The sequence below is a fragment of the Erinaceus europaeus genome, chromosome 11 (assembly GCF_950295315.1).
Source record: "Erinaceus europaeus chromosome 11, mEriEur2.1, whole genome shotgun sequence".
Taxonomy (NCBI): Eukaryota; Metazoa; Chordata; class Mammalia; order Eulipotyphla; family Erinaceidae; genus Erinaceus; species Erinaceus europaeus.
The window spans coordinates 105396975-105540103 of record NC_080172.1 but is presented as its reverse complement, the minus strand read 5'-3'; the positions used below and the strand labels follow the sequence as shown (position 1 = coordinate 105540103).

The 143129-nt window shown below is 40.4% G+C and overlaps 2 protein-coding genes and 1 long non-coding RNA gene across 4 annotated transcripts; 2 read left to right on the top strand and 1 right to left on the bottom strand.

Moving 5' to 3' along the window:
• The first annotated feature begins 27025 nt into the window (after positions 1-27025).
• Positions 27026-140128, top strand: LOC103115007 (uricase). 2 transcript variants are annotated; one of them, XM_060202251.1, is made up of 8 exons: positions 27026-27152; positions 114546-114764; positions 116502-116618; positions 116703-116781; positions 131136-131319; positions 133202-133325; positions 136309-136392; positions 139221-140128. In XM_060202251.1, exons 1-8 carry the CDS (start codon positions 27102-27104, stop codon positions 139293-139295), a joined length of 933 nt encoding a protein of 310 aa, XP_060058234.1. In that variant the 5' UTR covers positions 27026-27101; the 3' UTR covers positions 139296-140128. The 2 variants fall into 2 exon arrangements, with proteins under 2 accessions (XP_060058234.1, XP_016044362.2); XM_016188876.2 differs by lacking the exon at positions 27026-27152 and adding an exon at positions 95004-95098.
• Positions 71919-94787, bottom strand: DNASE2B (deoxyribonuclease 2 beta). Its single transcript, XM_016188881.2, has 6 exons — positions 94200-94787; positions 89166-89343; positions 82789-82870; positions 79913-80074; positions 74773-74970; positions 71919-72303 (listed from the first exon to the last, which is right to left on the bottom strand). Exons 1-6 carry the CDS (start codon positions 94310-94312, stop codon positions 71963-71965), a joined length of 1074 nt encoding a protein of 357 aa, XP_016044367.1. The 5' UTR covers positions 94313-94787; the 3' UTR covers positions 71919-71962.
• LOC132541256 (uncharacterized) lies at positions 136542-138081 on the top strand. Its single transcript, XR_009552423.1, has 2 exons — positions 136542-137125; positions 137439-138081. It is a non-coding gene; the product is annotated as an uncharacterized LOC132541256 (long non-coding RNA).
• Positions 140129-143129: the final 3001 nt, after the last annotated feature.

The following is a 143129-nucleotide window of genomic DNA, read 5'->3' as shown; positions in this document are numbered from 1 at the left end:
AGCGTGGAGGGAGAATGATGGAGAAGCACATGGTGTGGTGATTTGCCCGTTGGTGAATAAAGATTAAACTGCAGCTTCTCAGCCCAGCCGTGTGTCCCTGAGTCCGAGTCTCTCAGTCACAGCCCAGCGGTGTGTCCCCGAGTCTCTGTTCACCGCCAGGAAGCTAGCCCGGCCAACTGGAGCCCCAGAACTTAACATAAACCAGCCCGAGATCTTGCCCAACAGATTGAACTTGGGTGGTTTGTATTCATCGTCCTTGTTGGACAAAGGCAACATTTTCTCTGCCTGGGAAGGGCCGGGTCTACTCCCCTCTAGAAGTGCACGATGGGGTGTTGCTAGCCAGAGTGGTGAAGCCTCCTGCGGGGATCCCAGGCGCTGGTCCTGGGCCGTGAGCCTTCAGGAGACACTGCTTTGAATTAATTTTGACTTAACTGTTTACCAAAAAATTTTCAAAATCTGCCTGAATTTGAAAAGTTATGTCTCAGTACTGGCACTGACATCTGTAAATTTGGGCTGATTATATCACCACATAGCTTGCTGAGATAACATGTATTAAAGAGGCACACCTAATAAATGCTAACTCGTTATTTTTACTTATTAGGTACTGGTGTTAGGGTTCACTAAACATTGTAGAGACAAAATATATCATGTTTCTCTACATGTTAGCTTACAGTTTAGAAGCTGAAATATAATTTTGCTGTGTTAAATATGAAATAGTAGTCAGTGTATACCTTAAGACCCACTTCAGCCATTTTCTTTTCTTTTCTCTCAATTGTTACATTGTCTATTATTTTCAGGACCCATTCCTAAGAGTTTGTTTAACGTAAGACATTTAGTGGCCCAGGGGTCATTCATTGGATAAAGAATTAGACTCTCAAGCATGAAGTCCCTGGTTTGATCCCCTTGCACTACATGTGCTAGAGTAATGTTCTGTTTTTTTCCCTTCCTTCTTTCTTTCCTTCCTTCCTTTCATAGAGGTGGAGAGATAGAGAGGGAGAGATACATAGAGAGGAAGAAAGGAAGAAAGAAAGAGAGAAAGAAAGAAAGAAAGAAAGAAAGAAAGAAAGAAAGAAAGAAAGAAAGAAAGAAAGAGGGATGGACAGTGGAGCACTTGGTTGAGCACACATACTGCAATGCACAAGGATTTGGGTTCACACCCCTGTCTCCACTTGCGGGGCGGGGGGAAGCTTCAGGAGAGGCGAAGCAGTGCTGCAGGTGTCTCTCTTCAGTCCCTCTCTGTCTCCCCATTTCCCTGAAGGTGAGGACAAGGGTCTTGAACTTGGGCCACTTAACCCTGCTCTGGTTCGCCTCATAAAATTAAACGTTTATGATTTTTTTTTCTCATTTATGCTTTGTAAACTGAGTTGTAACTCCTAAAAGCCAAAATTCCAGCCACTTTTTGCTTGATGTCTGTTTGTGAACAATGCATTTCTTGCTCAATAAAAATATTTCAAGTTCTGAATTTCCTTTTGACAGAGCAACAGAACTAGTTTCTTACCTATGGTTGTTTTTCACTGATGCCTAGCCAGGAGTGGCTTTTGACACTTAAACTGCTTTTCTCCGGCATTTTGTGAGTTCTGTATTATTATGTATCTTAGTTATTTGGTGACTAATAATAAGATTTGTTTGCCTGACTTTACTGATGCAGGAAGTTGAGTGCAAAGTTGTTATAGGAATGCACAGTATCATTAGTAATCTGACAGTTTCAGAGCACCTTCAAAGGAAGATGAAGTCAACAAAAATAGAATTCATATGATTTTTGTGAAGCAATAATAGAGTCACATACCCCTCCTGCTTCTAACTGAATTAGAGTGACTTGAATCCAAAGAATTTTCAGAGGTTGAAAATGAAGAGAGAGGTTGTATAGTGAAGACCATCATCTCTATTTGCTCTAAATTAGAAATATATTGAGAATGCAGAAGTTCGTTGGTGTGTTTGCAGCAATGGGTTTTCCATTTCCTCCATAAATAGGCCTTCAGATGGTTATGGAAAACTTAGTAATATTTTTTGGCTAGTTTATTTCACTATTTTTTAAATTATTTCTTTACTGGGGGATTAATGGTTTAAAGTCAACAGTAAAATACAGTAGTTTTTACATGTATAACATTTCTTAGTTTTCCACATTATTCAACCCCCACCGGGTCCTCCTCTGCCATCATGTCCCATGAACCCTCCTCCCATCCCAGAGTCTTTTACTTTGGTATACTACACCAAACCCAGTCCAAGTTCTGCTTTGTGCTTTCTTATTTTTGAACTTTATTATTATTATTATTAGTGATTTAATAATGATTGACAAGACTGTGGGATGAGAGGGGCACAATTCATATAATTCCCACCACCAACATGCTATATCCCATCCCCTCCACTGGAAGCTTCCCTGTTCTTTACCTCTCTATGGGGTGCAGAAGGTTCCACTAGGGAAAGGTAGAGACAGGCTGGGGGTATGTATTGACCTGTCAATGCCCATGTCCAGCAGAGAAAATGACAGATTGAAATTATTTTACATGCTTTGCAAATCATATGTCTGACTTAGTAGAAGACAATTAGAGCTATATGTTCTGCCTTTAATCTATCATGACACTATTTGGCTGAAGTATATGAAAAAATTGGTCAGTTAAAAAAAAAAGAGAAAATGACTTTACAAGAGCACTTTCAAGTAACTAAGTACAGTCTTTGATATTACACTGAAGTCTGGAAAGTAGTAAATATGCTAAAGATTAATTGTAATGTGTAATCTGAAATCCTGTCAATACACTCTTCATCACTCTGTCTTACATTTTGTATGGACCTTTTATCCATACCTAGCCTTGTGACGCTGTGAATCACTTGGAAACGATGATTCACTGAGTTATGCACATCTTCCACAAACATATCTGAAAAGTTGTCAAGAACTGGTAAACTGTGGTAGATAGAAGTTCAACAGATTTCTGGTTATCAGTTAAATAGTGGCTTCATTGATTCCAGGTTACTGATGGCAGTGCCATAGTTCAGTTCAGGAAATGGACACGTGACTAAGGGAGCGAGGAACTTTGGTGATGAGCTTGCTCTTGTTGATGTTCACAACCCAGGGCTATTTCTGAAGCTAGACTGTCTATCTTCCTGTCACCTTCTGTCATCTCTGAACCCCTAAAAAATGCCTTTCTTTCCTACTTCCTCCATTACTTAGTTTAAGCAACATGATTATTTTTTTTTCCCTGATTTTTTTTAAGCAACATTATTTTAAAATCTGACTAAATTATGAGTCTGCTTATAGAGACAATCTATGAGGTGTTATGTGAGATTTATTTACTTATTTATTTCCCTCCAGGGTTATTGCTGGGACTCAGTGCCTACACTACGAATCCACTGCTCCTGGTGCTATATTTTCCCTTTAGTTGCCCTTGTAAATTGATGATTGTTGTTGTTATTATTGTTGTTAGACAGGACAGAGAGAAATAGAGAGAGAAGGAGTAAGACAGAGAGGGGGAGAGAAAGAGAGACACCTACAGACCTGCCTCACCACTTGTGAAGTGAACCCCCTACAGGTGGGGAGTTGGGGACTGGAACCAGGATCTTTTTTTTTTTTTAATATTTATTCCCTTTTGTTGCCCTTGTTGTTTTATTGTTTTTAGTTATTATTGTAGTTGTTGTTGGATAGGACAGAGAGAAATTGAGAGAGGAGGGGAAGATAGGGCGAGAGAAAGATAGACATCTGCAGACCTGCTTCACCGCTTGTGAAGCAGCTTCCCTGCAGGTGGGGAGCGGGAGGCTTGAACCGGGATGTTTACACTGGTCGGTCCTTGCGCTTCGTGCCATGTGCGCTTTAACCTGCTGTGCCACCGCCCAGGCCCCTATATTTATATATATATATATATATTTATTTATTTATTTATTTATTTATTTATTTATTTATTTTTACCAGTGCACTGCTCTGGTTTATGCTGATACAGGGGATTGAACCTGGGACTTCAGAGCCTCAGGCATGAGATTTTATCATCTTTTTTGTCCTCAAGAAATTAGGAATGGAAGGGAAATTCCCCAGCATAATAAAAGCATCTTTCCAGACAATATTTCTAGTCCACCCGCACACCATGTTAGCTATCAAGCTCAAAGATTATTAAGACAGAGGCTCCTAGAACTTTCCTAAAATAGACTTCCGAACTTTCGTTCACCCTAAGGTCCCTACTTTTTTTTTTTTTTTCCAGAGTACTGCTCAGCTCTGGTTTGTTATTGTGGTGGTGCAGGGGATTGAACCTGGGTCTTTGGAACCTCAGGCATGAGAGTCTCTTTGCATAATCATTATGCTGTCTACCTCCACCCACCCACCCACCCAGTTCCCTACTTTCAACTGCATTAATTCTACTATATCATTTCTGTTTATTAAACTTTTTTCTTTTTCTTCTATTGGGGGGATTAATGGTTTACAGTCAATAGTAAAATACAGTAGCTTGTACATATGTAATATTTCTCATCTTTTCACATAACAACTCAGCCTCTCCTCTGCCATCATGTTCCAGGACCCCCACCCCCACCCCAGAGTCTTTTACTTTGGTGCAGTATACCAGTTCTAGTCCAAGTTCTGCTTAGTGTTCTCCCTTCTGTTCTTATTTTTCAACTTCTATCTAAGAGATCATCCTATATCCACCCTTCTCTTTCTGGCTTAAATCATTTAACATGATTCCCTCCAGCTCCATCCAAAATGAGGTGAAGAAGCTGAATTCACCATTTTTAATAACCGAGTAGTATTCCATTGTGTATATACACCACAACTTACTCAACCACACATCTGTTTTTGGACACTTGGGTTGCTTCCAAGTTTTTTGCTATTACAAATTGTGCTGCTGGAACATAGGTATACACAGATCTTTTTGGATGGGTGTGTTTGCTTCCTTAGGATATATCTCCAGGAGAGGAATTGCAGGGTCATAGGATAGGTCAATTTCTAGCCTTCTGAGAGTTCTCCAGACTGTTCTCCACAGGAGTTGGGCCAATTTACATTCCCACCAGCTGTGCAGGAGGGTTCCTTTGTCCCCACAACCTCTTCAGCATTTGTTGCTGCTTCCTTTTCTGATATGTGACATTCCCCCAAGGTGAAGTGATATCTATTTATTGTCGTTATTAGTTTATTAAACATTTTGTCCTGCTTTGTATCTTATTGACTTTCAGCCACTAAGATCCAGACGCTACTATGATTCCATCCTGACCTCCCTGAGCATATGACCTCACAAATGCTTCCTGGAACCCCACCTCTCCAGAGCCCTACCCCACTAGGGAAAGAAATAGGCTGGGGGTATAGATTGACCTGCAACATCCATTTCCAGCAGAGAAGCAATTACAGAAGCCCCACCTTCTGAACCCCAAGAATAATTTTGGTCCATATCCTCAGAGGGGTAAAGAATAGGGAAGTTTCCAATGGAGGAGATGGGCCACAGAACTCTGGTGGTGGGAACTATACAGAACTATACCACTGTTACGACTATACTTCTTACAATCTGGTAAATTAATAGTAAATCACCAATAAAAAATAGAACATAAAAAAGAGATAGAGAGGCAGGAGAGAGAGAGAGAGAGAGAAACGCTGCTGAAGAAGTGTTTCACATTCGTCACCCATAACCACCCCTATTGAATTCCGCTAATCACTCAAAGACTTTGTTTCAGGGGGGAAATGGGATTGTTTAAATGATTGTATAACAGAGAAAGAGGAAATTAAAAAGGGTTGCTAAGGTGTTTCTATTCTGCATCTATTATTTCTTCGAAAGGAACTCTAGTTTGCACTTATATTGTCTACTACTTTTGAGAAAGGAACTCTAGTTTATCTCCTTAGTGCTGAGAAGGGAATAACAGTTAACCACTGAATATTCATCTTTAAGAAAGGAACTTCACTTTGATCCTTCCTTCATATCCTGTGCTGAAAAGAAACACCTTACATGACATAATGGACTTTTATGTCTGACTGACTCTGTAAGTGTATACATACACAGAGGAGAGAAAGTCTGTATAAGAGAAAAATGGCAGTAATGGAGTTGGAGGTTATTTGAGAGACATACCTCCTTCCCCCAGTTGGCAAATGGATCTTTTAAAATATCTTTCACATTTCTGTTCATTATATTATGAGTGATATATATATGTATTTTTTTTTCTCTCTCCTGGGAAATATACTCCTTTCACTCTCAATTGCTTTGCCTCAAGGGAAGATAAACTGATAAGAACTAGTTTTGTTTGAACTAGTCTTGATTGTGAGAATCTAATATATTTGTTGTATTTTCTTTTTTTTAAAATTTATTTCTTTATTGGGGAATTAATGTTTTACATTCAACAGTAAATACAAGAGTTTGTACATGCATAACATTCTCCAGTTTCCCATTTAACAATACAACCCCCACTATGTCATTTATCATTTGTTGTATTTTCTAATTTAGTCTTTGCACAACCTTCTTAAAAGTGATTAAATAGCTGGTAGGGATCATTAACCCAGGGATCTGTGATTATACCTTATGAGAATAAATTTGTTTTATTTTTCTTGCAGACAATCCATGAAGGTGAGTCTCTGAATGTTGTCTCTGGGCTAGCAGCATCCATACCCCCTGGGAACTTTTTGGAAGTACAGATACCTGTATTCCCTTTTTTTTTTTTTTTTAACCAGAGCACAGCTCAGCTCTGGTTTATGGTGGTATGGGGGATTGAACCTGGGACTTGACTGAGCCTCAGGCATGAGAGTTTGTTTGCATAACCATTATGCCATCTAATCCCGCCCTTTTTTATTTTTTAATATTTATTTCCTTTTGTTGCCCTTGCTGTTTTAATACTGTTATTATTGTTGTTGTTATTGATGTCTTCGCTGTTGGATAGGACGGAAAGAGGGGGAGAGAAAGATAGACACCTGCGACCCCCCTGCAGGTGGGGAGCTGGAGGCTCAAACCGGGATCCTTAGGTCAGTCCTTGCACTTCATGCCACCTGCACTTAGCCCACTGCGCTACCACCCGACTCCCTAGACACCTGTATTCTTCAGACACAAAATTAAAGACTATGGAGGTGGAACTCAAAATAACAATTTCTTCTAGTGATCTTGATAACAATTTCTTCTAGTGATCTTGATACAAGCCCAGGTTTGAGATCCACAAGTCCTGGTTTATTTTTATCTCTCGATACCTCTAAACAGACCATTTATGTCTTTGTTTCTATAATGGCTACGGTAATTTTCCCTAACTGGGAAGTAAATTGGGTTCTCCCCATGTTTTCATATAGGAAAATTAACTGAAGTGGTCATATACTAGTGCTAGATGATACCAAAAGAATAATTGCACAATGTCATAGATAGTAAGAATACTCTTGTAATGATATTAGAACTTGTATTGATACAATTGTTGCCTATGGGGAAATAAAAGATTAGTGACTGCCTACAAGATCACTTCCATTTTAACTAAGAATCTGGTGTAGCGATATGCCCAGGTGGCTCTTGTAAAAATTTGACTCATTTTTATTATTGCTCACATTAATATTTTGACACTGATTAACTTCACTGCCCAGAAATGAATGATATTTTATTTCAACGGTAAGCGATTAGAGTCTGTTTAAACTATGTGCAATATAATACCTTGAGTTGAACCCTGGAACATAAAAATACATTTGTGGAGAAGCAATAAAATAGGAATAAGGTTAATTTAGTTAACAGGAATGTACCCCTGTTGGTTCTTTTGATAAATGTATTATGGAAATGTGAAATGTTGGTATTAAGGTGAAGTGGATTCCTATATATAGGAACTCTATTATTTTTGCAGGTAATTTCCATAAATCTAAAATCATTCCAAAAATGTCTTTGGAAATCTTTCCCTGACTCTTCCCTCAACAACGATATTGAAGGATCGTTTATTGCCAGGTTAAAGAAACCAAAGAGCTTCTCTACACCAACACAGCCTGCCCAGATGTAGGTAGATGTGTGTTGCTCAGTCTGTTTTGTTAGCCAGCAAAGCTACTAATCGTCACAAACACATTTCCTAAATATATGGGATTAGCAGTTAAGGCAGAAAAAAACAGCTCCCTTTATGCTTCATTCCTTGACCTTTTATGTATAGAGGTTCCACTTGAGTACTTTGCACTTAGTGATATGTTGTCTTAATAATAATCCTCAAATCATTTCATGGATGACTGTTCCCATCCACCCCCGCCCTCCTCCAGAGCACTTAATGCAGTGCGCTGCAGGAAGTAGGCATTCAGAGCTCAGATATCTGTGACTAACTGACTGACTCAATGTGCTACCTGTAATTATATTTTAAATTTTAATAAGGACAGTTCTAGGTACTCAAGGGGATAAAGTCAAAATCAACTATTCAAGTTAGGCTTGCATAAATTGTCTAGAGTGAATAGGCTTCATCAAAACGTGTCAAAATGCAGAATTTATCAGTAGAAACCAGAATATAAAAAATTTAAGTCACCCCATGTGAAATACACTCAAGATTGAAGGTGAATAGTTCGTGGTGAAGTTAACATTTCTAAAATACACTTTGAGCTAAACATAAAGCTACCAATCTTCTTTCATGTTTTTAAATTTTATTTTGCTGTTTAGGATAGTTAAAGATCACAAATTTCTTACTTTAACTGTTAATATGTGTTGAGAAATTCTGGAAAAAAATGTGTGTAATAGATGGAATCATCTTTCTTTCTTTCTTTCTTCCTTTCCTAGTGATTTAATAATGATTAACATGATTGTAAGATAACAGGGGCTTAATTCCATATAGTTCCCACCATCAGTGTCCCCTCCATTGGAAGCTTCCTTATTCTTTATTTCTCTGTGAGTATAGACTAAAATTCTTTATGGGTGCAGAAAGTGGAAGGTCAGCTTCTGTAAGTGCTTCTCCACCGGACATGGACATTCGCAGGTTAATCTATACCCACAGCCTGTTTCTATCTTTCCCTTGTGGGGTATGGCTTTGGGCAGGTGAGGTGCCGGGACTCATTGGTGAGGTCATCTGCCCAGCAAAGTCAGGTTGGTGTCTTGGTAGCATCTGCAACTTGGTAGCTGAAAAGTGGTAAGATATAACGCAGGACAAATTATTTCATAAACAGGAACCCAAAGGTAGGAATAATGCGATGAAGTTAGGGGGTCTTCATGTGGGAAGAAACTAGGAAGTTTATTTTTGGTATGGAACGATTTTTCTTTCTGATCTTCCTCTGTGGTTTCTACATGAACAGAAGTCAATGCTGAGAAAGAAAAAACAAAACAAAACACCAAGTTATGATAAATTCAATGTAAGAGATTTTTCAAGCTCTTTCCAGTATTATCATCTAAAATTTTGCTAAATTAGTGTTGGAAAATCTTTTTTCTTTCAAAGGCCATTTGGATGTTTCTATCATTCATGAGTCATACAAATCACCACTGGGGGCTGGCTGTGGCACACTGAGTTATGAGCACATGCCACCATGCGTAAGAATCTGGGTTGGAGCCCCCACACCCCGCATGCAGGTGGGATGCTTCATGAGTGGTGAAGCAGGTGTCTTTCTATCTACCTTTCCCTCTCAATTTCTCTCTGTCCTGTAAAATTCAAAGGAGGAGGAGGAGGAGGAAGAAGAAGAAAAGGGCCACCAGCAGCAGTGGATTTGTAGTGCTGGCACCGAGCCCCAGCAATAATCCTGGTGGCAAAGAAAAAAAAATACATCACTAATGTTGCTATGGAAAAAAGTTGCCTTGGGGGGCTGGGTGGTGGCTCACCTGGTTGTGTACACATGCTACAATGCACAAGGACCCAGGTTGGATCCCCCAGTTCCCACCTGCAGAGGGAAAGCTTTGCAAGTGGTGAAACATTGTTGCAGGTATCTCTCTGTCTCTCTTCCTCTCTATCGCCCCCTTCCCTCTCAATTTCTGGCTGTCTCTATCCAATTAATAAATAAAGATAATTGAAAAAATTTAAAAAATATTAAAAAAAAGAAAGAGAAAAGTATGCCTTGGCAGGTCAAAACTAAATGATATATGGCCTGTGGGCCAGGTGTTGCCCATCCCTGCTCTAAGCGAGACTTTTCCAATGGAAAAATAGAAATTTGAAGATCAAAATTGAAAGAACATTCAGATCAATTAATTATTAAATTATAAACTAGAAGTATTAGTATTTAAGTATATAAATATATATTTAGGTATTTATTTTAAAAATCAGAACACTGTCAGTTCTGGCTAGGTAGTGTGAGGAATCATCCATAAAAACTCTCCTACGAATATTCTTTTTATTATTATTTTCTCTCTTGTTGCCCTTGTTTTTTTTAATTGTTGTTGTAGTTGTTATTGTTGATGTCATCATTGTTGGATAGGAAAGAGAGAAATGGAGAGCGGAGGGGAAGACAGAGAGGGGGAGAGAAAGAGAGACACCTGCAGACCTGCTTCACCGCCTGTGAAGTGACTCCCTGGAGGCTCGAACTGGAATCCTTATGCCGCTCCTTGCGCTTTGCTTTGCCCCTCGTGCGCTTAACCCACTGTGCTACCGCCCAACTCCCTCCTATGAATATTCTTATGGATTACTACTATACTATCTTCCTGGCTACCCATTACTCTTTCAAAGAATCATGACATGCCTTTAGATTCATATTAAACATTATTATCACAACACATATATCTGCATATAACACATTTCTGTTTCTTGATTCTAGTCTATGTCTTAAAGTATGACGTAGATCCTTTACAAGAGGTGTGTACATGCAGTTTGAAGCAGGGAACAGCAGCTTCCCCCCGCCCCCTTAACTTAGCTATTTCAATCCTTGCTTTATATTGGTGCAATAGTAGCTCATGATACAATAACACAGACCTGTATTAACCTCTGTATGTTATCTCACACATCTCGAATTAAACTAGAGAGACTTATTTCAGTAGTTCTCAATTTATATAAGAAAATTTGTCTTCATTATTTTCTGAGGTGAGGTAATACATTGGAAATTATTGAACACAATTACGGAATTATTGGTTAGAGGCAAGGAAAGACTTTGCATCCAAATTGTTCATGGGGAAGTTAAAAGGAAGTTTACTGTAAGTGTTATATAATAAGAAGGTACATGTAATCTACAGGTCATTGCCTTCAATATAGAACAACAATGGTAGAAACTGCCCCACTCTCCAAAGGGAGTTTGGGTCAACATCCTCTGATACTCATGGAAGACTGGTCCTGAAATGAGTGCAGCTGAAAATGTTCCTACTTGTGATCATGGAATTCAACCTCAGACCAACAAGGATGCAGAGATTACAGAAACTCCTACGCTAAATATGAATAGGCATGGGTCCTAGGCCAGATGGATGAGGTTCACAGTTAACAATATTTATATACTTTTACCACATTTGGGAGCTACTCTCTGCTCTGATCCAGCTTTCTAGCCCTATTCCTAAATCTGACACCATCTTCCCAGCTAATACTTTTAGCCCACCTGCATGTTATCTGTGGGGCTCAGGCAAAAATTAGTAAAGTCATGGGCCTCTTAGAATATACTTAAAATAGACTTGTTAGCTTCTTCCAACATGAAGACCCCAAATCTCATTTGCTGTACTTTTACGTTTGGGTTTCTGATTATTAAACAATTTTTTCTACTTTATATTTTAATGCTTTTCAGCCACCAAGATGCAGGTGCTACCATGATGCCAACCTGACTTCCCTGGGCAGAAGACCTCACCAATATGTCCTGGAACCTCCACCTCTCCAGAACCTTACTCACTGGATAAAGATAGAAACAGGTGATGTTATGGATTCATATGTCAGTGCCCCTGTCGAACAGAGAAACATTTATAGAAGCCAGACCATCTTCTGTGCCCCATAAAAATCTTTGGTCCATACTTGCAGTGGGATAAAGACTAGGGACCCTTCCAATGGAGAGGAGGAGATATGGAACTCTGGTAGTGGGAATTGTATAGAATTGTACCTCTGTTATCCCACAATCTTGTCAATCATTATTAAACCACTAATAAAATAAAAAATAAAAATAAAATAAAAAAGAAGGTGCACATAATAGATTTTAGATAACTGATTCCATATCTTGTCTCAAATATAAACATAAATATTTCTGTATTTGTTGTGAAGCTAGCATTAAAAAATTAGAAGTCAGGGCTTGATGTTCTAGGTAAGAAAATACAGTTTGCTAACTTTTTCAGAGGTACATTCTATTTTCACATTACACATTTAAATAGGAACCATGGTATTAATTCATGGTATTAATTCTGTTACAGTAAAAATCTCTGTAAACGTTGATCTGAATCTAATGATTATAGTGCCTTTAGTCTCTAAAATTGTCAAGAGCAGCCTGAACAGTGACACAGTGGATTAAGTGTTGAATCATGAAGTCCTAAATTTAATCCCCAGCATTGTCTGTGTTAGAGTGATGCTCTCCCTCTCTTTCTTCTCATTCTCATGAATAAGCAAATAAATAAAACTTAAAACAAATACAAATAAAATAGTAAATAAAATGATTCCCTTAGTCATTTGTTCTATAATTATTTCTGAACCTTCAGAACCGACTGTGGTTCTTGTGAGGAAGTCAACGAAGCAAAATACAATATAATAATCTTTTCTGAAATTAACTAAAAAAAATTGTTTTGTTACTGTTGTTGCTTGGTTTCAAGGTTTGGAGGCAAGCCTTTGGGGAGCAGTGATACAGATTTAAAATAATTATCTTGGGTGTATTACTGGTCAGCCTTTAAAAAGTTTAGGTGGAGACATGACTTAATGAATCTGTTTTGCAAGAGCACTGTGGCTGCTAAAGTTAGAGAGGGCCAAGAGTGCTACAAGTTGAGTGGAATCTTGTGTCACCAAGAGACTGAAGGAACTGAATTCAGTGGAAATATAGACACAAAAAGAATCCATTTTTTGTTCTTGTTGTTTCGAACCACTGTCTTCAACTGGGCTGAAAGTTACCTATCAAATTCTTTGACAGTATCTTTAGCAGATATTTGCTGTTATTGAGAAGCCTTGTCTGGGGCCCAGGAAGATAGGCCAGTAGGCAAAGCATAGTTTACCATGTGTAAGACTACATTTTCTTCACATAGGATCACAGTGGATAAAAAACTCCATGGAACAATGATTGGGTGTGTCTGCTCTCTCTCCCTTATTCTCTCCTCTTCCCCCTCAAAATAGAGAATTAAAGAAAATAAACTGAGCTATGAAGGCAGCTTACAGGTATTGTGCATGGATGAATTCCTAGGTTTGCTCCCTGCCCCATACCCGGTCTTACCGAGGCTGATCTTCTGGCCAATTTAAGGTGCCCTTCCTGTCCAGTTATGGTCTAGGGTTTTAGAGACACCCCTGGAAAGGGGGTTAACATGTAGTTTATTCTCATACCTTCTCCTCCTCCTTCTTTTTCAATCAGATGTATTTTTTCTTTTTATCAAAGTAATAGTATTTTACAAGAGTGTATGTTCTAGGAGTACAATTTCATCTCTCTTCAAATATTGCTGTCAGACAACAGAAACCATCAAGGTGTAACTCTTTCCCCAAACAAGTCCCTTTAATATGATATATATGCAAATAAATTAGTGGTTTTGGTGTTGAGAAAAAGGGAATTTCAATCTGCTTTTATTTCCTGTGATGCATAGGTCAGGGTTACCATAAGGAATATGGATGGAGGCAGTAGGGGGTGAGAGTTTGGATAATAAAATGTGAAATGCTTACTTTAGATATGGGAAATGTATATCAATAATCTACTTCTTATAGGAAATTTTTTTAATTATGGTGTCACATAAGCAATATTTAGAAGTCTAACATCTAAACTGTGTGAGGAAATATAACAATATTCCAATTCTTCCAATAGTGACAATTTCAAGATGTTTTGAAACATCATATTTTTTAATCTTCTGAAGCTTTCTTTGATGTCTTTGATTTGCTAAGTCTTCAAAGATTACTTAGTAATCTAAGTACTGTGCCTATGAAAAAGTTAATCACAAACTTATAAAAAGATGAAAGAGAAGGTAACAGAATAAAATTATTAGTCATTTTAGAGAAGGGCCCCACACAAGGGGCATAAGAACCAGGGATACTGAAATGAAATCAAGGAATCTGGGGAAAGGGGTAGAAGGAGAAGTGATGGCATCTGGAACCTGGTGGCTGAAAAGAGAGTTAACATACGAAGCCAAACAAATTGTTGAGCACTCATGGACCCAAAGCTTGGAATAGTGGAGAGGAAGTGTTGGGGGGGTGGTACTCACTGCAAACTCTCGTGTACTTCTGCTTTCAGGTATATATTTTGCAGTAGTTTATGGATACGTGTGAACATATGCTCTCTTTCACAGAACCTGGTGTATATCTAGGTTTTGGGATTTTGTTAGAAAGTGATCCACCTGGGATGGAATTAGAGAATACTGTGAAAGGAAAGGTCTTACCTGAGTAATGAAGCTGAAGGGTTGTCATTCCACACGTGAAGTCTCTGGACACAGTCTGAGCTGAAGCATGTTGAGGTGGCAATTGTTGCGTTGATTAGGTTGTGATCGGTTGATGCAATATTATTTGATATGGATTGGGAGAGGCATACGGGAAAGTGGGCCCTATCCTAAGTTTCCAGGACTGGGAGAAATATAGGCTCTCTAGTGGAGATGTGAGGTTCCTGCTGTCTTAGGGTTCAAAAAGACAATGGATAGTTAATGTTATCATTATTTGGTAATTGGGTTAACTTTGAAATGTCCTTTTGTTAGGCCAGTCAACGTCCATGTTCAGCGGGGAAACAATTACAGAAGCCAGACCTTCCACCTCCTGCAACCCATAACGTCCCTGGGTCCATGCTCCCAGAGGGACAGAGAATGGGAAAGCTGTCAGGGGAGGGGAGGGGATATGGAGATTGGGAATTGTGTGGAACTGTACCCCTTCTACCCTATGGTTTTGTTAATTTATCCTTTCTTAAATAAAAAATAAATTTAAAAAAAAGGAGGAGCAGTACACCGGGCACTGTGAAACTAGTGCATGATGATGTGCTAAAGACTTAAGTTGATAGTTGGAGTGGTGTGTAGATAAGAAATTGTACAGATGAACAACTCCCAGGGCCAAGTGAGTGGTGCACCTGCTTAAACACACACACCACAGTGCACAAGGACTCCAGTCCCCACCTGCAGGGGGAAAGCTTCACAAGTGGTGAGGCAGGGCTGCAGGTGTCTCTCTGTCTCTCTCCCTCTCAATTTAAAGCTGTCTTCATGCAATAAGTAAACAAACAAATAAATAAGTATTGTTTTCATTCTCTCTCTCTTACACACGCACATAAAATGTCTATTAAAAAATAAAAGAACTGTGTGCTTTTGTACTTCTGGATGCTGGGAGCAGAGTTTCATTGGACTCAGGGTTGAGACATACTCTTCATCCCACTATTAGTAGTGAGGGAAAGAGGTCTTATGGGTAACTGAAAAGACTACCAAAAGCCAAGAAAGGGCTAGGTAGTCTGGACAGAGTGGGAGATCAGGACTTGATTTTGCATATTTTGTATGTGAACTGTGTTTTAAAACATCTAACTGCAGGGCAGGGGAGATAGCATAGTGATTATGCAAAAAAGCTTCATGTCTAAGACACTGAGGTCCCACATACAATCTCCTATACCACCATAAACTAGAGTGAACAGTGCTCTGATGAAAACACAACACAACACAACAACCGACAAATAACGTCTAACTGGAGTTATCAAGTAGGCAAATGGAAATGTAGTCTCAAATTCAAAGACACCTGATATAGAAGTAAAGATTTGAAAGTCACTGCTGAATAAATGAAGACTTTGATTTGCACGTAACCTACTAGAGAGCATATAGATTAAGAACAGTAGGTTTAGATTGGAGCTGGATGGTGGCGCACCTGGTTGAGTGCACGTGTTACAATGTGCAAGGACCCAGGCTCAAGACCCAGGTCCCAACCTGCAGGGAGAAAATTTCATGAGTGGTGAAGAAGTGCTGCAGTTGTCTCTCTGTCTCTCTCTATCTCCCTCTTAATTTCTGACTGTTTCTATCCAATCAATAAATACATAAATAAATAAAGATAATAAAAAGTAAAAACAATCAAAAGAAACAAACCCAGTAGGTTTAAGACTATCTTTGAGGAACCCCAACAGTTAAAGGGATAAATAGAGGAAAAGAAATTGATAAAAGAGACTGAGAAAAAAATGATAGAAAGCAAACAAGGTTTGTGCAACAGAACAGAATACAAAAGAAAAGAGCATTTCATGAAAGAGTCATCAAGATGTAGACTGCTGCTTGAAAGACTAGGTGAGCTAAGAACTAAAAGGTCTATTGTGGGGCCCGGGAAGTGGCTCAGTGGTAGAGTGTGCATCCTTACAGTACTTGTAGTGTGGAAACCTGGATTCAATCCATACTACATAATAATAAGAAAGACAAGGGAGTCGGGTGGTAGCGCTGTGGGTTAAGTGCAGGTGGTGTAAAGTGCAAGGACCAGCGTAAGGATCCTGGTTCAAGCCCCCAGCTCCCCACCTGCAAGAGGGTCACTTCACAAGCGGTGAAGCAGGTCTGCAGGCGTCTGTCTTTCTCTCCCCCTGTCTGTCTTCCCCTCCTCTCTCCATTTCTCTCTGTCCTGTCCAATAACAACATCATCAACAACAATAATAAAACAACAAGGGCAACAAAGGGAATAAATAAATATTTAAAATAAACAAATAAATAAGAAGAAAGACAAAAAAAGCAGGTTGAGCATCAAGAATGGTGCTCCCCCCCCCATCACTCACACACACACACACACACACACACACACAAATAAAATGTCTATTAAAAAAAACAAATAACTGTGTGCTCTTGTACTCCTGGATGCCAGGGAGCAGTTTCGTTTGTGTCTCAGGGTTGAGAAATACTCTTTATCACACTATTAGTAGTAAGGGAAAGAGGCCTTATGAAGTGGTGGACTTACGGAATACATCTCACAATGAAGTTCTGCTGAATGTCTCCCATGTTGGCAACTTGAAATCCTGCCGAAATTTCTCCCCCGTGTTACCTGTCTAATCTCTCCAATCTCTTGTGCAGGCTCACTGTGCCTCTATTTACTGGATAAGTGTGCACACTGCTACAGCAACTTTAAGCACCTATGGGTTGTACATAAACATCATAAAGGCCTGATCAGACTTGCTATCTCCAGTTCTAGCCTTTATATCAAATTCTACATTACTCTGCAAATCTGAACCTTCCTTCCAGGATGCGGGCATAACTCAGGGATATTAGATAAGATAGCCTTCATGCTAACCTGAAGGCCTGTTGACCACTATCTGCCCTGATTGTTTAAAACACTAGAGACAGAATTACAGAGATAACAAAGGATTTCTGTCTGGTTTGGGATAATGTATTACATTAATAATTAAGAGAAATAGTTCAGCGGAGAAATAACAAGCATTATAATTCATAAGCCTATCAGGAAATCAGGGGTTCTCCAACAAAATCGAATTGAACAACCTAGAGGCCACTAGTGACCCGAGTAGCCATTATTTCAGAGGAGTAGCAATGGAAGTTAGATCAGAGTTGGTTTAAAAAGAAATCTTTACCGGGTTAAAGCCCAATCCCACTGCAATGGAGGAATCTTTAGCCCTGTGTATCTTTTCCACTCACCTGTTTCTTTGTCTTTTCCTCCCTATAGCTGAAGGGGAAAAAAGTCAGTGTGGAGTGGTGAAGCCTTGGTGACAAGGAAAGAAAAAAGGAAATATATATCCTAGTGACAGCAGGAAAAAAAAATCTGTAGTGAAAAAGACAAGGGCAGGGTGGTGGCATACCTGGTTGAGTGTACATGCTACAATGCTCAAGGACCTAGGTTCAAGCCCCCCAGTCCTGACCTGTAGGGGGAAAGCCTTTTCTTTTTTTTTTTTTTTTTATTGTTGTAGTTATTATTGACATCGTTGTTGTTGGATAGGACAGAGAGAAATGGAGAGAGGAGGGGAAGACAGAGAGGGGGAGAGAAAGATAGACACCTGCAGACCTGCTTCACCGCCTGTGAAGCGACTCCCCTGCAGGTGGGGAGCCGGGGGCTCGAACTGGGATCCTTATGTCGATCCTTGCGCTTTGCGCCACGTGCGCTTAACCCGCTGCGCTACCGCCCGACTCCCCGGGAAAGCCTTTTCAAGTGGTGAAACAGGGTGGCAGATGTCTCTCTATCTCTCTCCTTCTCCATCAACCCCTTCTGTCTCAATTTCTGGCTGTTTCTATCTAATAAATAAATAAAGTAATAATAAAAAAGAAAAATCCTTTATCAGTTTTTCTGTGGAGGAGAGGACAGAGATATGATCTTAGTGAGTACAGAATTGGGGTTGAAAAAGGATCTTTCAGGTAAAGAGACTGACTTATCAATGGTTACTAGAAGGATGCAGTACAGAGGGACATTAGGAACTGAACACACAAAAGAAGAGAAAGTTATGGTGGATCCAGAACTCATGAAAAAGAATGGAATTAGATAGGAAAAATTAGTAAAGGCTTGCCACAATTTTATACAAATGTGTAGGTTTCATCTGGAGGAAACTGAAGAAATTTGATGGAGTCCTGTTGTGAAATAGAGGTGAGGTCATGGGGGCATTTTCTAAGAAAAAAAAAAAGGAGAACATGACTTTATCATTATCTGTAGAAGCCATTATTTTCCCAAATCCATTTGAATGCATCCATGTCCCTAGGTAACTTATTTATTTCTTTTCAAAGCATCCTCCCATATTGTTCTAAATATGCTGAAACAGCACTGTTATTTTCCCTTACTCAGTAATCTCTTTACCCATTAACATACATCCCAATAAAAGCTAAACCTTAAGGGACTGGGAGGAGAAAAACCTATTTCATTCATTTCAGTAGTCTTAAGACTTGATTATCACTAAGATCACTTGACTTTCACCATGGACTTTATGGTCAGTGTTTACTGAATACCAAAATCACAATAACCTTAGTTCACTTGTAGTAAACAAAAACTACATAAATAGGTTTAGATTTCCAAGAACCTTCCCATATAAATCCAGAGACAACTTAGAAACTCCTGAGTATCCTTATGACCTACGTCATCACGGATGCTTTGCTCAGTGGCCAACATGCTTAAAAAAGCCTGTAAAACCAGTTTTGCATGTCTCCAGCTTCAGCCTTGATTGAATAATTTAAGTTCCTTTAACAAAAATCACTTTCAGTGGGATATATATATACATATATATATATATATATGAAAAAATTCCCCTGAAATTTTATAATTTTAGAAGTCAATGTTAAATACACACACATATGTGTGAGTGATACAGCAACTTTGCAAAATATTACTTCCATTTTAACTCAAAATCACACCACGGCACAGCTGGAATTCTCAGCTCAACTATCTCTCACTCAAAACTAATTGCTCCCATTTTGTACGACAGAATCCATGTTGAATACAAAGCTTGTTGAGTACTTGAACAGAAAAGTAAGATATGTCAGTTTTGGAGTAAAGGATTTGAGGCTCTCCAATTCAGAACACATTAAGAAACCTTGTAGCTTTCATCCCAAGAAATAATACTGACTGAAAATACAAATGCCCATTCATCAATTAGTCAGTTTCATTAATTAATTATAGTTTCCCATGTTAAATTATTTTTCATGGAATTCAAGATTTTTAACTCCTGCCTTTCTCCTGAACTAAACGGCAGCCCCCTGCCTCTACCAACCATTTGAAATTCTGTAACCTCACAATAACCTCACATTTGATTCTTTTCCACTTACCTAACTCTTGTGTGAGAAATTATTTTCAAAGACTCCTCATTTCTCCTAGTAATTTAGAATGTATTGAGCTACACTTTGTTGGCAGTCATTTTGAATTGTTTTTTTTTTTGTGTGTGTGTGTGACCTGATAATTACTTCACCACAGGGCTTGAATCATACCACAATGAGAGGGAACAAATGCATGTTTATATGCTTTCTGTCATACTTTCATTATCATTTTTTAATGATGCCAAAATTGCGGAAATGTATTCCTCTTTGTTAACGCATACATAATCATAGCTAGCATTTACTCAGCACATTTTACATAACAAAGCAATGTTTAAGTGCTTTACATACACGCCTCATTATCTCGACAATCCAATACATCAAGTACAACTTTGGGCCTCATTTTCATAGAGCAGGTATCCGAGACATAGAAAAGTTAAAACACCTTGTGCAAACTCTCTGGATCCGAACCTGAAACCATCTCCAGTAGCCAAGCACCCTGGCTCCTAAATGCATCTTCATAGGTGCGATTACATAAAACGATCCTTGATTTAAAATCGAATATTTCACTAGTAATTAAAATGTGTAGTATTCTAGAGTGCAGACTTTACCACTACAGTATTGTAATGAAGAGGATTATTAGCAAATGCTCTATCAGGGAATCGGGCAGCAGCACAATGAGTTAAGTGCATGTGGTGCGAAGCGCCAGGGCCAGCCTAAGGATCCCAGTTTAAGCCCTCGGTTCCCCACCTGCAGAGGAGTCGCTTTACAGGCGGTGAAGCAGGTCTGCAGGTGTCTCTCTTTCTCGCCCCCTCTCTGTCTTCCCCTCCTCTCTCCATTTCTCTTTGTCCTATCTAACAACGATGACATCGATAACAACAACAATACAAAAACAAGGGCAACAAAAGGGAAAATAAATAAATATTTTTTAAAAAATAAAAAAAAAAGAAAATGCTATATCAGCAAATAAAGTAGGCAGGAAATAGTACATTGTGTTTGTGATTAAGGAAGGAAGGAATATATGGAGATTTTTTTTTTAATTTATTCCTTTTTGTTGCCCGTGTTGTTTTTTTAATGTTGTTATTACTGTCATCATCATTGTTGGATAGGACAGAGAGAAATAGAGAGAGGAAGGGAAGACAAAGAGGGGGAGAAAAAGACACCTGCAGGCCTGCTTCACCACCTGTGAAGTAACACCCCTGCAGGTGGGGAGCCAGAGGTTTAAACCGGGATTCTTATGCTGGTCCATACTACCCTCTGCCAGTATGGACCCAAGGTCATTGTGGGATGCAGAAGGTATCCACCCTCTCTCTCCATTTCTTTCACTTTCTAGCTGGAAGAAAAAGTAGTGCAGGAACTGAACCTTAGTGATAACCCAGGTGGCATGTAAAAAAAAAAATTAAATAAAGGACAGAAACAAGTGCTGTTACAAATGAATGGGGGAATAGGAAACCTTCTACAATAAAGTAAAATTTAAAATGGAAGTAGGTCCAATCTGTAATGTGGGGGCACCAAGATGAAGAAAAGTGGTGAGGAAAGGGTGATAGGGAGATAGAATTTGAGAGGGACATCTAAAGAGGAAATGTTTGAAGTGGGTGAGTAAGTTCCAGTCAGACAAGGAATAGGGAAGGCCATTTCAAGGAATGGGAGTGGCATGTGTAAAGACTCTTGGGTGTGAAGTAATATAATGTATTCAAAGAACTATAAGTTCCTTATCTTACAGTGATGTAAGGTGAGGTAGAAAGGGAATTGTAAGTGTACCTGGTTGATTTCACAAATTACAGTGTATAGGGACCCAAGTTCAAGCCCTGCATCCCCACCTGCATGGGGACACAGTGCTGCAGGCATCTCTCTCTCTCCCTCTCAATTTTTCTCTGTTTCTATCCAGTAAATAAGATAAGTAAATACAAATTATAAGAAAAATGAAAGGAATAGTAGATGAAGCTGGAAAAACGAGCAAAAGACAAAAGCATATGATGGCATCTGGAATATTACTGGAGAAAATGGAGAGTCAGTAAATAGTTGTAGGCAGGGGTGTGATAATGAATTTAATGCTCACACAAATTGCAATCTAATTTCATCTAATTGGCCACATATTAATGTATTAAAAGTGATGAAGAGGATGGTGACATAGTTCACCTGGTTGGGCTCCCACTTTGCCATGCATGCGACTCAGACTGGAGGACCACCCTCCCACCCCCCACACCCTCCATGCACCACATAGAAATCCTATAGCCCTGTGGAAAGGTTTAATACTGTTGTATTTTTACCTGTCTGTCTGTCTTCCTACCCCCATTTGTCTCTATCTGAAAAAAATAAGTGTGGAGTAGTGACATCATGCATACACGAGACCTAGAAACAAACAAAAAAAAGTAATCGTGCATATAAGATTTAAAAAAAAAACATTTGGGCGCCAGGCGGTAGCGCAGTGGGTTAAGCGCACATGGCGCAAAGCACAAGGACCGGAGTAAGGATCCCGGTTCTAGACCCCGGCTCCCCACCTGCAGAGGAGTCCCTTCACAGGTGATGAAGCAGGTCTGCAGGTGTCTGTCTTTCTCTCCCCCTCTCTGTCTTCTCCTCTCTCCATTTCTCTCTGTCCTATCTAACAATGACAACAACAATAGTAACTACAACAATAAGAAGACAACAAGGACAACAAAAAGGAAACTAAATAAATAAATTTTTTTTTAAAATAGAAAAAAACCATATTTTAACTGACCATCTGTACTGGGAATATATTGCTCATGTCAACCCACACACCATTTTTTTCTTTCATTTTTATGTAATAGTACTCTGATTTTCATTTGGAGAGGTTAAGCCTCTCTCAGTGCCTACTAAACAACTGCCAATCAAGTTATCTTACCCTTTTGTTCTTTTTGAAACCATAGCCAGTGTTTCAGTACTCTGGGTCAACTTTTTCAGTTAGAGGGACAGAGAGGGAGAGGGAAAGACCACAGCATCAAAGTTCACTCTCTAACCTCATTGCCCCCCAGCATGACAAAACAGGCAACCTCCCAGGTAAGCCGTCTTGCTGTCTCTACCTTTCCTTCCTTCCTTACCCAAAAGCTGAGCAAGAGGTTTGGGCAAGGTTTCTCCATCTTCTCCAGAAATTAATAGTTTGTGAGGCCCTCACTACTCACGATGGGAAAATAATCTTAGCTGATGCACTTTGTGTCAGCACTCCAAAAGGAAGTCCATACTTCCTGCTAGCCAACTCATTTTCAACTTCCCGAAGCTAGGTTGTGTCCCAGATTGCTTTTGATTTCTTGAACTTCCTCATAGAACCTTGAAATATATTGGGTCTTCATTTGAAGTCATGCATACTTCTCTACTCAGACCAGGTATAATTTGCATATAAGCTAAGAACCTAAACTTAAAGGTTAGAAGCAGTGCTGTTCTGCTTACCTCCAGGTAGAGGGTGGGAACACATCTAGGTAGTGATACTACCATCACACGCAGAGAAACCCCTTTCTCTGTGCATCTTGCTGCTCCCCTAATAGGCTGACAGGAGATGGGCTCAGGGTTGCTTTCCCCTCACAATCTACAGATATCCCTCTTTCTTCTTCTCTTCTCCCTCAGCCACCGATCTAGAATATGAGCAATCTCTGTGCCTGAGGTTGGTTAATACTCTTCACAATACTCCAGTGACTTAATAATCGAAACAGTGATTTTTTAAATATGTCTTTTAAAAAATATTTATTTATTCCCTTTTGTTGCCCTTGTTGTTTTTTAATTGTTGTTGTTATTACTGTCATCATTGCTGCATAGGATAGAGAGAAATGGAGAGAGGAGAGGAAGACAGAGAGGGGAGGAGAAAGATAGACACACCTGCTGTGAAACGACTCCCCTGCAGGTGGGGAGCCAGGGTCTAGAACCCCGGATCCTTATGCTGGTCCTTGCGCTTTGCGCCATGTGTGCTTAACCTGCTGTACTACAGCCCGACTCCCTTAATATGCCTTGATTATCATTATTTAATATGTTTTTGTTTGTGTATTTTATTTTATATTATATGTTTACTACTAGATATAATAAGATATTTTCCTAAGTATACAGTGGCTTCTTTTAAATCACTGTAATGACAGCTATGATTATGCCTGTGTTCAAAGAGAAATAATCTCCATGCATTCTCCAAATCATCTGAAAGAGCTTTCAGAAGCTGCACTTCCTGTCAGAATGTTTGGGCCACAGCCCATTCATCTTAAATGCCAGCTTTTGGGTCACTGGCAAGGTGTTGTCCTTAGTCATCTTTTTTATGCATACCTTTGACCTGCGGCATTCAAAGCTTCTTAAATGCTTTTATGTAATATCATATCCAGATGGTGGAATGTATGGAGGTGCCATAAATGGTGATAAGTGTTTTAACTGGTTTTAGGACCAGAATTTATGACGGCGGGTTTTCTTTCTAAAGTTTCTGTCTCTGTCACATACTGAGATCGTCTTCACCAGGTTAGACAGACTTACATAGTTCCATCTCTAGTCTTGGTTACAATCTTATTTTTCCTGGCTTTCTTTGCTACAGATACTGACAGTTTTGAAATGCGGTGAAGACCGAGGCAAAAAGGGAGAGGGAGGGCATCATAAGGAGAAAAGATGATTAAAGGAAGCTGAAGAGAAGACTGAAAAAATGATATATTCTGATGTTCACCAAAGCAAGAGACCAGAGCAACTGGTTGCCTGCACATATTACCTGTGTGACACCCTGGTTCTAACCCGCAGTCCCACCTGAGAGCCTGAAAGCTTCATGAACAGTGAAGACAGTGCTGCAGGCGCGCTTCCTTCTTTCTTCCTCTGCATCAGCCACTTTTACTCTTGATTCTCTCTGTTTCTATTCCATAATTTAAAAAAAACATTAAAAAAATCACAGGACTGTGATTATGTTTTATTATTATCATCGTTTATTGGATAGAGACAACCAGAAATTGAGAGGGGAGGGGGAGACAGAGAGGGAGAGAGACAGAGAGACACCTGCAGCCCTCACAAAGCTTCCCCCCTGCAGGTGGGGACCAGGGGCTTGAACTCAGGTCCTTACGCATTGTAACATGTGCTTAACCAGGTGCACCATGACCTGGCCCCCAGGGCTGTGGTTATTTTTATTTTTTAAATTTTTATTTATAAAATGGAAATACTGACAAGACTATAGGATAAGAGGGGCACAATTCTACACAGTTCCCATCACCAGAACTCTGTATCCCACCCCTTCCTTGAAAGCTTTTCTAGTTTTTATCCCTCTAGGAGCATGGACCCAAGACTATTACAGGGGTGCACAAGGTGGAGGGTCTGGTTTCTGTAATTGCTTCTCTATTGGACATGGCAGTGGCAGGTCTATCCATACTCACAGCCTGTCTCTCTCTTTCCTAGTGGGGCAGGTGTCTGGGGAGAAGGGGTTCCAGGACATATTGGTGAGGTCATCTGGCCAGGGAAGTCAGGTTGGCATCATAGTAGCATCTGGAACCTGGTGGCTGAAAAAGAATTAAGATATAAAGCAGGACAAATTGTTGACCAATCATGACCTAAGGGCAAGAATATTGCTAATGAAGATTTGGGGTCTCTGTTGTGGAAAAAGCTAGTAGGTCTATTTTAGGTATATTCCAAGGGGCCTATGGCTTTATTAGTTTTTGCCAGAGCCTAACAGCTAACATGCAGGTTGACCCAAGGTATTGTCTGGGGAGATGGTGTCATAGTTGGAAAAGAACTGTGATTGTTAATAAACCAACCTTCAAAAAGTTTCACTTATGCCTCCTCTCCTTTCCATCTATCTGCACCTCCACTTCCTCCCATTTTCTCCCTTTCTATGTCTTCATGATAGACAGCAGTTCAGCAACTGTTGAATATTTCACAAAAGCTCCAATGATTTTGAATATGTTCTTTCAATATGTAACTTAGAGCTTTTGCTTATTCTTACTTGGGGTCCTCTAATTAAACAGAGACTTGCTCCTACCTGCTATAACATTGTTTACTATTAGCAAAGCTAGCCTTTTCCAAAAGGCTGCCTCAGAGGATGAGTGTCAACCACTTCTTGATAGAGGGAGCTTGTACTCTGGACCTCAAAGTCATTTTCTATTATTTTTATGTTTATATTTTATTTTAATGATTTATTTTTACTTGCGGATCCTTGATATTCTTTGAAAAATTTTGTTTGGCTTCAGCTGTTTTCTGTGGATAGAAATGTCACAGATAGTGGTCAGGCAGTGGTGCACCTGGTTAAGCGTTCATAGTACAGTGCTCAAGGACCTAGGTTCAAGCCCCTGGTCACCCCACCTGCAAGGAGAAAGCTTCATAAGTGGTGAAGCAGGGCTGTAGGTCTGTCTGTCTGTCTGTCTGTCTCTCTCTCTCCATCTCCTCTTTCCCTCTCAATTTCTTTTTGTATTTATCCAATAATAAATAAAATTACTGAAAAAATAAATGTAGCAGACAGTAGTATAAATGACAGTTTGGTTGGGGGTGATAGTGAAGAAAGCCTCATTCATTCCTATAAAAGCAAACTTACACTGAGATAAAGGTAGTATTAGGTATGCTCATGATACACTTGGATGCTCCCACCCCACCCATTTTCAAAACAGTATTGTCTTTCCTCTTCCATAATGTCAATTTAGAAGGGGGTATGGAGAGGTGGCATCATCCAATGACAATGTTTCTTATTTTGGAGACTTGTTTTTTTCTGGTTTCCAGGGTTATAGCCAGGGCTAAGAGCCTGCGCTATGAATCCACTGCTCCTGTGGGCATTTTTCTTTTTCTTTTCTTTTTCTTTTTCTTTTTTTTTTGGATAACACAGAGAGAAATGGATGGGGGGGGGCAGAGAGGGAGAGAGAAAGATAGACACCTGCAGACACACTTCACCACTTGTGAAGCGACTCCACTGCAGGTGGGGAGCTGGGGGCTCGAATTGGGACTCTGGCGCTTTCTATTATGTGTGCTTAACCTGGTGTGCCATCCTCCCCACCCCTGGAGACTTATTTTATTTAAGTTTTTTTAAAATTTTATTTGATATAACAGAGGGAAATTGAGGAGAGAAGATAGAAAGGGAAAAAGATGATAGATAGATAGATAGATAGATAGATAGATAGATAGATAGATAGATAGATGATAGAGAACTACCACACTGCTTCACCATTTGTGAAACTACCCTTCTGCAGGTGGGAACCGGGGCATTGAACCCAGCCAGGTCTTTGTGCATGGTAATACCTGCACTTAACCAGGTGTGTCACCACCCAGCTCCCTAGAGATTTATTGTAATAATGATCCAGGCTTTGATGTCTAGGTTTCCATATTTGCTGTCATTCCTTGATGCCAGAGGTGATTTTTTTTTTCATAACCTTTTATCCTCATAACTTTACTTCCCAGAGGCACAGGGCACGTTCTGGGTCTGACTGCATGATGAGACACCTGGGTTTGTCTGACCCATCCCTCCCAGGCTGCACCACCCAGGATACTATGAAAATGAAGTTGCCACTGACTGGAGGTCAGCAGTACGCTGCTGGATTCAGATGAACTTAAACCATCATGGAGCCCCGAAGGCCAGATTGTAGAGAGTCCCCACAAGAACTCCTTAAAGTAAGTCACCAGATTTTTATGCATTTTTAGATGCTGTTTCATTGTTTCTGCTTTTTAAGTTTGATGCTTGGCATAGAAGCATGTGGTCTCCAAATACAGGGCTTCACTGACTGAAGGTGGTAATTAGCAGGTTCTCCCTTCTTTTCCTTTACTGATATTTGATACTCAGTGTCTTGGGAGAAATAGTTCCTAGGAAATATTTGCATTTTATTGTATAGCAGTTAAAGAAAAAAGCAAGGGTGAAGAGGAATAGCAACACAATACAATTCAAGAATACACACACACACACACACACACACACATCCTTTGATATAGCTGGTTGAAGACACATGCACGAGGACCCAGGTTTTTTGTTTATTATTTAATTATTTTTTTATTTATAAAAAGGAAACAGTGACAAAACCATAGGATAAGAGGGGTACAACTCCACACAGTTCCTACCACCAGATCTCTGTATTTCATCCCCTCCCCTGATAGCTTTCCTATTCTTTAACCCTCTGGGAGAATGGACCCAAGGTCATTGTGGGATGCAGAAGATGGAAGGTCTGGCTTCTAGAATTGCTTCCCTGCTGAACATGGGTGTTGACAGGTTGATCCATATTCCCAGCCTGCCTCTCTCTTTCTTTCCCTAGTAGGGCGGGGCTCTGGGGAAGCAGAGCTCCAGGACACAATAGTGGGGTTGTCTGTCCAGGGAAGTCTGGTTGACAACCTGTTGAATGAAAAGAGAGCTAACATACAAAGCCAAACAAATAGTTGAACAATCATGGCTAGAATAGTGTAGAAGGAGAGTTGGGGGGGGGTGTCTTTCATTTTGTAGATAGCTAGTAGGCCTATTTTAGTTATATTACAAAGGGCCTGTGGCTATACTAGTTTTTTTTTTTTTTCCTTTTTCTTTTTGCCCCTGAGCCTGAAATCTGATATGCAGGTGGATCCAAGTTATTGTCTGGGGAGATGATGTCATGGCTGGAAAAGGAACAGAGAGCTTGATCAGGGAAGAGAGTAGCTCTCTAATATGGGAAAGGTATATAAATATTGTTGACTATAAACCCCATCGATATGATTTGGTCTGGGGCCCACGATCAGCTCAGGAGCCAATGTGACCTCTGCATCCCTGTAGATCTGAGCTCACATTCTGTGGTCATGAGTAGAAACATTCCAAGCTGCCCCAATATCGACCCATCTTCCTCAGGTGTAGCATAGGGTATATTGTTCATCCTCTCTTCAGAGGATGGAACAGTCTCTGCTATTGTTGATCCAAGTTGAGGGCAAGGAGGACTCAGGTTTGAGCCCTCTTTTCCCACCTGCAAGGGGAAAGCTTTGCGAGTGGTGAAGCAGGGCTGTAGGTGTCTCTCTGTCTCTCTCTCTCTCTCAGTCTCCCCTTTCCCTTTTCAGTACTGACTGTATATGTCCAATAAAGATTAAAAACAACAACAACAAAAACTAAAAATAGAGGGAGAGAATGAGAGAGGCCATAACACTCAACCTTCCTTCAATAAAATGGGGGCCAGGCTCCCACACATGGCAAATCTGTACATGAACTAAATGAGCTATTTCTCTGATTCTAGAACATATCCATTTTGGGTTTTATATGCTCTACTGACCATCTTTATGCAATAATTCACCTGATTTTTATAGACTGCTTCAAATATTATTTGTTATTCATTCAATCATTCTTTTAAAGTGGACACTTTGAAAACAAAACACTTTGGAAGCATCACTTTGTACATCACTTTGTACATAGGAGACAATAAATACTTGTTAAGGAATTAATATATGAATATTATTAGTGTAATTTAAAAATTCATTTTATGTGGTCCGGGAGGTGGTTAAAGCATTGGATTCAACCATGAGGTCCTGAGTTCCATCCCCGGCAGGACATGTACCAGAGTGATGTCTGGTTCTTTCTCTCCTCCTATTTTTCTCATGAATAAATAAATAAATTCTTTAAAAAAATATTTTATAGTGAGAGATATACTTAGAGGATTAGATGTTGTATTCTGAATATTATAGAACCCATCATTGAGAAAAGGACCCCAGTGAAGACTTGAGGCATCCCAGCGTTAGAGGAAATATACTCTTTGTCTTCAGAGTGGGCAGTTATTGTGTTCAAGATAGTCTTTGTATCAAAGGAAGCATATGGTTGATTTTATCTTTTCATTTTCATTCATCCTCTCCAGGTGAAAAACATACCTGATCTAAAAAAACAATGAATTGGTTCTTATGTGTTAATCTTTTCTGTGTTCATTTAGTGATTTTTTTTTTTCCCCTAAAGAACTCCAAAGTATCAAACGTGCTAATTCTATTAAACCCATTCAGCTCAGAGATCATGAAATGGGAGGAGATTTTGGTGGGAGTCTGTGTGTACTTCTGTTCCCAGCTCCTAAGGCAGGGTCAAGCTTGCTCGGACTAGGGTTTCCATTTTTGAACTTTGGGTTTGTTTTTCATCATTCTGAGTCTTTCCTAAGGCCAGTGGTAAAGAGAAGAAGAATTGAAGATGAAAATCTGGAGTGTTGGTGGAAATCTGGGCTGACATCTTCTACCCACTTCCATTCCTGTCTCCCTAGCTCAGGGCTTCTATTCTTTTTTCTTTGCTCCTCTAACAGCAAGGAGGACACAGTGGGAAGCAAATACACACCTAGTTGAGGGCACTCCCCAGGTAGGCGGGCAGACTTCCCCTTTTGTAGTCTGGCAGCGCAGAGACTTGTATCCATGAAGTGACATGAATCCAGAAGTTCTGTCAGAGGACCTAGCCATTATACTGTGCTATAAAAAGCACATAATACAGTCTAGTACTTTTATGTTGCAGTCAAAGTGTTATGGGATTTATTTTTATATAAACTTTAAGTCCAAAACACAAATCTTTCTTAGGTCAGGGAAGCTTTGTAGATTATTTCCCCCCCACTTGTAAGTCACTCCAAGTTCATATAAGGCAAATATTTCCAAACCCGAGAGTAGGGAAAGCACAAAATTGGGAGTCAGGATCATAGTTCTAAGTGGGACCTTGTTGCTAACTTGTACTTTATCCAGAGTGAATCAAGGCCTGATGCCTCCTATTGGTTTATATACTGAGTGAATTACATGAAACAAATTGCAACCACATTTTTTTTTTTTTAGCTCTAGTGGTCTATTGGGCTCATGGCCTTTTGTCTCTTGTGTGTCTACCTTTCCAAACAATAAAATATAAAATTCTGGAAAGAGCCCTACTATTGGTTCAGTAAGTCTGAGCTACATTGGCTCTAAAGAACTACTTAGTTTGTGGAAGAGGGAACTAAGTGAGCACAGACAAATCAAGCTATGTGCCAAGGTGGTTCAACTGATTAACTGAAGATAAATGACATTTATATTAATCATGAATTTCTTTTTCTCAGAAAAAAAATGTCCTCATCATTTTGTGGTGGTGGCGGTGGTGAGTGTAGAGAACACGAAGTTTTGACATAGAGTTGGAATGCCCTCAGTTCCGCTAAGGTGACATTGATCGTTAGGATATTCCCTAAATGTCTATCCCCAAATATTGGCACTTGTTGTGCAAAGGCATTTTAGAATTATACACAAGCCTCGGTCTTTTGGAGAAGAAGGTTATAATGTTCCCTAAGAAACTAACATCCTTCTTCTATTTTTTCCTTTTAATTTCACTTTTAAAATTATTGCCATTGTCCAAACAGTAAAGGAAGTCAGAAGAATCTTTCCAAACAGGCGGGAATTAAGAGTTCTAGTGTCGTTTCTGTATGAATAGGAAAATTTGATGGATGTGTAGCATCTACTAATTTGCAAGATATCTTCCGGGATAGCCTGAGGGTGGTTCTTCCGGAGCAAGTGCTCTCTGGGTTGGAGAGAACTTCTTCTTCTAGCGTTTGCCCTTCTTCCGTAGCCAGTCAACAGCGTCAGGTTGAGCCTGATGTCAAGTTTCGAGACCTCCTTTGAATCTGGAGAGGTGGCAGTCGTTGACTATGTGGGTCATAGTCTGTCTGGAGCCACAGGGGCAGTTCGGGTCGTCTCTGGCTCCCCAGCGATGGAACATAGCGGAGCACCGGCCATGGCCTGTTCTAGCGATTGAGGAGGGGTCAAAGCCGGGTTGACACTTGCAGGGGTCTGTGATGAGGTGCTTGTTCTTTACCTCAGCTGACTGCCAACTCTGTTTCCAAGAGACTGGAACAGAGAAGTTCAGTGTAGGCGTAGGGGACCAGATTGGGTGACGAGACGTCAAGCGTTGAACAGGGTGGGCGAAGATATCCGCGTATATTGAGAACTCAACTGGAGCCATTCTAGACTACTGTGTGGGAGAGGGATCAGGAACTCGTGCTGAGCTAGTCGCAGGAGATACACTTTGGAACTCTCCGAGCCAGAAAACAATTACAAGTGTTTTTACTCAGAAAAGCAGCTTGTATATATACTAGCCAAGTAGGGTGGAAACAGGGTGTGACATAGAGAGGGTGGAGCGAAAAGACAGTGGTCGAAATCAGGGTGTACTACGAGAGGGGGCGGAGCAAAAAGACATCGTGAATCAGTGGGGATTAAACCAATGCCCTGCAGGCAGGGCAGTGCTTAGTTAACAGTGGTTATGTAAATAGACCGCAGCTTTGAGTGGGATCAAACCAATGCCCTGCAGGCATGCTGGTGCTTAGTTAAGCAGGATTAGAGACAGAAGCTTTAAGCCAGGGGAGCCAGCATACTACCCAATAGATGTCTAGTCTCTGCTTGACACACTATTTTCTACTCTGTTTTGTTTGTTTTTAATATTATTTATTATTTTACTGGATAGAGAGACAGAAATTAAGAGGAAAGGGGGGATAGGAAGAGAGAGAATGGGAAAGACAGTGAAAGAGAGAGAACTGTAGCACTGTTTCCCCTTGTAAGTGGGGACTGAGGGCTTGAACCTGGGTCTTTGCGGATGGTAACTGTGCACCCAACTGGGTGCACTACCTCCTAGCCCCCTGTTTGTTTTGTTTGTTTGTTTTAATTAGAGTGCTGTTTAGCTCTGGTTTATAGTAATAGCAGGGACTGAGCCTAGTACTTCCGCTGCCTCAGGCATCAGAGTGATTTGTGCAACCACTAGACTACATCCCCAGTCCTGAAATGAGTACTATCTAAGTATGAGTTCATCATAGTCTCACATAGTGACTCTTCTGGACCTGGCCTCTGCCATTATTCTCCAATTACACATCAAACATCTGTTCTTTATTCCCATTGTTTGATACACAGACAGTTACTAACTTCATGGAATTTTCTTGCACTATTTCTTCTATTGGTTTTCCTTTATCATTTATATTATCTTTCATCTGAGTCACAGGAAGTCATGCTTTTTAAAAAACTATTTAAAAGATATTTATTTATTAATTCCCTTTTGTTGCCCTTATTCTTTTTTTGTTGTAGTTACTATTATTGCTGTTATCGTTGTTGGATAGGACAGAGAGAAATGGAGAGAGGAGGGGAAGACAGAGAAGGTGAGAGAAAGATAGACACCTGCAGACCTGCTTCACCACTTGTCAAGCAACTCCCCTGCAGGTGGGGAGCCAGAGCTCGAACTGGGATCCTTATGGTCCTTGCGCTTTGTGCCATCTGCGCTTAACCCGTTGCGCTACAGCCCGACTCCCGGAAGTCATACTTTTATAAGCAGGTAAGAATATGTGTGTGGGGTCAGGCAGACCTGGGGTTGAGGCCTAGTTTTGCAACTTCCTACCTTTATGTCATTGTATATACTCTTTCTGACCTTCAGTCACAATATCTGTAAAACGAGGATAACTCTATTGGCCTTAGAAAGTTACTGTGATGTTCAGCGGGGAAGCAATTACAGAAGCCAGACCTTCTACCTTCTGCAACCCTCAACGACCCTGGGTCCATGCTCCCAGAGGGCTAGAGAATGGGAAAGCTATCATGGGAGGGGGTGGGTTATGGGGATTGGGTGGTGGGAATTGTGTGGAGTTGTACCCCTCCTACCTTATGTTTTTGTTCATTAATCCTTTCTTAATAAAAAATTTAAAAAAAAATAAAAAAAAAGAAAGTTACTGTGAGATTTAAATAAGATAATGTATGCAAGACACTCAGGAGAGTGCCTAGTACCTAAGATTTAACACATAGTATAGTCTTTACTACTTGTGACCCCTCCCTACTCTCTCCCCCACCCCACCCCAACCTATTCTACTTCTGTCTAGCAGGTTAATCCTTTTAGAGCTCAGTTCTGATGTTTATGCCCCCTTCTTTACTCCCAAACAAAGGTTTCATTGTGGACCGATTAAAAGTGATTAAAGACTGCCTTGGGTTACTCCTTACTAGCTGAATGATCTTGAACAAGTTTCTTAACTACTTTATTTTAACTTTACCCTCATGTATAAAAATAAGCATAGTGGTATCTACCTCGAAAGACTACCATGATGTTAATAATCATATTATTGATCATATTATTGATTATCAGTGGAGATATTTTTAAGTGCCTAGCGTACAATAAGTCAAGATGAACTTTAGAAAATGAGATTCTATGCTGACATCTCTATTTGCCATTTAATAAACATGCTCTATATTAATTTCTTTGCTCCTGTTCCTTGTACCTGAATGCAGTGTGATTTAATGGAAATAGCTCAGGTAGCCTAAGAAGAGTAGTGGGTTTTAATTACATGCCGGTTTTGTTGTGGTAGTGATCGGTACTTAGGTTATTTGCAAAAGATTCTGAAAGCCTGGATGATTTTAATGGGAAAGAATTTGCTAGCTGTCTGTGCCTTCCATGTATTGGGAAGGAGAAGTGGAGACACATTTTTTTCACCACAATAAAGAAATTATAGTCATTTATAGAAATCACAATGTCTTCAGAATAAAAATGTTATTCAGGGTAAATGACAGATTTTTCTCTGTACTGAAGCCTAGAAATATTATTTTCCATGGCTCTTCATAGTTTTCTTTTAGTTGATTTATATGTTTGAATACATTTTTCCTCTCAGCATTGTCTGAGAGGCCAAGTAGACTTGCGTGGGGTCACACATATGCAAACACAACTTTAAAGTCTATATTTTTGATCACTGGAATGTGAGACTTGGGCAGTGCAGTTCTAAAGTCTACACTTTTGACCACTAAACTAAGTGTGTTCCTTAGCTCTTTTATTATGGCTTGAGTCAACTCAATCTGATTAAAAAAAACAAAGCTTATGAATGCTATTTGAGTATATGCGATTGTATATTTTAAGACATTTCTATAAAGTCTCAAATCACTACGAAAGTGTCAGTTTCTCTTATAGTTTGGTTTGATTCAGATACAAATTTAAGAATATCTAGAGGAAAAAAAAGATTATCTAGAGCAATGTACTGGACACCACTCTTTTCTGAGTTCTAGAGTCACATAGAACTTTTCCTGAGGTCTCAAGTCTGGTTTAAAGGTAGGGAAGGGATTCTGAGTCCCCACTTTTATTTGCACTAAGTAGTCTTGTTTTATTTATTTAAAAAGTGAGATCTCAGATAGTATTTATTTTATTTTGAACAAGGAGATATTTGCCCTTCAAAATGAAAAATCTTTGATAAGAAAAATAGATGGATAGGATATGTGTGAAGGCAAATTCATTAAATTTTATTTCAGGTCAGTGAGCAAAAATCAATATGAGTTTGGTAATAATGTGTACAAAATTGCATTCCTGACAACAATCTAGAATGCAAGTAATGTTGCACTTTTGGTCAGATACACATTCCTTAATGGCCAGTAGCACAGAATTTTAGGGTAGTGTTCTATAATAAAAACTGGAGGGTCAACCTTGACCACCTTAATAATCACTAGGATTATTCAAACCCTTCCCCTCCTCATAATGCCAGAGCTGTGTGGTGTTCTGACTTTCCTCTCTCACGAACCTAAGTATGTAGATCTTTTATCAAAAAGAGAGAAAAATGGAGATAGCGTGGTGACTGTGCAAGAAGTCTACCCTGCCAGAGGCTCCTGGGCTCAATTCTCAGGACTAGGATAATTCCTTGGATTTTAGTGATTTTGTTGCTGTTGTTGAGACAAAATATTAGGTCTTCTTGTAAACTCCTCACTTGTCTGTCTTTGTTATTATTGGGGGGGGGGGGGTCACACAGCAAGCTTTCCCAAGATGTTCAGAGCATGACTTCCCAAAATAAGTTAATGTGAGTTCATTCTCTATCTCTTGCTACCAGGGCTATCACTGGGGCTCTGTATATACTACACATTCACCACTCCTGGTGACCATTTCTTTTTTTCTTTTTGAATAGACATAAAGAAATTGAGAAGGGAAGGGAAGACAGAAAGGAAGAGATGAAACTCTGCAGCCATATCAAGCTGAACACACCCAAGTAGGGTAGGGCATTATTAGTACTTGGATGGGGAAAAGAGACTCCTGCAGTACTCCTTTGTCCCTGCAGGTGGGGACCGAAGGCTTGAGCCCAGTATTGTGCACATGTTATTATTGTGTGTACTCTGCTTGGTGAGCCACTAGTCTGGCCCCAGGCATGTGAATTATTTCTGTCTGAGAGACTTTGCCACTCCGTTGAGTATCTAGGAGAATGAAAGTTGGAGGCATTATCCAGAATTGGACTTTTATCAGAAATAAACTTTCTTTCCAAGAAACCTAGCTACACGACAGGGAAAACATAATTACAAAACATATGGTCTTCATCATGATTCACCTTCTCTTCCTTCTATGAGCCCAGGTCCCTACCTCATTCCTTAGCATAGGATATATACCCTTGTCTTTATCATTCAAATCACAGTGCTCATTCTCTAGGTAAATTCTCCACTTATACATAATTAAATTGGTCTGCTGCTGCTAATCCAACTGATATTGTTTTATTACTTCACCAGTCTAAGAAGAAGCTAGAGAGTTATGCCATCCCCTTCTCCCAGATTAAATAAAGACACGTTTAAACAATTATTCATGCATATTAGGAAACAAATTTTTTTGTAACTAAGCTTTTTATTTATTGGATAGAGACAGAAAGAAATCAAGAGGGAGATAGAGAGGGAGAGAGAGAAAGAGCAGAAGCCCTGCTTCACTGTTCATGAAGCTTTCCCCTTGCAGGTGGAGAGTGGGGGCTTGAACCTGGGTCCTCACATATTGATTGTAATATAAGATGCACCACTGCTGACCCCAGAAAATATATTCTATCTGACCTCAGTGGAGTTTGTAGCGTATTGAGTCTTCAGTTAAAAAAAAAAAGAAACACTTTTTAATAGTAAGTCGTGCTATTCTGAAATTAAAAATGTCTTCTGCGATTTGCTTATCATATTAACATGCAGGTCAATCTTGCTTTGGAACAAACGGGAGAACTGAAAAGAAAGATGTAAGTATTGATTAGAACAGTGCTCTTTGGATTTACTTTGAAGACTCCAAGGAGGGATGTAAACATTGTTTGTTCTTCTCCAGAACTCACTTGGCAAAATGCAAGTTTTGAGGTCAACCCATCTTGCGAGGTGACTCTTTAGGAGTCTGTCTAAAACACGTCTTCAGATAAACTGCAATGCTGCCGGCATTCAGAACTGGTGAAATCATTGGCAGTACAAGCGTGACGCTCCTTTTTCAGTACTTTGAGTAACCTGTCTGACCTTGGAATGCATGACTTTCGTGCTGTGCAGAAGATTCTGCTTGCTAATTATGATTTGCGTTAGGTGACTGCCATTTTAAATGACGCTTACAATTAGTCCCTGCAGAGGCTGGGAGTAAGGTGGACACAGGGGAGCCTGAGTGGATTTGGGGAGAATGCTGAAAGCAAGAGAAAGCCAATTTGGTATTAGCATTCCATGTGCAAAATCTGCCAAGCGGTAATGGAATAAGTGATAGTTGGTTCTATAAGCAAAACCCATTACTCTGGTTGATTTGTGACTTTGTTCAGCTTTGACTCTACTCAACACTTTTATCTGTAAGAGTGAATTAATAAAATGCTGATACAAGCAGAGAAAGGAAATCCTTGGTCTTCACTGTTGGCGCTGCTGACAAAGCCCTGGATACCTGCAGATTTAATTCAGATGAAGTAAGATTTCACTTCCTGCCGAAGCAAATTTAACGCTCCAAAAGCTGTAGAATTTAAATTGCTCCTTTTTTAAAAAAAAAAAAATCACCTTTAAAAACCATTTGTGAGGGAATCGGGAGGTAGCGCAGTGGGTTAAGCACATGTGGTGCAAAGTGCAAGGATGGGCTGGACCATTTGCAATATGGAAAATTATGCTGGTTCTTTCTGTAGCTAATTTCCTTGGCTTAGTTAAGAAGTAGAATCTTTAGTTTTGATGACCAACACTGCCTCCTTGTGTAGTGAAAACTATCTTATTGTTGACTAGTTCATATACTTAATTTTTTTTTCTCATTTGAATCTTGTGGCTAAAGCAACCCAGTGCAGACAGAGTTGAAAAGAACCCCTTTGTATCTACATTTGACAATTTCTCTTGATAAACCATCTTTTTTCCATTTTTTAAAAAAATTATTTATAAAAAGGAAATACTGACAAAAACCATAAGATAAGAGGGGTACAACTCCACAATTCCCACCACCAGAACTCTGTATCCCATTCCCTCTCCTGATAGCTTTCCTATTCTTTAAACTTCTGAGAGTATAGACCCAGGTTCATTATGGGGTGCAGAAGATGGAAGGTCTGCCTTCTGTAATTTGTTCTCCATTGGACATGGTCATTGACAGATCAATCCATACTCCTAGCCTGTCTTTCTCTTTCCCTGGTGGGGTGGGGCTCTGGGGAAGTGGGGCTTCAGGACACATTGGTGGGGTGGTCTGCCCAAGGAAGTCTGGTTGGTATCATGGTAAACCAACTATTTTTTAGTTTTGGATACAGAGAGTAACTGAGAGGGAAGAGAGAAAAAGAGAGGGAGAAAGAGAGACCCTGCAGCACTACTTCACCACTTGTGCATCTTCCTGGTTAAAGTGGGGACCTTGCAATTGTAATACATGCACTCTACCAGACAGGCCACTATCCAACCCCTTATCAACTATTTCTATTTTCAGGTACTGATTCCCCAATTTATCCATCATATATGTGTGTGGATTGTTTACTATATATATCTTGATTATCCCGAGTCCCTCTTATAATAATAAGCCTTTATTTATTTATTTTTTCATGCAGTGCCAGAGATTGAATTCAGGGTCTCAGGTACGTAGTCCATTGCTGAAACAGCTTCTCCAACCCGATCTCACACCTGATATATCTTGATGAGAAGATATATTCCTCAGTGCTCATGCTATATGTGGTAGAGCACAGAGCACTGCTCCAGCATCCATGCACTTTTCTTTCTTTAAAAAAAATTTTTTTTTAATTTTTAATTTTTTTTTCCCTCCAGGGTTATTGCTGGGCTCGGTGCCGGCACCATGAATCCACCGCTACTGGAGGCCATTTTTTTCCCCTTTTTGTTGCCCTTGTTGTTGAGGCCTCGTTGTGGTTATTATTATTATTGCCATTGTTGATGTTGTTCGTTGTTGGATAGGATAGAGAGAAATGGAGAGACGAGGGGAAGACAGAGAGGGGGAGAGAAAGACAGACACCTGCAGACCTGCTTCACCGCCTGTGAAGCGACTCCCCTGCAGGTGGGGAGCCGGGGGGCTCAAACCGGGATCCTTACACGGGTCCCTGCGCTTTGCGCCACATGCGCTTAACTCACTGCGCCACCACCCGACCCCCCATCCATGCACTTCTGGCTCACTTTGTTTCAGCTGCTTTTATGTGGTGCTGGGGATTGAATTCAGGGCCGATGCTCTACAGCTGTGTAACCACACTAGTCCCTCCTGACATCGTTAAAGCCGTAGGTAGGGATAGAGCAAAAGTGAAAGATATACAAAGTGAGGGTCGGGCGGTAGCACAGCAGGTTAAGTGCACATGACGTGAAATGAAAGGACCAGCGAAACGATCCCGGTTCGAGCCCCCAGCTCCCCACCTGCAGAGGGGTTGCTTCACAGGTAGTGAAGCAGGTCTGCAGGTGTCTTTCTCTCCAAGTCTCTGTCGTCTCCTGTCAGTTTCGGTTTTCTCTGTTCTGTCCAACAGCAACAAAGGCAACAAAAGGGGAAAAAACAGTTTCCAGGAGCAGTGGATTCATAGTGCAGGCATCAAGCCCCAGCAATAACCTTGGAGGCAAAAAAAAAAAAAAAAGAAGAAGAAGAAGAAAAGAAAAGATATATAAAGGATTTCTCAAAAGCCGCATTTTTTTCTCTGATTCCATAGAGATATACTATCTGATCTAGTAGACGTGATTGCAACTTTCTTTTTAAAAAATTTTTAAATTTATTTTCCCTTTTGTTGCCCTTGTTTTTTTATTGTTGTTGTAGTTGTCGTTGTTAGATAGGACAGAGAGAAATGGAGAGAGGGGAGAGAAAGAGAGACACTTGCAGACCTGCTTCACTGCTTGTGAAGTGACTCCCCTGGTGGGGACTCGAACCAGGTTCCTTATGCTGGTCCTTGCGCTTTGCGCCACATGCACTTAACCCACTGCACTACAGCCGACTCCCTGATTGCAGCTTTCTAAGAGGGCAAGGTGCTGACTGCCTGGCTTCTGGCCACAGTGAGTGTAATGAGGCCAGATGTAATGGAGTAGGGTCTTGGGAACTATTCCAAAAGCCTGCACACATGTGCTATATTTTCTCTTATTACAGCATTGCACTCTTAAAAATATTTAGCAAAAATAGACTTGTGAAAATGTTCTTCCCAGTTACTATGGTGAGGAAGCACTTCCCTGGGAGATTGTGAGGGCACAAAACATTTCCCATTCTCACTCAGCTTTTGGCCAATATAATCTAGCTGAATTTTCCTTCATAGCATGGTCATTATTTTAGTGAAAGTAAAGGCAAGAGGTATATTTTTTTTAAGGTTCATTTTAGAGAAGAACAGATTGTTTTACTTACGTGTCCCACATATCACATTAGAACAAACAGAAGATAATCAGGAAGACTTAATGGAGGAAACATAATTTAGTTTAGGCTCTGATTCAAAAATAAATTTCTGTGATGGAAGGACAGGAAAGCAATTAGAGTACCCACTCCTCCTTTAAAAATTTTTTTTTCACCCCTCTCCCCCTTTTTTTCCATTTGCTGGTAATTAGTCTTTGTCATTTTCTGACCACAAAATTCTAGGGTGAGGTAATGAGATAGAGGGTACCATTTGGACTTAAAAGTCCTTCCTTCAGGTCATTAATTTATGCTTTTGTTTCTTTCCTTTTTATATTTTGATTCCTAAAATAGGCTTGGTATTATTAGTTATTGTTGGGGACAGAGCACCAATTTCACAGTATAGTCCTTACTGCTTTTGGTTGTCATTTACTACCTGAATAACCTTGGGCAGATCCTTTAGTCACTCTAAACTTCAAGTTCATTTTTATTTGATTTGATTTTTTTAGAATGATAATAATAGCTACTCCCCATAAAGTAGCAATAGTTAAATGAGGAGTAAGTGAAATAATGTAAGTTATTTCCACAGTGCCCAGCACAGAGTAAGAACTTGGAAATGGAAGCCTAGTATACATTCGTAGAGTCTAGTATACACTCAGATTGATAGTTACTGTAACCCAACATTTAGCCTTGCTTTCCCATTTGTAAGGATTTTTTTTTTTTTTAAGGGTTTGGATGTTTAGTTCTTCAGCTCTCATTCTGCCTTAGAGAGCCTGGTGAGCTTTCCCACTTGAGTGACCCATAGACCAAGTATTGCAGAGACCAGAACCCAAACCCCTCCAGCCTTCAGTTTCTATCCTCCAACCTCCTACCCCAAGTTCCTCTCCCATTAACTGGGTTTTGCAATCCCTTTGGTACCTCATTTTAGTTTCCTAAGTTTCCTCAGCACCCACCCTCCTCTTCACCATCCCCCTTTTCTCCATGCCAACTTCATTTCCTTTCATGTTCTTCCACAACCAAATATTCAGTGTCACTATTTCATCAGCACTTTACTCTTTTATTCTTATTTCTACTTATTTATTTATTTATTGGGGAATTAAAGGTCAATGGTAAACACTGTTGTTGATACATGTGTAAAATTCCTCAGTTTTCTGAAAAACACTCTCACCCCCAGCCTAGGTCCTCCTCCACCGTCATGCATCAGGACTTGAACCTTCCCCCTGACCTCAGTCCTTGACTTTGGTGCAATAAACCAAACTCTAAGTTCTACTTTTTGTTTCCCCTTTTTTATTCATATATCTCAACTTCTGGCCAGGAGTGAGATCATCCCATCTTCATTTTTCTCTTTCTGGCTATGTCACTTAACATAATTCCTTCAAACTCCGTCCAAGATGAGGTAAAGAAGGTGAATTCATCATTTTTTAATAGCTGAGCAGTATTCCATTGTGTATATAGACCACAATTTGCTCAGCCTCTTATCTGTCGTTGGACACCTGGGTTGCTTCTAGGTTTTGGCTATTACAAATTGTGTTGCTGTGAATATAGGTGTACACAGATTTTTTTTTTATAAGTTTGTGCCTTTAAAATTTTTTTTTTCTTTTCTTTCTTTCTTTATTGGATAAAGACAGACAGAAATTGAAAGGAAAGGGAGTGATAGAGAGGGAGAGAGACAGAGAGACACATCTGCAGCCTTGCTTTAGCACTCGTGAGGCTTTTTCCCTGCAAGGAAACAAGGGCTGGAACCTGGGTCCTTGTGTACTGTAGCATGTGCACTCAGCCAAGTGCACCACCATCCAGTCCGTACATAGATCTTTTTGGATGGATGTGTTTGATTCCTTAGGATATATATATCCCCAGGAGAGGAACTGTAGCATCATCCTAGCCTTGTGAGAGTTCTCCAGACTGTTCTCCACAGGGTTGGACTCCTTTATTTTCCCACTAGCAGAGCAGAAGGGTTCCTTTGCCCCCACAACCTCTCCAGCACTTGGCATCATCCTTTATGACACATGACATTCTCTCAAATGTGAGATAATATCCATGTTAGTCTTATTTTATTTTATTTATTTACTTACTTATTATTATTTTTTTTTACCAAAACATTGCTCAGCTCTGGCTGATAGTGGTGTAGGGGATTGAACCTGTGACTTTGGAGACTCAGGCACGACAGTCTGTTTGAATAACCATCATGCTATCGACCCCCCTACCCGTTAGTCTTATTTTCTCATTAATTTTTTTTTCTCCTTAGATGATCTCATCCATACCCATTATTTTAAATCTGGTTGAAACTACTTTTAAATTGATAATGAACCTGCCAAACACTACTCTATCTTGTAATAGCCAACTGCTAGGTGATAAGCACCTTAAGCTTGATAGGATTCCCCGTCCCTCCAAAAAACGGCAGTCTCACCCGGTGTTAATTGCTCTCAGTCACTGCCATGGTGAACGAATCCCGAACCTCTAGGAGTGCTCTTTCCATCACCTTTTCCTTGGTTACAAGGTCCTAGAGATTAGCATTATAAATAATTATAATTTCCTTATTTTAATTAAAATATTTAATCAGCTTTATTATTTTTAAAATAGTTTATTTATTTTTAATGTAATTTTAAAAATATATTTTATTTATTTTCCCTTTTGTGGCCCTGGTTGTTCTTTATTGTTATAGTTATTATTGTTGTTATTGATGTTGTTGTTGTTAGATAAGACCGAGAGAAATGGAGGAGAGGAAGACAGAGAGGGAGAGAGAGATAGACACCTGCAGACCTGCTTCCCCACTTGTGAAGCGACTCCTCTGCAGGTGGGGAGCCGGGGGTTTGAACCGGGATCCTTATGCCGGTCCTTGCGCTTAGCGCTACATGCGCATGTAGTTTTTAAACCACTGTGCTACTGCCCGACTCCCTATTTATTTTATTAATGAGAAAGATAGGAGGAGAGAGAGAAAGAGCCAGACATCACTCTGGTACATGTGCTGCCGGGGATTGAACTCAGGACTTCATGCTTGAGAGCCTAGTTCCATAACCACTATGCCACCTCCCGGACCACAGCTTTATTTATTTATTTATTTGATAAACACAGCCAGAAATCTAGAGAGGAGGTGGGGGTACAGAGGGTGAGAGAATGGGAGACACCTGCAGCACTGCTTCACCACTCATGAAGCTTCCCCCCTGAGGTGGGAGACACACTAAAACCAGTTTCTTGCGCATTATAACATGTGTGCGCAACCAGCTGCACCACCGTCCGGCTCCCAAAATTATAATTTCCCAACCTGGACCTTTCCAAAGATTCAAATGACTCCCCAAAAGGTTAAATTATCAAGGGGGAAATTGTTTTATTCCCAGGTTCACCCTGAGTTAAGGAAAGGAAACCAAGAAATAGCCCCAGGCATGAAAAAAACCATCAGGCTTTGCTTTATTCATCTATAGCAGGAAAGGAAATTATCCACTGTTTTCCCCTTGGCTTATACTATATTTTGGCTTCTGTTTTAAATTGGAGGTTTGGAAACAAAATCCAACAAATAACAACAACAACAACAAAACTAACCTAGCCTTCTTAGTCAGCAGGGGGAGCACGATTACTTTGCTCTGGGCAGATTTTGAGCAAGGCAAAGATTCTCTTTTAATACACTCCATAACCTAGCAACAGGGAAGAGAAAGAATAATGATAGGATCTATGCATTTGCTCTTTCATGGCTTCAATTTTTAAAAATAGCTGTCTTCACCTTCATAATTCAATAGTCTGTTTTGCAAGGGGTCATCTGGTATGTTTTCATCTTCTTTTTCTTGTCTTTGAGTCACTCTAATTAGAGTGAGAGAGGTGTTTATTTAATCCAGGAGGCGGTGTTTAAAGTGGGTCATGAAGGCTAGTGTTACAGTACTTGGTCAGATTTTAGGCTGTACCTATGTAATACAGAAACAGAGACTCTGATAAGCTCCTTTTATATAAAACTGCTTAATGTGGTAAAAGAAATCCTTCCAACTGGATTTCTGTCTAGAATGATCTTTGATTTGAGTGAATTGATTCAAGGAGATCTCCATGGGTACTTGGTATCCTTCTCATACTCAGCTGGAGTGAAGCCCATCATTCGAAGGTGGTGGCTTTGTGTAAAGAAGTCCAGCCACCAGGCTGTTATCTAGATTCTACACTGTGGCCATGGGCATATGAACATCTATTTTTTTTTCAGTTAAATTGAAGCTTTATTATTTTTGTTATTATTATTTTTTTTTGTAAAAAGGAAACACTGACAAAACCATAGGATAAGAGGAGCACAACTCCACACAATTCCCACCACCAGAACTTTGTATCCCATCCCCTCCTGCTGGTAGCTTTCCTATTCTTTATCCCTCTGGGAGCATGGGACATTATGGGGTGCAGAAGGTGGAAGATCTGGCTTCTGTAATTGCTTCCCCGCTGAATATGGGCATTGACAGATCGATCCATACTCCCAGCCTGTCTCTCTCTTTCCGTAGTGGGTGGGGATCTGGGAAATGGGAGCTCCAGGACACATTGGTGGGGTTGTCTATCCAGGGAAGTCTGGTCAGCATCATGCTAGCATCTGGAACTTGATGGCTGAATAGAGAGTTAACATATAAAACCAAACAAATTGTTGACTAATCATGAACCTAAAGTCTGGAATAGTGCAGATGAAGATTTTGGGGGGGGGGTGTCTCCATTTTGTAGATAGCTAGTAGGACTATTTTAGTTATATTCCAGAGGGCCTGTGGCTATACTAGTTTTTTTTTTTCCTCTGAGCCTGAAATCTGATATGCAGGTGGATCCAAGTTATTGTCTGGGGAGATGATGTCATGGCTGGAAAAAGGACCAGAAAGCTGAATTATGGAAGAAAATAGCTCCCAAATATGGGAAAGGAGTATAAATATTGTTGACTGTAAGCCCCATTGATTTGATTTTTCTGGGTCCCATATTCAGCTTAGGAGCCATGTGACTTCTGTGTCCCTGTAGATCTGAGCTCACATTCTGTGGTCATGAGTAGGAACATTCCAAGCTGCCCCAATATCAGGACCCATCTTCCTCAGGTGTAGCACAGTGTATGTTGTCCATCCTCCCTTCGGAGAATGGAACATTCTCTACCATTGTTGATCCAAGTTGAGGCTAAGTCCCTATGGGGGCCCACAAAGGGGTCTATTTTGTTTTTTTCTGATAGAGATGACCAGTGACAATGGAGAGAGGGATTTATTTGAGGTCTAGTCCCATCATGTCTGTTTGGGAATCTCAGGACTCCCTGAATAGGGCCCCAGCTGATGGGGTGGCCTGATAGTGACTAAAGAGTCATGGTTAAAGTATGCCAGTCTCTTGCCCTTATTCAGCTTTTGCAGTCCTTATTTTGACAAGGTTAGCTTTGGAGTGTGTGAGGGAAGCATAATAGGAAGTAGGTGAGGAGGGTATCTAAGTCTAAGTAGACACTATTTCATTACGAACTTGATACTGACTCACTGCAGACTATTAACCCAATTGCCAAATAATGTGATTATAGCAATACTATCTATTGCCTTCTTAAACCTTAAAACAGCAGGAACCTCCGGCTTCCTCTATGGAGCCTATATTTTCCCCAGTCCTGGAAACTTTAGGGTGGGGCTCACTTTCCTGCATGCTTCTCTCAATTGATACCTAATGGTATTGCATCCGCTGATCCCAACCTAATCAATGCAACGAGTACCACCTCAGCATGCTTCACTTCAGACTGTGTCCAAAGACATCAGGTGTGGAATGTCAACCCTTCAGCCTCATTACTTGGGTGAGACCTTTCCTTTCATAGGATTCTCTAATTCCATTCCAGGTGGTTCACTTCCTATCAAAGTCTCAAAACATAGAGATAGACCAGGTCCCGTGATATAGAGCATATGTTCACATGTATCCATAAATTAGGGCAGAATATATACCTGCAAGGAAAAGTACACAATGGTCTGAACATTTAATTTAACTTTTTGTGGGGACCGGGTGGTGGTGCACCTGGTTGTGCGTACATGTTACAGTGTGCAAAGACCAGGCTTCGAGCTCCTAGTTCCTACCTACAGGGGGAAAGCTTTATGGTGAAGCAGAGATGCAGGTGTCTCTCTGTCTCTCTCCCTCTCTATCACCCCCCTGATCTGGCTGTCTCTATCCAATAAATAAAGCTAAAAAAAATTTTCTTTTAAATTTAACTTTGCAGTGGGATCTCTTAGTAACATCACAAATTTTTGTGAAGTAAACATGATATGATGGATTTGAATCGACACTAAAAGAGAAGGTACGATCTTAATAATAACTTATATAAAAACCCTAGTTTGACTCACACACACCTGTGTATGTACAGGCTGTTGATGAAATATAGTTCACATATATCCACTGTGCATCTGTCTGTATATCTCTGTAACTATGTGTCTGCACACATGTTATAGCTAAATAAAAAGGTCTCTCTTGATGAAATCTACACACCAACTGGAGGACAACAGGCAAAGAATTCTTTTTCTGAAAGAATAGTATTGTTTCTTCTTTTCTTTTTGTAATTTTATTTATTTATTCTCCCTTTTGTTGCCCTTGATGTCTTTTTATTGTTGTTGTAGTTATTATTGTTGTTGTTACTGATGACCTAGGTTAGATGCTGGGTCTCCAGGGTACTGAAGAAAGCTTTGGCTCTGTGGTCTCTTTCACTCTCTCTTCCTCCCTGTCTCAAACTAAAATAACAACAACAACAACAACCATAGTAGTAATTCTACTAATTCACTAAGAATATAAATAGTGTAATGGCAGAATTAGAAAAGATCCCACAAGGTTATTGATAAACATTTATGTCCTAAGATTCTTATCCTCAGTAATTTGTAGCTATTTCCTCATATACATTTTTATGTATTTATTTTTTTAAGGGAACTTACTTTTTTTAAATCTTTATTTATTTACTTATTGGGTAAAGTCAGCCAGAAATTGAAAGGGAAGGGGGTGATATGAAGGGATAGAGACAGAGAGACACCTGCAGCCCTACATCACCACATGCACATCTTCCCCTTGCAGGTGGGGAACAGGGGCTCAAACCTGGGTCCTTGCACACTAAAACATGTGAGCTCAACCAGGTGCACCACCACCTGGCCCCCTCATACATATTTTTAAAGGAAAGAATTAGAGATAGTTCTTTAACAAAAGCTTATAATACACATCCATCCTTATCTAGTAATAGCCTTCATTAAACACTTTATTTATTTATGTATGTATTCTATTTTTAACCAGAGTACTGCTCACCTCTGGCTTCAGGTACTGCTGGGGATTGAATCTGGGACCACTGGTGCCTTAGGCATGAAAGAAGTGGTTTCTGTATCATCTAGGCCTTTGGGGGAGAATCTTGCCTCCAAACATTCTTCAACTCCTCCTCAACACTTTTTTTTTTAAAAAAAGAACATTTTTAAAAAAATTATTTATTTTAATGAGAGAAATATACAGAGAGATAGATAGTGAGACCATAGCACTTCTGAGCTCTGGCTTATGGTGGTGCTGGAAATTGAACTTGGGACCTTAGATCCTCAGACATGAAAGTCTGTTTGCATAACCATTATGCTGTCTCCCCAGCCCTCCTCAACACATTTGTCAGATAGTGAAGCCAAGATTAAGATAAGGTCAAAGAACTGGGCTGGAGCTCCTAAGGGCAGAACTGGATCTCCCATGGTATTTATTATTTATTTATTTTTAAATATTTTATTTTTATTTTATTATTTTTAACATTTATTTAATTAGATATTTTCTTTTCTTTCTTTTAAAAAATTTCTTTATCAGGGATTAATGGTTTATGGTTTACAGCAAAACACAATAGCTTGTACATACATAACATTTCCCAGTTTCCTTTTTTTTTTAAAAAATTATTTTTTATTGAGGGATTAATGTTTTACCGTTGACAGTAAATACAATAGTTTGTACATGCATAACATTTCCCAGTTTTCCAGATAACAATTCATCCCCCACTAGGTCCTCCTCTGCCATCATGTTCCAGGATCTGAACTCTTTATATTTGTTTATTTATTTATTTAGTTATTCATTCATTCATTTATTTAACTGTTTTTGCCTCCAGGGTTATCACTGGGGCTTGGTGCCTGCACTACGAATCCACTGCTCCTGGAGGCTATTTTTCCCATTTTGTTGCCCTTGTTATTGTTGTTATAGCTGTTGTTGTTGTTGTTTGGATAGGACAGAGATAAATGGAGAGAGGAGGGGTAGACAGAGAGGAAGAGAGAAAGACACCTGCAGACCTGCCTCACTGCTTGTGAAGTGACCTCCTACAGGTGGGGAGCTGGGGGGGGTTGGGGTGGGGCTCGAACCAGGATCTTTATGCTGGTCCTTGAGCTTTGCACCATGTGCTCTTAACCCACTGTGCTACTGCCCAGCCCCCTATATTTGTTTTATTTTATTTTATTTTATTTTATTTTATTTTATTTTATTTTATTTTATTTGATACAGAGAGAAACACCAGAGTACTACTAAGCTCTGGTTTATGGTGATGTTGATCTGGCAAACGCTAGAAGAAGAAGTGATGTTGCTGATTAAACGCAGGAGTTTGGGACTGAACCTCAGGCATGAAAGTCTTCTGCATAACCATTATGCTATCTCCCTCTTACCCTTCTCCATGGTCTTTAAGGATTGAGAGGATAAAGATCATTAAGTGCTTCAAACACCCATGTCCTAGGAACAGGGGCAAATTAGAGCAAATCTTTGTACAATTGCAATATAGGTTCAGTGCACTTCAACTTCTCATGAACTTGAAGTGAACAACCCTTTATTCTTTCTACCTTACAGAAGGTGAAGCTAGCTTCCTCTGTTAGAATATAATGTTCAAAATCCACATTATGTTTTTTAAAATTTCTTTATTGGGGAATTAATGTTTTTTTTTTAATTTATTTATTGGGGAATTAATGTTTTATATTCGACAGTAAATACAATAGTTTGTACATGGCATAACATTCCCCAGTTTTCCATATAACAATACAACCCCCACTAGGTCCTCTGTCATCCTTCATGGACCTGTATTCTCTCCCCCCCACCCACCCCAGAGTTTTTTACTTTGGTGTAATATGCCAATTCAAGTTCAGGTTCTACTTGTGTTTTCTCTTCTGATCTTGTTTTACAACTTCTGCCTGAGAATAAGATAATCAAAATCCACAGTACATTTAATGTCTGACATGGAATGTATAATTAGTAGACATATGATAAGGCAAAAATGTAAATAATAACCAAGAGAAAACAGAAATGTCCAATAGAGGCAGTGTTCATTCAAGTATTGGAATCAGCAGTTAAGAGCTGTAGCATAATTCCAAGCGTACAGTAGAGGTCAACAAGAGAACCAACAACTCCAAAACAGAGTGAAAACTATGATTGAGCAATGGTTGTGGAAGAGTGTCACTAATCAAGAGTTATTCTGTTTTGCTTCCTTTTAAAGGGGAGGAATAGAAAGAGTGAGGAGTCCGGTGGTAGCGCAGCGGTTAAGCATGGGTGGACCAAAGCACAAGGACCGGGGGAAGGATCCTGGTTGGAACCCCCCGCTCCCCACCTGCAGGGGAGTCGCATCACAAGCGGTGAAGCAGGTCTGCAGGTGTCTCTCTTCCTCTCCCCCTTTCTGTCTTCCCCTCCTTTCTCCATTTCTCTCTGTCCTATCCAACAACGACGACATCAATAACTACAACAATAAAACAACAAAGGCAACAAAAGGGAATAAATACATAAATAAATAAATAAATATAAAAAATGTTTACTTAAAAAGAGTGAGGAAAGGAATGGTGTTTGGACTGTATACAGAGAGATCAAAGCCTCATATGAATATGAGCAAATCTCAAATTTCTTTTCTTTTTTTAGATAGGACAGAGAAAAATGAAAAGAGGAGGGGAAGACCGAGAGGGGGAGAGAAAGACAGACACCTGCAGACCTGCTTCACAGCTTGTGAAGCGACTCCCCTGCAGGTGGGGAGCCGGGGCCTCCAACCGGGATCCTTCCACCGGTCCTTGCACTTTGTGCTACATGCGCTTAACCCGCTGCGCTACCGCTCGACTCCCAAACCTCAGATTTCTAGGGCAGTGGTAAGAGAGCTGACGTACAGAATTCAAAATTCAGAAAGATCCAAGAAACAGAAACAACAAGGAGATGGACCAGTGAAGTTCAGGACTGTGTATGGATATTGATCCAATGTATGTGGAGAGCAGAACACAGAAGACAGACTGGGGGGAATAGATCTGAGAGCACTAGGGAGAAAATAGGGGTTGTTTGAATGAGTGAATGAAGCAAAGAGAACGGTCTATGATGTCTTTAAATACAAATTCTCTAATTGTATTATTGTTAGTGTGGCCAACATATTGGATGAGTGGTTTCTAGACAGGAAAAAAAAAAGGGGGGGAGAGTAGTTCTGATGGGCAGAAAGGAGACTTGGATATGAGACATTTCAAGTGCCAGCCAAGTGGATATGTGTTACGTGTGCACGTACATACACAAGTGAGAACTCTGTGTGCAATATAGGTATGGGCATCATATTATAAAGGAAGAGTGGCTAAGATTGCTAATGGGAGATGTTTCAAATGTAGAGTTAGAGACCTGAGAAGTAAGATGCTGAGGATTCAAACGAGGGAAAGGAAAGCTTGGACAGAGTTTACTTGGATAAAAATAGAAAATCAAGCAAAGCAGTACCATAGGAACCTGAGAAAAATAGGGCTTAAGAAATTTAGGGAGGAGGGTGAAGAGAAAGCATAATAGTTATGGAAAAGACTTCCATAACTGAGGCTTGAGGTCCCAAGTTCAATCCCTAGCACCACTATAAGCCAGAGCTGAACAGTGCTCTGGCAGCTCTCTTTCTGGATCTCTTATTAAAAATACAATAAATAAAATATCAAAAAATGAATTTAAGGAGGGACATAGTCAAATATACTAATGAAAATATGTAAAATAGGGGGCCAGGCGGTGGTGCACTCGGTTAAAGGTAAATATCACCATGCACAATGATCTAGGTTCAAATCCACGTTCCCCACCTACAGAGAGGATGCCTCATAAATGAAGCAGGTCTGCAGGTGTCTCTCATTTTCTTTCCCTCTCTCTCTCTCTCCCCTTCTCTCTCAATTTCTTTCTGTTCTGTCAAATACATATATATATATATATATATGCACATATATATATGCAAAATATAAGACTAAAACTTAGAAATGGAAATACTAGAAGTTAGCTAAATATAACTCCTTAAAAAACTGGCCACAAGATTCAGAGCTGTTTTACAAGTTTGATTGTGAAAGAATGCAAAATCGTAGGTCAGTTGCTAGAAGGGGTAGGAGGTTTGTAGGACCCAGGCAGATTTTTTTTTTTTGCTTTATTTCCAAGGCGGGAAAGATACAGTATTCTGAAAGGAAAGATCTAGTTGAGAGGAAGTGGCTGAAGGTGTGAAAAGAGATAAATAATGGTGATAGGTCCTGAAAAAATAATTTAATGTGTATCAATAAAAATATGTAGATAAAAATGGGCTCATTCTGCACCAAAGCTTTAATACAGTATTATGAAATATACCTATAATTTAAAATGGAGGTCTCTGTTAACTAAAGTCATGTAACCAGACTGAAATGTCTATTAAAATTCTTTTTTTGGAGCCCCGCTTCTCCAGAGCCCCGCTGCACTACGGAAAGAGGCAGGCTGGGAGTATGGATGGACCTGCAAACACCCATGTTCAGCGGGGAAGCAATTACAGAAGCCAGACCTCCCACCTTCTGCATCCCACAATGACCTTGGGTCCATACTCCCAGAGGGATAAAGAATAGGAAAGCTATCAGATATAGAGTTCTGGTGGTGGGAATTGTGTGGTGTTGTACCCCTCTTATCCTATGATTTTGTCAGTGTTTCCTTTTTATAAATAAAAAATTTTAAAAAATAAAATTCTTTTTTTTTCTATTTTGAAAAATATAAATTTCCAAAATGTTCTACTTTGCTTTCTTCAACAAAATGTTCTGAGCATAATTTGATCATTTGACCATCAATCAGCCTCTCAGGCTATAAAAGACTCATGCCCACAGGGACATCTGAGGTCCTCAGGGCTGTCGGCCTATGGCTAAATGGCTCCAGGTTACCTTTTAGAGTTGTGTCTCTCCCCACCCTATCATTTATCATCTCTTGTCTACTGTCAGTGCGCTCCAACTTTCTGCTTCTCATTTGTTGCCTTCACTTTGTACATACCTGCTGGGTGTGGACCTGAGAGCAGTTGCTGCCATGATCCAAGTACAGATAAGATGCAGGCGTGATGTGTCCAGTCACTCACCTGCTTTCATGCAGGGCTTGAACCACAGAGACTAGGATCTTCCTGCTTCCGGTCTCTGCTGGGACTCTAGGAAACAGCAGAAGGTGCTGCAAGTCTGACCTTGTGGGTTTTAGAGATACAACTAACAAGCTCTCTCTTTGGTTGACTGTGTGACCTGAGTCACCAGGAGCCTCTGATCAAACCCTCCCTTGTATATATGGTCCTGAGCTCCTGGGTACTTCTGTAGTGAGTCAGGAAATCTGACTAGTGTTTAAATTTGTATTTGTGCTTCTGTTAGTGGGGCCAAATTATTTTATCCCCGGTAAAAGTGGCTAGAATTTTAGTTTCTTCTCCTACTTTTTAGGAACAAGCTACCCTAGGGACAGATTACCAAACACTGAGAATCTTGTCTCATTTTTCCATAGGAGGTATACCTCTCTGATGAGTAACCAACTCTACATACAGGTACCCACAAGAACAGAGGCAAAAGTCCTTTGGTAACTGTCACTAATCCCCTGCAGTTAGGTCTGACATCCTTATTAGTTGCAGATGGTGTTGACTTTACACCCTCTGGCTTCTTCCTTTTTTTCTATTTTTTTTTTCCTCTCCCAGGACTGGGTCTTCACACACTCCACCACTTATAGATTGACTTAAAACAATTTTTTTTGATAGGTTAAAAAAATAGAAATAAAGAAAAAACTACTTCCTTCTTCCATAGAGCTTCGCTGTGCTGCTTCTTTGTTTTTTACCAAAGCACTGCTCCACTCTGAATTATGGTCATGGTGGCAGGATTGAACCTGGGACTTTGGAGCCTCAGGTATGAGTGCCTCTTAGCATAACCATCAGGCTATCTCCTCCACCTTGCTGTGCTGCTTCTATGTGGTGTTGAGGCTCAAACTTGGGGCCCATAGCCTGAGGTCTAGGAATAGCCTCTACTAGTGAGCTGTCCTTCAGCTACTGATTCTTCCCCCATTTCTTTCTCTCTCTCTCTCTCTCTTTTTTTTTTTTATATATTTTTTACTTAATTATTAATGACAAGGCCTTTGGATAAGAGAGGTACAATTCCACACAGTTCCCACCACCAGAGTTCTCCATCCCATCCCCTCCATTAGACACTTTCCTATTCTTCAACCCTCTGGGAATATGAACCCAAGATCATTATGGGGTGCAGAAGGTGGAAGATCTGGCTTCTCTAATTTCCTCTCCACTAGACATGTGTGTTGGCAGGTCAGTCCAGACTCCCAGACTTTGTCTGTCGTTCCCTTGTGGGGCAGGGCTCTGGAGAGGTGAGGTTCCAAGGTAGGCTGGTGAGGTAGAATGCCCAGGGAAGTTAGTTTATTGTCATAGTAGCATCTGCAGCTTGGTAGCAGTGACTTGGTAGGTTCCCAAAGTAGTCCCAGTCTCGTCTTGTGGCAGTGTCAGGTGATCTTTGATATTCCTTGTTCTTTAGAGAAGTTTCTCAACTGAGTAGCTAGAGCTGGAGGTCTGGGCAGAGTTGTGGTCTCTGGATGTTCTGGTGATTTCGTGGGTTCCCAAAGTAGTTCTGGTCCTGGCTTGCTGCGGTCCCAGGTGGTCTCCTTTCAATTCTTCCCCACTTCTGAGGTCTCTTTAGAAAAGAGAGAGATGGTCCACAGGGGGTTAGATTTATAAAGGAAATCAGAATATGTCATCCTTCAAATATAACACCTGGGTTTGTTTTACCACAAGGACACTTGAAAAATACTGGCTATAAGAAGGTTTCACTGACAGCTCATTTTTTCCTAAAAAGAGATAAACATTTCTAGGCAAAAGATGTTCCTTGTGCTAAACAGAAAGAAACATGGTTACTGCCAGAGGTGTGGAATTGAGACTCAGAGAATTTTGTACAAACAGACCTTGTCAAGATAAATTTTCTTTCTTTAGCCTCCCCATATATTTTAGTTACTTTTCCATAGTTGCCTCTCTTTGTTCAACCTGCAGTCCGAACATTTGGCATTTCATTCTCATAAAGGCATAAAGTAAAACTGACATGAAATAAAACTAGTTGTAGCCTGAAAGAAGGTAACTTAATGGCTGATGACAGGACTTCTATATGTGAAGTCCTAGGTTCTAAATTCCCTGCGTCACATATACTGGAATGATTCTCTGACTCAGTCTCATTACATAAATAAATAAATAACTTGTTTGATTTCCTTCTTTTGGTTTCTTTCATCTCAGTTTAATCTTTAAACCAGGCTGGAGAATCTGAGAGGGTGAAGTTTTGACTTCCTTACAACTACTTCTGGGAAAATGTGGACTTTGCCTCTGGAAGTAGTAGTTACAATTTTTTGTTTCACTCCCTTTTATTTTATTTATGTTATATGAGATAGAGAGTTTCCCATGGAAAGAGAGAGAGAAAGAGGGGCCGGGGATAGCCAGAGCACCACTCCAGTACGTGTAACACCGGGGCTGAACTGGGAACCTCAGGCATACTTACGCTCTACCAGTTTGACTTATTTTCCCAGTTGCTGTCCTTTTTTTTTTTTTTTTTTAATATTTATTTATTTCCTTTTATTGCCTTTGTTGTTTTATTCTTGTACTTATTATTGTTGTGGTCATTGTTGGATAGGAAAGAGAGAAATGGAGAGAGGAGGGGAAGACAGAGGGGGAGAGAAAGATAGACACTTGCAGACCTGCTTCACCGCTTGTGAAGTGACTCTCCTGCAGGTGGGGAGGCAGGGGCTTGAACCTGGATTCTTACACTGGTCTTTGCGCTTTGCACCACCTGCACTTAACCTGCTGCACTACCACCTGACTCCCACTATCCTTTTTTTTTTTTTTTTAATTATCTAAAGCTCTAGGTGCAGAATGCAGAATCAAGATGGTCAAAAAGAGAGTACCTGTGAGTCTCTCCTCCCAGAGTCAATAGCACAGGTGCAGTATTGCATAGAAAAATGTACACAAAACAGAGTTCCCACAGAAAGAGACAAAAAGGTCAATTTACAGGTAACCAAACACAGAAATAAACCCTCTCCCAAGAAGAAAACAACCCCCTACCTACACACACACACACACACACACACACACACACACACACACACACCAAGCTCTGTACCACAGTTGGAGATGATCTATAAAATGTTGGATTCTAATTTGACAAACAGTAGGTGGGTTGTCCCCAAATTCTGGCAACCCAATCCTATTTCTACAACAATGTGCAATAGGAAATTAAAATCTATAAAGGGGGAAGGAGAAATCTTAGAGACAACTCTCCTGATTAGCATGGTAACTTTTGGAGCTCTGGGAGATGCCATATTGACATTTTGTTTCCATAGTGGCAGATGCTAGAGGTAGAGTGTGGGAAGATATTTCTTGCTGGTTTATAACCTTCTAGAATCTGTGCACTGTCATTTATATTGTGTACACTGTTGTAATACCTAGACTGAAAGAACATATTCACAGTTTTGAGTAAAAAAAAAAAAAACTTCACTTAAGAATATTCTACATGATGCTTGTTAGACTTCAATCTCTATGGTCAATGGTCACCTAGTGACTATTGAATACTTACAATACTGAGATTCTGGTTACTACCTACGTTCATACTCAGACTTCTGGGCCCACGTCCTCAGGGAATATCAATATAATGGAAATTTGTCATATTACTGAAACAAAACAACTAGATAAGAGCTGATAACCCCAAATTTAGTAGAGGTGTTCAATAATTTTTATTTCTTTATTGGGGAATTAATGTTTTACATTCAACAGTAAATACAATAGTTTGTACATGCATAACATTTCCCAGTTTTCCATATAACAATACAACCCCCACTAGGTCCTCTGTCATCCTTCTTGGAACTGTATTCTCTCTACCAACCCACCCACCCACCCCAGAGTCTTTTACTTTGGTGCAATACGCCAATTCCAGTTCAGGTTCTACTTGTGTTTTCTTCTCTGATCTTGTTTTTCAACTTCTGCCTGAGAGTGAGATCATCCCATATTCATCCTTCTGTTTCTGAATTATTTCATTAACATGAATTTTTCAAGGTCCTTCCAAGAGTGGTTGAAAACAGTGAAGTCATCATTTTTTATAGCTGAGTAGTTTTCCCTTGTGTATATATACCACAACTTGCTCAGCCACTTATCTGTTGTTGGACACCTGAGTTGCTTCCAGGTTTTGGCTACTACAAATTGTGCTGCTAAGAACAAATGTGTTGTTATCGCTGGGCTGGCTTCACGGGCGAGTAACAGAGATGACCAGAGACACACGGCTGAGCTGAGAATGTGGTTTAATCTTTATTCACGAGTGGGCAAATATGCTCTCCCATCTTTCTCCTCCCACGGCAGAGAGGGACTCCTAAACTAATCACCACACAGATCTGTCCTGCATCCTTCTCCTTCAGTGGCTGCAGCAGGAACTCAGGAAGTAGGAGAAGGGGAAGCAGGAAACTAGCAGGGGCTAAACCACAATCTCCCAGAGGCGGGGGGATGAGACCAAACCAATGTGAAGCATAGCAACACAAATGTGTACACAGATCTTTCTGGATGGGTGTGTTGGGTTCCTTAGGATATATCCCCAGGAGAGGAATTGCAGGATCATAGGGTAGGTCCATTTCTAGCCTTCTGAGAGTTCTCCAGACCCTTCTCTACAGAGGTTGGACCAATTCCCACCAGCAGTGAAGGAGGGTTCCTTTGTCCCCACAACCTCTCCAGCATTTGCTGCTGCTATCTTTTCTGATGTGTGACATTCTCACAGGAGTGAACTGGTATCTCCTTGTTGTCTTTATTTGCATTTCTCTGACAACCAAAGATCGGAACATTTTTTCATGTGTTTCTCTGCCTTTTGGATCTCTACTGTGCTGAATATTCTGTTGATGTCCTCCCCCCATCTTTGGATGGGATTATTTGTTGTCTTGCTGTTGAGTTTGGCAAGCTCTTTATATATTCTGGTTATTAGCCTCTTGTCTGATGTATGGCATGTAGAGATCTTCTCCCATTCTGTGAGGAGTTTCTTGGTTTTGGTAGTAATTTTTTTTAGCTGTGCAGAAGCTTTTTAATTTGATATAGTCCCATAGGTTTATACTTGCCTTAGTCTTCTTTGTAATTGGATTCGTTTCATTGAAGATGTCTTTAAAATTTATGTGGAAAAGAATTCTGCCAATATTTTCCTCTAAGTATCTGATAGTTTCTGGTCTAACATCCAAGTCCTTGATCCACTTGGAATTTACTTTTGTATTTGGAGAAATATAGTGGTTCAGTTTCATTCTCCTTCATGTTTCAACCCATTTTCTCCAACACCATGTGTTGAAGAGACTTGCTTTCCCCATTTAATGGTCTGCCTCCAGGGTTATTGCTGTGGCTCGGTACCAGCACTATGAACCCACTGCTCCTGGCAGTGATTTTTTTCCTTTTTTACTTATTGGATAGGACAGAAAGAAATTGAGAGAGGAGGTGGAGATATAGAGGAGAGAGAAAGATAGACGCCTGCAGACCTGCATCACCACTCACGAAGCATCCCCCTGCAAGTAGGGAGCCAGCTGGGGGCTCAAACCCAGATCCTTGTGCAGGTTCTTACACTTAGTACTATGTGCACTTTTCCAAGTGTGCCACCGTTAGGTCCCTTATGCCACTGTTCTCTTCTATGTATTTGATAGTTTCTGGCCTAATGTCTATGTTCTTGATCTACCTGGAGTTGACTTTTGAGCTTGGTGATAAGTGATGGTTAAATTTCATCTGCTTGCATGTTTCTTTTTTCCTTCCTCCCTTTCTTTCTTTCTTTCTTTCTTTCTTTCTTTCTTTCTTTCTTTCTTTCTTTTTTGGCTGGGCTGCCCCAAAGGGCAGTGCTTGAGTGCTTGCATGTTTCAATCCAGTTTTCCCAGCACCATTTGTTGAAAAGACTCTCCTTTTGCTATTTAATGGTTTGGGCTCCTTTGTCGAAAATTAGTTGGTCATATATGTGGGGGCTTATTTCTGGACCTTCAAATGGATTTCCTTAATTTGTGTGTCTATTTTGCTTCCAGTATCAGGCATTTCAATTATAGTAGCTTGAGTTAGGTTGTGTAATGGCTCCTGTCTTGTTCCTTTTTCTTAAGATTGCTTTGGCGAGTTTGGGGTTTTTTTTGGTTCCAGATGAATTTTTGAAACTTTTGTACAATTCCTTTAAAGAAGTTCGTTGGTACCTTAATAGGGATGACATTAACCTGTATATGACTCTGGGCAGGATGATCATTTTGATGATGTTAATCCTTCCAATCCATGAGCATAAGATGTCTTTCCATATTTTTGTATCTCTTTCTATTTCCTTGAAGAGTATATAATTCCTTCACTTGCTTTGTTAATTCTTTTTCCAAATATTTGATTGCTTTAGCTGCTATGGTGAAGGGGCCTGATTTCTGTATGTTTTCTTCTTCTGATCTAAAAGGATGCCACTGATTTTTGTTTATTTACTTTGTAGCCTGCCACTTTACTATATTGTTCAATATTATCCAGGAATTTTCTACTGGATTATTTAAGGCTTTGTATATACACACACACACACACACACACACACACACACACAATCCTGTAATCTACAAATAGGGACAGCTTAACTCTTTCTCCTCTAATTTGTATCATTTTGATTCTTTTCTCTTGCTTGATTGCTATGAATAGGACTTACAAGGCAATGTTGAATAACAGTGGCAATAATGGGAAGCCCTGTTTTGTGCCTGACTGGGGAGGAAAGGATCTCAATTTCTCCAGTGGAGCCAAGATGGAAACTTGGAAACAACACCAGGACTGAGCTCCAAACAGAAGCAGCTTACAACCTGGGATTCTCCAGACAGAGTAGGATACTGGGCCCTCTGTAGAAGGGTGAACAAGGGGTGGTCAGGGTGAAACCAAAAAAGAGTCCTATAACTCACTCTTGGGCTGGCAAACAGAGGCCAAAAGGATGAAGAAAGGAAAATCTTTTTGGCTTGATTATTTCTGAACTCATCCCTCCTGGCACCCCAGAAACAGCCCCCAGGAGCTGGGCAGCTTCTCCTAGCAGGCTTCCTGCTGAGTGATTTTCTTTATCAAGATTCCTGGCTCACCAGGGGTGTCATTCCAAGAGTTTTTCTTTTTGTTTTCCTTCTCTCTCCCTTTTTTTTTTTAGGTGGATGGAGCTCTATTTGAGTGACAAAATACCAGACCAATCAGAGCCTCAACCCTGTCTGGGAAAGTCTACCTGGAGGGTTTTTTTTTTTTTTGGATACTTCTTATAATTAGCTGTCTTTGTGCAGGCTGCCTGCAGCCAATCCGGATCAGTCCAAGCTGCAGACTGATTGTTAGGGTTTTTTACTCTATTTTAGTTTATTATTATATACATGTGTCCATTTTCCCTTCTCCTTCTTCAGGTTGACCAAAATTAACTTTTTTTTTTTAAAACTGATAAGTGACTGGGTGTCCTATCCATTGTGAGAGGAATTTATTTCTCCCTCTTCTCTCCACTATCCTTTTTCTCTCCTCCTAGCTAATTAAAAAAAATAAAACAGCTATTTCACTGCTCTTTTTCTTTTTCTTTTCTTCCCTCTTTTGCTTTCTGAATTCACTGATACTCATTTGGGAATTATTTGGGGGAAGAAATCTGGCCCAGAGTGGACTCTCTCTCTGTGTGTATATCTCTCTTTTCTATTTCCCTTTCTCTTCTTGCTATCCCTAGAATTTATACTGGACAGTAGATTTGCATAATTGTCTATTCTTGCTTTCCTTATATCCCTTTCTCTTTCTTTTCTTTTGGATTTGGTTGCTATTTTTTCTTGGACTGGTGGTGTTATTTGGCTAACTGGTATTGTTTGAACTCCATCAATCCTTTCTTCAGTTGCTATTGTTGTGATTTCTGAGGTTTGTGACTGCATTGAAAGGTTTCTAGTATAGCGTGGCTTGTACTCAAAACACAAGTGAAGAATGACAGAGCAGAAAAATATTAACCATATCAATAAAAAATGGCTAAATCAAGAGCAAATAAAACTGCTTCCAGAATGAATCAGAGCAGGAGCCCAGAAGAAATTCCAGATCAGTCAGAAGTAAGCATAGATAAGAAAAATATGCAAGCAATAATAAACCTAATAATCACAGAAATGAAGACAACTATGGAGGAAAAGGCTATCAGAATTAGGGAAACAACAGATGAGACTCCCAAGGAAAATACTAGCTACCTCGAGGTAATTAGAGAACTAAAAGGTGAAATAGCTGAGCTAAAAGGACAATTAGCGGAACAAGCTAATACTATAACTGAACAGAAGAAAGAAGCTGAGGGAAGGGAAAACAGACTAACAGAAGCAGAAAACAGAATTAGCCAGACAGAAGATGAGCTAGAGAAAACTAGGAAAGAGGTAAAAGAGCTCAAAAAGAGATTTAGAGACACTGAAAGCAACAGCAGAGACATATGGGATGATCCCAAAAGAAGTAACATTCATATAACTGGCCTACCAGAGGAAGAAAGGAAGGAAGGGGAAGTAAACATTCTAGAGGAAATAATAGAAGAAAACTTCCCAGACCTAAACAACAGAAAGGACATTAAGATTCAAGAGGCCCAAAGAGTCCCAGACAGAATCAGCCCAGACCTGAAGACACTAAGACACATCATAGTTACAATGAAAAGAAGGATAAAGAAAGGATCCTAAAGGCTGCAAGAGAAAAACAAATAGTCGTGTACAGAGAAAAACTCATAAGACTATAAGCAGACTTCTCCACTCAGACTCTAAAAGCCGGAAGAGAATGGGAAGATATCTATTAAGCCCTGAATGAGAAAGGGTTTCAACCAAGGATAATATATCCTGCTAGACTTTCATTCAAACTACATGGAGGGATCAAAATTTTCTTAGACAGGCAACAGTGAAAGGAGGCAACCATTACCAAGCCTGCCTTGAAAGAGGTTCTAAAAAGACCTCTTATGAACAAGAACATCACCATACTATTTGCCATATATCAGAGCAAATAAAAAATTATTGAATAATGGCACCACAATACATTAAATCTATAATATCAATAAATGTCTGTGGCTTAACCTCACTCATTAAAAGACACAGAGTGGGAGGATGGATCAGAAAACCCAACCAAATCATATGCTGCTTGCAAGAATCCCACCTCACTCAACAAGACAAACACAGACTCAAAGTGAAAGGATGGAAAACTATCATACAGGTTAATAGACCACAAAAAAAAAAACAAAAACAAACAAACAAACAAAAAAACGCAGGAACAGCCATTCTCATCTCTGATACCATAGACTTTAAATTAAGTAAAGTAATAAAAGGATCTCAATTTCTCCTCATTAAGTATGCTGTTGACTGTTGGCTTATTGAATGCTTGTACAAGTAGTTTGAGGAATTTGCTATCTATCCCCATTTTTAAAAGATGTTTTGATAATGAAAGGGTGTTGGACCTTGTTGAATGCTTTTTCCTCATCTATTGAGATGATCATGTAACTTTTGATGTGGCTGACAATTGATTTACATAAATGGAACCTGCCTTGCATCTCTGAGATAAAACCTTGATCATGTTGCACAATCTTCTTAAAATATTGCTGTATGTAGTTGGCCAGAATTTTGTTAAGTATCTTGGAATCTATGTTCATTGGGGATATTGGTCTATGTTTTTTTGTTTGTTTGTTTCATTTCTGTCTGCTTTAGGCATTAGTGTGATGGTGGCTCCATTTTATGGTGTTAGGGAGAATCCCTATGTCTTTGATATTTTGGAAGAGCTTGAGGTGTATTGATATTAGTTCTTCTTCAAAGGTTTTTGTAGAAGTCTTTGGAAAACTCATCTGGACCTGGACTCTTGTCTGATTTCTTTGGCTGTGATTGGACTATTCATGTTTTGAATTTCCTCTTGGTTTAATCTTGGGAGGTTGTATGTTTCTAAAAATGAATTCATCTCCAGATTTTCTAGTTTTGTAGCATGCAGTTGTTTGTGAATCTTTGTATGTTTTGGATTTCTGTGGTGTCTGTTGTGATCTCTCACCTATCATTCATGATATAATTTATTTGGATCTTCTCCTGATTTTTAGTGAGTATGGCCAAGGGTTTGTCAATTTTGTTTAACCTTTCAAAAAAAATAATAAAGCTCTTAGCTTCATTGATCTTTTCTATGGCTCTTTTGCTTTCAATGTTGTTAATGTTGGCTCTAATTTTTGTTATTTCACTCATCTGCTTGCTTTGGGTTTCTTCTGTTCTTTTTTCTAACTCTTTCAGGTGTAAACTCAGGTTATTTATTTGTGTGTTTTTTTGTTTATTTGTTTGTTTTTTCATCTGTATTGGTATGAATTTCCCTCTTAGTACTGTGTCCCAAATATCCTGATAACTTGTGTCTTTCTTTTCATTTGTTTCCAGGAACATTTTAATTTCTCTTTCACCTAATAGTTATTGAGTAATGTACTGTTGAATTTCCAGATTTTAGTGTGATCTCTAGCATTTTGTTTACTGCTGAATGTTACTTCAATTCCACTGTGGTCTGAGAAGATGCTTGGGATGATTTTGATGGTTCTGAATTTATTGATGTTGTTCTTGTGGCTTAGCATATGATATATTCATGAAAAAGTCCCATGTAGGTTTGAGAAGAATGTATAGTCTACTCTTTTGGAATGAAGAATTCTGTAGATGTCTAATAAGTCTAACCTATCCAGCTCATCATGTAATTCTCTTATTTCTATATTTTTAAAAAATATTTTATTTATTTATTTCTTAATGAGAGAAATACAGAAAGAAAGACCAGAGCACTGCTCAGCTCTAGCTTATGGCAGTGCTAGAGATTGAACCTGGGACCTCAGAGCCTCAGGCATGAAAGACTTTTGCATAACCATTGTGCTTTTTCCATTCTCTTGTTTCTTTATTGATTTTTCTGCCCAGTTGATCTATCTTCTTGAGAAAGTATGGAGTTAAAATCTCATAGCATTATTATGTTGCTATCAGTGTACTTCCTCAGGTATTTCAGTAATGGCTTTACATATTTCTCTGCCCCTTCATATGTATTGATTATTATTAACTCTTCTTGACTGACTGATGACCTTAACATTATGTGGAGACCATCCTTGTCTTCTACAGCTTTTATTACTTTGAGGTCCATTGTGTCAGATATGAGTATGGCTATCCCATACTCATATCTGACACAAAAAAACATATCTGTTTTTTTTTTTTTTTTAATCAGTTGGCTTGTTTGATGGTTTTTCATCCTTTAACTTTGATCCCACTCTTGTTCTGTTGAGTCAAGTGGGTCTTCTGTAGACAGCATATGGTAGGGTCATGTTTCTTGACTCACATTTATACTCTGTGTCTAACAGGTGAGTTCAAATAACATTTGAAAGTTGTCTACTTAACATTTAATGAAACTACAGATTTGAGATAGTTCAGTGCCATTACTTTATATGGGTCTTGGGTGTTCTTGTATATGTGTGTATGTTTTTATAAAAGTCCCTTTAGGGGCCAGATGGTGGTGTACCTGGTTGAGCACACAAGTTACAGTGTACAAGGACCCAGGTTCCAGCCCCCAGTCCCCACCTGCAGAGGGAAAGCTTCACAAGTGGTGAAGCAGGGCTGCAGGTGTCTCTTGGTCTCTCTTCCTCTTTATCTCCACATTCCTTTCAATTCCTGGCTGTCTCTATCCAATAAATTTTAAAAAATGAGTCCCTTTAGAACTTCCTGTAAAGATAGTTTGGTTTTAATTGTTTCAGCTGTTCTTTTCCTGAGAATGTCTTTATATCTTCCTCCACTTTTAATGAGATTCTCATGAGGTAAAGTATTCTTGGTCAGAAACCTCTTTCATTTAACACTAACTATTTTGCCATACTTTTTGGGCTTTTAGTTTTTTGTTGAGAAATCTACATATAGCCTTATAGTTTTGCTTCTGTATGTTACTCTTTGTTTTCTTCGTGCTGCTTTCAGTAATTTTTTTTCTTTCATCTTTGGTCTTTGTCAGTTTGACTATGATGTGTCTGGATGTCTGCATCTCTGGATCAATTCTATTTGGTATTCTCTGAGCTTCTTATATCTTTATATGTTTCCCATTTTTGTTGCCTTTGTTTTACAGAGAATAGTCAAGTTGCTGCTAGACAGTTGCCATCTTGTTGATATATCACAAAAAGCTTTCATACCTGAGGTATGAGGTCTTAGGTTCAATCCCTGGTACTACCATAAACCAGAATTGAGTAGTGCTCTGATTTCTCTCTATATCTTTCTCCCTATACCTATCTTCTCTCTTTCTCTTTCCCTTTCTCTCATGAAAGTAAAATAAATTAAATATTTAAAAAAGGAAAGAAAGTTTTTAAAGGGCAGCAAGGACTGGGAAGATATATTCAAAAATTGAGTGGAAAAGACCTCCATCCAAGAATACTCTATCCAATTAGATTATCAGTCAGATTTAAAGGAGTGATGAAGAGCTTTCTAGACAAACAACAGTTAAAGGTACCCATTGCCAGTAAACAAAATCTATAAGAAATGCTAAAAGAACCTATAAGAAAGGAAAATACAGAATGATTTCACTAGTGTGTAGCATATAAAAACAAAGGAAAAATAAGCCAAGTCAAATGGAAATAAATGTTGGGACTCAAACTACAGAAGTAAAGTTATCAAATGGGACTGTAAGGAAAGTTAGGTTGGATAGGTGGAGGGGATTCAATAGATTTTGGTGGAAGGTGTGTTACAATAGCAGATTATGAAGAGGTGTGAAATTGCACTCATTATAATCTTGTAAACCTGAGTAACTTCAAAGTCAAATAAAACAGATAAACTGGTAAAAGAACATGAAATAATCTTTAGGTATAGAGGGGCTTACAGTTGTCTACTAGGCATCTCTATATAGAGAAAGGATAACAATTTTCAGAGGCAGATATGTTCTAGTCCTGGGTACTGGCAGGAGTCACTGATGTGATTCATAACAGCCAGTTGTCATGAAATTACTAATAACAAGTGTTTCTTTTTTAAAATATTTGTTTATTCCATTTTGTTGACTTTTTAATTGTTGTAGTTATTATTGTTGTTGTTGTTGGATAGGACAGAGAGAAATGGAGAGAGGAGGAGAAGACAAAGAGGGGGAGAGAAAGATAGACACCTGCAGACCTGCTTCACCGCCTGTGAAGCGACTCCCCTGCAGGTGAGGAGCCAGTGCTCGAACCGGGATCCTTGTGCCAGTCCTTCCATTTTGCGCCACCTGCACTTAACTCGCTGCACTGCCACCTGACTCCCAAAAGAAGTGTTTCTATCTAACCTTTATATAGTGCAATCCTGCCAATTAAGTGTACAATGCTTGATAAATTATTAATGATAAGATATAAGGACTGTAAAAGTCGAACTAGCTTCCTTTTTTCTTTCTGAAGAAATTTCCCCCTTGGGTGTTATGTAATAAGCTTTGTGGGAACAGTTGGTAATGGTGATAAAATCTTCTTTCAAATAAGAGAGTGAAAAAATCAATATAAACCAGTTATATCAGACCAAAAATAAAGGATACTTTTTTGTGTGTGGATAAGCTAATATGTGTGTTGAGGTACATAGAAAGACACTTGAAAAATGTGTACATGTTGTGAATGAGTTTTGTATGGATGATAACAGAAGAACTTTGAAATTATTAAGTTACAGAGGTATATAGTATGCAAGAAAATACAATAATTATAAGCATATGGCTTGATAAGTTTTGATGATACCCACACATCTATAGTCATCACTACAATCAAAACAAAACATTTACATCCAAGAGTTTCCCCAAGAGTTTCTTCATGTGTGGGCTTTTAATCAATTCCATCTCATATAGCAACCATTTACCTCCTTTCTTTCTTCCTTTCTTTCTTTCTTCCTTTCTTTCTTTCTTCCTTTCTTTCTTTCTTCCTTTCTTTCTTTCTTTCTTTCTTCCTTCCTTCCTTTCTTTTTTCTTTAGATTTGGAATTTTCTTTCTTTTGATTATCTGTATGCTGTACTATTCTGTATACGAACATATTTCTTTTATAGTAGAGAAAAAAGTCATTTTACAACTGTAAAAATGGTAAAAAAATTTATTTCTAAGACAAAGTTGTTAGAAATTTGGATTATGTATTTCCTATATATGTTAAGTATGGGGGGGTCATTTTCCTGCTTTGCCTCCAACACAGAAGAAGCTCCCATCCATCTATTGAACAACCACACTCTCGTCATTTGATTGACACAAGTCGCTCAAACTTACCCTCCAACCAAAGGAAGCAGCTGCAGCCTACTGCAGCCTCCATGAATCAGTGGTCTCTAGGGCTGGGTTATAACAAACTTCTCACATAAAATGGGAAAATGGGAGGTAGTGCCCTTTTCAGAAGGCTGTTTACATATGACACTGATAATAATTTCATGTTTAAGATAATAATTAAGTTATTTCTCTTTTCTTCCATTATCTTTGAAATACCTCCCAACCATAAAGTGGAAATAAAACATAGTGGCAATTTATTTAACAGAACCCAAATATATACAAAAGATTGCCTTCTCTAAGGCAAGCATAAACCTATGGGAGTACATCAAATTAAAAAGCTTCTGCACAGGTAAAAAAAATTACTACCCAAACCAAGAGACTCCTCACAGAATGGGAGAAGATCTCTACATGCCATACATCAGACAAGAGGCTAATAACCAGAATATATAAAGAGCTTGCCAAATTCAACAGCAAGACAACAAATAATCCCATCCAAAAATGGGGGGAGGACATCAACAGAATATTCAGCACAGTAGAGATCCAAAAGGCAGAGAAACATATGAAAAAATGTTCCATGTCTTTGGTTGTCAGAGAAATGCAAATAAAGACAACAAGGAGATACCAGTTCACTCCTGTGAGAATGTCACACATCAGAAAAGGTAGCAGCAGCAAATGCTGGAGAGGTTGTGGGGTCAAAGGAACCCTTCTGCACTGCTAGTGGGAATTTCAATTGGTCCAACCTCTGTAGAGAAGGGTCTGGAGAACTGTCAGAAGGCTAGAAATGGACCTACCCTATGATCCTGCAATTCCTCTCCTGGGGATATATCCTAAGGAACCCAACACACCCATTCAGAAAGATCTGTGTACACATTTGTTCTTAGCAGCACAATTTGTAGTAGCCAAAACCTGGAAGCAACTCAGGTGTCCAACAACAGATAAGTGGCTGAGCAAGTTGTGGTATATATACACAAGGGAGAAACTACTCAGCTATAAAAAATGGTGACTTCACCGTTTTCAACCAATCTTGGAAGGACCTTGAAAAATTCATGTTAAGTGAAATAATTCAGAAACAGAAGGATGAATATGGGATGATCTCACTCTCAGGCAGAAGTTGAAAAACAAGATCAGATAAGAAAACACAAGTAGAACCTGAACTGGAATTGGCGTATTGCACCAAAGTAAAAGACTCTGGGGTGGGTGGGTGGGTGGGTTGGTGGGGAGAATACAGTTCCAAGAAGGATGACAGAGGACCTAGTGGGGGTTGTATTGTTATATGGAAAACTGGGAAATGTTATGAATGTACAAACTATTGTATTTACTGTCAAATGAAAAACATTAATTCTCCAATAAAGAAATTAAAAAAAAAAGATTGTCTTCTGTGGGTGACTAGCCTGCCTAACCACTGAAAAACATGTGAGACTTCAGGAAATGATAAGAAATAGTGGTGAGTGAAATAGATAGGATGTTGGGATTACATGACCAAGCTGTTGACCCAAGAAGCTAGTGGCTGCTTTACCTGTGAAGATTATGAAGATGGTATTATACTAGGTAATGGGAACACAAAGTACTTTCACTCAAGCCAAAACAAACAATCAAATATTTATAGAACACCTTGCCTAGAAGCCAGATACAAAGTCCTTCTTTGTACTGAAGTACCACATACACTTCAAATGATGCAGCCTAACAACCCTGGTCAGAACACACAATTTTATTTAACTAACATTGGCTTAATGAAATAGGGGTACATTAATATATTATTGCTTGTTGGCCTCAAGTAAAAGGTTCACACATATTATTTTTGTGACTGTCTCCATTTCACAGATGAAGAAATCAAGACTTTGAGGGTTTAGTTATTTTTAAAATTTAATTTAACTTATAAAAAGGAAACACTAACAAAACCATAGGATAAGAAGGGTACAACTCCACACAATTCCCACCACCAGAACTCCATATCCCATCCCCTCCCTTGATAGCTTTTCTATTCTTTGTCCCTCTGGGAGTATGGACCCAAGGTCATTGTGGGATGCAGAAGGTGGGAGGTCTGGCATCTGTTAATTCTTTTTTCAGCCACCAGGTTCCAGATATAGCATGATGCCAACCAGACTTCCCTGGACAGACAACCCCACCAATGTGTCCTGGAGCTCAGGTTCCCCAGAACCCCGCCCCACTAGGGAAAGAGAGAAGCAGCATCTGGAACCTCATGGCTGAAAAAGAATTAATATATAAAGCCAAACAAATTGTTGACTAATCATGAATCTAAAGGCTGGAATAGTGTAGATGAAGATCTGGGAGGGGAGGTCTTCATTTTGTAGATAGCTAGTAGGCATATTTTAGTTATATTCCAAAGGGCCTGTGGCTTATTATTTTCCTGACACCTTACAGAGTAAGTAGTAAAACTGGAATTGAAACATCGACAGCTCTGCTCTCATGAGGGCCTTCTTGCCTGTTTGCTCTGCAAATAATGGCCAGCGCTCTTTAGTTTGTTTGTTAATGTGCTACTGGGAAAAACTATCTTGAAAGCATTCGGAAAAACCTCTTAGGGATATCTGTAAGGTTTATGCCTAAACCTCCCTTGTCCCTTGAGAGTATGGCCTTCATTCATTTCCTTTGGATTCCTCAAGTGTCAACTGAAGTTATAAAAGGATTATCTTTTATTTATTAGTCTATTTGATACTGAGGGAAAAAAAAAACCCATTGCCATGGCAAAGGGAACTATTTAATAAATTCTCAGTCCCTTTACTGTGTTTACACCAATCTTATCAGATTCATTCTCATGCAATTGAGTAATTGTTAGTCTGTAGGGCAAATGGAGTGTTTTTTTTCCAACCTTAGAATTGATAAGGTTAATTAATATAGTTAATATTGACTGTTGTTCTGATCATTTAAAATGGAAGATGGGTGATTTTTATGTGCTAGGTACTAAGTGTTTCACAGAGATTACCTTATTTCTATTATTAGCATCCTTAGTTTTCAGTTTAGAAAGTGTTTTAGAGGTTGAATAGGTTGTTCAAGATAACGCAGCTGATAATTACTCAAGGTCAGCAGAGCCAGGTTTTAATCCCAAGTTGTATGATTCCAAAATTTTATACTGTGCTATGTTCATTCCCAAACTGAACTGGGCTCTTAAGTGGTGGCATACTGAATTCATTCAGATAACATGAGACATTTATCATTCCCTTCAAAGAGTATAGAACCAAAAATGGGAGAAAACAACAATAATAAAACCAAGTAACATTAGGAATAAATAATTCAAGTGGAAAGAAGGAAAGCAAAGAAACAAAGGCCAGTTAACAGGGAAGAGAAATGAAATAGGCTTAAGAATGGTGAGATTTTTATTTTTATTTTTGACACAGGACTGCTCAGCCCTCGATTATGGTGGTGGTGGAGGTTGAAGGAGGTTTGGTGGTAGAGTGGGGTATTGAACCTGGGACCTCAGAACCTCAAGCATGAAAATTTTTTCCATAACCATTATGCTATCTCTCCCACCTGATGGTAGGATCTTGATCTCTACCTTCATCTTCTAAGACAGGAAGCTGTGTTATTACTTTAAGGAGAGTCTGGCAGAGTGACAGGATATAGGCTACTGTCAACAGAAGAATGGGACACTTTGTATATGACTTTAGAAACTTTAGAAAAGAAGTGTCAGAAAAAGTGCCAAGAATGAGACTAAGGGATGAGCTTTTGAAGTGATTAATGGGAAATCACTGCATTCATTTGAATGCCTAAATGTTATCTTAGTGGATAAGAAATCATTTCAACCCCTTTGTAGTACTGTTAACATTTAAGTATGGTCTAGACACACATGATACCAGCAGCTGGTTTGGTTGGAGTGTGATTCTAATAAGATTACAATCATTGATCACAGAAACTGTTTATAACAGAGGACATCTTTTCCACCTGACTCTGATCAGCCAACCACCTTCAGGACATGGGTCACAAAGGAATATGAGTGAAAGAACATGGGACATGTGTCCATTCTTTGCCATTCTTACTCAAAGGTTTTTAGACACCTTGCCAGTGTTTAATAATTGAGCATCTCGATGGTATCAAGCAAAGAGTTAGGGAGCACCTACTATATGCTGGCTTCTCACTAAGGAAATAAACTGTAGTTACTATTAATTTAGGCATGAAATCCTGCCAGTTATTATTTTTTTTTAATTAAAACATTTCTCAGATTGACATTCTGCTGTTTCATTTGTTATGATAGTAGGTCAAGATCTAATATCTCACATTAGGATTATTGTCAGAGCCTGCTAAAATAGAATAGAAAAGAAAAAGTAGTTGTAGAGACAAAGGGTCATATTCAGTTCAAGTCAATTACAAAGCTCAGTCCCTATCACAGACAAACTCCCATAAATCATCACACTAATTGTTGCCTGTTGTAGTGTGTGGGCCGCAGAGAAGAGAGAGAGGGGGTCCAGAGTGAAGAGGAAACACAAATCTTTATTTGCGCTGGCACCTCAGAGTTGGGTGCTAGAGAGGCAGGTTGGGCCACGTGGAGGTAGCGAAAATGGCCGCCTCACGCAGTAACCTTTCCTGCGTCTGAACACCGGAGTGAAGCGCTGGCAAGAGAGCGAGGTGCAGAAGAAGAAGGGCTTTTATAGGAGTAGCTTTCATGAGAATGGGAAGGGGGAGGAGTAACCATAGCACTCCAGGATAGGATGATAACTCTCGTGAGAATGGGAGGGGGGAGGAGTAACCAAAGCACTCCAAATATCACGGGGATATAGACAATGCCCTGAGGGCACAACATGGCTGAACAGGCACTCCGAGAATGTCCCAACTCTCGAGGGAACTAGCAGTAGCCTGAGGGGACAACATGGCAGATGTGACTGCATGGGCACAATTTCCCAGCAGTTGCCCACCTCCAATAGTAACAGTAGCAGCTTCATGAGGTACTATTCCAATTGTCTCTCTCTCTTCCCCTCTCTCCTCTCTCTTCTTCCTTCCTTTCTTCCTTCCTTCCTTCCTTCCTTCCTTCCTTCCTTCCTTCCTTCCTTCCTTCCTTTCTTTTTCACTCACCTCCAGGGTTATGCCCGGGGCTCAGTGCCTGCACTACAAATCCACTTCTCCTGGAGGCCATTTTTTTCCATTTTTATTGGACAGGACAGAGAAATTGAGAGGGGAAGGGAAGAGGGGGGAGGGAAAGACATCTGAAGACCTGCTTCACTCTCTCAATTCAGTTTCTGGTTGTCTTTATTCAATCAATAAAGATAATAAAACCAAAATAAAAATATTAAAAAAATTAAACAGAAAGACAAGTCAGTGGGGAAGAATTTTAAGAGGAAAATAAATAGTATAAAGTACAGAGATATATTTTTTTCTTCAAAAAAAGAGTAGGAAGGAGAGTGAAGGAAGTCTTAGTAAATAGTTAAACCATGAACAACTGAGTGCTGATTAATTTGAAATATAAGGGTTTCTTTTCATTCCTTCCATTAAAATTGTAATTATATATAATACCTTATGTTTATGGAATAAACATGAAAATAGATAAATAGTCACAAACATGAAGATAAAGTTGAAAAATGGGAAGAAAATGTTCTATGTGATGATATGTGAATTGTAAGTAAATTCACTAACTCTTAATACATAAAGAATGGATCTAATGGAAGAAAGCCCATTATCAATGCACAGGAGGATGGTATATTCATCCTTTGCCCAAGTTTAGTCACAGTTTTCATAATATAAAACTAATCCTTGAAATGCCTGGTAAATATGTTGATTCTGTGTACAAATGAATCCTCCACTTCTGAAGGCTTGGTGGGGGCTGCGATTTAGGTCACCGATGCACGTCCAGTGATTTTTGGTGCCCTTTCGGGAAACACACCATTTGGCATGATCCTGGTAAGAACTGAAGTAAGACCGTCCGGACAGCTTAATGGCTTTGACATTGTAGACATGGTATGGAAGAGAGCAGTTTGAAGGAAGCTCTTGTCTCTTTCGCTGCCAGGTTTCTGTTAGCAAGTGTGTTTTCAACCGCTGAGCCATCCAGGCTGCAAAGATGTCTAGAGATTATAAAGACAAAGATAGTGGGGTTAGTCTTGATACTTAGTTCAGTTCCTGAAAATATCCCCAGAAAGGGAAATCATCATTCACCTCCCTGATATGTGGAAGTCATGAGCACATTTCAATAACAACATAAATGAAATAGTGGAAGAGAGAGTGTTTTGTGAATGTTAAAGTGATGTGTAAGTAAAAGTTATTATCATCATTCTCATGAATTTCTGAAAGTATTTTCTGTTACATACAAACAGGGGAGCAAAAGAACTGACAAGACCTGTGGAGGAAACCAGGATACAGAAATTATTAGAGGGAAGTCGGGCGGTAGTGCAAGGACCGGCATTAAGGATCCTGGTTCGAGCCCCTGGCTCCCCACCTACAGGGGAGTCACTTCACAGGTGGTGAAGCAGGTCTGTGGGTGTCTATCTTTCTCCCCTTCTCTCTGTCTTCCCCTCCTCTCTCCATTTCTCTCTGTCCTATCCAACAATGATGACATCAATAACAACAATAATAACTACAACAATAAAAAAAAACAACTAGGGCAACAAAAGAAAATAAAAAAAGAAATTATTAGGGACCAGACTGCAAAGACTTTTCTAAGTCATCCCAAAATATTTGGATTTTTTTAACCAATGGAAATTTAAATTTTTCTTTAAAAAATTATCTTTATTTATTGGATGGAGACAGAAATTGAGGGGTGAGATAAAGGAGAAGGGAGACAGAGAGACACCTGCAGCACTGACTCACCACTTGCAAAACTTTTCCCCTGCAGGGGACTCAAAACAAGATCCTTGTGCATTGTAATATATGTGCTCAACCAAGTGCACCAACTCCCGGCCCTGACAACGAGAACTTTGTAAGAAGTGTTCATGGAAAATCTGATTTATGACCAGAAACTGCCCCTGCAGCTACAGACAGACTATGACCCACATAGTTAACGACTGCCACCTCTCCAGATTCAAAGGAGGTCTCGAAACTTTACATCAGGCTCAACCTGACGCTGTTGACTGGCTACGGAAGAAGGGCAAACGCTAGAAGAAGAAGAACCAGAAATATCATGCAGGCTGAACAGGGAAAGGTGCATTATAGTAGAAACAGATAAAATATTAGCTAAACCTAGGAATGACACAAGGGCTTATTAGAGTTATCTAGTGTGAGCACATAGAATGAAGCAAGGGAGAGCAGAGGACCACATTTCAACCCAGTCACCTAAGGAGCAGGCAGAGAAGGAATATTTGGAAGAAGAGACTGAAAGACCAGCAGACTATACATTCCCTTCAAGTCAGGGAAGGAAAGGACGTTAACAGTACCAAATAACGTAGAGGCTACTTCAGTCCCATTCACTTCGGGATCTAACATAGGGCTTGGCAAGTGGTAGACATTCAGTAAGTTATAGTCAGAGAACAAAGGACAGAGGCTGGGTGGTAGCACACCGAATTAAGTGCACAGGACAAACTCAAGGATCTGGGTTCGAGCCCCTGGCTCACCACTTGCAGGTTGGATTGTTTGACAAACTGTGAAGCAGGTCTGTAGGTGTCTATCTTGCTCTCCCCCTCTCTTTCTTCCACTCCTCTTTTGATTTCTCTCTGTCCTATCCAACAACAACAGCTATAATAACAACAACAAGAACAAAATAGAAAAAATTGCTTCCAGGAGCAGTGGATACATAGTACAGGTACCAAGCCCCAGAAATAACCCTGGAGGAGGAAAAAAAAAAACAAAAACAAAGGATGGAATGAAAGAAGCAAGGACAGAAACCAGGTCACCTAAGACTTTGGTGATCGAGGATGATAGGAGAGTGTCTGTAGGCAGAACAAAACTGTAGTGAAAGAACACTGAGCAAGAAGAGTCCCTGAAGAAGGTATATAGAGTGAGAGAGTGGAACTAGAAGAGAGAGGACAGATGAACAGATGAATCAAAGTACTCTGAAACTAGAGTAGGTTTCAGGGCAAAGGACACACACAACTCCTGTTCCTGAAGGGAGAAAACAAATAAAAAGGAAACAGGAGTTCTTGGGAGAGGCATATACTATTATTGCAGTGTTTTCTCCTCGGACATCTGTTCTCTCCGTGAAGGAGAAAGTGAAATAGTATAGAAGGTAAAGCAGTAGAAAGGATTTGAGACTAGGGAAGACTTAGAATAACTGCTTAGCGGATGGAAGAAGAGAGAGACATAGCAGTAGTCTCATGCCCAAGAGGGGCTACAGAGTGAAGTTTTATTGGTCCCTGGCTGGATGATCCTAAGATATTTTTGGGGATTTGGATAAGGAAACTTGCTATTCATCTGAAATAGAAAGATACTTGAAATAATCCTTGACTTCATTTCTCTATTTTCTTCCTCATTTTTTCCCCTTTTCCCTTAACTTCTCTTCCCTCAACTAAATATGCAGGAGCCCAGCCCTGCCCCAGCAAGAAGCCAAAGTGAGTCTAAGAGCAGTCCCACGTAGCATACTGTTTCTCAGCAGTCTCTCTTACCTTCAAGATAAGAATCAGACTTGGCAAAATGAAGGAATTTTTGTCCTTGAGCTGACTGAAGTGTGGTGAGGTGCTGGCCAGGGATCTCCCGTGAGGTGGACCCAGTGCACAGCTGACGAATATAAATGAGCTCCCGATTAAAGGTGGTCGGGATGAAACAGCTGTAAATATTTGGGTTGCAGATCAGGAGCTGAGAATCTGGATCAAGAAATAATAAAGGTTGAAAATTAAGTCACAATAGTAAATGCTTCTTAATGTTATAGGTCTTGTGAATGAAAAAATATAATAAACAAAAAGAACAGTATTCTTTTCTTTAAGCTAGTACTTTTTAAAGTTTTTCTTTTATCTTTATTTACTTATTGGATAGACACAGGCAGAAATTGAAAGGGAATGGGGTTATATATATAGGGAGAGAGGCAGAGAGACACCTGCATCCCTGCTTCATCAATCTTGAAGCTTTCCCCCTACAGGTGGGGACCAAGGGCTTGAACCTGGGTACTTGTGCACTGTAACATGTGTGCTCCACCAGGGGCACCACCACCCAGTCCCTATTAAGCTAGTACTTTCTAAAGTAGGAAAGTAGGTTTTGTTTTTTTTTAAATAACTGACATTTATTGAGGACTTCCTATTGTCTAGGCTCTGTTCTATGACTTTTATATAGATTTATTATTTTAATCCTCATAGTAATTTATTTTACTATTAGGAAGAGGTCATTATTTTATCATTAGTGATTTAAAAATTTTTTTATTTATAAAAAGAAAACATTGAATAAACCATAGGATAAGAGAGGTACAACTTTACACAATTCCCACACCAGAACTCTGTATCCCATCCCCTCCCCTGATAGCTTTCTTATTCTTTAACCTTCAGGGAGTATGGATGCAAGGTCATTGTGGGATGCAGAAGGTTGAAGGTCTGGCTTCTGTAATTGCTTCCCCGCTGAACATGGGCGTTGACTGGTCGATCCATACTCCCAGTCTGCCTCTCTCTTTCCCTAGTGGGGAAGGGCTCTGGGAAAGCAGAGCTCCAGGACACATTGGTGGGGTTGTCTGTCCAGGGAAGTCTGATTGGCATCATGTTAGCATCTGGAACCTGGTGGTTGAAAAGAGAGTTAACATACAAAGTCAACCAAGTTGTTGACCAATCATGGACCTAAGGGCTGGAATAGTGCAGATGAAGAGTTGAGGGTTCCTCCATTTTGTAGATAGCTAGTAGGCATGTTTTAGATATATTACAAAGGGCCTGTGGCTATACTAGTTTTTTTTTTTCTGTTTCTTTTTTCCCCTGAGCCTAAAATCTGATATGCAGGTAGATCCAAGTTATTGCTTGAGGAGTTGATGTCATGGCTGGAATAAGGACCAGAAAGCTGGATCAGGGAAGACAGTAGCTCCCTAATATGGGAAAGGTATATAAATATTGTTGACTGTAAGACCCATCGATTTGATATGATCTGGGGTCCATATTCAGCTTAGGAGTCTATGTGACCTCTGTATCCCTGTAGATCTGAGCACATATTCTGTGGTCATCAGTAGGAACATTCCAAGCTGCCCCAATATCAGGACCCATCTTCCTCAGGTGTAGCATAGAATATGTTGTTCATTCTCCCTTTGAAGAATGGGACATTCTCTACCATTATTGATCCATGTTGAGGGCAAGGTCCTATGGTGGACCACAAAGGGGTCTATTGTGTTGTTCCTGATAGAAATGACCGGTAACAATGGAGAGAGGGTCTAGGCCCATCATGTCTGTTTGGGAATCTCAGGACTCCCTGATTAGGGCCCAAGCTGATGGGGTGGGCTGTTAGTGACTAAAGAGTCATGGTTAAAGTATGCCAGTCTCTTGCCCTTACTCAGCTTTTGCAGTTTTTGTTTTGATGAAGTTAGCTTTGGAGTGAGTGAGAGAACTGTAACAGAAAGTAGGTGAGGAGGGTATCTAAGTCTAAGTAGGTATTATTTCATTATGAACTTTATACTGACTCACTACAGACTGTTGTGTACTTTTACTTTCAGGTATATATTTTGCCCTAATTTATGGATACATGTGAACATATGCTCTATCTTACGGGACCTGATCTATATCTAGGTTTTCAGAATTTGTTGGGAAGTGAACCTCCTAGAATGGAATTAGAGAACACTATGAAAGGAAAGGTCTCACCCGAGTAATGAGGGTAAAGGGTTGACATTCCATGTCTGACTTCTCTGGATACAGTCTGAAGTGAAGCATGCTGAGGTGGTCCTCCTTGCATTGATTAGGTTGGGACTGGCAGATGCAATATCATTTGGTATGAATTGAGAGAAGCATGCAGGAAAGTAAGCCCCACCCTAGAAGTTCCAGGACTGGGGAAATATAGGCTCTATAGAGGAAGTGGGAGGTTCCCGTTGTCTTAGTGTTTAAGAAGACAGTAGATATTTATTGCTATAATCACATTGTTTGGCAACTGGGTTAACTTTGAAATACCCCTTCATTAGGATTTACTGTATCATATACAACATCACTATAATTTATGTCCTTTGACATTATTTGTATATAGCTGTGCCACTGGTTGCTTCTGTTCACCCTGGTCTAAGCTTTTAAGAGAGTCAACATATCAAAGACTCAGCCTATGTATTAAAAAGATTCAGTCTGTGCTTTAGAAATTTTGAGACCTTCAATCAATTTTCTCCTCTTGTATTAATTAGTGATTTATATTACTACAAATTAATAGGAATGTACATAAACACCATTTCCACCACAAAAGACTATGTCCCATCCCATATCCCCTCCCCCCCATCCCATGAAGCCGAATATCCACCCTCACCCTCAACCCAGGGTTTTTACTTTGATGCCCTACTTCAAATTTAGTCAAATTCTGCTTTTAGTTTTCCTTTCTGTTCTTCTTTCTCAACTTCTGTTTATGAGTGGGATCATCCCATACTCATCTTTATCTTTCTGACTTAGCTCACTTAACATAATTCTTTCTAGCTCCATCCAAGATGGGTCAGAGAAGGTGGGCTCATTGTTCTTAATAACTGTGTAATATTACATTGTGTATATATACCACAGCTTTCTCAGCCACTCATCTGTTGTTGGGCACCTGGGTTGCTTCCAGGTTTTAGCTATTATGAATTATGCTGCTATGAACATAGGAGTACACACCTCTTTTTGGTTGGGTGTTATGGAGTCCTTGGGGTATATCCCCAGGAGAGGAATTACTGGGTCATATGGAAGGTCTATGTCTAGCTTTGTGAGATTTCTCCAAACTGCTCTCCATAGAGGCTGGACCAATTTATATTCCCACCAGCAGTGAAGAAGGATTACTCTGTTCCCATAGCCTCTCCAGCATTTATTGCTGCTGTCCTTTTTGATGTATGCCATTCTCACAGGGGTGAGAGGTGGTATCTCAATGTTGTCTTTATTTCCACTTCTCTGACAATCAGTGACCTGGAGCAGTTTTTCATGTGTTTGTTAGCCTTTTGGATCTCTTCTGTAGTGAATATTCTGTTCATATCCTCTGCCCATTTTTGGATGGGGTCATTTGCTTTTTTGGTGCTAAGTTTGCTGAGCTCTTTGTATATTTTGGTTATTAGCCTCTTGTCTGATGTATGGCATGTAAAGATCTCCCATTCTGTGAGGGGTCTCACAGAGAGAGTCCACTCTGGGTCAGATTTCTTCCCCCAAATAGTTCACAAATGAGTATCAGTGAATTCAGAAAGCAAAAGAAGGAGGAAGGAAGAAAAGAAGAAAAGAACAAGAAAAAAAAAGAGCAGTGAAAGGAAAAAGTTGTTTGTTTTTTTTGAATTAGCTAAGAGGAAGGAAAAAGGAGAGTAGAGGGAAGAGTTAGAGAGAAACAAGTTCCTCTTACAATGCATAGGACACCCAGTCACCTAGCAATGGAAAAAACAACAGTTAATTTTGGTCAACCTGAAGAAGGAGGGGGAAAAAGGGACACGCAGATATACTAATAGTAATATTAAATTAAAATGGAGCAAAAAATAAACCCTAACAGTCAGTCTTCAGCTTGGACCACTCCATATTGGCTGAAGGCAACCTGAGCAAAGACAGCCAATTGTAGGAAGTATCCAAAAAAAAAAAAAAAAAAAAAAAAAACACCTCCAGGTTGTCTTTCCCAGGGGTGAGGCTCTGATTGGTCAGGTATTTTGTCACTCAAATAAAGCTCCAGCCACTTAAAAAAAGAAAGAAGGATAACAAAAAGGAAAAGGCTTGGAATGACACCCCTGGTGAGCCAGGAATCTTGGTAAAGAAAACAGCTCAGCAGGCAGCCTGCTAGGAGAGGCTGTCCAGCCCCTGGGGGCTTGTTCTGGGGTGGGGAGGAGGGGTGAGCTCAGAAATAAACTATTTTTCTTTCTTTGTCCCCCTGGCCTCTGTTTTCCAACTCAAGAGTGAGTTATAGGACTCCTCCTTGGTGTCACCCTGAGGACCCCTTATTCACCCTCCTGCTGACAGCCCAGTATCCTACCCTTTCCAGAGAATCCCAGGTCACACGCTGCTGCTTGTTGGAGCTCATGCCAGCTGCTGCTTGCAAGTCGTCATCTTGGCCCCACCCATTAGTGATTTTTAATCACTGCCCTGACTTTATTTTATTTTATTTTTTACTTGATAAAACAGAGATCAATTCAGAGGGGAAGAGGAGGTAGAGGAGAGAGAGAAAGACACCCGCAGCAGTGCTTCATCACTTGTAAAATTTCTCCCCTGCAATCAGGGACTAAAGATTTGAACCTGGATCTTTATACATGTTAGTGTTTGTGCTCAACCAGGTGTGCCACTGGTTGACCCCCACTATCCTCATTTTATAGGTTAGTCAGTGAAGAATCTATCCCATGTCCAGATTTATAGCTCGTAGAATTGATATTAACACTGATGTAGGGGTTCATCAGACAGCTTGCCTAGAATGGCATTTGTTTTGTCATAAGTGTACTCCAGGTTTGAGCCTAGCCTACTACTACACAAAAGAATGTTTTCTTTCTTTCATTTGATAGGACAGAGAGAAATTAAGGCAGGAGATGGAGGTCAGAATGCTCAGAGGCCAAAAAGTCTGTCTGAGAGGACTTCCAGAGAAACCAGTGAAATAAGAAATTTACTAATACATTTCCAGATCCCTTCCTCAATACTGCTAATTTTTTTTAAGACTCTAATTGCTTACCTATAGCTTCATATTGGTTGTATTTAAAAGTCACACAAATGCCAGTTTGCCCATTTCTTGTCCCCGTGGGTGGATAACCATAGCCTTCTTCAGGAGTTGGAGGAAACCTGGGAATAGAATGAATCAGCCAGAACCCCTGGACTCTGTTCCATAGCAGTAGGCCTACCAAAGACACAGTTAATGCAGATAAGTTAGAAAAACAAAGCTTCTTTCAAAAATGTAAGGCTGTAATATGCAAGCTTATACTTCAGGATAATGTTGTCATTTTTTTTTAAGGCTGACATTTTCATGGATTATGCTCTCTAAAGATTTCACAATCAACTTAGTTATATATCATATTATTCCACTCCTGGTACCAAGCTTCACAAAAAGGGGAACCAGGGCTGTCACCCTGTGAAGAGTTAAAAGAAATTTCATATAGAAACCACATGGAAAAATTTTGTTTTGGCTGAATGTAAATTTGCTTAATTGGAATTTGACCTTGTTAAACTATATAGTCATCTGGCAAGTTTCAGATAATATCTTTATTGCTAAACAGCTAAGTTATTCTCAAAAGCTGACTGAGAAACAGAAAAAAAATGTCAAATAAAGACATGCACTTGCCATAAATCGTTGGAAAGAACAAGTACTCAATTATTTGTAAGAGTTATCCATTTCCATGAGCCCACCCACCCCCCAAAAAAAGAAGAGGCACAAAGATAAAAAAAAAAGGAAACCAGCTAAAATATCAAAGTGAATGGTATTAAGTGAAAATCTCAAGTAAAAGAATATGAAAGCCAGAAAGCGAGAAAACAAAGATTTTCATCATCATGTAACGTGATTAAAAAAAAAGAACTTTGTCTAATAGTCATCTATGGCTATTTCTGTATTTATAAATATATTCAGTAGAGTTGTGGTATGCTAATTAGGCTTTCCAGTTTGCCTGTGACTTTGCAAGCATAAAACTTATGCTTATTTGCCTAATTGTTAAGTGAAATCAAACGGCTGTCAGCTATTTCCCTTTCAAAGAATACATCTTTTTTTAAAATTATTTATAAAATGGAAAAATGGAAATATTGACAAGACCATAGGATAAGAAGGGCACATTTCTATACAATTTCTACCACCAGAACTCCATATCCAATCCCCTCCCTTGAAAGCTTTCCTATTCTTTATCCCTCTGGAAGTCTGGACCCAGGATCATTGTGGGATGCAGAAAGTGGAAGGTCTGGCTTCTGTAATTGATTCCCCACGGAACATGGGTGTTGACAGGTCAATCCATACCCAGCCTTTCTCTCTCTTTCCCTAGTGGAGCAGGGTGTCCCGGGAGGAAGGGCTTCAGGATACGTGGTGGGGAAAGAGTGCATCTTAAGAAAGCACAAGACTGCTCTCTCAGCAGATACAGGGTGAATCCTTGTGGGTGAGTGGGAAGTGTTCAAAGTCCAGTTGCCTAATAGAACTAGGTGACCTTCAGGTCTCTTCTGCCCAGGTAAGCGTGCTATTGTCTGAAACCTTCACCTTACGGTTAGGAATTTTACAGAATTTCAGGGCACATATTAGCAAACAAAACTTCCCTGAGGAGAGTTCCTGGGGATAGCCTCTCCTTGCAGTCTTTTTTTTTTTTTTTTTTTTAAACCTATGACAACAGCTAATCAGTTTGGAAGAGAGTGGCCATGGTAAGTTGTTTGAAGCAAAGATTTGAGCATGTTGTATATTATAAAAATGGTCAGCTTCCCTGTAAATATAAGATCATTAGGAGGGCAACTGAGCTAAGTCAAAAAGCTTTCAGAGCTCATGACACTTGACAAGCATTACAACAGTCATAGACCAAATCTAGCTTGCAGATGCATGTTACTAAGTTTGTCTAATGCTTAAAAAAATAAATAAAAACTTTGAATGCACTGCCAATATTTAAAATCCGGGTAGATTTTCAATATAGCTTGAAAAACTGCACCCACATAAGGCAAGTTGAGTAGAAACTGCCCCTGTAAACCACTTTATTATACAGAATATATATACATATATTCACCACTTCTCTAGACTCTTGCTTAGTTCAGTTCTCTTTGATTGCTGACATAACTTGTCTGTCCCCAAAGTCACTGTTAGTTTAGAACCTCCTAAAGAAACTTGTTGAGGGGCTAGGAGGTGATGCACCTGGCTGAGCGCACATGTTGCAATACGTGAGGACCCAGGTTCAAGCCCCCAGTTCCCACCTGCAGGGGGGAGAGCTTCGTGAATGGTAAAGCATGTCTGCAGGTGTCTCTCTACCTCTTTCCCTTTCAGTCTCCCTCTCTCTTTCCATCAATATCTGGCTGTCTCTAGTAAATCAACAAAGATAATAAAAAATCTAAAAAGAGAGAGAGAGAGAAAAGATATGTGTTATTATGGACAGTTATTTATCATGTGTTCTAAAAATAGTTTTAATAGTTTATTTATTTATTTTATGATAGAGCCAGAGCCCAGGACTCTGCTGCAGTATATAGGAAACAACAAAAATTAAAATAATAAAAATTATCATATTGTATAATGGCAATATATTAAAAAGTATAATAAAAATCACTCTAACATGAAAATTATCTGAATAAACTTTTCCACAAATATTTTTTTCAGATACACACACACTTGCAAATATTGGCTGTCATTTGTAGTAAGTGCATATATTTGCCATAAAACTTGTACTTTAAAATGTTTAAAAATAAAAGGCACCATGAAAGAAGATTGCTGAGCCAAATGAAGTGATTTTAGCCGGTGGAAAATCTGTCATGAATTTTGATTACTTAAATCACTAAGAAGAAAAGATAACTTTTTAGCACGAAATGTTAAAATATTCTCAGTGGAATGTTTAAGAAAATGTTGATTTCCAGAATGGAAAGAGGAACTAAGAGCCTTTGTCATACCTTTGGTATGTCCGTATTTTCTGCTGTAGTTCACAGCTCCAGGGACTCCATCATTATAAATCACATAGGCAGTGTTGTTACCCTGCAGGAACATATTTTTAAATAAGTGACCACGTTGGTTTTTTTTTTTTTTTTTGCCTCCAGGGTTATTGCTGGGGTTTGGTGCCTGCACCACGAATCCACTGCTCCTAGAGGCTATTTTTTTTTCCTAAGGGCAAACATTTTCCACTCACAATTGCTCACAAATTATTTCTACCAGCTAGCCAGCCTGCAATACAGAACTTTTTCATGAATACAGTCAGGTAATCCATTCCCCAAGTATGCCTTTTCTATCAATATGAATTCTGTGGCTTATCAGAAAAGGACCAGAAAGTCTATTATTTATTTATTTTTATTTATTCCCTTTTGTTGCCCTTGTTTTTTTTTTTTTTTTTTTTTTTTTTTTGTCGTTGTTGTTGGATAAGACAGAGAGAAACGGAGAGAGGAGGAGAAGACAGACACCTGCAGACCTGCTTCACCGCTTGCGAGGCGACCTCCTGCAGGTGGGGAGCCAAGGCTCTAACTGGGATCCTTACACAGGTCCTTGCACTTTGAGCCACATGCGCTTAACCCGCTGCGCTACTGCCCGACTCCCAGAAAGTTCATTTTTTATGATCTCACGGTCGTGTCCTGTGTGACAGGAGTCTACTCATGTGTGAGGATATTTTTTATTTCTCAGTTGTTTTAGAAGCTTCTTTGGCAACCAGCATATAATAATGGAGTATTTCAGCATTTGTTCAGGAAGTGAAGGAGGAATAACCAAAGACTGTGTTTCTTCCCCCCTGTTAATCTTATAGAAACCGCATAACCGGGAGTCGGGCTGTAGCGCAGCGGTTAAGCGCAGGTGGCGCTAAGCTCAAGGACCGGCGTCAGGATCCCAGTTCGAGCTCCGGGCTCCCCACCTGCAGGCAGGTCCCTTCACAGGCGGTGAAGCAGGTCTGCAGGTGTCTGTCTTTCTCTCCCCATCTCTGTCTTCCCCTCCTCTCTCCATTTCTCTCTGTCCTATCCAACAACAACGACATCAATAATAACTACAACAATAAAATAACAAGGGCAACAAAAGGGAATAAATAAATAAAATAAAAAATAAATAAATAAAATTTTTAAAAAGTTAAAAAAAAAAACCTGCATAACTGACTGCCAGGGTCTGGTGTCTTTTGCCAACTTTGTGCTTTACCCCTTGGTCATGGATTTGTGGTTTATCAGGATTCCTTAATTCTCTGACCCCAACCACACTTAGAGGGAAGTATTTTTCTTCCATCTATTTCCCAGTGTGTTTAGCTTTCTAATATGATGTTTTGTAACCTAAGAAAAGTGATGAGATTGAATGTGTGATATTGGATTCCCTCTGCTAAGGCAACATATGAGTAAACTCTCCAAATAGTTGGTCAAAATGAAGCTATTGTTTTGATAGTATCTTTTTTCCCCTTATTTTGGGAAACTTGCTCATATTTGTTCTGTACGATTCCACTTCATTTTTTATTTTTAAATCTCAGACATAATTGAAAGTGGGAAAGGACCCTTCATTTAAAAAAAAAAAAGGAGTTGGGCGGTAGTGCAGCAGATTAAGCGCACGTGGCATGAAGCGCAAGGACCAGGGTAAGGATCCCGGTTGGAGTCCCCAGCACCCCACCTGCAGGGGCGGAGGTCACTTCACAAGTGGTAAAGCAGGTCTGCAGGTATCTATCTTTCTCTCCCCCTCTCTGTCTTCCTCTCCTCTTTCGATTACTCTCTGTCCTATCCCACAACGATATCCCACAACGACCCCAATAATGACAATAAGAACAACAATAAAACACGGGCAACAAAAGGGGGGGATTGAACCTGGGACCTTGGAGCCACAGGCATGAGAGTCTCTTTGCATAACCAGTATGATATCTACCCCCTGCCTGGTTTAGAATTCTAAATAAGGGTATAACCAGTGACTAAAGCTAAATGGCTTGTAAAAATAGTGAAGGGAGTCTTCTAATAAGGAGAAGAGATCATAGACTCGAGAACAGAGCACTCTAAGCACTTGCTTCTGGGTAGTTTTTGTTCCTATAACCCATACATTGGGTGTTATTTTGACTAATGGATATCAAACAAGAGGGCTCTCTGTCCTCGCTCTAGCAGGGAATCTCTTTGGTCAAGGGCAAACGATTGCAATGTAATTTGAGAAGTGTTACTATGAAGGTGTTTGGATGGTTCTTTTATTTATTTATTCATTTATTTTAATAGGTCAGAGAAAAATTGAGAGGGGAGGGGAGATAAAGAGGAAGAGAAAAAGAGAGGAATCTGCCACACTGCTTCACCGTTTGTGAAGATTTCCCCCTGCAGGTGAGGACTGGAGCTTGAACCTGGGTCATTGTGCATTGTAATACATGCATTCAATGTGCCACTACCCAACACCTAGAAGGTTGTTATTTACAAAGGCAAAAGAGGAGAAACAATGCCAAATATAACCTGGATAATGACCCAGGATATATTTGGCAATGCCAAATATAACCTGGATAATGACCAGGTTACCTTGACAATTAAGATTTGGAACCAGTTGGCCTGATTTTGTAGTCTGTTTTCTGTTTAACTCCAGATCTGGAGAGATAGCATCATGGTTAGGCAAATGGCTTTCATGCCTACGTGTCACATCAGGTTGAGCACATACATTGCCATATACAAGGGCCTGGGCTCAAGCCCCCAGTCCTCATCTTCAGGAAGAGCCTCAGGGGTGGTGAAGCAGTGCCACAATTGTTTCTTCCTCTCTCTCCTTTTTCTCTGTCCCCTCAACTTCTCCTTGTGCTATCAAATAAAATAAATATGAAATATTCAATTTGTTCATTTTTTGGATATAGAGAGAAACTGAGAGACGAGGGAGAGATAGGAAGAGAGAAAGAGACACCTGCAGCACTACTTCACTCCTCATGAAGCTTCCCACCTGAAGGTGGGGACCAGGGGCTTGAACCTGCATCCTTGGGCTTTATAACATGTACCTCTACCAGGTGTGCCACCACCTGGTCCATTTAAATAAACATATAAAAAAGACATTCAGGGGCCAGGTAGTGGTGCATCTGATTGAATGCACATGTTACAATCTGCAAGGACCCAGGTTTGAACCCCAGGTCCCCACATGTAGGGAGAAAGCTTTGCAGATGTCTCTCTGTCTCTCTCCATGACTCCCTTCCCTTTCAATTCCTGGCTGTCTCTATCCAATAAATAAATAAAAAGTATATATATATATATTTTATAGATATATAATATTTTCATGCCTAAGGCTTCTAGGTCCCAAATTCATTCCCCAGCACCACCATAAACCAGAGCTGATTAATGCTCTGGTAAGAAAAAACAAAAACAAAAAAACAAACAAAAAACCCCCCTCAATTCCAGGTCAAGAAGTGAGAAAGAGTTTTGTTCTCATGGCTACTTGTGGAATATAGCCCAGTTTCTAAAGAACATCCAATTTCACCTAAATACTATCCATGACTGTTACTCTTCTTCTTTTTTGCTAATCAGACATGTTAAGCACCTCTTGGTATTATTTTCTTTCTGTGATGCATCACACAAGAGCAAGATTTACTGAAGGTCTGAAATGTTGAATGGGGCTGGGAAGATAGCACCAGAGAGCAAGAGAGCACGATAGGTGTGTTCACTCCTGAGGCACCAGAAGTTTTAGGTTCAGTCTCCAGGGCTACTTTAAGCCAGAGTTCAGCAGTGCTATCGTAAAGAAGGAAGTGGAGGAGGAGGATCAAGAGGAGGACGAAGAAGAGGACTAGGAAGAGGAAGAAGAGGAAGCTGAAGGGGAAGGGGAAGAAGGAGAAGGAGAAACTAACAACAAAATAGCTCACTTGGATAGTGAACTTGCTTTGTCTGGTCCCAGGTTTGAGCCCTGCTCCCACCACAAAGGAGGTATCTTGGATATTGTGGTGCATATCCCTTTCTTTTGCTTCTATCTCTGTATCTGAAAAAAAAAAAAAAAGCTGACCTAAAGCCCTAGTGACAACAACAACAAAAAAACTTATTATTATTATTTTTATATTTATTTATTTATTTATTGTCCCTTTTGTTGCTCTTTTTTTTTTTTTAATTGCTGTTGTAGTTATTATTGCTGTTGTTATTGATGTCGTCATTGTTGGATAGACAGAGAGAAATGGAGAGAGGAGGGGAAGACAGAGAGGGGGAGAGAAAGATAGACACCTGCAGACCTGCTTCACTGCCTGTGAAGTGACTTCCCTGCAGGTGGGGAGCCAGGAGCTTGAACCGGGATCCTTATGCTGGTCCTTGTGCTTTGCACCACGTGCGCTTAACCCGGTGCTCTACTTCCTGACTCCCAAAAAAACACTTATTTTTTTTAATGGTTTTGCATCTCTATGCCACCCTTCCCTTCCCCAACCTCTTAGATCTCTTCTTACACCTTTTAATTCCTAGCTCCAGTCTTCTCTCTCTCTCTCTCTTTTTTTTTTTTTTATTTTACAGAGCATCTTACTCTTTCCTTTTCTCAGCCCCTTGGGCCACTTATGCATTCCCAAACATCACTATTGTATTCTGACAAACTTAACCATCTGTGCTCAAATTAGATGCATAGATTTCTATAATGTTTCTCTACTTCATCCACCCCATTTTCTGTGGGGAAATAATATCAGAGCTTATTTTGTTACTGATGTTTTCTGTTTCTGTTGTCAGAAACAACATGGAAAACAAGCAGCCGCTGGTAGTTTTGATTTTACAAAATAACCTATTTACCCAAAATACAATTGTTATTGAGATCAAACAATTCCTTTAAACACCTAGAACAGTGTACATCACAGGTAGTCAGTCAAACAGGCTGCAAATAATTTTTTACTTTGATACTCTCTCAGAAGTCTGGTTTAACACACGGGATAGCAATTTCCTGTGTATTTTGAGTAAATATCCAGAGAGACATGTGCCTAACAGTGTCCTTGTGGGAATTTAATTAGTTGATACATGTAAAGGCGTAGCACATTCTAAGTGTTGGATCATTTTATATATTTATTTTTCTGTAAGTGATTAATAGAAAATGCATAGGTGAGTGTAATTAGACGTCTGGTATTTGATTTCACCTGCTACCCCTACTTGGAAAATAACATACTGTCATTGAAAAGCAAATGGTACTTGGAACACTGGGTAATTGTGCACATTGAAACAGCCAGCAGGCATAACCAGTTATGCTTCTGTGGCTGGTAAATTCCACACAGCAAGTTTAATCTCCAATTAGGTAAATTTGTTCTAGGGACTTGGACCAGTTATAGATTTCAGGGGCCAGGTGGTTGTGCACCTAGTTGAGCATACACATTACCATGCACAAGGATCTGGGTTCGAGCCCTAGCTCCCCACCTTTATGAGTGGTGAAGTAGGTCTGCAGGTGTCTATCTTTCTCTCTCCCCTTTTTATGTATCCCATCTCTCAATTACTCTCTATTCTATCCAATAATAAAATAGAGAGAAAAGGGGAAAAATGGCTTCCGGGAGTGGTGGGCTCATAGTGCTGGTAAGAAGCCCCAGTGATCATGCCGGAGGCAAAAACAAACAAAAAAGCCATAGCTTTCAATCTACTATTTAGAAATGATTTAAAGAAAACTGAGTAGGACTTCTATAGGGTCCCCGCCACTCATCACCATGGCATAAGCCACACATATGCACCACAGAATATGTTGCTTTGTGACAGAAAACGTCATTTTTTCCCTGCTTACACGGAAGGATAAAATAACAAGTACTGTTGGAGGCTAGACCCCACTATATTGAAGGAGGCTCTGTCTAGACCTTTTAAAAAAATCTTTTGGTATTATCTTTATTTATTTATTGGATAGAGACAGCCAGAAATTGAGAGGGAAAGGGGTAATAGAGAGGGAGAGACAGAGAGACACCTGTAGCCCTGCTTCACTGCTGTTGAAGCTTCCCCCTGCAGGTGGGGACTGGGGTTTGAACCTGGTTTATTGCACACTGTTATGTGCGCTCAACCAGGTGCACCACCACCCAGCCCTAGTCTAGATCTTTCTGTCTGGAGAGGAAAAAAAATAAAAGGCAAATTCTGAGAGAACTGGTAGAATTGGGCAGCCAGAAGACAAGAGTGTATGATTAAGTTCACTCCTTGTTCAATTAATACCACTGGATACTGTACTGAGCTTAGTGACCATTTTGGCATTGCTATAGGGTCTAGTGGCATAACCCCTAAGGTCTTGGTCAGATTAATTCAGATAGTTGTCTTGTGCTAATTCTAAGCTAGTTTTCTTCAAGATTCTAGGATTGATGGTTGGGTGAGTCAAACATTGGATGAGAAAACTCTTTGTAAAGCATGGGGTTCTGTTTTATGTAGTTCAAATGAGTCAAATACATGATTGACTAACATACCTTGGAGGCATATGCTTCATACAACTGCTCTAATGTCTTTCCCAAAACACTCTGGGTGGAGTTCATTAATTGCTTACTCCTCTTCCATCTTCTGGTCGTAGAATCTAGATAAAGGTACTCTAAGCCAATATCTCTTTTTTCTTTGTCTTGCCTTTTGGGTAACTTGTAAAAGGTAAACCTGATAAAGAAAATAATTATGAGTTACTAACATTTGCTGACTGTATCCTTGGTGTCAGTTACGGTGTTAAGACACTTAACTATGTCATTTACGTATGGCCTCTTACTATGCGGAAAGGGGTTTATTCTAATGGCCCTATTTCAACTGTTTTTGTTGTTTTCTAGAGAAGAAATTGCAAATTGAACTGCACTTGATGGTACATATGCCTAAGCCATTAGCTGTCTAGGGTGAGACCTTTGTAGTCGAAATCCATATGCAGTGAGAGTAGCTGCAGCCTCTCTCTCTCTCTCTTTATCTCTCTCTCCTCTCTCTCCATTTCCTTCCCCCTTGCACTTTTTTTTTTGATAGCAAATGAGAAACAGAGAGAATGAGAGATACCTGCAACACTGCTCCAACCACCTGTGAAACTGCTTCTCTATAGAAGGGGAGGTAGGGGCTTAAACCCATGTCTTTAGCCATGATAATGTGTGCATTCTACTGAGTGTGATGTCACCCAGCCACAGGGGGCCCAGCCACAGGGTGAGAAAAGGCTAAGGTCCAGGCCTGCACTGGAGATATCCTGAACGTATTTTTCTCTTCAGTTTTAAGTGCTTGGCATGCTCATCTCGGTGCAACTGGGAGCATGAGTGTGAGATTTGGGTTTGGGTTTCAGGGCTGGTGCAGGCTGCCTGGAAACTGGCTTACGTCACATTTTCCAGCTCTCTTTATCAGGATGCTCTGCATTAAGAATTCAGAATTGAGAATTGATTTAGCCAAGAGCAGCTAAATCAATTTTACCTAGCTTTCCTAAATCAACTTACCTTGACTTCCTTTATTGTCATATCCTGTCTGTATATCTCATTTGGGCTTCTCACAGGCAGATTAGGTGTTTCAGCCCGTAGAGTGTTCAGGCATTCTTAGTACGCCTAATTCAGGGTGTTTGAATGTTTTCTGTTAGCTTTTTTTTTTTTTTTTTTTTTTGGTGGGAGGAGAATGTTGTGGAGATTATCTGGAGGGTTTTTATTCTTTTAAATATATTTTTATGTATTTAGTATTGGAGAGAGACAGAAAGTAATTGAGAGGGGAGGAAGAAATAGAGAGGAAGAGAGAGAGAGAGAGAGACATGCAGCACTGCTTCACCACTTGTGAAGCTTTCTTCTTGCAGGTGGGAACCAGGGACTTGAACACAGGTCCTTGGGCATTGTAATGTGAGCATTTAACCAGGTGTGCCACCACTTGGCCCCCAGATTATCCTTTATAGTATATGAATTTGGTCCTCTATTAAAAGGCAGTGGTAAAATAAATCCTCACTTAGCATTATTATAGGTTTTAAGTGAAATGATATGTAATGGAATCAGTTTTGCCACAGGCTAATTGGCATAAATAATAATTAGGTTTCTATATAATGCTTCTGGCCATACAACATCATAAAATCTCTAAATAAAGATCCAAAGCACTTCTGATATTAAATAGTAATTTGCATACATACACACATCCATTTTCCAACCTTCTTATTGCAGTCTAGGGTCACAGGTGGCAGGAGCCTCCCTGATGCCTGGAGCACGAAGCAGGCGCTAACCCTGGACATGATTCCTATAAAAGGCACATCACCCCACCCCCACCCCATACAATCACACTTAACTCATTCTGAGACGATTCAACTTGTCAGTTTACTGTGTGCTTCTCTGGGAGGTGGGAGGAAAGTAGAAATACTTGAAGAAAACCTACTCAGCCAAGTGTGCAAACTCCATACTCAACAGTGGTCCCAGCTGGGAGGATCGCTGACTTTTTTTTTTTCCCTTGTTGACATTGTAATGAAGTGCTATTCAAGGACCTAGTGTATCCTCAAGTCATCAGGATTCAGTCTTATCTGCAGACATTGTCAAATTTCTCCCTGGGCAAAATTGTCCTAGTTTAGCAAAATCCTCTCTAATAGCATGGATGACCTTGCAAATATTATCAGTCAGTCAAACAATGTACATTCACTGTTACCATATAGCAGTGTCTCACAATATTCACAAAAGCTTCCGTTCTGGCTTTCTTCAGTCATATGCTACTATGTACATAAACTCCCTCCTGTCAAGACAAGGTTTTTGAATGTGTTAGAGAATATGGAATACTACTCCTTGGGACTGATTTCCTGTGCCTCTGCCTTTCAACTCTTGTAGTAAGTTGTAGAAGCTTCAGACAGTGTCACCGTGTTTGCTTAGTTCAACATGTTCTCTGACAGATACTGATAAGTCACATGTTCATTTGAAAGAGGCAATAGTAAAGATTTTGTGGCCTGAGCTGTAGTGCATTGCATCAAATGTTGGACTGTCAAGTGTGAGGTCCAGAGTTTGATCCCTGACATTGAATGTTTCAGAATAATGCTTTGGCACTCATTGATTAATAAATAAATAAATCTTTACAAATAAAGTTTACATATTGATCATAATTTGGTGCCCCCTCTTTAGTCCATGGTGTGTAGAGTCCCAACTTGTCTTGGACAACCAATTCAACTAGCATTTTTGATTATTTTGCTTGAATGAACATGGTCAATTATTTGTGGAAGATTCCTGAACCATTATCTATTCCATACCTCTGTGTTCAGGTCAGGTAAATTTAAATACAAACATGTTTCAGGGACCTCCAATTCCATAATTTGAAACCAAGTTTAAAATTTTGTTCCAGTTCTGCTTAGCTGCTGCTGTTAGGGATCCAGTTACATAGTCACAGAGGTTAGTAACTCCAAAGTTTTTTTTTTTTTTTTAAACTTCTTCCCGTTCCTTTTTTCCCCCCTTTTATTGGGGAATTAATGTTTTACGTTCAAGGGTGAATACAATAGTTTGTCCATGCATAACATTTCTCAGTTTTCCACATAACAATACAACCCCCACTAGGTCCTCTGTCATCCATTTCCAGGACCCATACTGGAAATGTCCTCCATTTCCATTCGCCTGACCCACCCGAGTCTTTTACTTTGGTGCAATACACCAACTACTTCTTCCTGTTTCTTATGACCTTTAGCCCATCCACTCATTACCAAGTCTTCCCAGATTTTTCCTTCTCTCTGTTTCCACTACCACTTCTTTAACTTGCTCCATGCTTTTTCTCATCTGTAATGCTTTGGAAGTCTTGCTGGTCCCTGTAACTTTAGACTGATCCATGTACAACCAGGCTTCATAGTATTGCCAGTGGGCTTGCTAGATGCAGGTCAACTCGAAGTGCGTTAGGACCTCCCTTTCAAGGTCAAGTCTAGACTCTCTCGCTCAGCCCATGCAGATCTTTATACCCTGACTCTCACCTAGCTCTTTTAATTCACCTCTTGTCATTCCTTAATATTCTTCCAAAGCATCAACAATACCACATTGCTTTCCAACTCTCATCACTAATCCTTGCCCTTGGATTTCTTCATTATTTTTTTAAGATTTTATTTATTTATTGATGAGAAAGATAGGAGGAGAGAAAGAACCAGACATCACTCTGGTACAGGTGCTGCCAGGGCTTGAACTCAGGACCTCACCCTTGAGAGTCAAGCACTTTATCTGCTGCACCACCTCCCGGACCACATTCTTCATTATTCTTTAATTAGCCTGAGATTCCCTTCTATCCTCTTTGTTTTCTTACAATTATTCACAAAACTTAGCTTAAAACTAAGTTTTTCCTCAGCGGCTGGGTGGTGGCACACCTGGCTGAGTGCACATGTTACCATGCTCAAGGAGCCAGCTTCAACCCCCTGGTCCCCAGCTGCAGGGGGGAAGCTTCACAAGTGGTGAAGCAGGTCTACTGGTGCTTCTCTGTCTCCCTCTTCTCTCTCGTTTTCTCTCTGTCTCTACCTAATAAATAAGTAAAACTTAAAAATAAAACTGTTGAAAAACAAGGTCAGAAGACAAAACACTAAGCAGAACTTGGAACGAAGTTGGTGTATTGCACTAAAGTAAAAGACTCTGGGGGTAGGTTGCGGGGAGCGGTTCAGGTCTTGGGACACGATGGCAGAGGACCTAGTGGGGGTTGTATCATTAAGTGGAAAACTGGGAAATGTTATGCGTGTACAAACTATTGTATTTACTGTCGACTGTAAAACACAATCCCCAATAAAGAAAAAAAATAATAAACTATTCCCCCAGAGAAATGCTTGAGCTCTGTGCTTTCCAGTGGTCTATTACTCTTACCGTGTAACCATGAGTTCCTAGAGGGTAGGATGTTTTGTTCATATTTATATTTTATAATCTAGCACAGAGTCTGGTATGAATTCAGTCATCACTGAAAGACTGAATGACTGTATCTGTGTTCTTTAACCTGCAGTTTGCACAAAGCTTGACATCAACCACAGCGGCAAACCCAAACACCATAATTAAAGAGTGAAAAAATATGATCAAAGCTTTAGGAGAATCCAAGGCTTGAATATAGCACTGTGTTTAGTTTCTTTGCCACTATGCAAGAGGCCAGTGACCTACCACGCACTCCAACAGCAGCCTGGGCTGCCTAGTAAGGAAGGTTAACCAAGTTGCTTGCTTCATGTCTGATCAAAGAGATGCTTGGAGAACCCTTTGAGGAGAATCTTCAGACAATTAAAGGAAAATGCCAATTGAAAGAATTTGGCTTTACCCCCAGGTTTGTGGCTACCAGCCTGGCTTGCTGAGAGCAATACATCAGGCCTATGAGAGTGTGATCAGTCCTGCCACATGGTTAACTTTCCACATGCAGAAACCTATTCTCATTTTGGGCATTTGATCCATTTATACACTTAAACTTCCTTTTTTTTTTTTTTTTTTTTCCCCTAAAGGGGAGCATTGGGATAGAAGTCTCCTTAGGAATTTCACAGCTAGCCAGTTTGCCAGTGGTACTCTGACTTTCTCTTAGCATGTAGCAACATTTACATTTCATTTACCTACCAATCCACAGCTTCACCTTCTTCATTTCTGCACGATATTGCTGTTGCCACCGGGGTCCCGAAACAGTTCAGAGCAAGCAAAGCAAGGGTTGCTCTTAGAAATCTTGCTGACATTTTCTGCCTGTTGCCTTTACTCCATGTCCCAGCAGGAAACTTCTCCCCATAAAATGTGGAGTCCCAGTTTCAAGTCTCTCGGGCTGTGCTGGCTCTGACAGTTGAAGTCTATTTACCTCTGCTGTTCGGGCATTTTCACAATGGGATGAGCCTCATGTAATTGTGTGATTCTGTCACGACACGCCAGCGTGACTCTGGATGCCTTTGTGCTGAATTGTTGACTAGTTTGCAAAATCATCAAAAAGCTCTGAAGGAAACAAAAAAAAAGGGAGGGGGATATATAGTTAACACTTAATTGAACAGTATGTAGTAGGAAGTTTAGTGAGCAGAACTCCATTTTGACTAGACAATGGTGAATTAATATATTTATGTTTTATCTGTGATGAGTGTCAGAATGAGAGCAAAGGTTTGGGATTCACACATTAAACAGAACTAACAAAACCTTAGAATCTATCTTTTGTAAAAGTTTCTGTCTTAAGGAAATAGCTACTAAAGGATACTTCAAAATAAGACCAAATTCCATTAAGTTTTACTAAAGATGTTTACATGTCCTCTCCACCTCCTGGTTTTAACCAGTCACCAGAGCGTTTTACTTTAAAGAGACCTTGGTGTCCTATTGGTTGTTATGCAATCAAGTAAATAAACATGTTGACTGTTCACCCTTCAGGTCAAATAAAAATGTTACAAACATCTATTTTGCCCAAACTATTCTTTCTCATTCTTAAAACTGAATTGGAGTTGAAGGTCAAGAGAAAAATGTCCTACTACCAAAATGACTATAAAAAGGTGAGGTTGTTCTCTTTTTTTGGAGAAGGGAAGGGATTAATGAGCATATGAAAAGAATGTATGAGCATGATACCTTTGAATCTATTATCAAAGATGCTATAATAATAAGTAGCAGTTTATTGTATAACTGGAAGACTATTTTGATTATGATATATCTTTTTTATTTATTTTTATTTTTTGCCTCCAGTTGTTGGGGTTGGTGCCAGCACTACAAATCCACTACTTCTGGGGGCCTTTTATTTTTTTTTCATTTTTTTATTGCATAGGACAGAGAGAAATTGAGAGAGGAGGGGAAGATAGAGAGGGAGAGAATAAGACACCTGCAGACCTGCTTCACTGCTCCTGCAGGTGGGGAGCTGGGACTCAACCAGGATCCTTGTGCGGGTCCTTGCGCTTTGCACTCTGTGCGCTTAACCCAGTGCGTTACTGCCCAGCCCCCTGATATAGCCTTCTGATCTTGGATCCACATTAAAGTCATTTGGGGCTTCAGACTCATTGGGCACCTTGCAAATGGAATTATTTCTGTGGCTGATCTGGAGTTGTCTGGGATTCTCAGTGTTAGGATTTGCTTTCAAATCTTCATGGTTGTTGACCTGATGGTGCTGAAGGTCAGATAACAACTTTCATTGTGCAATCACTTGGGTTTAAACATTACACTAGACTTTAAGGGGCTAGAGGATTTCAAAATTAACCTGTAGAATAGAGTAACTTCAGATTATCACTAAAAGCAGCTCAGTGATGTTCTGGAAAGAAGCACAGTTTATTATGTGAATGAAAGAAGTGCAAACTGAGCATAACTTTTTTTAGTGATTTAATAATGATCAACAAGATCGTAAGATAACAGGGGAATATTTCCATACAGTCCCCGACATCAGAGTTCTGTGCCCCATCCCCTCCATTGGGGATTCCCTATTCTTTATCCCTCTGGGAGTATGGAGCAAAAAAATTTTTGGAGGGGTGCAGAAAGTGGAAGGTCTGGCTTTTGTAATTGCTTCTCTGCTGACCATGGACCTTGGCAGGTCAATCCATTTCCCCAGCCTATTTCTGTCTTTCCCTAGTTGTGTAGGGCTCTGGAGAGGTGTGGTTCCGGGACATACTGGTGAGGTCATCTGTCCAGGGAGGTCAGTCAGGATGGCATCATGGTGGCATCTGCAACTTGGTGGCTAAAAGTGAGCATAACTTTTTAAAATGACATTAGTCCTTTTGAAGCACAAATAGTAAAATATTATGAAACTATCCTGTCTCGTTTACATGATTATGTCTAAAGATATAAAATACCTTCATGGGAGCCAGGTGGTGGCCACCTGATTGAGCGCACATATCACAGTGCACAAGGACCAGGGTTCAAGCCCCCAGTCCCCACCTGCAGGGGGAAAGCTTTGCAAGTGGGTTCAGGTGTCTCTCTGTCTCTCTCCCTGTCTATTTACCCTCCTCCTCTCAATTTCCAGCTATCTCTGTCCAATAAATAAAGATAATAAAAAACTTTAAAAAATCCCTTCATTGTAACTTGGCAAGTATAGCAAACAAAAGAGAGTTTTTTTCATGTGGATTATTTATGGTCATACGTTCAGTTAAAAAAAAAAATCTTCAAGTCTCCTCTCTTTTATTTAACTACCATGTTGTAATATTTTGATTAAGACAGAACTGACACATAGTATATCTTAGTTTTAAGTGTACAGCATAAAATAGTTTATATTTGTATATATACTACAATAAGTATAGTTAATATTCAGTACTAAACAGAATTCTAATTTTTCTTGTGAAAAGAACTTTTAAGATTTATGCTCCTAGCAACTTTTAAATATCCAATATAGTTTTACTATCTACATTCACTGAGCTTTACATTACATTCACATGAATTTGTTATTTTATAAATAGAACTTTTAAATCCCCTTACCTATTTCACCCAGCCCTCACTGCCCCCTCTGACAATTACCAGTGTGTTCTCTATATTTTTAAATTTTGGATTAGTGACTTAATAATGACTAACAAGATTGTAAGATAACAGGGGTACAATTCCACACAGTTCCCACCACCAGAGTCCCATGTCCTATCCTCTCCATTGGAAGCTTCCCTATTCTTTATCCGTCTGAAAGTATGGACCAAAATTCTTTATGGGGAGCCGGAAGTGGGAGGTCTGGCTTCTGTAATTGCTTTTCTGCTGGACATGGGCGTTGGCAGGTGAATCCATACCCCCAGCCTCTTTCTGTCTTTCCCTAGTGGGGTAGGACTCTGGAGAGATGAGGTTCTGGGACACATTGATGAAGTTGTCTGCTCAGGGAAGTCAGGATGCCATCATAGTAGCTTCTGCAACTTAGTGGTTGAAAGGCGGTAAGATATAAAATAAGGACATATTGTTTAATAAACAGGAACCCAATGGTAGAAATTGAGCAAATGAAATTAGAGGTCTCAGGGTGGGAAGACATTACGAAGTCTATTTTCAGTATGTTTCAAGGTGTTCTCTATATTTAGAATCTTTTTTTTTTTTTTTTTAATTTTTTATTTAAGAAAGGATTAGTGAACAAAGGCATAAGGTAGGAGGGGTACAACTCCACACAATTCCCACCACCCAATCCCCATAACCCACCCTCTCCCATGATAGCCTTCCCATTCTCTAGCCCTCTGGGAGCATGGACCCAGGGTCCTTGAGGGTTGCAGAAGGTAGAGGGTCTGGCTTCTGTAATTGCTTCCCCGCTGAACATGGGCGTTGACTGGTCGGTCCATACTCCCAGTCTGTCTCTCTCTTTCCCTAGTAAGGTGTGTCTCTGGGGAATCTGAGCTCCAGGACACATTGGTGGGGTCTTCAATCCAGGGAAGCCTAGCCAGCATCCTGGTGGCATCTGGAACCTGGTGATTGAAAAGAGAGTTAACATACAAAGCCAATCAATTTGTTGAGCAATCATGGATCCCAAGTTTGGAATAGTGGAGAGGAAGTGTTAGGGAGGTACTCACTGCAAACTCTAGTGTAATCCTGCTTTCAGGTATATATTTTGCAGTAGTTTATGGATACGTGTGAACATAAGCTCTCTCTCACAGAAACTGTTGTATGTCTAGGTTATGGGACTTTGTTAGAAAGTGAACTACCTGAGATGAAATTAGAGTGTACTATAAAAGGAAAGGTCTCACCCAAGTAATGAAGCTGAAGGGTTGTCATTCCACACGTGAAGTCTCTGGATACATTCTGAGGTGAAGCATGTTGAGATGGCAATCGTTGCTTTGGTTAGGTTGTGATCGGCGGATGCAATATTATTTGGTATGGATTGGGAGATGCATACGGGAAAGTGAGCCCTATCCAAGGGTGCCAGGACTGGGGGAAGTAGGGGCTCTATAGTGAAGATGTGAGGTTCCTGCTGTCTTAGGGTTCAAAAAGACAATCAATAGTTAATATTATCATCACATTATTTGTTAATTGGGTTAACTTTGAAAAGTCCCTTTGTTATGGTTTGCTGTACAGTACCCAGTATCTTGTATATAGCTGTGCTATTGGAAGCTTCTAATCTACTTGGTCTAGGCTTTTGAGAGAGTCCGCATATCAAATACGTAGCCTATCTATTAAAAAGATTCAGTTTGTCTTTTGAGAACCTTTGAGACATACAATTGATTTCCCCCTCTCATATTAATTAACTACTGATTTATATGTCTACATTTTGCTAGGAGTGTACATAAACACCATTCCCATCACCAAAGGACCGTGACCCATCCCTCCCGCCCACTCCCACCCCCGACTGGCCCAGGAAGCTACATGTCTACCCCTCACCACTGGGTTTTTACTTTGGTGCCCTACTTACAATTTGATCAGGTCCTGCTTTTAGTTTCCCTTTCAGATCTTCTAAGTCAGCTTCTGTTGATGAGTGGGATCATCCCATACTCATCTTTAACTTTCTGACTTAGTTCACTTAACATAATTCCTTCTAGCTCTGTCCAAGATGGGTCAGAGAAGGTGGGTTCATTGTTCTTGATAGCTGCATAGTATTCCATTGTGTATATATACCACAGCTTTCTCAGCCATTCATCTGTTGTTGGGCACCTGGGTTGCTTCCAGGTTTTAGCTATTATGAATTGTGCTGCTATGAACATAGGAGTACACACCTCTTTTTGGTTGGGTGTTATGGAGTCCTTGGGGTATAACCCCAGGAGAGGAATTATTGGGTCATATGGAAGGTCCATGTCTAGCCTTCTGAGAGTTTTCCAGACTGCTCTCCACAGAGGCTGTACCAATTTACATTCCCACCAGCAATGTAAAAGGGTTCCTCTGTCCCCACATCCTCTCCAGCATTTGTTGCTGCTGTCCTTTTTGATGTATGCCATTCTTGCGGGAGTGAGGTGGTATCTTAGTGTTGTCTTAATTTGCATTTCTCTGACAGTCAGTGACCTAGAGCAGTTTTTCATATGTTTGTTAGCCTTTTGGATCTCCTCTGTGGTGAATGTTTTGTTCATTTCCTCTGCCCATTTTTGGATGGGGTCATTTGCTTTTTTGCAGCTAAGTTTGCTGAGCTCTTTATATATTTTGGTGATTAGTTTCTTGTCTGATGTCTGGCATGTGAAGATCTTCTCCCATTCTGTGAGGGGTCTCTCTGTTTGTTTAATAGTTTCTTTGGATGTGCAGAAGCTTTTCAATTTGATGTAGTCCCATTGGTTTGTTTCTGCTTTGGTCTTCCTTGCAATTGGGTTTGATTCATCAAAGATGTCCTTGAGGTGTAGATGGGAAAGTGTTTTACCAATGTTTTCCTCTAAGTATTTGATTGTTTCTGGTCTGACATCTAGGTCTTTGATCCATTTGGAGTTGATTTTTGTTTCTGGTGAGATAAAGTGGTTCAATTTCATTCTTCTGCATGTTTCAACCCAGTTTTCCCAGCACCATTTATTGAAGAGAGCCTCCTTCTTCCATTTAATCCTTTGGGCCCCCTTATCAAAGATTAGATGTCCATAGGTGTTGGGATTTACTTCTGGGCTTTCAATTCTGTTCCACTGGTCTGTGTGCCTATTTTTGTTCCAGTACCATGCTGTTTTGATGATGATGGCTTTATAATATAGTTTAAGGTCTGGGAGTGTGATGCCTCCATTTCTGTTTCTTTTCCTTAGGATGTTTTTGGCAATTCTAGGTGTTTTCAGGTTCCAGATAAATGATTGTAGTGTTTGTTCTATTCTCTTAAAGAAGCTTGGTGGAACTTTGATGGGTATTGCATTAAATTTGTATATGGCTCTGGGGAGAATGTTCATTTTGATGATATTTATTCTTCCAATCCATGAGCATGGGATATCTTTCCATTTCTTGGTATCAGTTTCTATCTCCTTGAGTAGCGACTCATAGTTTTCAGCATACAAGTCTTTCACTTCTTTGGTCAACTTTATTCCTAGGTATTTGATTGATTTTGCTGAAACAGTAAATGGGAGTGATTTCTGGATGTCTTCTTCTTCAGATTTAGTGTTTGCATAAAGAAATGCCACTGATTTTTGTACATTGATTTTGTAGCCTGATACCTTGCTATATTGCCTAACAACTTCCAGTAATTTTCTACTGGATTCTTTAGGTCTTTCTATGTATACTATCATATCATCTGCAAATAGTGAGAGCTTGACTTCTTCCCTTCCAATCTGTATCCCTTTGATTTCTTTCTCTTGCCTGATTGCTATGGCAAGAACTTCCAATACTATGTTGAAGAGTAACGGTGACAGTGGGCAGCCCTGTCTAGTCCCTGATCTGAGGGGGAATGCTTTCAGCTTCTCTCCATTGAGTATGATGTTGGCTGTAGGTTTGCTATATATAGACTCCACTATCTTGAGGAATTTCCCATCTATTCCCATTTTTTGTAGAGTTTTGAGCATGAATGGGTGTTGGATTTTGTCAAAGGCTTTCTCTGCATCTATTGAGATAATCATGTGGTTTTTGGCTTTGCTTTTATTGATGTGATGAATGACATTGATTGATTTACGGATGTTGAACCAGCCTTGCATTCCTGGGATGAATCCCACTTGGTCGTGATGAACAATCTTTTTGATGTGTTGCTGTATCCGGTTGGCCAAGATCTTGTTTAATATTTTGGCATCTATGTTCATCAGAGATATTGGTCTGTAGTTTTCCTTTTTTGTTCTGTCCCTATCAGCTTTTGGTATCAGGGTGATGTTGGCTTCATAAAAGGTGGAAGGGAGTATTCCTGTTTCTTCAATCTTATGAAATAGCTTAAGAAGTATGGGTATTAACTGTTTCCTGAAAGTTTTGTAGAATTCGTTTGTGAAGTCATCTGGTCCAGGACTTTTGTTGTTGGGGAGATTCTTAATAACGGTTTCAATTTCTTTGTCTGTGATTGGTGCATTTAGATTTTGTAGTTCTTCTTGGTTCAGTTTTGGAAGTGCATAGGTTTCTAGGAATTGCTCCATTTCTTCCAGATTCTCTAGCTTGGTGGCATATAGTTCTTTATAGAAGTTTCACAGAATTCTCTGGATTTCTGTGGTGTCAGTTGTGATATCTCCTGTATCGTTTACAATTCTATTAATTTGAGTCTTCTCTCTTTTTTGTTTGGTGAGTCTGGCTAGGGGTTTGTCAATTTTGTTTAATCTTTCAAAGAACCAACATTTGGCTTCATTGATCTATATTTAGAATCTTAGCTTTTGTTTTATTTGTTTGCTCTGTTTAGATTTCAGATTTAAGTGAGATTATATAGTATTTTTCTCTGTCTGACTTCTAATACCATAATGCTCATCATTTTTTAAAGTTTATTTAAAAACAGTGTTTCCTTTCATTGAATCACAGTGTTATAATGAGGAATAGATAAGATAATACATGGCTTAGTGGGCTGAAAATGCTTTAAATTGTATGGACATATACATATCAGTGTAGCATGGCTATTTCTCTCCTTCCTGAGTGGAGAGGCAGGCCATCAGTGGTATGGAGGGGTTCTGAGTTCTTAGAAAAAAGCGAATCATTTGGGTTCAAATGGTCTAGGCTCTCTTGCTCTGTCTCCTAGTAATGGTGTGGTCTACCTAGATTACCTAACCTTAGTGTTTTCTTTTATCAGCTTTGAAGACTAATTCCTATTTCATAGGTATTTTATTAGAGGAAATAATAGATGTAAATTTCCTGAGTCATGAAAACTTCGCCAATTGATCCCAACTATTGTTTGCCTTCAAGACTTACACATTAAATAAAAAAAAATATCACTTTTGAATAGTTTGCTGCTTTTGTCAGGTGCATGACCCAGTTTCAGGCCTGACCCACATAACATCTAAAAAAGTTTCATTATTGGGGGCTGGGGGGTGGTGCAACTGGTTGAGTGCACATGATAGATACAGTGTGCAAAGCACCTAGTCCTCACCTGTAGGAGGAAAGATTCTCCAGTGGTGAAACAGTGCTGCAGGTTTCTCTCTCTCTCTCTCTCTCTCCTCTCTCTCCTCTCTCTCTCCCTATCCCCCCCTTCCTCTCAATTTCTGCCTGTCCTTATCCAATAAATAAAGAAAGAAACTAAAATTATTTGTGAAATAAGAAGCTTCAGTATTATGGTCTCTCTCGTGCTCTGTCTAGAGAGAAAGAGACAGGTAGAGACAGAGAGACTTCTACGTTAGGAAAAAGACATGTTTTGGTGTACACATTTCCATAAAGTTTTCTTCCAACTGCATTTTGGGAGCTCCATCAATTCCTTGTTGTGGTGTTTCCTGCCTCCAACCCCAGACGTACCTGACCGCTTTGTCCCAATTCCTTATGTTGAAGTTGTTGGTGCGCTGGAGAGGTTGGTAAGAAAACATCATCAACAACAATAATAACCAAAACAAGGCTACAACAACAAGGGCAACAAAAGGGGAGGGAAAATGGCCTCTAGAAGCAATGGATTTATGGTGCAGGCACTGAGCCCCAACAATAACCCTGGAGGAAAAAAGAATAAAAGAAAACTTGCATTTCTTTTGGCATTTAGTAAAGTCCTCATCTTTAGTGATAGGCAGAGGTATAAAAGTAAGGGGAACTTGTAAATAGACTCTTTCTCTTTAGATAACAGATTATCCTTTCTTTCTACCATGATTATGCATATGTACTGCCCTCCTGTTTTTACATCTGCTTGACAAGTCCTTTTACACTTTGAATGTAGCCCCCACCACTGCCACTCCCAGCAAAAAACAAACCACTCTACTGCCTAAAGTAATGTGACATTTTCTACTAGATGTCAATATTTTTCTACCTGACATTTGGTAGAATTTCAGCAGTCACAAAAATACCAGTTGCCTCTAAGCTTATTACTCATAGTCACTGTTCCTATCATTATGTATTATTAAGAGCCGCCAAAGTGATACTGAGATTGTTCGTATAAATGTGCCTTTTCCACATACTTACTTCAACAGTTTTCTCTGAAGTCTTTTTGTTCACAAATGTTGGAGAAAGTTGTACAAAGGGAAAATTTAGAAGACTGGGAGAATTTCTCAGGCATACTCCAGAGAGAGAAGGAAGCTCTCTATACATAATTCTTGCATGTAACACAATATACTGAATTTATATGCTTTTATTTTAAAAAATAATTGCTTATTTGCAGAGAGAAAGAGAGAGGACACGAACCAGGGCATTACTCTGAAGCATGCTGTACTAAGGATTGAACACAAGATGCTACATATACAAGTCATGCACTCTATCTTTCTATCTGAATGGAAAATAACTGGTTTGAGGCAGTTCAAGCTGCATCAAAAATAATCAAATATATGAAAGTTTTCCTTTGTCTTTCCTACCATTTGTCTACCTCAAATCCATCATCAGGTTTTCTTTCTTAATTAAAAAAAAATTATCCTTTGGAGTCAGATGGTAGAGCAGCGGGTTAAGCACAGGTGGTGCAAAGCACAAGGACTGGTGTAAGGATCCCAGTTCAAAACCCTCGGCTCCCCACCTGCAGGGGAGTCGCTTCATAAGTGGTGAAGCAGGTCTGTAGGTTTCTCTCCTTCTCTCCCCCTCTCTGTCTTCCCCTCCTCTCTCCATTTCTCCCTGTCCTATCCAATAACAAGGACATCAATAGTAACTACAAAAATAAAACAACAAGGGCAACAAAAGGGAATAAATAAATAAATATTTAAAAAATCTCTTAAAAATTATCCTTATTTGTTGGATAGAGACAAACAGAAACCGACAGGAGAAGGGGAGATAGAGAGGAAGAGATACAGAGAGACACCCACGGCCCTGCTTCACCAGTCGCAAAGCTTTCCCCCTGCAAGTGGGGACTAGGGGCTTGAACCTGGGTTCTTGCACATTGTAACATGTGTGCTCAGCCAGGTACACCAGCATCAGGCCCCTTTTTAGGTTTTCTTAAACTGACAAATTTACTAAGGACCTCCTAAACTTGTATTGACAATCCATACCATTCTTTTTTCTTTCTTTTCTTTTCTTTTCTTTTCTTTATTTATAAAAAGGAAACATTGACAAAACCATAGGATAAAAGGGGTACAACTCCACACCATTCCCACCACCAGATCTCCATATCTCATCCCCTCCCCTGATAGCTTTCCTATTCTTTAGCCTTCTGGGAGTATGGACCCAAGGTCATTGTGGGATGCAGAAGGTGGAAGGTCTGGCTACTGTAATTGCTTCCCTGCTGAGCATGGGCATGGGCTTTGACAGGTCAATCCATACTCCCAGCCTGTCTCTTTCTTTCTAGGGTGGGGCTCTGGGGAAGCAGAGCTCCAGGACATATTGGTGGGGTTGTCTGTCCAGGGAAGTCTGGTCGCATCATGATCAGTCATGAACTTAAAGGCTGGAATAGTGCAGATGAAGAGTTAGGGGTCCTTCATTTTTGTAGATAGGTAGTAGGCATATTTTAGATATATTCCAAAGGGCTTGTGGCTATACTAGTTTGGTTCCCCACCCCGAGTCTGAAATCTTATATGCAGGTGGATCCAAGTTATTGTCTGGGGAGATGATGTCATGGCTGGAAAAAGGACCAGAAAGCTGGATCAGGGAAGACAGTAGCTCCCTAATATGGGAAAGGAGTATAAATATTGTTGACTGTAAACCCCATCTATTTGATTTGGTCTGGGGCCCATATTCAGCTTAGGAGCCTATGTGACCACTGCATCCCTGTAGATCTGAGCTCACATTCTGTGGTCATGAGTAGGAACATTCCAAGCTGCTCCAATATCAGGACCCATCTTCCTCAGGTGTAGCATAGAGTATGTTGCCCATTCTCCCTTCATAGGATGGAACATTCTCTACCATTGTTGATCCAAGTTGAGGGTAAGTCCCTATGGGGGCCCACAAAGGGGCCTATTTTGTTGTTCCTGATAGAGATGACCGGTAACAAGGAGAGAGGGATTTATTTGAGGTCTAGGCCCATCATTTTTCTTTATTTTTTTAAGAACACTGTACAGTTCTGTCTTATGCCTATGCTGGCATTGAACACAGAAACTCTGAGCCTCAGATACAAAGGCCTGTTGTGTAAAATGCTGTGCTATCTCCCCAACAATCAATGACACTATCAATATGGCTTGGAAATTAGGAAACTTCACCATCTCATTGCAGAAGTGAAAATTCATGATTCATTTTTAAAAAAATCTTTGAAAATTCTAGCAGTACTTACAGGCAAGCAATGACCCTCCATCCCTTTGTATTTCAAAACACACCTAAGAAAAGTAGCTTTTTCTTATGTAGAGTCAGGTGAAGATTTACAGCTGCTGATATTTTGTTCAGAGTGTTATTCTAGGAAATTGAATTTCTTTCAGTGACTTGACTTCCTCAAATCACACAAATCTGGGAAAGGACAACCAAAGAGGAAGGTAGAATTAGGTCACGCCACAGCAGCTGTCTTTTATTTTGGCCACCCCAGCTCTGGATTGGTGTATACTTTGTGGATTTATTTCTGATAGCAAGTAGAAGGGCCGTTCGATGTATAATTGGCCTATAATAGTCTCAGAGATATTAAGCTACTTGTTGCAAGCCACAGAACTGTAAGTGGTCAGGCAGAGTTTGGGCCTGGTTTGATCCCAAAGCTACTACAAACACAAAAGAGTGACATTTTTCCTATCAGTATCATAAATTTGATTGTATAATATTGATTGAATATTTTCGACTTGTCAGGAATTGTATGTCCTTTATGTTTTTTTTTCTTATGTGGGTGGCATTACTATTCTCATTTTACAAACAGGTGAACCTGCCTCTTTCTGGCCTTCCTGCCTTCAGTGCCCTGAACCCATCCTCTCAGACACCTGTTTGCTCTCCAGATAAGACCAGCTTCCCATTTTATCACTCAGCACTCTCAGAACACATCTCTGTGCCAAATTTGCTACTGTATGGAGCTGGGTTCTGGCACCTAGTCCTGACTGCAGGACTAGGGGAGACCTTGTTGAGGAGAACGGCCTTAGCTCTGACCCTGGCCATTATCTGTGCTGTCAACTCCTACTCTGATACTCCTGGGCAGGCCACACTGTTCTTGTTGCATCTTGCTCCAGCTTCAGGTGGCTATGCTCTTTCCATTTCCGACTCATTGCTCAGTAAATTTGATTACTCAAATTGTGCTGGAGTGCTAAGACGTCCCAGTCAGTCAGTTTGCTAGGGAGTGCTGACCTCTCCTGAGTGTGTCAAACGTGAACTCCAGAAGGCCTGTGTTATGCTGGGAAACTGTCATATTAGCAACAAGAGCTCATGGTGCTGTGTCACTGACTCTCCCTACACTCAGTTCTGCTCGTCCTGACATCTTTGCTCTCTGGCCAGCTGTGCTTATGATCTTGAGGCTGTGGTGATCAGCGAGCAAAAGGCAACTCCTTCATTCTCCCAGGAAAAGGAATTCCTTGACTAAATTTCAAACTGAGCATTCCACTGTCAGTATGGAAATGTGGGGGCATTTTCATTCCTAACTGTTCCTTGTTCTCATACATGCAGTGAGGATGGTTGTGTAACCTTTATTCATTCGTGACACATTTATGAAGCACCTGTTTATGTTCCATGCCAGATGCATTGGGGTTGCCATGACAACTAGGGTGAAAAGTTTTCCTGCTATCATCATAGCTTACCATTTTTGGATGAATCAGATACATGAAAAGGCAATTGTAATACATTTTTATTTTATTTTAATGTTTAAATTTTTTTCCCTTTTGTTGTCCTTGTTGTTCATCATTGTTGTTATTGCTGTCATTGTTGTTAGATTGGACACAGAGAAATGGAAAGAGAAGGGGAAGACAGAGAGGGGGAGAGAAAGAGAGACACCTGCAGACCTGCTTCACCGCTTGTGAAGCAACCCCCCTGCAGGTGGAGAGCTGGGGGCTCGAACCGAGATCCTTATGCCGGTGCGCCATGTGTGCTTAACCCGCTGCACCACCACTCGGCTCCCTGCAATACAATTTTCTATAGACTTTGAAAAGGAACAAAGCTGGGGCAGTGGCACACATAATTATGTTGTGCACACATTACAGTGTGTAAGGACCCAGTCTCAAGTCCCTGGTCCCCATCTGCAGGGGGAAAGCTTCATGAGTGGTGAAGCAGCGCTGCAGCTGTCTCTCTGTCTCTTTCCCTCTCTACCTCCCCCCTCAATATCTCTCTGTCTCTATCCAATAATAAGTTAGGCAAAAGGCACAGAGCATTTTGAGATCACGTGAAAAAGGTGTCTACTCCAGACCTGGCAATTTGGTTGGAGCAGGTTATCTGGAAAAAGTGTCAACTGTGACTTGAAAGATGACTGGAAGAATCCAGGCAGGTAAAGGGGCTGGCCATTGGGTAATGAGGAAGAGAAAATGGCTTCAGGAAAGAAAGAAGAGTAAAGTTCAAGGCTTACAGGAAAAGAAATCGTGCAGATGTTGGGCAGCCTCCCAGAGCCCGGAATAGCTGAAGAAGAGTCTGCAGTAGAGTTTGACGACATGGGGAGCTGGGAAGGTGAATAGTGTGCAGATAGGGAAAGTGACCATCACTGAGTCTTATTCCTGCTTCTGACAGCAGTAATATATGTATTTTAATTTACTTATTTTTTTAATATTTATTTATTCCCTTTTGGTGCCCTTGTTGTAGTTATTATTGTTATTATTGATGTCATTGTTGTTGGATAGGACAGAGAGAAATGAAAAGAGGAGGGAAAGACAGAGAGGAGGAGAGAAAGACAAACACCTGCAGACCTGCTTCACCACCTGTAAATCGACTCCCCTGCAGGTGGGGAGCCGGGGGCTCAAACCGGTATCCTTCGGCTGGTCCTTGCTCTTTGCGCCACGTGCACTTAAGCTGCTGCGCTACCGCCCGACTCCCAATTTACTTATTTTTATATTATAGAATTACATGTTGACAGGGGTTTGAATCCACACCATTCCCACCACCAAAGTTCTGAATCTTCACTCTTCCCACTGCAATCCACCACAGTTCCCCTAAGGTTAGAGACATGGACCAACCATCTTCTCTACAACTATCTGTCCACGTTTATACATAGCTGCCCCCTTTTTTCTGATTCAATCCTCTCTCCCCCTCCAAGTCACTCATGAAATCATAACTACCTCCATATGACCCTCTCCTTTTTCTTCTCTCTCTCTCTGGGTGCTGATGGAGCTGAAATTCAGAGTCCTCTTATCTTCATCCTATCACTTCTTCCCTGCTGGGGGTATGAATCAAGGTTGTTTATGGGGAGCAGAAGGTAGGAGTTCTGGCTTCTGTAGCTGCTTCTCCGCTAAGCATGGGTGTTGACAGGTTGATCTGTACCCCCAGCCATTTCTATCTCTCCCTAGTGGACCTGAGCTCTGGAGATGCGAGGGTCCAGGGCACATTGGTGAAGTCATCTGCCCAGAGAAGTCGGGGTGGAGTCTGGCTCTACTCGGTCCCTTCTGCAGCTGCTGTGCCCACATCTAGGCCTGTTGTGATCACTACTGTGGGGCCTGACCTCACTGTACCTCTAGGCATGAGGAACTGAGCAGGTCTTTCAAACACTACTGCCAACTTTACTAGTAGGCCAGTTACCCATCTACTTTCATGGGGAAACTGAGTCTCAGAGATATTAAATTACTTGTTCCAAGCCACAAAATTGTAAGTGGCCAGTCATGGTCTGGGCCTGGTTTGATCCCAAAGCGACTACAAACACACAAGAGTAACCTTTTTCCTATCAGTATCATAAATTTGATTGAAGTTGATAAAAATGGGTTTTCTGACCTCTTTTTTCCTTTTTTTCTGCCTCTAATTGCTGGGGCTCAGTTCCAGCACCACAAATCCACTGCTCCTGGAAGCCATTTTTTCCCCATTTTACTGGATAGGACAGAGAGAAATTGAGAGGGGAGGAGGGGATAAGGAGGAAGATAGATAGACACCTGCAGACCTGCTTTACCGCTTGTGCAGTGGACCCACTGTAGGTGAAGACTGTTCCATGTCTTTTTTTTTGCCTCCAGGGTTATTGCTGGGGCTCAGGGCCTGCACCATGAACCCACTGCTCCTGGAGACACTTTTTTCCCTTTTGTTGCCCTAGTTGTTTTATCATTGTTGTAGTTATTGTTGTTGTTGTTATTGATGTAATTGTTGGATAGGAAAGAGAGAAATGGAGAAAGGAGAGGAAGACAGAGAAGGGGAGAGAAAGAAAGACACCTGCAGACCTGCTTCACCACCTGTGAAGTGACACCCATGCAGGTGGGCTGCCGGAGGCTCCAACCAGGATCCTTATACCAGTCCTTGAGCTTTGCGCCACATGTGCTTAACTTGCTGGCCCCCTGACCCTTGTCTTAAAGATGAATTAAGTCCTAGAGTGTTGGATAGTATGCCAGCTCCCCCTGGCTTCTGCTTAATCATATGCCTATATAGGGATAGATTTAATCCCATTCAAAGCTTTGGTCTATTTACATAAATCACTTTTACATTTACATAAAGCACCACACTCCCTCCAGGGCATTGGTGGTTTAGTGGTAGAATTCTCACCTGCTCCACCCCCTCTCCTTGTCACACCCTGATCTTCCACCAGTCACTTGTTGCTCCACCCTCTCTATGTCACGTCCTGTTTCCACCCTACTTGGAGAGTATAAAAACAGCTGCTCTTCTGATTAAAGACACTTGGAAATTGCTTTCCAGCTCCAAGAGTTCCAGAGTGTATCTCCTGCGAAGTTAGTGCGGCATGAGTTCCTGATCCCTCTCCCATGCAGCAGCCTAGATCGGCTCCAGTTGAGTTCTCTCCAAACCAGAGAGCACTAGCTCAGGAAGAAGCACCTTCAGGCTATCCCAGCATTAGAGGTCGAGTCAGAAGTTTTTGAGGAGTCTCTTGAAGACTTTTACCTTAAATGTGTCCTTCCCACACAGGACTGACCAAATCCAGACATTCTATTCCTCTATGTTCAGAGACCATGTCCTATCAAGGTGTATGCCAAGATTTCATGCAGCCTTCTCTCCACTAGTTTGATTAAAAACAAAAGTGTAGCTTCTGATATTGGGTAGCATATTAAAATTCACCTCAGGGTATCTGGTGGTATTTTTACTTTATCTTATTTTTCAGTGTCTGGGCTTTTTCACTGGGGATCTGTGCCTCTGCAATTCCACTGCCTGAGGTTCAATTTATTTTTCTTTTAGACAGAGGGTAAGAGAAAGGAAAGGGAGTTGGGCAGTAATACAGAGGGTTAAACACAAAGCACAAGGACCAGCATAAGGATTCCAGTTCGAGCCCCCAGCTCCCCACCTGCAGGGGAGTTGCTTCACAGGCGGTGAAGCAGGTCTGCAGGTGTCTCTCTTTCTCTTCCCCTCTGTCTTCCCTTCCTCTCTCCATGTCTCTCTGTCTCATCCAACAACAACATCAATAACAACAATAATAACTACAACAATAAAAAAACAACAAGGGCAATAAAAGGGAAGAAATAAATAAATAAAAGGAAAAAATTATATGAGAGAGAGAGAGAGACAGGAGAAGAGTCACTACAGTGCTAACCCACCACTTGTGAATCTTCCTCACTGTGTGTTGCTCCCATGTGATGGCCAAAAGCTTGAACCTGAGTCTTGGGCATGGTAAAACATGCCTTTTACTGGGTAAATTATTTCCCAGACTCCTGATGACTTTTTTTTTTTTTAATCAAAGTGGCTTGTTAGTTAGTCTAGACATCCCTGCATTTGTCACCGTAAGTGCAATTAGTAGGTGAAGCGCCTTCTTTGTCTCCCTCCCAGACCCTCATTGCATATTATGTTTACTGACTTATTTTTGTCACCATCTTTCCTTACCATTTAATGCTCAATTTTCAAGCTGATTTAAAGGGTTTTTTTTTTCTGTCCATCTCTTTGATCCTTTCTACAGACCAGTGTCATAGAGTCTATCTGTGGGGATGGATATTTTTGGTGTCCAGGGCTCCAGCTTCAGACAAGGGCACTAATGAATCAATCATCAGGCTTTTATTAAGTGTGTCTTTGCTAAAAGCACAGCTTTCCCTGTAGCCAGATGGCCCTGGCTCTGCACTCCTGAAGGTAATCTGGACCCTGTCACTAATTACTCTTCTTCCCAGCAGCAAGTCGGAGAAGCAATTTTCAAATTGTTTTTTATTGATCATGAAACACTCCGCTTAGAACATTGCTTTCTTTCTTTAAAAAAAAAAAGAGCTAGAATGGATTTTCAGTTCATAGTCAAAAAAAAATTTTTTTTTAAGGGGACTGGCAGTGGTGCACCTAGTAGAGTGCACGGGTAGCAAAGCACAAGGACCCGCTCTGCTTGAAGTCCCCAGTCTCCACCACAGAGCAAAGCTTCACTAGTGGTGAAGTCATATTGTAGGTGTGTCTCTGTACCTTTATCTTCCCCTTCAGTCTCAGTTTCTATCCAAAACAAATAAGATTAAAAAAATTAAATTGAATTAAATTAAATTTTTAAATTTATTTTAATTTATTAACAAATCCATAGGGTAGGAGGGGTACAACTCCACACAATTCCCACCACCCAATCTCCATATCCCACCCCCTCCCCTGATAGCTTTCCCATTCTCTATCCCTCTGGGAGCATGGACCCAGGGTCCTTGTGGGTTGCAGAAAGTGGAAGGTCTGTGGGTTGCAGAAAGTGGAAGGTCTGTGGGTTGCAGAAAGTGGAAGGTCTGTGGGTTGCAGAAAGTGGAAGGTCTGGCTTCTGTAATTGCTTCCCCACTGAACATGGACATTGACTGGTTGGTCCATACTCCCAGTCTGCCTCTCTCTTTCCCTAGTAGAGTGGGTCTCTGGGGAAGCGGAGCTCCAGGACATATTGGTGGGGTCTTCAGTCCAGGGAAGCCTGGCCGGCATCCTGATGACATCTGGAACCTGGTGACTGAAAAGAGAGTTAACATACAAAGCCAAACAAATTGTTGAGTAATCATGGACCCAAAGCTTGGAATAGTGGAGAGGAAGTGTTAGGGGGGTACTCACTGCAAACTCTAGTGTACTTCTGCTTTCAGGTATATATTTTGCAGTAGTTTACGGATACGTGTGAACATATGCTCTCTCTCACAGAAACTGGTGTATATCTAGGTTTTGGGTCTTTGTTAGAAAGTGAACCACCTGGGATGTAATTAGCGAATACTATGTAAGGAAAGGTATCATCAAGTAATGAAGCTGAAGGGTTGTCATTCCACACGTGAAGTTTCTGGACACAGTCTGAGCTGAAGCATGTTGAGGTGGCAATCGTTGCGTTGATTAGGTTGCGATCGGCAGATGCAATATTATTTGATATGGATTGGGAGAGGCATACGGGAAAGTGGGCCCTATCCAAAGGTTCCAGGACTGGGGGAAGTAAAGGCTCTATAGTGGAGATGTGAGATTCCTGCTGTCTTAGGGTTCAAAAAGACAATCGATAGTTAATGTTATCATCACATTATTTGGTAATTGGGTTAACTTTGAAAAGTCCATTTGTTAGGATTTGCTGTACAGTACCCAGTATCTTGTATATAGCTATGCTATTGGTTGCTTCTGATCTACTTGGTCTAGGCTTTTGAGAGAGTCTGCACATCAAATACACATCCTATATATTAAAAAGACTCAGTCTGTGTTTTAAAAACTTTGAGACATACAATTAATTTAGTGTACATAAACACCATTCCCACCACCAAAAGACTGTGACCCATCCCTCCCACCCACTCCCACCCCCCACTGGCCCAGGAAGCTGCATGTCTACCCCTCACCACAGGGTTTTTACTTTGGTGCCCTACTTACAATTTAATCAGGTCCTGTTTTTAGTTTCCCTTTCAGATCTTCTTCCTCAACTTCTGTTGATGAGTGGGATCATCCCATACTCATCTTTATCTTTCTGATTTAGCTCACTTAACATAATTCCTTCTAGCTCTGTCCAAGATGGGTCAGAGAAGGAGGGTTCATTGTTTTTGATAGCTGCATAGTATTCCATTGTGTATACCAGAGCTTTCTCAGCCACTCATCTGTTGTTGGGCACCTGGGTTGCTTCCAGGTTTTAGCTATTATGAATTATGCTGCTATGAACATAGGACTACACACCTCTTTTTGGTTAGGTATCTTCCCCTTCTATCCAAAACAAATAAGATTTAAAAAATTAAATTAAATTAAAATTTTTTTAAAGAAAGGCAGTTTATGGGGACCAGGCTGGGGTGCACTTGGCTAAGCACACACATTACAGTGCTCAAGGATCCAGGTTCAAGCCCCCTGGTCCCCACCTGCAGGGGGTCTCTGTCTGTCTCACTCTCTATCTTCCCCTCTCAATTTCTCTTTGTCTCTATACAATAATAAATAAATAAATAAAACAACAAAAGAAAGGCAGTTTATGTGAGTTGATAAGAGTAGACAATTTTAGTAAACAAACCTGGACATGGATTCTGACTCTATCCTATTTATTTATTCATTTATAAAAGGAGACATCAACAAAACCATAGGATAAGAAGGGTACAACTCCACACAATTCCCATCACCAGACCTCCATATCCCATCCCCTTCCTTGACAGCTTTCTTATTCTTTAACCCTCTGGGAGTATGGACCCAAGGTCACTGTGGGATGCAGAAGGTGGAAGGTCTGACTTCTGTAACTGCTTCCCCACTGAACATGAGCGTTGACAGGTCAATCCATACTCCCAGCCTGCCTCTCTCTTTCCCTAACAGGTTGGGGCTCTGGGGAAGTGGAGCTCCAGGACACTTTGGTGAGGTGGTCTGTTCAGGGAAGTCTATCCTTATGGACCTCCTGAATGGGCTAAGTCACTCTGAACTTCAATTTCTCTCTCTGAAAAATGGGATGAATACCATTCCACAGAACGGATAAAAGGTCTGTTAAGTTTTCAGGTGCTAAGTAACACAGAGTAAGTCATTTGACCCAGAAGGGACTGATTATTGCTGCAGATATTATAGAGACCATCTACCTACCTGTGTGTTTTTAGGTCAGTATGATGTAGTTTCATCTATTTCTTGAGATTCTCTTTTCTTGGTATAAGTTCTCATTTTTCCCTCAAGGTGTGATCTTGATTTCATCAATACTCTGGAGTTCACCTTTTATAATTGCATGATAAAATTAAGGCTTAAGAAAGTTGTGGTAGAAGTTTTGCTTTCATTCAGCTTCATTCAATAAGAAGACTGTTTTCGTTGTAGAACGATGAGGTGGAGTTTGTCCGAACTGGCTACGGGAAGGATGTGGTAAAAGTTCTCCATATTCAACGCGATGGAAAATACCACAGTATTAAACAGGTGACAACTTCAGTGCAGCTTACGCTGAGTTCCAAAAAGGATTACCTGTATGGAGACAATTCAGACATCATCCCGACAGACACTATCAAGAACACAGTTCATGTTTTGGCAAAGCTGAAAGGGGTATGTGCCATTTTTCTCTTTAGATGCTACCTGTGGTGATACAAAATTTATTGTACCCTAATATGAGTTCCCTTTACTTCTTAAACCTATTTTTTTTGCACTAGAACAATAAAAATGTCCTAAAATTCTTATTCAAGCTTGCTTAAAAATACCTCCCCTCTGTGTAATATATATGCAAAAATAAATATTTGTAACTCCAGGTGAACTCACTGCAACTTCCTTATGTAGGGAACTGGATCTGACAAATTTACGTTATGTCTTCACTAGCATCACTGAAGAATCAAGGCCCTGAGAGGGCTTCAGAATAAATTCTTTTTAAAATTTCCTTATTTTAAATGGGGACTAATGGTTTACAGTTGACAGTAAAAATACAATAGTTTGTACATGCATAACATTTCCCAGTTTTCTTTTTTTTTTTCTTTTTCTTCTTTTCCTCCTCCAGGGTTATTGCTGGGCTCGGTGCCTGCACCATGAATCCACCGCTCCTGGAGGCCATTTTTTCCCCTCCTTTTGTTGCCCTTGTTGTAGCTTCGTTGTGGCTATTATTATTGCCCTTATTGACGCAATTCGTTGTTGGATAGGACAGAGAGAGATGGAGAGAGGAGGGGAAGACAGAGAAGAGGAGAGAAAGATAGACACCTGCAGACCTGCTTCACCACCCGTGAAGCGACTCCCCTGCAGGTGACCCCCCATTTCCCAGTTTTCTACATAACAATGCAGCCTCCACTAGGTCCTCCTCCACCATCAAGTTCCAGGACTTGAACCCTCCCCCCACCCCAGATTCTTTTACTTTGGTGTAACACACCAACTCCAGTACATTGTCGTGTCTATTTTTTTTTAAGGCACGCCATTTCTTTTTCTTTTGGAGTGGCAAGTATTTGTAGGAGAACTACCACTTCTTCTGGCATTGTTATAGAAGAAATATTGAGAATAAAATGAATTTTAAAATCAATTCATCCAACTTTTGGTGCTTCCTTCATTTTTCCAACTTGCTGACCACTTAGTACCCATATATGTTGGTGCTTGTTTTCTTTAAAAGGCTCTTGGACATGATAAGGCTCTTGGATGTGATATTTTAGCAGCTCAACCCTCGTTTCTTTAAGTGTGAATGAGTCGTTCTGCACCGCCAACAGAGGTTTTTTATTATTATTATTATTGCTACTAAAGAATTTAAAGAAAATGAAAACATGTAGAGTACAAAATTCATTTTTGCATGAAATCTACACCCATAATTATTGAAATGAATAATAATTAAAATATACTTTTCAAGGCTAGCTCTACCTTCCTCTTGTTACACAGATGGGACTCTGGGACAAAAGGCATAGCTGTCTATCAAAAGTAAATTGGAAATAAGTTTCTGTGTCTTATTATAGGAGAGGAACAGGTAACACAGATTCATGCATTTCCTGTACTAGGAGAGAGGTGCAGAAAAAAGAAGGAATAGATCTGGATATAGAAAACAATGAAAATTTTTTATTATCATTCAAGTGACCATATGATTTTTTTTTTTTTATCCAACCCTGGACACTTTTGAGAGTGAAATAGAATGCTATAATGAGGATTCTAAACAGTAGGTATAGAACTATCCTGGGGAGACCTGTGTAAATAATTTAGCTTACCTGCAGGAGAAGTCACTGTGGTAGGATCATAAAACATTGCCTAGAGATTAATTTGAAGAATCTTCATGGAAGTAGTAAGCTGTCTTTTTCCTTGCTTGCATTTTGTTTCTTTTTCCAGGTCAAAAGCATAGAAGTCTTTGCTATGACTATCTGCGAGCATTTCCTTTCATCTTTTAGCCATGTCATCAGAGCTCAAGTCTATGTGGAAGAAGTCCCTTGGAAGCGTTTTGAAAAGGTTACATTATTTATTTGTACTTTCAGTTTAATCAAATCAATTGGCTTTATGACATTTACTGATTTTCTCCCCCCTATTTGTCAGAACGGAGTTAAGCATGTCCATGCGTTCATTTACACTCCCACTGGAACACACTTCTGTGAGGTCGAACAAATGAGGAGTGGTGAGAAAATATCTTTTATGCTTTGATTCTGCAGTAGCTAGTTCATATTTTCATCCCTAAATTAGTCTGTTCATTAACACTGAGGAAAATTATAGATAATTTTGAACATCGTTAAATATGAGATGGGAATGAGCATTGCGTTTTTGGATTATATTAAAGAACTACATTTTTTTTTATCTTAAAGATAAGGACCAGGAGGGCAGAAGTACACCCCTTCTGTAGTGCTCTATTTTGCCATGTGTGTAACCTAGGCTTGAACTCAACCTCTACCATAATGAAGGAAGCTTCAAGGCTGTGATTTCTTCTCTTCTTTCTAAATAAAATTCTTCAAAGGGTCAGCATATTGTTCACCTGGTGTAACTTGTGTCTTAATCATCCTTTAATTTCTGGGTTTGAACTTATTTGTACCATATGGAAGCACCGTGGCTGGTACCAGAAGAATTACATGTATAATTGAGCAGTGCTATGGTGTATTTTAGTAGTCTCTGTCCCTCTCTCCCTCTTCTATCACTTTCTAAAATAAAGAATGAAAAATTTGGCCTATGGAGGTCAATTAGTAGTAGCATTGTATATGCTTGAGACCCTGAACTATATAAGACAGAGAGAGAGAGGACACCATTCAATAATTAGGAACAGGGTTATTGAAGTAAATGGAATATTTGGAGACATTTAGAGACTTGTTACAGAGATGGACAGAATGCAAGGGGAGGCAGATTAACTAAGAAGAATACATTCAGTGGGCATGCTTTTAGGGGGTGATTTGTGTATTGGGGAATAAAGAGTAGAGATGATTTGAAGACCCTCAACAGATTATTTATAGATGAAGCTGGGGTAAGGGAAGAAAAGAAAACATTCCAGAAAAAAAAAAAGAATGAAAAGAGCAAAGGGGCCTTGTGGTGGCACACCTTGTGGCTGCACCTGCCTTAATGCACTAGCACATGGGTTTGAGTCCCTGGTCTCCACCTGCAGGAGGAAAGCTTTGCGAATAGCCAAGCAGGGCTGCAGGTGTCTCTCTGTCTCTCTTGCTCTCTAACACTCCACTCCCCTCTCGATTTCTGTCTTTATCCAATAAATAAACAAAGATAATACAAATAAAAAATAAAAAAGCAAAGAGAGTGGGTGAAGAGAGTATCACCCAGTTGAAAGGTTGGACAGTTTAAAAAGAGAAATAGAGGAATGGCCAGAGAGCTAGAAGGAGGATTGGACACAGTGATGTCATGAAAGCAACACGTGTATGTTTTAAGAAATCCAGTTGGAACAGCAGCATATACAGCAAATGGACCCACAAGTAGTGAATCCTTTCAAGAAGTCTGCTGATTTTTGGTACAAGTCCAGTTCTCTATCTGTGTAAACATGCATTTTTAATCCTTACTTTTCATAGTCACCTTCTTCTTCTAGTGTTTGCCCTTCCGTAGCCAGTCAACAGCGTCAGGTTGAGCCTGATGTAAAGTTTCGAGACCTCCTTTGAATCTGGAGAGGTGGCAGTCGTTGACTATGTGGGTCATAGTCTGTCTGGAGCTGCAGGGGCAGTTCGGGTCGTCTCTGGCTCCCCAGCGACGGAACATAGCGGCGCACCGGCCATGGCCTGTTCGATAGCGATTGAGGAGGGCCCAATCATAACGTGCTAGGTCAAAGCCGGGTTGACGCTTGCAGGGGTCTGTGATGAGGTGCTTGTTCTTTACCTCAGCTGACTGCCAACTCTGTTTCCAAGAGTCTGGAACAGAGAAGTTCAGTGTAGGCGTAGGGGACCAGATTGGGTGACAAGACGTCAAGCGTTGGACAGGGTGGGCGAAGATAATGCATTTGGCAAAGGACAGCCCCTCAACATTAAGTTGGAGGACTCGAAGAGCAGGACTAACAGCTTGAAAGCTGTCAGGAGCTGCTTGTTGCTGGCTTTGAAAGTGACTGGGATCCATGTGGATTCAGTCGGCTAGGAAGGATCGTCAGTTTCCCCAATGAATGGGTACTCACTGGATGCACCACGGGAAGGTCGATCCAATGCATCCCACCTTAAAAATATATCTTTATACCAGACAAATAGGAGATAAAAAAGAATTTGGATGAGTGAGTACAAAGAAGAGACAAAACCCCTATAGTATGACAACAGGCCTACAAACAGGACTTAACACTTCTACCAGAGAAAACTCAGCCATGCAACCACAGATAATTGCAAGGAAGACGGGGAAATGTAGTCTAATGTGATATCCAGGAGGGAAGGAAGGAAAGGAAGTGGGGTTAACAAACAGTAAGCAATCTCTATCACAGGAGAACACGTTCAGAAGAAGACTGAAAAGTAAATGTGCATTTTGGCAAACAGGTGTCAAGGTGATATGTCCTAGAATATTTATGTTTTATCAGAATCTTGGGGATAGAAATGAAGTATCCAAATACAGGGTTCTATTGATTAAAAAAAAAAGGCTGATTTTCATCCTTTTATCTTTCCAAGAACAATGAGGTATGGTCATCAGCCTTTTTGAATGTATTTAATTTAATTTATTTTTTTATCAATTTAATAATGATTGACAAGACTGTAGGATAAGAGGGGTACAATTACACACAATTCCCACTACCAGAGTTCCTTATCCTATCCCTTCCATGGGAAACTTTACTATTCTTTATCTCTCTGGGAACATGGATCCAGGATCATGCAGAAGGTCCGGCTTCTGTAATTGCTTCTCCTCTGGACATGGATGTTGGCAGGTGGATCCATACTCCCTACCTGTTTCCAGCCTTCCCTAGTGGGGTAGGGCTCTGGAGAGGTGGGGTACCAGGGTACATTGATGAGGTCATCTGCCTAGGGAAAATCAGGTTAGCATCATGGTAGCATCTTAACGTTGTGGCTGACATCAGCGTGAATTTTTTTTTTATTTCCTTCTGTTGTCCTTGTTGTTTTATTATTGTAGTTATTATTGTTGTCATTGCTGGATAGGATAGAGAGAAATGGAGAGAGGAGGAGAAGACAGAGAGGGGGAGAGAAAGATAGACACCTGGAGACCTGCTTCACTGCTTGTGAAGCGACTCCCCTACAGATGCCAAGGGCTCCAACTGGGATCCTTATGCAGGTCCTTGCGCTTTGTGCCACATGCGCTTAACCGGCTGCGCTACTGCCCGGCTCCTCAGCCTGAATTTTAATGGTTAGTTCCGAAGGATAAACTAGTCACCATAATTGGGCTTTTCTTTCTTTGGAAAGCTGCATTGCTTCAGAGTATTACTATTATTATGGCAATGTTCCCAGAGAACTCCAGCTTGACTTGTGTATAGTCCAGCCCCCTTTGATATGTAGTGGGCTAGGCAGGGATGGGGGAAGGGGAGCAGACATTTGCTGCTTCAAGCATATGCAGTACGTATTTCAGTGTATGCATCTTCAAGGGTTGTTTATATGAAAATGATATTTGTACTCTGTCTCTCTCTGGAGAATAGAACTCTATATTCTTTTAGTAGCAATGTTTAAGTCTTTATTTGATAATTACTCAAGAGTTAGAATGGTACATATTGTGAGGTGAGTCAGTGCATGGTGACTGTAATGAGAAACGCTCTTGTATAAGAATAATAAGAAAAAGAATCATTCTCTCTCTCTCTCTCTCTCTCTCTCTCTCTCTCTCTCACACACACACACACACACACATACACACGCAGACACACCAATTCATATGGTGAAGGCTGTTGTTATAAACCTCTAAAGTAAGACTTTTGATGGAGAATTGGCTAATATGATGAGACTGCTCCCTTAAAATACAAGTGCTTCACTACATATTCAGTTATAAAATTCCCCCAAAGGACTTTTACCATTAGGCTATATAATTAAGTTTCTCCTAGTGAACTAGATTAGTTCTTATCAATTGAATAAAAACTTATAAAAAGCCTACTGAATCTTAAGCACCATGTCCTGAGAATTTCCATAAGCTGCCATTATGCTTTTATTTATTTATTTATTTATTTATTTATTTATCTATTTTATCAGAGCACTGCTTAACTCTGGCTTAAAGCAGTGCTGGGGATTGGACCTGGGGCCTAGCAGCCTCCAACAAGAGTCTCTTTGCATAACAATTATGCTATCTCCCTCACCCTTCTTGTGCATTAAATACTAAACAAGATAAAACAAACAAATATCATTAAGTGTACTTTTAGCTGTTTCAAAATCTGCTACTCTCACTGGAGATTTTGGAAGAGATTAAAACATTTGACACCCCAGGGGATGAAAGCTAGTGTTAGCTGTGAGGAAAGTAGGCTCTCTGCTCACTTTTTTCCCACTAGGGAAAGAGAGAGACAGGCTGGGAGTATGGATAGGCCTGTCAACACCCATTTCCAGTGGAGAAGCAATTACAGAAGCCAGACCTTCCACCTTCTGCAATCCATAATGATCCTGGGTCCATGCTTCCAGAGAGATAAAGAATAGGAAAGCTTCCAATGGAGGGCATAAAATGTAGAACTCTGGTGGTGGTAATTGTGTGGAACTGTACCCCCTCTTATCCTATGGTCTTGTCAATATTTTTATTTTATAAATTAAAAGAAAAAGATAAATCAGCAAAGTAGAGGAAGGAAGAGGAGGCTCTGCATATGTGATGCTGACTGTTAAGGTGTTCTGTGGAACCTGGAATTTCACTTTTTTTTTTCCTCTATTGGTATAATCACAAAGGCTTAGCTGAACCTTGTTGTGGCTCATCAAAACAACTGAGTCATGAGGGCTCAGGAGATGGTTCACCTGGTAGAGTGTACACTTTGTCATGTGTGAGGTCCTGGGTTTCAGCTCCAGGCTACCACATGAGAGCACCGTGTAATGGGGAAACTTCGCTAACAGTGGAGCTATGCCAGAGCTCACATGGGTTGTCTCCCAGCCAGGAAGGTAAACGACCGGTTCTGTCCTCGCTGGCTGAAGGGCCCAATGATACAGACAAGAAACACTGGGGAGAATTGAAGCACTCTTGTTTATTTGGGGGTGGGCTTGGGTTTAAATAGGGTTTCAGACAAAGAACATATTTCAAACATGTCAGAAATTACAGGTTTCTTAAAGGTCAGCTTACCCCTATGGTAGGGGGTTGGTATGACAGGAATTGATGAGATACATAAAGGTCAAGACAATTATTCTCCATGATGCAAGCAACTTAATTATCCAAAGGTATTTGAGAGAAACATAGGGGTTAAACCAGCAGGGTGAGATAGAAGATAAACAGAGCATGGTAGTTATCAAAGCTATAGGAAATAAAGTTTGGAGTTTCACTGACTGTTGTCAGGGAGGTGTTTGATGGAGTATGCTTTTTCTAGTGATCAAAAGTGAGGTGACTGTGTGAACTCTGGGTGACTATGTGAACTTTGAATGAACCTTAAGGTAGGCAGCCATGTGGCCTGCAGTTAATGGGGAGAGGCAGTGAGGTTTCTGTGGGCTTGAGAGTCTGAAATGGGAGAACTGAGTCTGAGAGACTGTTTTTCCCCTTTGCTCATCTCGGTTGAGAGAGACTAACAAGGGGGTGTCTTTCCCAGACCTCCATTCAAGGATGGGGGGAGTTTTCCCTAAGCTCTACCAAGCTTACACATAGCCCCACAGAGCTGTGCTGTGATGTCTCTCTGTTTCTATCTCCTTCTCTGTCTGTCACCAGCTAAGGGAGGAGAGAGCGAGCCCACAAGAAGTTGTGGAAGCAAAGAGAAGTCCCAGCAAAAAAAAAAAAAAAAAAAAACCTTTGTAACCAAAAAAATATGGTTAAGTCAGTTTTTTGAGTCAATTTTGCTCCCAAACCTAGGCAGTATTTGATCTACTTTAATAATGCTTTGAGCACCAGAATTTCCCCAGCCTGACAATAATTATAAAAATCCAGCTAGAACATAGCTAAGAGGAGTTGAAAATGGAGCATTCTTGACTATTCTGGGTAGAGGATGGGGGGAACCGGTCTGGTTGGGGTAGGAGTTGAAGAAGGACACAGAACTATGGTGGTAGGTGCAGTGTAGAACTCTAGACCCCTGGAACTTGAACTCTTGTCATCTTGTAAGCCATTATTAAATCACTAACACAAATACAATTTTTAAAAAAGAAAACAAAGCATTCTCAAATAAGAGCTACTCTTTAAGGTGGTAAAATATCTATTGAGTAGCCTGGCTAGGAGGATGGTTTTACTGAAGGGAGCTAGTGAAACTGAAGTCTTAGAGGAAGTCATATTTCAGACATGTCAAGCTAAACAGACAGAAGAGGTGAAGCATAAGCAGTGGGATGCCCAGGGTGGATAAAGCCATTGCCAAGAAAGATGTTTGTCCTTTTGATCTCAAGGCAAAAGTGTTCCCTACTTTTTCAAAATAAAAGTTCTGGGCAAGCACAAGGTCTTTTACAATGATCTCAGTCATATCTAGATGTGCAAAAGTCCAGTTACCTTCCTTCTTCTGTCTGGATGATGTCATCTGGCTTCATCCAGAACCGCTTAGAGGGAGCTATCAGTCACCCTGCATAATCTTAGTGGACTCTCAGAGGCAGATGGTAAGTGATTTCACTTCCCCCCAGCATTTTACAAGTTTGAGATTTTCTACTAGAATGATTTAATACAGTTTTAAAATATCTTCCTTTGAGCTATTTACGTCCTTTTTTGGAGGTGTTAAATGCAGAAGCAATTATCATGACAGCATTTTTCCCCCCTTGGCTCAGTGGAGCTTTGTGCTTTGTGACACCTGATGCGTAGGTAAGGAATCAGGCTTATTTTCTATTAATTCCCAGTGAATTTCTTTCCCTTAGAGAGCAAAAGGGTGGGACTGTGCTTCTCTGAGAGATAAACCACAATCTGTTAAGTGTGTGGGAAGACAGTAAGAGCTAGAAAAGATTATGCTCTCACAAAGTAAAATGTGAAAATCTATCTGTTTGCATTACTCCAAGTGGCAGAATAGCAAAAAGTGATTAAAAGCCGATCAAGTGGTTTCATGACAAGCAACCAAGAAAAGGACAGTCTTTGGGGTTGAATGGCTTCTTGTTAGTCTAAATGAGAATCTTTTAGTTGGTGGGTCCATGAATCTGAAAGGCTCAGGTTCTTACCAGTGTTCAGAAAGCTAGGAGCACTGCCAACAGAGAAGATAAAATAAGCACTCTGATCTCATCCACAGTGTCTGGTGTGTGACAAGGAAAATCTTTTTTCACATTCAGAAAGAATAGTTTACTGTTGTTGTTATTCATAGAATGGTGAACACCAGAGCGGATAGTTTTGCATCCCACCTCAAACAGTGGCGATGATTAATTCTTTCTGACAACACGAGGCATTTGATGCTTTGTGGAAACAGGGCTAAAATGCATTAGAACATGCATCTGCTTTCTCCATTTTCAGATTCTAGCAAGATAGATTACCTCAGAGTTGCCTACCTGGACTGACACTCCTTTAAGATCAGTGTATCTCATCTCAGGACTGGGAGGTGGGTAGGGACAGCACATTAGAAGCAGTTTTCAAAGTTCAGTGAGTATTTGGGAAACACAGGACATAGCTACAGGTGGTTTAAGTCAGCAATAAGAAGTCACCTGTGTCAAAATCATCATATAAGGTGTTATCTACTGTCACTTCTATGAGGTAGCAACCAGTATCAAGCTATCTGCTGAGTCACAGTATTATTTGTTTCTTTTTTCTGTTGTTTGGTTTTTGTTTTGCTGCCAGGACTTAGCTAGAGCTTTGTGCCTACAGTGTAATTCCACTGCTTCTGGTGAACTCCTCCTCCCTTCTATTATTTTCTAGAGTGAGAGAGAGAGAAACAGAGAGAGAAAAAAAATCTCTTCACCAGTTGCAAAGCTCCCCCTTTTGTGTGGTGCTCCTATGTGGTGGCTGGGGGTCTTGAACCACATGGGCCTCACACACAGTAAAGTATGTGCTCTACTAGGTGAGCTATCTCCTAACCACCTCTACTGAGTATTCTGAGTAATTTACTTTCTATTTTATCAGACATCTATAAACTCTAAGAAATGGGTGTGATTAGCATCTCCATTTGACACATGGGGAAAGTCAAAGTAGAGAGATTAAATTATTTTCTCAAGTTAAGAACAATGCTCATGGAGGTCAGACGGTAGGTACTTCACAAAGTTAAGTTTACACAGTATGAAGAGCAAGGACCCGCACAAGGATCCCGGTTCGAGCCCCCCACTCCCTTCCTGCAGGGGGATTGCTTCACAAGTGGCAAAGCAGGTTTGCAGGTGTCTACTTTTCTCTCCCCCTCCCTATCATTTCCTCTCCTCCCCTCCCCTCCCCTCTCAACTTCTCTCTGTCCTATCCAGTAAAGTAGAAAAAATGGCCTCTAGGAGCAGTGGATTCATAGTGCTAGCACTGAGCCCCATTGATAACCCTGGAGGCAAAAAAAAAAAAAAAAACCCATAGTACTCATAAAATAGAGGAAGAGAAGCATGGAGAGAAATAGGATCTTTATTCAAGAAATCTGTGTCTAATGCAGTGGACAGATTACTCTGCAACACTATGCCCAATAACCCTAATGTAATTAAGACCATTGGAGAGGCCAAAGTCTCACTGACTTATATAGATGCTGGTGATCAGGGCCAACAATATAGGAAAAGATGGAATTGGGAAAACCCTTCATATTCTCTTTATTCCTCTTTAAGGATTCCTATTCCTTATTCTAATCCCATTTCTAATTGCAAGCCCATGATTCCTTTCTAGTGGATTTTTTTTTTTCCCCAGAAGGGATTGCTGTTAGGAGTAGATTATAACATTAATTTATAGAAGCCTTAAAGAGTCAGTCCCTTGGGGGCTGGGTCATGGCTCATCTGGTTTAGAGCTCATAGTACTAAGTACAAGGACCCACACAAAGATCCCGGTTCAAGCCCCCTACCCTCCCCACCTGCAGGGAGGTGGCCTCAAAAGTGGTAAAGCAGGTCTTCAAGTGTCTTTCTCTCTCCCTCTCTGTCTCTCTCCCTTCTCAGTTTCTCTCTGTCCCATCCAAAAAAAATTTAAAAATTAAAAAAAAAAAAAGGCCTCCAGAAGCAGTGGATTCCTAGTGCAGGCACTGAGCCCTAACTGTGGAGGCAAAAAAAAAAAAAAGTTTACATGAAGAGCTGTCAAGGTGGAGTAAGATAAAGACTGACAAAGGGAGGTTTAAGAGTAGCTGATAGTCAGTAGAGACTTCTCAGCTAATGTAGATGCCTGTCCCCTTTTCCCAGTCACTCTGTGTGTGAGTTGGGTGTGGATGTTCAGGAAGAAAGGGAGGGGGGACGGAGACGGAAAAAATATATTGCCCAATATTTATTCCTCAGTGTGGATCAGTCTTATTTTACTCACTCTTACATCCTTTCAATCATATCCCTTTTGATTGCTTCTGCAGTCTTTTCAGATTTGAGGCAGACTCAGATCAGTTAGGCATTGTATTCAGAAATAGTTATTTAACTATGTCTTTCTATATGTTGATTTTGCTAAGCCCAAATTAAGCCATTCTGGTATCTTTCTCTAGCTGCTTTCTTAGACGTAGTTCCAGTAAGAACTCTGGAATGTGAAACAAATAGGATTTTAAGTGTCATTACATTTTCCTGGAACGTTCTGAATAGAAGGCCTCATTTAATCAGCCCATATTTAATCTTTTGCTATCCACTGGTCATTTCTCTCTCTGGTAGGTGCACACATGTGACTGGGAAATTACTGACGTGTTGTCATTGTTTACATACATCTGAAACTCCACAGCTTCCTGAGGTAATCATAGCAGCTGGGGTCATACAAGTGATACAAGTCACTGGATTATAAGACTTAGAGTTTGAGGACTAGTGAGTTTTAGACATTCTTGCTTTCCAAGACCATATATAACAGAGTAACGCCACCATGGCTGACCTCTGAAGGGTAGACTTCTGTTTGGAGCAGCTCTGAGACTAAAAAGAGGCGACCTTAGGCCTCCTATCATGGAACTGAGCTATTGTGAATTTGTTCCTAAGTGCTGTTTGAATGCTTCAGCCTCACCAGCCTGCTCATAAAATGGAGCCATGGTGATGCGTCTCCGTTTTTCTTCCTGACCTTATTGCTCTCTTACTACAAAATTTCTATACCTATCCAATCAAACTATCCTACCTCCCGATAGCCTGCACAGTTTCACGTGACCTCTGAGAGAAGTTTGCATCACTGGGTGGCCAGCTGACTCTTTCGTTGTGACGGGTACTTTATCAGTTGTCAGCATTCCTTGGAAAGAAAGTTGCTTCTCACAGAACACTGTACCCTAGAACTTGCCTGTGTGTCATCAGGCACCTTCTTTCCTTTAGGCTCCACCAAACGGCTGGAGCCACACGATGCTCCACATTAAAAAAAAAAAAAAAAAGAATCTTCCCTTCCAGAATCTTTTTTTTTTCAGTTATGTCAGTATTTCTTTTCTTTTTTTTTCTTTCCTTCTTTCTTTCATTCATTCATTCTTTCTTTCAGTATTTATTTATTTCCTTTTGTTGTCCTTGTTGCTTTATTGTTGTAGTGATTATTGTTGTTATTGATGTCGTTGTTGTTGGGTAGGGTAGAAAGAAATGGAGAGAGGAGGGGAAGACAGAGAGGGGGAGAGAAAGAGAGACACCTGCAGACCTGCTTCACCGCCTGTGAAGCGATGACTTTGCAGGTGGGGAGCCGGGGGGCTCGAACTGGGATCCTTACGCCGGTCCTTGTGCTTTGCATCATGTCCGTTCAACCCACTGCGCTACCACCCAACTCCCTCTTTCTTTCTTTTTTAAACTATAGGATAAGAGGGGTACAACTCCACACAATTCTCACCATCAGAACTCCACATCTCATCCCCTCCCCTGATAGCTTTCCTATTCTTTATCTCTCTGGGAGCATGGACCAAGGGGCATTATGGGGTGCAGAAGGTGGGAGGTCTGGCTTCTGGAATTGCTTCCCCGCTGAACATGGGCGTTGACAGGTCTATCCATACTCCTAGCCTGTCTCTCTCTTTCCCTAGTGGGGCAGGGCTTTGAAGAAGTGGAGCCCCAGGACACATTGGTGGGATTGACTATCCAGGGAAGTCTGGTTGGCATCATGCTAACATCTGGAACCTGATGGCTGAAAAGAGAGTTAACATATAAAGTCAAACAAGTTATTGACTAATCATGAACCTAATGGCTCTGAAATAGGCCTACTAGCTATCTACAAAACAGGCCTCCCCCAACTCTTCATTTGCACTATTCCAGCCTTCCCGAATTCTATCTCATCTGTCACCTGAGCCCAGAACTAAACCTGCTTAGCATACAAGTTGTTTTAACTTACTGTATCTTCTACCATCATGCAGCAGTCCCTTTCTCTTCCCCTTCTTCCCCAACTTCCCTTTGCTTTAGTGCAATAGACCAAACGCAGTCCAAGGTTTACTTTGTGCTGGCCCTTTCTGTCCTTGTTTCTTAAGTTCTTTGAAGATTATTCTCACCACCCCATTCACCTTTTATGCTCTTTCCAGGAGGTGACATCTTGGGACTGTCACATTTATTATTTTCACCTCTGCTCTCTGTCCCCTATGAACCAACTTTGTCACATTCCCTTCAGTCAAAACAAAAACAAGATCCACTTCAGGTTTCCACTCAGCTTGATCTCTACCTATGACTCATTGGCCTTATCTTCCTAATCTTTATGTCAGCTCACCCAGGTCAACTCTGTTACCTATTTCTGAAGATGTCTGGTTTTGAGATCATAACCATGAGGGACTAATATCTCATCAGGCCTGGCTGAAATCATCAGCCAGTGTAGATAGAGTTCAAAATGTGGGTGTCTTTCCAGACCTCTGCCCCATTAGGGAAAGATAGAGACAGGCTTGAAGTATGGATTGACCTGCCAATGCCCATGTCCACTGGAGAAGCAATTACAGAAATCAGACCTCACACCTTCTTTTTTTTTTTTTTAAATTTTTATTTATAGAAAGGAAACATTAGCAAAACCATAGGATAAGAGGGGTACAGCTTCACAATTCCCACCACCAGAACTCTGTATCCCATCCCCTCTCCTGATAGCTTTCCTATTCTTTATCCCCCTGGGAGTATGGACCCAAGGTCATTGTGGGATGCAGAAGGTTGAAGGTCTGGCTTCTGTAATTGCTTCCCCGCTGAACATGAGCGTTGACAGCCTGTCTTTCTCTTTCCCTAGTGGGGGAGGGCTCTGGGGAAGTGGAGGTCCAGGACATATTGGTGGGGTTGTCTATCCAGGAAAGTCTGGTTGGCATCATGCTAGCATCTGGAACCTGGTGGTTGACAAGAGAGTTAACATAAAAAGCCAAACAAATTGTTGACCAGTCATGGACCTAGGAGTTGGAATAGTGCAGATGAAGAGTTGGGGGGGGGTCCTCCATTTTGTAGATAGCTAGTAGGCATATTTTAGTTAAATTCCACTAACATCATTGCAAGACTGGCCAGCTCCTCATGGGGCGCGAGCGCTTCCACACTACGACCATCATCTCTGGCATTATGCTATCCCACTGCAGAATACTGTGCCCCAGTATGGTTCCGTAGCCCCCATGTCTGCCGGGATAGCCTGAGGGTACTTCTTCCCGAGCTAGTGCTCTCTGGGTTGGAGAGAACTCAACTGGAGCTGATCTAGGCTGCTGTGTGGGAGAGGGATCAGGAACTCGTGCTGCACCAACTTCCGCAGGAGATACACTCTGGAACTCTCGGAGCCGGAAAGCAATTTCCAAGTGTCTTTAATCAGAAGAGCAGCTGTTTTTATACTCTCCAAGTAGGGTGGAAACAGGATGTGATATAGAGAGGGTGGAGAGAAAAGTGACTGGTGAAAATCAGAGTGTGACAAAGAAGGGATCAGTGTGTGACAAGGAGGGGGTGGAGCAAGAGAGAATCTTATCATAGAACCACCAATGCCCTGGAGTGCTTTATGTAAAAGTGATTTATGTAAATAGACCAAAGCTTTGGATCAGTAAAATCCCTATATAGGCATATGGTTAAGCAGAAGCCAGGGGTGGTGACAACTACCCAACACATGTCCACTTGGTCGATTCCAAATTATATTCCTCCATGAGGATAATTTCTGGAACTATCCGTTCCACCCCGGTTCTATGGCTGCCAGTTCTTAGCAACATCGCCCCGCCAGATATTCGTCGGGATGCGGCATCATCTAAGTTCATTTCCCACGTCTACACTTGACTGGACCTGCCAATATACGCGGATATCTTCGCCCACCCTGTCCAACGCTTGACGTCTTGTCACCCAATCTGGTCCCCTATGCCTACACTGAACTTCTCTGTTCCAGTCTCTTGGAAACAGAGTTGGCAGTCAGCTGAGGTAAAGAACAAACACCTCATCACAGACCCCTGCAAGCATCAACCCGGCTTTGACCTAGCACGTCATGATTGGGCCCTCCTCAATCGCTATCGAACAGGCCATGGCTGGTGTGCCGCTATGTTCCATCGCTGGGGAGCCAGAGACGACCCGAACTGCCCCTGCGGCTCCAGACAGACTATGACCCACATAGTCAACGACTGCCACCTCTCCAGATTCAAAGGAGGTCTCGAAACTTTACATCAGGCTCAACCTGATGTTGTTGACTGGCTATGGAAGAAGGGCAAACGCTAGAAGAAGAAGAAGTTAAATTCCAAAGGGCCTATGGCTATACTAGTTTATTTTTTCCTTTTTCTTTTGCCACCTTCTACACCTCATAATAATCCTGGGTATATACTCCCAGAGGGACAAAGGATAGGGAAGTTGCCAGTGGAGGGGGTGGGATACTGAACTCTAGTGGTAGGAATTATATGGAATTTTACCCCTCTTATCCCATAATCTTGTCAATAATTATTAAATCACTAATAAAAATAATAATAATAAATGTGGGTGGCAAGCTGGCCCTCCACACAGTTGAAAGTAAGATGTTCTTTTTTTTGGGTTTCAATACAAAATAAAAGCTTATTTTCTCTATTATTATTATTATTATTATTATCTTTATTTATTGAACAGAGACTATCAGAAATTGAGACGATAAGGGGAGATAAAGAGGCAGAGAGAAAGAGTCGCCTGTAGCCCTGCTTCACCACTTGTGAAGCTCTCCCCCTGCAGGTGGGGACCAGGGGCTGGCACCTGGGTCCTCGCACACTTTTAACATGTGTACCCAACTAGGTGTGCCACCACCCAACTCCAAAGCTTTTTCTCTCATCTTAAGTTGTCTAGAGGCAGGGATCTGAGGAATCATGGTAGAGGGGAAAATAGACTATTCTTAACCCTTGGGCTTCAGAGAAAGGGAGACAGAAAACATGAGCATGTGGTCGCTTTTGTATTATGTACGCCATGCTTTGATGACCAGACTCTTCAGGGCTAGATGCCAGTAAGAAGGCACCATTTTGTTTCTGATATCACTCTTATAGTCTTTCTTTCTTTCTTTCTTTCTTTCTTTCTTTCTTTCTCTCGTTTCTAATTAATTAATTTTTTTTTTTTTTTTTACTTTATAAAGGACCTCCAGTTATTCATTCTGGAATCAAAGACCTCAAGGTCTTGAAAACAACCCAGTCTGGCTTTGAGGGATTTATCAAGGACCAGTTCACCACCCTCCCTGAAGTGAAGGACCGCTGTTTTGCCACCCAAGTGTTCTGCAAGTGGCGCTACCAGATCAGAGATGTGGACTTTGATACCACCTGGTACGAGCATGTGCTACGGTCTGGTGCTGGTGCATGTGGTGAAGTGGGGTTTGCCATCTTCCCAGGGCTGGGAGTTCATGGAGTTTTCAATCTGAAACGGGAACTCAGATGCTGTTCAATCCAACCTTTCTACTGTTCAAGATTGTACTTGCTGGATAACAAACGCAATGATCTGGCTGGCTACCTTTGGTTAACTTTGGGTTTGTTTGTTTGTTTTGCAAGTTCAGCTGTTTTAGTTCTCTATATTCTACAAATGAGTGAAATCATCCCATAGTTGTCTTTCACCGCTTTACTTATTTCACATAGTATAATCACCTCAAGTTGAAAGATAATGATCTAAATTTGAGTTATTAAATATGCACTTCAGTCTTAGGTGTTGTTAGATACAGTGCCCTTAAATAGAATACTTATCATTTTTCTCTAAACTGTCCCCCCCAATTTATTTATTTATAATGAGAGACAGAAAGAATGAGAGATAAGAGTCAGAGGACCACAACACTGCTCAAAATGAGTTAAGGCCAAAATGAGATGATATATTTATTCTTTATAAATGTTAAACATATACACATATGATAATCATTATCATGTTCTTGAAAAATGGTAATTAGGCCTCTAAATTCTAAGAGGAATCCATCAGTCCTCTCATCATCTTATTTATTCACTAAAGCTTTAACTGTTAGAAACTCAGGGCCAGGCAGTGGCACACCCAGTAGAGCAGACATGTTATAATGCTCCAGGGTGTAATTTCAAGCCCCTGATCCCCACTGGCAGGGGGGAAGCTTCATGAAGAATATTGCATATAATATATATAGAATATAAAAAATATAAAGAATATTGCAGGTGCCTCACTTTCTCTCTCTATCTCCATACCCCTTTCCCTCTCAATTTCTGTCTGTCTTTAATATATGAAATGATCCTATGATGAGTCAAAATCCCTCCCTCACCCCATCTTCTTCTTCCCCCTGGTAAAGTTTCATTCTTTTTTCACTAGGTGATAGATAGGTAGATTAAAGAATGCTGATAAACACCCTCATCTTGATCTGCACCCCCGCTTCAGTTCCACGTTCCACATGGGATGTATTTATTTTAATGAGAACATGAAATTAAATATACAAGAGTTATTACATTAAATATATTAAATATATATTAAATGTATTTTAATATATTATATTAATATACGATATATTATTATATTATATAATATATTGTGTAATATAATATATCATGTATTTTAATATATTATTATATATTATATAATATATTATATTATATATTCTATATAATATATTATATTAATATATTATATATTATAAATATATTTTAATATATTAAATATACAAGAGTCAGACTACAAGTTAGACACCCTATTGAAGAGTGGGAGTCAAGAGTGAATCATTTAGATTTCAAAGTCAGATTTCTCTTGTACAAATTGGGGGTAATAACAGCACTACCTCAAGTTTTGAGAATTTAGAGAATTCAGTGAAGTAATAATATGGAACACAACAGAAAACCTAGTTAAAAAAATGTCACAAGGAACCAGTTAAACTGAGAAACAAGGGAATGAGAATTCTTGGAAGTTCTTTTATTAGGGTCTTCAAAGATGAACGTTGATTTACTAGATTTTACTAGACAATCTAGTGATGCCCAGTATGCTTGTTGAATGGTGTGTGTGTGTGTGTGTGTGTGTGTGTGTGTGTGTGTGTGTGTGTGTGTGTGAAGAATGAGATTTCTTTTCTTTTTTGCATGATTAGATACTAGGCTCTTCTAAAATCAGCAATAAAAATTTTTTTCTGGGCAATTAAAAAAAAAAGCACTGCTTAACTTTATACTGTACTCCTAAAAACCACCATGTGACGGTCCTGGTTGTCTGTTCATATCCTAGGGCCACTGTTCGGGACATTATCCTGTCAAAATTTGCTGGCCCCTATGACAAGGGAGAGTACTCACCTTCTGTCCAGAAGACGCTCTATGACATTCAGGTGCTCTGCCTGAGCCAGGTTCCTGAGGTCTGTTTTGTCATTTGCCATTCTGAAGGCTGAACAAACTTGCTGTGTCTCTTGTCAGCTCTGAAAAAGGATTGAGAGTTAAAATATGAAAGTGGAAGACACATACAAGGGGCATCTGTTGTTGTTTAAAAGCTTGTTATACCAAGTGAAAAGAGCGAAAAATGGGGGGCGGGGGAATCTGTCCAACCTGAAAATACAGGCCACTCCCATAGTTCTTTAGTTTTGTTGCAAATTCTTTGAGTCTCTGCAGCCAGATACAAGTTAAACCATGAAACTAAAATCACTAAGAAAAGAGCAGTTAGACTGAGGGCCTATGTTTCAAGGATGGTAGACAACAAAGCACAAATGGTATGAGATTTCATTTACATATCCACCCATGCACCCATCCAGCATCTACCCAGCATATATCTGTCCATCCGCCCATCCGCCCATCCGCCCATCCATCCATCCATCCATCCATCCATCTGATATTGTATAGTTACTACCTCTCTATCAACCTGAGGAATACAAAAACATTAGATATGACCCAAATGCCAAAGGACTCATTATTCAGTGAAAGAAGGAAATAAATAATTGATTTTTAAAAAGATTTTATTTACTTATTAATGAAAAAGATAGGAGAGAGAAAGAACCAGACATCACTCTGGTACATGTGCTGCCGGGAATTGAACTCAGGACCTCGTGCTTGAGGGTCCAGTGCCATAGCCACTGCGCCACCTCCTGGACCAGAAACATTGATTTTTTTTTCATTAAAAATAATCTACAGACTGGCAAAACGATGCACTTGGATGGCACTTTTATTCCATATTTTCAAGCCATATTCAAGCCCTGCCTTGACTACATTGAAAGAAGCTTTGGTACTGTGGTTCCTATCTCTCTCTCTCCCTTTCTCTCCCTTTCCCTCTTTCTTCCTTCTACCTGTAAAAGTCAGACCGGAGTAGTGAAACAGTGGAGATGACAGATAAAATAAAGTAAGGAATCGAGTGGAATGACAGTGCAATAGAGAATAACATTTTATGGAAACAAAGAGAAAGACTTCTAACTCAGGAATAGAGGGCTTAACCATTCAAGTTTTGTGAAGGAAGATGCATTTAAACTGAGTCTTAAGGGGTTAGTAGGAGTTAACTTGTTTCATACTTGAGGGGGAGGAAGAAGCTAAGTATGGAGATAAGATATTGCATACAACAATTGTTTACTGTTGTGCATCTTCCATAGGTGAGGCTTAGACCTGGACAAGAGAGAAAAGTGTCATGGTCTAGCACTGGAGAAACCTCTCAGGCCCCTCTCTGGCGCACTTTCTTCTAGATGATGACCCAATGGGGTTAGGGAAAGATAGAAACAGGCTAGAGAGAAGCCACATTCAGGACAGAAGCAATCACAGAAGTCAGAACTCTCATCTTCTGCACTTCAAAGAGTTTTAGTCCATACTCCCAGAGGGATAAAGAATAGGAAAGTTTCCAGTGGAGGGGACAGTACATAGGACTCTGGTGGTGGGAACTGTATGGAATTACACCCCAGTTGCAACTATAACCCCATTACAATCTTGTAGATCAATATTAAATCACTAAAAAAAAAAAACAAATAAAAATACATAAAAGAGGGTCAGGTGGTAGTGCAGCTGGTTAGGCACACATGGTGCAAAGTGCAATGACCAGTGTAAAGATCCCTGTTCAAGCCCCCAGCTCCCCATCTGCAGGGAAGGTCGCTTTACAAGCAGTGAAGCAGGTCTGCAGGTGTCTGTCCTTCTCTCCCCCTCTCTGTCTCCCTTCCTCTCTTGACTTCTCTATGTTCTATCCAACAACAGCACAACAATGACAATAATAGTAATAATAATGACAACAATAAGGGTAACAACAAGAGCAACAAAATAGGAAAAATGGCCTCCAGGAGCAGTGGATTTGTAGTGTAGGCACTAAGCCCCAGCAATAACCCTGGAGGCAAATATATATATATATATCAATGGGGTCAAGAAAGCACACCTTTCAAAGACTACTGCAACCCTTTTGAGATCTTCATTTGGGATATGTGCACCTCCTAGAATTTTTTTCCCCAAATATCTGACAGAAAACTTCCACAAGTGGTACAGGTTCTCCCCTTATCAAACCTCTCAAAGACATATGATACCACTAGTTAAGTGTCTCCTTAGACCTGAGAGTGAGTACAGAGGTAGATGTTACCAGGAAATATGCATAGGACTTAACATGCAAACTTTAATATCAAACAATGAGAATCCAAGAGAAAAGATGGGCTGAGCCAGGAATTGGAGGCTGACTCTTCCAGTGTAACCCTATCCTAGCATTCTACTCCAAATAGCCAGAAAGATTTAAATTAGAACCCAGCTTTTCAGGCTGTAACAGATATATATTTGTCAAGTGGAAAGAAAAGCACATTTCACTTAATTTTTTTAGCTTGATTTGTAACTTAAAAATCTTTAGACATCTGGTATGTAGGCATCCAACTATACTCTCATCCCAAGGCCTGCAAATGTTAAGGACAGGATTGGAGATGAGGGAATGGAATAAGAATATAAGAAGTTGACTGGTCAACACCAGGAGACAAGTTGGGTGCTGAAGTGATGTCCACATTTCTGACCTACAGAAGGCTTACTTTTCTGAAAATCAAACGGATGAGAAAAGAGTAAGCCCGCCATCTAATAGACTGTCAGAAAAATAACTGTGTTGGCAGTAGAGCAACCTCAGATAGTTTCACAGGGGCAGAGATGTAACTTGAATGACAGGTTAGTCAGAGACTGTGAGGGGAGGAGTGAAGAAGAGAGATTTGTAGTGGTCTGGGAGGTAGCTCAGTGGATAAAGCATTGGACTTTCAAGTGTGAGATCCTGAGTTCAATCCCTAGCAACACATGTACCAGAATGATGTCTGTGTGTTCTCTCTCGCTCCTATCTTCTTCATAAAATAAATAAAATTTTAAAAAGAGAGAAACTTGCAATTTCTCCAAAGTGATACCTTTTATTATGGGTTTCAGATAGAAGATATGGAAATCAGCCTGCCAAATATTCACTACTTCAACATAGACATGTCCAAAATGGGATTGATCAACAAGGAAGAGGTAAGAAAACTATAAAAATATTAAAACAAATTTTCTCCCTTCCTACCTTCCTATTTTTGCCTTCTTGCTGTGTGTGTGTGTGTGTGTGTGTGTGTGTGTGTGTGTGTGTGTGTGTGTGTGTTTTACTACCATCAAAATTATTGCTGGGGACTCGGTGTCAGCAGTATAAATCCACCACTCCCAGTAGCCTTTTATTTCTATTTTATTTGATAAGACAGAGAGAAATTGAGAGACGACTGACAAGGAGAGAGAAAGATAGAGACCTGCAGACTTGCTTCACTGTTTGTGAAGCCTGCCTCCTGCAGGTGAGGAGTGGGGACTAAAACCAGGGTCTGTGTGCATGGCAACATGAGCGCTCAAGGCTCAATCACCGCCTGCCCCCTCCCTCTCTTGTCTTCTTCGTAAACTTGTAAAAATGTCACCAACTTGAACTCTCCACAGTTGTAACTTCTGGAATGTTTATAGTTGCCACTGATTAGAGCCCTCTTAGACTCTGGGTCTTTCAATACCTGAAAGTTCAGTACTCTAGAAGTGGATGGATGATTGTGAAAGAGGGTTGGAAATGTCAGTGAGTGGAAGACGAAGAGTGTGCCCTAGGGAATGGCTCTGAGATCCACTTCTCAGAAAGAGCCACATAAGGACATATTGTTCTTTTGTCCAAGAGATAGAAATAAAAATCAATTTTCATTTTGCCCATCATCTCTATCTTTTGCTTAAGTAGTGAATTCACTAGGTCAGCTGAGGTAAAGAACAAACACCTCATCACAGACCCCTGCAAGCATCAACCCGGCTTTGACCTAGCACGTTATGATTGGGCCCTCCTCAATCGCTATCGAACAGGCCGTGGCCGGTGCACCGCTATGTTCCATCGCTGGGGAGCCAGAGACAACCCGAACTGCCCCTGCGGCTCCAGGCAGACTATGACCCACATAGTCAACGACTGCCACCTCTCCAGATTCAAAGGAGGTCTCGAAACTTTACATCAGGCTCAACCTGACGCTGTTGACTGGCTATGGAAGAAAGGCAAACGCCAGAAGAAGAACTAGCATATAAGGCACATAGAAAGTGTATGGGAGGGTGGTACACCTGGTGGAGCGTCACAGTGCACAAGAACCTGGGTTTGAGCCCCTAGTCCCCACCTGCAGGGCAAAAACCTCATGAGCAGTGAAACAGGGCTGCAAGAATTTCTGTCTCTTCCCTTTTCTATGACCCTTCCCTCTCGATTTCTAGCTGTCTCTATCCACTAAATAAATAAACGTAAAAATTTACAAAATAGGAAAGTGTATGTGTGCTTCTAATTGCAATTAAAGAAGATAAGATGAGCAAGTTTAGTTTTTGAAAGGAAGATTTGTCTTGGAAAAAGAAAACATTCACTTTTTCTTGGTTTTAGCCTTGACAGAAGGTTCAGCCAAATCTGACTAGACTGACTGAAATACTGACCAGCTAGCCTGTTGTCACCAGACCTAGGAGTTCAGAATTGTCCCTCCCACCCTATTTGGACCACTTTCAAAATAACAGGATTTCTGATGCATTCTCCCACAGACTTCTAGAAATTGAAACACCATTCTGATAGCTTCTTATAATGTGCGTAGGGGGAGTGAGATAGAAAAAGGTGATTATTAATGTGATTCAATGCCATTGAATCATATCCTTTGGTGGGCAAAGACCAATAAAGGCATTTTTACAAGATCCTATAGTCTCAGTCTGTTGACTCAGAAGCCTTATTAGTCACAATTCTTCTGGCCAGGCATCTTGTTTGTGCTCTGCAAATTATACCGGTGGACTTCAGCACCACCCCTGATGCAGACGAAGACTGAGTAGAGGTGCTGGGAAGCAGGACTCATGTCTGGCTTGATATCACTATTGTAAGATGACATTAGAAGCTCCTGTTGAACCTTGAGTTGCGGAGAACATCTTGGATGCACTTATTCTTCAGTCATACCATCTCTTTGCCAACATTTGTCTTTAGGGAGATACCCACAGCCACTGTCAGACTCTCCCTCAGTAGATGTATATAAAGTAAACACAACATGTGAGAGGGTGGGCCGCGGTGCACCCAGTTAAGCGTACGTAATACTATGTGGAAGGATCTGCACAAGAACCTGGGTTCGAGCCCCAGTCCCCACCTGCAGAGGGGATGCTTCACAAGCATTGAAGCAGGTCTGCAGATGTTTATCTTTCTCTCTCCCTCTCTATCCCCCCCTCAATTTCTCTCTGTCCTATCCAATAAAACAGGAGGAAAAAAAAAAAAGGAAAAAATGGCCACCAGTAGTGATAGATTCATAGTACCAGCACCCAGCCCCACTGATAACCCTGTTGGAAATAAAAATAAAATAAAAAGACAACATGTGACAAATAACAAGGTGGGGTGACAGAACTCTAAAGGCATAATTGTCTGGAGCTATTGATCTTTGAACTAACAACCTTGAGGACCCCAGATGCCTCTGAGAATGTAGCTGTATTTTATGTAGCCGTGAATGCTGATTGGTGTCCCAAGTGAGTCATCAAAAGAAGGTTAATTATTCTCACTACACTCTACTTTAAAAGCAGAGATATATAATACAGTTCACAAACACTGGCATCTAAATGATTCAAACTTTCCACAGACTCTTATATTTTCTGGAAAAACCAATTGCTCTTTCAACTCCTGCCAAAATAATAATAATAATAATAATAATAATAATAATAATAAAAGCACTACCATACTTTTATGAAGGGCCTGTTCATTTTCCCTAGCAATTGTTTCTATTGTTGATTTACCATTGATTCACTTAAAACAGAGAAGTCTTTCTTAATGGTTCAGAAGTAACCATGTGGTCTTCCTACAGGTCTTGCTACCACTGGATAATCCATATGGTAAAATTACCGGTACAGTCAAGAGGAAGCTGCCTTCAAGACTGTGAGATAGCTGTCATCAGCTGGAGCCCATTCTCAGCTGAGGAATTTAAGCCAATCATGATGGAAAATATAATATGTAACCATGCAGATTTCAACCTAGTATGTTGATGCTATTAATTTCCTTTCTCCTACCCCTAGCTTCGCAAAGTGCTTTGAATAGTAATTATAGTATGCTTGGGTAGATAAAACTTATTTCACAGATGCTGAATAGTTTTAGAGCTCACATGAATCAGTATTTCTTTTTAGTTATCTTGTGTCTTTCTCTCTTAGAGAAACTGTCACATTAATTCACTACTAATCATGAATTAATGGAGGTGACATATTGATTAACGAGTCCATAAGTTTAAGAAGCATTATTACTTTCATTTTACTGGTGTTTCTGGGTAATTCAGAAAATGCAGTGGCAAAATGATGTTTTGTAAAATACCTCCACTGTGACTTCTATTAAGCCAAAAATTTGAAATTTGTGAGAATGCTGTAGCATTTGTATAACTGGGACTTTATTTCTGCTCTAATAGTACTTTTGAAATCTGCATATCCTGGTTTTGCTACTTTTATGATCCTCAGAGAATTAGATCCCTGAAAAGACATGGAAATTGTTTATTTGACTAATGCATCATATGTACAAAAAGTCACATGTAATGAATGCTAAATGAACACACAGGTCAGTATACGTATAGAAAGAGCAGGGAGTAAATGTATGACAAGATCAGCAATGATGATTTCTGGATGCTGGGATTATGAGTGATCTGTATCTCTTGCCATATGATTTTCTAAATCTTCTAAATATGAGCATTTATTACTTTTGTAATCAGAGAAATAAATATATTAAAATGTACAGGTTTGAGTTGTTATCTTTGTGTCAAATAACTAACACTGGTGTTGTGTATGTGCCATAAAACTTCATGAACTAGAAATTTAGAAACCCATAGTGACAACCTGCAGGCGCATGGTGGACTGTGGAAGGATCCAGGCTGTGCGGATGTAGAAAGCATTGTGGGTGGGCTGGATAGACTTAAAAGTACAGTCAGCCAGAAGTCACTCTCTTTGGGCTATTGTTGTTCCACCATGGCTACTTCTCCTGGGAACTGAACATGTGTGACTCTGCTAGCCGATAAACTTTAAGACCCCTCTACAGCCATGAGCAATCTGTACCTCAGCTGATAATTGTTTATCTAATGGGCCTAAACTTTTGATAACTATCAAAAGATTTTATGGACCTAGCATGCTCTTAACCCTTGATGATAAGTGCTTATTTGCTTTTTACCTGTTTCACCCTTATAAACCTTGTATTGTTTGAACTAGTTCCCACACGCCGCAAGCAGCCCCCACTACCAACCCCCTTTCTAAGTTAATTTACAACAACAACCTGTCTGCACAAGCACTCTAGAGAAGTTTCCTCCACTTCAAATATCTATTAAAATTTAAAATCTCCATAAATAATTTTTACAGAACTGGGTGGCAGGTCAGCTGATAGAGTATACGTTTCACCTTGTGTAAAAACCTGGGTTTAAAACCCTTGTCTCCACCTGCAGGGGAGAAGCTTTGTGAGCAGTAGAGCAATGCTGCAGTTGTCTCTTTTCCTCTCTCAGTGTCTCTCTCTCTCTCTTTAAAATATTTATGTATTTATTTATTTGATAGAGGCAGAAAGAAACTGGAAGGGGTGAGGGAGATAGAGAGGCATGGTAATTGAAAAGTAAAAGACTTCACATGGGCTTTGTCTGGGGGTTATACAAATGGAGGTTTGTTGCATCACGGTTATTTAAGTACAGCAGAACAGGCAAAGCTAGGTATGATGGCCAGGAGTCATGAGTCCATGTCACCAGTGCTAAGCTACATGTGTTCAGGTCCTGAGGAAAGTGACATGGAGGGTCCCAACGAAAAGAACAGCAGGAACAGAGCACAGGAACAGAGAGCGACTTCCACCAGACACTTGCTTAAATCACTTTCTTTTTTTTTTAAGAGACAGAGAGACACCTGCAGCACTGCTTTACTACCTGTGAAGCTTTTCCCTTACAGGTGGGAACCAGGGGCTTGAACCCAGATCCTTGCACATTGTAATATGTGCACTCAACTCAATCCCTTAAATAACTTTAAATTTTTTTAAAATGTATTCCTTTATTATTGGATAGAGCCAGAAAGAAATTGAATGGAGAGGGAGAGAGACAGAGAGACACCTGCAGCCCTGCTTCACCAGTCATGAAGCTTTCCCCCTGCAGGTGGGGACCAGAGGTTTCAACACTGGTCCTTGTGCACTGTAATGCGTCCACATAACCAGGTGTGCCACCTTCTGGCCCCCCCTTATAAATAACTTTCTATAAACCCACAATCCTTTGTGGGTTTAAGTCCTGCAGAATGCTCATCAGCCTGATGTCAGTTGTATGCTAATTATATTCATGTCCCAACAGAGACGGCAAGAGACATAGAGACACCTGCAGCCCTGCTTCACTACTCATTGAAACTTTCCCCCTGCAGGTGGGATCCAGGAAATTGAACCTGTGTCCTTGTGCACTGTAGTATGTGTGCTTAACCAGGTGTGTCACCACCTGTCCCTTCCTGTCTCTCTATCTATCTCTATCTCTCAAACTCTATCAAAAAATGACCACTAGAAACAGTGGAATAGTACAGGCACTGAACCCCACTGATAATCCTGGTGACAAAAAAATATTCTTATATATGAGCACTTACTCTTTTTTGATAATTCGCCTTCCTTCACTTTTGTAATACTACTTAAGATAACATGATACAATGTCTAATTGCACAAACTCAAATCCTAGCATCACCTTTAACTGGTTACATGGCAAGTTTCCTCACTGAAAAATGGATGTGGGGATAGAATCACAACCATAGATTTTGAGGATTATTTGTTAATGTTTGCAAAATGTGATGTCAGTATGCATACCTGGTATATAACTATTACCATTTCTTGTTTGTTAAGTGAGATATCCTTTGTTAAGTGAGATATATGCTGTGTTTCATCTGTTATTAGACCCAAGTAGAATCTGTCCAGCAGAGAAGCACCCCATAGAGATACTTCCAAAGGGATAAAGAACAGAGACGCTTCCAATGGAAGGAAGGGGATACAGAACTCTGGTGGTGGGAATTGTATGGAATTTTACCCCTCTTATCCTACAGCCTTATTGATCACTAATTAAAAAAAAGAAAGAGAGAAAAGAAAAGGGAGTCAGGCAGTAGCGCAGTGGGTGAAGCGCACGTGGCGCAAAGCGCAAGGACTTTGAGGAGATCCTGGTTTGAGCCCCCAGCTCCCCACCTGCAGGGGAGTGGCTTCACAGGCGGTGAAGCAGGTCTGCAGGTGTCTATCTTTCTCTCCCTCTCTGTCTTCCCTTCCTCTCTCGATTTCTCTCTGTCCTATCCAACGACCGCAACAACAACAATAATAAAAATAATCACCACAACAATGATGGAACAACAAGGGCAACAAAAAAGGAAAAAATGGTCTCCAGGAGCAGTGGCTTCATGGTGCAGGCACCGAGCCCAGCAATAACACTGGGGGCAAAAAGAAAAGAAAAGTCACAATTGGTCTCTGCGGGCAAGATAAGAGGTGAGGTTTTTGTGTCAATGGTGGCTTGAAAAGAATAAGATCTATAGTCCAGAAAGGAAAATTACATAGTGTGTTGAATACTCATGTTATAAGCCATGATTCACCAGTATTTAACTTTCATGATCAAATGGCCAGTATATTTTCTCCCTCTACTGATTTGGTATTTCTCCTCAAAGTGGAATTTAGAGTATAATATAACTTTTCCTAAAGGGGAAAGTAAAAAGAAACAAGACATTTAATTACTCCCCTCTTACGTGCTAGTTTCTTGATCATGTAC

Coding starts and splice junctions, on each gene's coding strand:
- DNASE2B (XM_016188881.2), bottom strand. CDS start 94,312: ATGTCAGCAAGATTTCTAAGAGCAACCCTTGCTTTGCTTGCTCTGAAC. Junction 74,971..79,912: donor CAACCAATATGAAGCTATAG/GTAAGCAATTAG, acceptor TTCTTGATCCAG/ATTCTCAGCTCCTGATCTGC. Junction 72,304..74,772: donor GTCTGATTCTTATCTTGAAG/GTAAGAGAGACT, acceptor TATAATCTCTAG/ACATCTTTGCAGCCTGGATG.
- LOC103115007 (XM_060202251.1), top strand. CDS start 27,102: ATGGAGCCCCGAAGGCCAGATTGTAGAGAGTCCCCACAAGAACTCCTT. Junction 116,619..116,702: donor CTTGGAAGCGTTTTGAAAAG/GTTACATTATTT, acceptor CCTATTTGTCAG/AACGGAGTTAAGCATGTCCA. Junction 116,782..131,135: donor GGTCGAACAAATGAGGAGTG/GTGAGAAAATAT, acceptor TACTTTATAAAG/GACCTCCAGTTATTCATTCT.